Source organism: Lynx rufus, unplaced genomic scaffold, assembly GCF_022079265.1.
Source record: "Lynx rufus isolate CCGP_SWC_20201006 ecotype Redwood Valley unplaced genomic scaffold, mLynRuf1.p SCAF_21, whole genome shotgun sequence".
NCBI lineage: Eukaryota > Metazoa > Chordata > Mammalia > Carnivora > Felidae > Lynx > Lynx rufus.
This window is the reverse complement of record NW_025814836.1, coordinates 8675785-8819963: the sequence shown is the minus strand read 5'-3', so window position 1 is coordinate 8819963 and position 144179 is coordinate 8675785. Positions and strand designations below refer to the sequence as shown.

The 144179-nt window shown below is 41.6% G+C and overlaps 3 protein-coding genes across 4 annotated transcripts; all 3 read right to left on the bottom strand.

Annotated features, from left to right (window-relative positions):
- Positions 1–43849: 43849 nt before the first annotated feature.
- TM2D3 (TM2 domain containing 3) lies at positions 43850–56285 on the bottom strand. Of its 2 annotated transcripts, XM_047086731.1 has the most exons (6): positions 56168–56285; positions 55636–55728; positions 53900–54057; positions 48363–48537; positions 46349–46424; positions 43850–44173 (listed from the first exon to the last, which is right to left on the bottom strand). In XM_047086731.1, exons 1-6 carry the CDS (start codon positions 56256–56258, stop codon positions 44008–44010), a joined length of 759 nt encoding a protein of 252 aa, XP_046942687.1. In that variant the 5' UTR covers positions 56259–56285; the 3' UTR covers positions 43850–44007. The 2 variants fall into 2 exon arrangements, with proteins under 2 accessions (XP_046942687.1, XP_046942688.1); XM_047086732.1 differs by lacking the exon at positions 55636–55728.
- Positions 56286–58474: 2189 nt separating this feature from the next.
- On the bottom strand, positions 58475–122279 carry TARS3 (threonyl-tRNA synthetase 3). Its single transcript, XM_047086767.1, has 19 exons — positions 121927–122279; positions 120860–120928; positions 120023–120219; positions 112751–112874; positions 107441–107562; positions 105434–105551; positions 98815–98879; positions 95883–95961; positions 94873–95019; positions 93938–94036; positions 79882–80048; positions 78864–79026; positions 72897–73034; positions 68981–69058; positions 68796–68896; positions 66166–66270; positions 62026–62098; positions 60933–61047; positions 58475–59425 (listed from the first exon to the last, which is right to left on the bottom strand). Exons 1-19 carry the CDS (start codon positions 122242–122244, stop codon positions 59277–59279), a joined length of 2427 nt encoding a protein of 808 aa, XP_046942723.1. The 5' UTR covers positions 122245–122279; the 3' UTR covers positions 58475–59276.
- On the bottom strand, positions 102115–102799 carry LOC124517357 (microtubule-associated proteins 1A/1B light chain 3B-like). Its single transcript, XM_047086768.1, has one exon. The coding sequence runs from the start codon at positions 102759–102761 to the stop codon at positions 102387–102389; it is 375 nt and encodes a 124-aa protein (XP_046942724.1). The 5' UTR covers positions 102762–102799; the 3' UTR covers positions 102115–102386.
- Positions 122280–144179: the final 21900 nt, after the last annotated feature.

Sequence of the window (144179 nt, the reverse complement as noted above, 5' to 3'; positions counted from 1 at the left end):
TTTTTTTTTAGCAATTGTAAATGATACTATATTTTAAATTTCAGCATCCATATGTTTATTAATAGTAGAAAGGAATACAATTGATTTCTGTGTGTTGATCTGTGTCCTTGCTTAGTTCAGCATTTTGGGGGGTAAATTCCTTGGGATTTTCTCCATAAACAATCATATAATCTGCAAATAGGGATACTTTTAGTTCTTCCTTTGTGATTTGTATAATTTTTACTTCCTTTTATTACCTTATTTCACTAGTTAGAACTTCTCTACTATGTTGAGTGAGTGATGAGAATGGGCATCTTTGTCTTATTCTCAAACTTAGAGGGAAAACATTCAGTTTTTCAGTTAAGTATTGAGTATAATGTTAGTTGTAAGTGTTTTGTAGATGTCCTTTGTCCAGTAGAGAAAGTTCTCCTCTACTCTTAGGTTTCCGAGAAATTTTAAATCATTAATGTGCATTAAATTATGTTGAATGCTTTTCCGTATCAAGTGATATAATTATATGATTTCTTCTTTCTTAGTCTAAACAGGGTTAGGATTGGATTATATTGATTGATTTTTGAATATTGAATCAGGCTTGCATTCTTGGAAATAATCCTACCTGGCACAATTCATTGTTGGCTTTTTAAAGATATATTACTGAATTGGGTTTTCTAATACTGTGTTAAGAACTTTTGTATCTATATTAAAGTGGGATATTGTCTGTAGTTTAACTTTTTTGTACTATCTTTGTCTGGGTTTGCATTAGGGTAATATTGGCTTCATAAAATGAATTGGAATGTGTTCCCCCCTCTTCTATATTTGGAAAGATTGTGTAGAATGGGTTTTAAATATGCTTTAAATGCTTGGGGAAGCCATCTGTTCCTGGTTATTCTTTTTTGGGAATTTTTAAACAAACAAAAATCTCTGAAACTAATAACTGATAAGAGGAAGGTTGTGATATACAGGGTAATATAAAAATTATCAATTGATTTTCTATAAACTAGAAATGAACAATAATAATTTGAATTGAAAACATAGCACCACTTACATTAGCACCAAAAAATGAAATACTTAAGCATAAATATAACATAACATGTACAAAACATTTATAGAAAGCCATAAAGCTTTGATGAAAGAATTTAAAGAAAACTAACCAAATGGAGATGTATTCTGTGTTCATACATAGGAAGACTTAATGTTGTTAAGATTTTACTTCTTCCCAACTATTGTTGATGTATAGATTCAACACAATTTTAATAAAAATCCAAGGTATTTTTTGGACACAAATTAACTGATTCTAAAGTTAATATGGAAGGCAAAGGACCCAGAATAGTCAATACAATCTTGAAGAAAAAGAATGAAGTCAGAGGACTGAGACTATCCAGTTTCAATATTTACTGTGAAGATACAGTAATCAAGGAAGTATGGTTTTTGTGAAAGAATAGACAAATGGAACAGAACAGATAACTCAGAAATTGACACCCACAAGTATAGTCAACTGCTCTTTGACAAAGGGCAGCAAAAGCAATTCAATGGAGAAAGTCTTTTCAGGGCATGATGCTAGAGAAACTAAACAAACATATACCAAGTAATTCAAACACAGACCTTATGTCTTTCACAAAAATTAACTCAAAATGGATCATAGATCTAAATGTACAACAAAAAACTGTAACACTTATAGGCTATAACATAAGAGAAAAATCTAGATGACTTTGGGTTTTGCAATGACTTTTTAAATTTTTTTAACGTTTTTTTTTTATTGATTTTTGAGATGGAGAGAGACAGAGCATGAACGGGGGAGGGTCAGAGAGAGGGAGACACAGAATCTGAAACAAGCTCCATGCTCTGAGCTGTCAGCACAGAGCCCGACACGGGGCTCGAACTCACGGACCATGAGATCATGACCTGAGCTGAAGTCGGCCGCTTAACCGACTGAGCCACCCAGGCGCCCCTGCAATGACTTTTTAGATACACCAAAAGCACAATGAAAATATTGATAAGATGTATTTTATTAAAATAAAATAAACTTCTGTTCTATGAATGACACTTTTAAGAGAATGAAAAGATAAGTCATAGCCTACAACGAAATATTTGCAAAACACATAACCAATAAGGGAATTGTATACAAAATGTGCAATGAACTCTTCAAAGTCAATAATAAGAAAACAAACAACCCAATTAAAAAGTTGGCAAAAATCTAAATAGGCATCTCACCAAAGAAGATACGCTTATGACAAATAAGCATATGGGAAGTTGCAAAACATGACATATTATTAATTAATTTCAAATTAAAACAACAATAAGGTACCATTATATACCTATTAGAATGACCAAAATCCAAAATACTGACAATACCAAATGCTGGTATGTGAAGCAAAGGAAACTCTCATTTATTAGTGGTAGATATACAAAATGGTATAGCCACTTTGGGAGACAGTTTTGCAATTTCTTACAAAGTTGAACATAGTTTTACTACTCAATCCAATTGCAATTCTTGGTATTTACCCAAATGAATTGAAAGATTATGTCCACACAAAAACCCACACACACGTGTCTATAGCAGTTTCATTTATAATTTCCAAAACTTGGAAGGAACCAAGATATGTCAATGGATATATTATTGTGTTGATGGATATATAAATTGTGGTATATACATATAATGGAATATTATTCAGCAAGAAAAAGGAAGTGAACTATGAAGCCATGAAAAGATATGGAGGAATCTTAAATGCAAATTATTGAGTGAAAGAAGCTAATCTGAAAATCCTCACACTATACAATTCCAACTATATGACATTTTGGAAAAGGCAAAACTATGGTGATGTTAAAAAGATCAGTGGGGGGGGGGGTTGGCTGGGGAAAAATAGGGATAAATAGGCAGAACACAGAGGATTTTTAGGGCAATGAAACTATTCTGCATGATACTATAATGGTGGATACATGTCTTTATGCATTTTTCCAAACCCATAGAATGTACAACAGCAAGAGTGAATCCTAATGTAAGCTATGGACTTTGGATGATAAGGATATGTCAGTGTAGATTAGTCAATTACAACAAATATGCTCTAGTGTGGGATGTTGATAGTGGAGGAAACTGTGAGTGCATTGGAGCAGACAGTATATGGAAACTTTCTGTACTTCCTGCTCAATTCTTCTGTTAACCTAAAATTGCTCTAAAACTGAAAGTCTGTTTTAAAAAATCTGTAGAACTGTACAGATGAGTGACCCTAATATAAATTATGAAATTTAGTCAATAACAATATATCAATATTGGTTCACCAATTGTAACATACGTACTACATTAATGCAATAATATCAGTAATGGGGGAACCTGGAAGCAGACTGTAGGGAAAATCTCTGTACTTTCTGCTCAGATTTTCATAAACCTAAAACTGCTCAAGGGGCGCCTGGGTGGCTCAGTTCATTGAGTGTCCCCCTCTTGATTTCAGCTCAGGTCATGCTCTCACTGTTCATGGGATTGAGCCCCATGTGCTGTCTGAGTTGACAGCACAGAGTCCGTTTGAGATTCTCCCTCTCTCCCTTTGCCCCTCCCTCACTCTTTTTTTCTCTCTTTCAAAATAAATAAACTTAGAAACGTAAAACTGATCTTAAAATGCAAGTCTATTAATTTTTAAAAATTTAATCTCCCTAATTGCTATAAGGCTATTCAAGTTATCTAATTAATATTGGCAAATTGTGGTAGTTGGTATATTTCAAGAAATTGATCTGTTTCTTTTTATCTGTCAAAGTTATGTGTTTGTAGTATTTAAAAAAATTGTTTTGATATCTAACAAAGCCTGTGGTAATATCCACTGTTTGATTCCTGATATTGGTAATGTGTGTCTTTTTTTTTTTTCAGTCTTGCTGAAGTTTTGTCAATTTTATTGGTCTTTTATTGAATTTTGGATTAATTTTATTGTATTATTGATTCTTTGAAAAAATGCATTTTTATCTTTTAAAAAACAAGATTTTTGTTTATTTTTTATTCTTTTTCTATTTTCAATTTTATTTATTTCTTCTTTGTCTTTATTATTTCCTTTCTTTTACATGCTTTAGCTTCATTTTGCTCTTCTTTTTCTAGATTCTGAAGTGAGAGCTTGGGTGACAAATTTGACACTTTCCTCTTTTCTAATGTAAGTATTAAGTGCTATATATTGGCCTTAAAGTACTGATTTAGTTACATATCATAAATTTTGATGTATTTTCATTTTCCTTTAGTTCAAAGTATTTTTTAAATTTCCCTAGTAACTTCCTCTATGACTTAGATTATTTAAACATATGCTGTTCAGTTTCAAGTGTCTAGAGATTTTCTCATTTTCTTTCTTTTGTCAATTTCTAGCTTAATTACATTACAGATGAAGAAAACACTGTATGGTTTCAATTTTAAAAAATGTTTTAACATTTATTTATTTCTGAGAGACAGAGCACAAGTGGGGGAGGGGCAGAGAGAGAGGGAGACACAGAATCCGAAGCGGGCTCCAAGCTCTGAGCTGTCAGCACAGAGCCTAGCATGGGGCTTGAACTCACGAATTGTGAGTTCATTACCTGAGCCAAAGTCGGATGCTTAACCGACTGAGCCACCCAGGAGCCCCTGTATGGTTTCAATTTTTTAAATTTGTTTTTTATTTAATGGGCCAGGATATGATCTGTGGTGGTGTATGTCCTTTGGGCATTAGCAAGAGTGTGTACCATATGTTGTTGGGTGGAGTGTTCTCTACATGTCAGTTCTGCTGGTTAATGGTGTTGAGTTCTATATTCTTCTTCATTTGCTCTCTAGTTGTCCTATCAATTGTTGAGAGAGGGGTGGTGAAGTCTCCAACTATAATGTGAATTTTTCTATTTCTGCTTTAAGTTCTATTAGTTTTGCTTCACATATTTTTCGAGCTCTGTTGTTTGGCACATGCACATTTAATTTGCTATGTCTTATTGATGGATTGACCTATTTATCACTATATAATTTATCTCTACTTAGTAATTTTCTTTTCTCTGAAGCCTATTTTATCTGATATTAATATAGTTACTTGTTCTTTCTATTTACTAGTGTTGCATGTAATATTTTTTCCCATCCTTTAACTTTTACCCTACCTATATAGTTATATTTGAAATGAATGTCTGTTAGCATATAGTTGGGTCATGTTTTCTAACATGCTCCAAATTTCTGTGTTTTAAGCAATGTGTGTATATCATTCACATTTAATATGATTGTTGCTATGTTAGGGGTTAGGTTGGTGATTTTACTTTGTTTTCTGTCATCTTTATTTTCTTTTTCCTGCTTTCCTGTGGGTTACTTGAACATTTTTTTTAAAATTCTGTTTTATATAGAGTGTTTTTCAGTAAATCTCCTTGTATAGCATTTTTAGTGGTTATAAATTATATATATGTAATATATCAGTCTACTCATGTGAACGTTGTACCAGTTTGCATGAAGCACAGGAATCTTACCTTCCCTTACATCCCTTTTCTTTCTAATGTTTATAGTACAATTTTCTTAAATATTTTTCTACATTTAGAACTTCATCACAGTATTATAATTTTTATTACAACTTTCAAATATAAGAAATGCAATAGGTGAAGTAAAACGTATTATATTTATATTATGTTCAACCTTATCTTTACTCATTCATTATTCTTTCCAATGTTTCAAGAGTCCTTTTAGGGGCGCCTGGGTGGCGCAGTCGGTTAAGCGTCCGACTTCAGCCAGGTCACGATCTTGCGGTCCGTGAGTTCGAGCCCTGCGTCAGGCTCTGGGCTGATGGCTCAGAGCCTGGAGCCTGTTTCCGATTCTGTGTCTCCCTCTCTCTCTGCCCCTCCCCTGTTCATGCTCTGTCTCTCTCTGTCCCAAAAATAAATAAAAACGTTAAAAAAAATAAAAAAAAGAGTCCTTTTATTATTTTCTTCCTCTTATAGAACATCCATTAGCTGTTCTTTTAGGATAAACCTGCTGACAACAAATTCCCTTAGTTTTACTTCATCTAAGAACAGTTTGGTTTCCTCCTTTATTTCTGAAGAATATTTTCTCTGGATAAAGAATTCTAGGTTGAACGTTATTTACTGTCAGCACTTGTGCCACTTCCTTCCATAGTTTCCTCCCTAGTTTCTAAAGAGTAAATTTGCTGTCATTTGAATTGATTTCTTCCCTGTAAGTGATGTGTTGTTTTTCTTTTGCTGTCAAGAATTTTACTTTGTCTTTAGTTTCAAGACATTCAATTATGAAGTGTTGGAATGAACTTCATTAGATTCATCCTATTTGGAAATAAACATCTTGAATTTGTACATTTCTACATTGGTCTTTTGCCAAATTTCGAGTGTTTTCAGCTATTGTTTCTTCAAGTCCTGCCCTTTGCCCCTCTCTTTCTGGGACTCCAATGACCCAAATGTTAGATCTCTTATACCTCCGAAGATATCTGAGATTGCTGGTTGTTTTCAGTCTATTTTGCCTCTGTAGTTTAGATTGGGTAATTGTTATTCTTCTGTATTCAAGTTCACTGATTCTTTCTTCTTTCCCTTCCATTCTGCTGTTGAGCCTACCCACTGAGCTTTTTATTTCCATTGCCATATTTTTCAGTTCTAAAAGTCCCATTTTCTTCTTTACATCTGGTATTTCTCTTCTGAGACTTTACACTTTTCATTTGTTTAAAATGTATTTCTAATTTCTCATTGAAACATTTTTGTCATGCTTGCTTCAAAGTTATTGTCATAAGCAGCTTTTTCTGCCCATGGATCCTGTCTCTGTGCTTTAATAAAACCACTTTTTGCACCAAAGACGTCTCAAGAATTCTTTCTTGGCCTAGGTTCTGGACCTTTACCACTCCACAACCCCACCACTTAATATATAAAATATATAATACAAAAGACTGTCAAATAAAGTTATTGTCATATAATTCTATTATCTCTGTCATCTCAGTGTTATCATGTATTGATTGTTTTTTTCATTCAGGTTAAGATTTTCCCAAGTTCTTGGTATAATGAATGATTTCAGTAGAAACCAGGACACTTGGGTATTATGTTATGAGGCTTCTGTGACACCACTCTCTAGCAGTCAAACAGAAGTTACTGCCTTGATATTGCCAGGTGGGGATGGAAGTCCAGGCTCATCACTCAGCTTCCATTGGCACCAGGGAGAGGAAGAATTCCTTGTTGCTGCTGACAGGGGTGGAAATTCTGGCTCCCTAGTAGGCCTTTCTGGGAGAAGCAGCAGTGCTTCACTACTGTTTTACTCATGGTTTCTTCTGACACCATATGTCAGGAAGTGTTGTGCCTCATAACTGTCTGGTGTGGATTAAAATCCCAGTTCTCTACACAGGCTTCTATGAAACCATTTCATCAAGGAAGTTGGAGTGCTTTGCTTTACAACCTGAGAAGGGTAGAAGTCTAGGCTCCCCTACCTGGCATGGGTAGGGATGGTGCCATATTTTTCCTGGGGTGTTTGGCTGGACTACAGCAGTTACTGACTAAACGTTTTCTTACTAAGCTCTTCCCTTTCGGGTCCTTTGTCTAGAGGTAACAGGCTTTAGTTGGGACTTTTTTTGTTTGCACTTGGTGTTTTTAGGTCACCTGCTTCTTTATCTCCATGCCTCAGTATGTGGAGCAAAAAGAACTCAGAGAACTCATTGCCATGTTGTTTCTTGGGTCCTGCAGACTCTAGTTAGTCTTCCTTCTTCTCTCAAACTTTCAGAGGCTTCTTATATTGCTTTAATATATAATGCCCAGTGTTTAAATTATATTAAGTGAGAGAAATAGCAGAAGTATGTGGATGCCACCTTCCTGGGCAATGTGCATTTTTAAATGTCAATTTTCCTTCATTTACTCAAGATCAGGAACCTGAGTTGATTTATCACAGTACAGAATGAATATCCTTTAAATATTTTGTAAATCTCTGAGACCACATTATAATGCTTTGCTTCTGAGGCAAATTTGCAGAACAAAAACTGTCCTAATTCTACTGTAGTGTTAGGATGTAGCACAATGGTGTAAAGCTCATGGAAATGTTCAGATAATTTACCAAGGATTTCAGGATACTAATTCACTTTTTTGTAGGTTGGCTTTTATATAAATGTGAGACCAAATTTATTCATTTGTTTATTTATTTATCTATTTGTTTATTTCATTTCTGTTACTATTGGACACTGAGACAGAATTAGTGAAGTCAGTCATGCCATCTAGCCAGACAACCTCCTACCCCCAAGTTGCATAGGTCCTTCTGAGTCTTTATGAGGGACCCTGGTAGTGCTCTCCATGGTTGCATATTTTTATGAAACTTACAACAATAGGGATGTAAATTGTATTTTCTTGTGATCACTTTGTTTCCACTCTGATTTCCTCTCCATTACATGTTCCCTGTTGTTGGGTTATTTTGGGGTGGCTGCAGATCTGTTAAGAGGAAGTGAGCTGGGGAATACACTTAATTTGAGTTCAGTGGGATATATTTATATGATTCATAGTTACTTCAGTGTCTAGTTAAATTATTGGAAGCTATAGAATGGCTTCCAAAAGTTTGCTTACTGCCCATTGTGTTGACACTCTTAGCAGGTTACAAGAAAAGACTGCAGACTAACTGAATAAAAGATTTAATCAGTTGAAGGAATATTTCAGATTGGCCACTGCACAAGAAACTTGATAAGATTTTCCCCAAAGTGGAAATAATCAAGTAATGACATTATTTGGTAATGACATTACTGAATTCAGACATTTCAGACCATGAAGTTGTGAAGCTGAAAATAACTTTTCTAACCTATCAATAAGGAAATCAAATGTAATCATCATCGCTAAAAGAAAGCTTCATTTATTTTTCAATTCTCTACATGGAAAATACCATTGCAAAATTATCATCCAAAAATATAAGAAAGAGATACCTAGAGATAAGTTAGGTTAGAAGAGTCATTTTTAAAAGTACATTATTTTTCAGAATGTTGTGATATTTGTTATTTAAAAGTTGTAATTTCTTATGATTTCTTTTCTCATTAAATAGATATTCACTTTTTATGTAGTACCTAGTTTTATTTGCATCATTTTATGTTCTTTTTTAAAAAGCCTCACAATTATATAAACTTTGAGCCCCATGAACCTCAATCTGCCTGGAGGAGGCCATTCTTCCAGCTTGTGAACACCCACAGAACCACATAGTTTGGTTTAGTCAGGAGGGGATTTATTGATGTGTATGAGAAGTCTCACAGCACCATCAGGAAGATTGAAGGTCTTGGCTCTGGCTGAGTTTCCAGAACCACAGAACCACAGAACCACAGAGCTTGGCTTGCTGATCTCAATGCCAACCCACTTCCACCACGCTGGGGCTGATGCCTCCAATGCCACTGACTCTGGAACGACCACTTCAGCTGCCCTCGGCATGCTCTACATGGATGTCTGCCTGCCTGATGCTTCACAAGCTCCTTCTAAGTCACACTCACATTATGTCTCATGGGCAGTCACCAAACCAGGCTGGGAAAGGAAGTCAGTTTGGAAGTCAGGAGTCACAATGCAGGAGGCTGTGAAAATATCTGGAGGGTGTTGAAGAGATTACAAGCAACTCCAGGGACCGATGTCCGTTACACCTACTGCAAGACAAAAATCCACGAGGGTTCAGGTGTAGATAGGTAAATAAGACACGGTCCTGACTTCCAGGACTCCCAGGAGCATGGGGGAGAGAGACTCATGCCCAGACACTCCAAAGAATAGCACAATGGCTCTGGCCACAGGCGCCTTTCACAATTCTCAGACTGTTTTCTAACAAGGGAGGGCTACTGACTTAGACAAATCTTCTAACTGGTTGATCCAGAGGGAGCAGAGCCAAGAGATGACCTCCAGGGCACCGTGACAGGCAATCAGCAGCTTAGAATGTCTTACTATTGTTGCTGCTGCCTCATGAATTCTCAGTTGCTGATAAATGTTACATCCCCTCACACATGTGAAAAAAGAAGGGGGGTTCTAAAATCTAAAAATATAATGTATACCAAACAGCCTGTTCTTCCCTCACCCACATAGTCACAGAATATAAATTAAGGTGTTCATTCAGAGTTTCTAAATTTGTATGTATCTACAGGATCAACAAATGCAAGGATAACTAATATTTCAAAATACAATCCTCCAGCAGATGAAAGATAGAACATTTGTTAAGAACACTGCTTCTGTAATCCAGGATGGGGAAAGAAGGAACCTTGGAGATAGGCAACAGTGATTATCTCAAATACAGACTGCAAGGAGAGACTCCACAGACAGAAGCAGGTAGAAAGGTAGAGCTGACTCGGACAAACTCAGGGTCCAGGAAGTCAGGCAAAAAGCTGAGGGCTGTGCTGGGTGGAACCTGAGGGAAGGTGGTAACTTGGTATAGGAGTCAGCCACAGATCATCGATGGTTGCATTCAAAATAAATACAGACACCTTGGGATGCCTGGGTGGCTCCGTTGGTTAAGCATCTGACTCTTGATTTCAGCTCAAATCATGATCTCCCTGTTTGTGAGATAGAGCCCTGCGTGGGGTTCCATGCTGAGCCTGCTTGAGATTCTCTCTCTAGCTCCCTCTCTGGCCATTTCTTTCTCTCTCTCTCTCTCTCTCTCTCAAAAATAAATAAACTTAAAAAAATAAATGCAGAAAACTCAAAGCCTCCTCTACTGAAACACAGTCACACTTGGGGATAGTTGTCTCAGATCCTTTTAATGCTCTGTGAACAAGAGAAGGTGACCATCATCAAACTCAATATAAAATGGGTGGAGGTGCTACAAATTTCACCCCAGGGTGCAAAGGACATGTCCCTCCCATTGCAGGGGCCTCAGGCTCCCCCTGTTCCCCTTCCTCTTGGAAATGGGCACTAAGTAGTTGTGGGCTACACTGACTTTCAGGAATATATAAATATAAACAAATATATATATATTTGTGTATGAATCAAATATATATTTAAATGTATATGTAGATAGATATAAAGAGATACACACACGTTTATTATCAATTTTACTGATATAAGAATGTGTAGCACATAAATTATAAATAATAATAAAACATACTATGTCCTATCATAAATTCTAGATAGTACATTGATTCTCATAGAATTTCTATATTCAGTTTCCCCAAACTCTTGTATGGGTGGCCGATGTTTGATGATTAAATGTGCTTCAGATATGACAGTTGGTTGATATTTCATTTAGGCTAATGAGTAAGACAAAAATGAGGCAACAAAGATAAATGCCGGAACTTCGCTTAAGCACTAATGTCGCAAGTAATCTCGTTGCTGAATCAGGTAATTGTGTTCAAACCCTGGAAGAGCATTTTCTTGTATTTTTGCACTAGGCGCAATGTAATGGCATGTCAGTGTGGTAAGCTAAGTGATGGCCTCTAAAGATATCCAGGTGCTAATTCATAAAACCTGCAGAAGTTGCCTTATATGGCAAAAAGGACTTTGCAGATGTGACCAAGTTAAAGGTCTTGAGATGAGGACCTTATCTTGGAATGTGTCCTCATAAGAGAGGTGCAGAGGGACATTTGACAAAAAGACAAGGCATTGTGAATACAAAGCAGAGAAAGACTTGAAAATGCTAAGCTACTGGCTTTGGAGGTGGAGGAAGGGACCATGAGCCAAGGGAAGCCGGCTTCTAGAAGCTAGAAGACACAAGGAAATGGATTCTCCCCTAGAGCCTGCAGGGGGAGGGTGGCCTTGCTGACACCTTGATTTCAGCCCAGTGAAACTGATTTCACACTTCTGGCCTCCAAAATTAAGAGAATAAATGTGTTGTCTTATGCCTCCAAGTTCATGGTATTTAGTTACAGCAGCCATAGGAAACTGATAGTTATCAATGTATTGTGTCTTGGCTCTGAATGAGCCTTTTAATTTTTTTAAGTTTATTTATTTTGAGAGAGAGACAGAGCGAGCAGGGGATGGGCAGAGAAAGAGGATCCCAAGCAGGCTCTGCGCTATCTGTTCTGAGCTCAACGCGGGACCCTAAACCCACGAACCATGAGATCATGACCTGAACCCAAACCAAGAGTTGGACACTCAACAGACTGAGCCGCCCAGGTGCCCCTGAATGCACTCTTTAATAAAGGCTTTATGACAAAGAAAGAGGCCCAGTAAGTATTTCTTCTGTATTTTTTAAAAAAATTATTTATTTAAATTAGAGGTAGTTAACATATAGCGTAGTAATGGTTTCAGGAGTAGAACCCAGTGACTCATCACTTCCATGTAATGCCCAGTGCTCATGCCAACAAGTGTCCTCCTTAATGCCTATCACCCATTTAGCCCATCTCTCCATCCACCTCTTCTCCAGCAACCCTCTCTGTTTTTATGGTTTGCCTCTCTCTCTGTTTTTATCTTATTTTTCCTTCCGTTCTCCTATGGTTCATTTGTTGTGTTTCTTAAATTCCACACATGAGTGAAATCATAGGATATCTGTCTTTCTCCGACTTATTTCGCTTAGCATAATACACCCTAGTTCCATCCACGTTGTTGCAAATAGCAATATTTTGTTCTTTTTGATTGCTGAGTAGTATTCCATTGTGTATGTGTGTGTGTATGTATGTATATATATGTATATATGTATGTATATATATGTATATATGTATGTATATATATGTATATACATACATACACACACACATACATATACCATATCTTCTTTATCCATTCATCAGTAGATGGACATTTGGGCTCTTTCTGTAATTTAGCTATTGTTGATAGCACTGCTATAAACATTGGGGTTCATGTTCAGCAATTTTGTATCCTTTGGATAAATTCCTGGTAGTGCAATTGCTAGGTCATAGGGTAGTTCTATTTTTATTCTTTGAGGAAACTCCATACTGTTTTCCAGAGTGGCTGCACCAGTTTGCAATCCCACCAGCAGAGCAATAGGGTTCCCCTTTCTTTGCATCCTTGCCAACATCTGTTGTTTCCTGAGTTGTTAATTTTAGGAGACATGAACACTTTTTCAAAGAAGACATCCAGATAGCTAACAGACACATGAAAAGATGCTCAACATCACTCATCATCACAGAAATACAAAGCAAAACCACAATGAGATACCACCTCACATCTTGTCAGTGTTTCTTCTTTAAAGTGAGCATAAGCTTACCCTATTTCAGAAGAGGGCACTGGAGGTTCACTGCCAGAGAACCTGGCTTTCCGCAGTTTCCAAGCTGGCTGGAGGAAGGGTCCCCTGTGGGTGTGAGGACATCTGGTGGTCTTGGAGCACCAGCTCCAGAAGGCTTCCCTCTGTGACCTTTCTTGGTGATGACTGTCTACAATCCTCTCAACACAGAAACCAGCCCCACCCCCATCAAGACCCCGCTTAAGGGGGAAGGGGGACCATGCCGGATGGGAAGGGGAGGGACCCATCCAGAGTAACAGCTCACTCTGCAACCTCCCCACCCCACCCCCTGTGACCCAAGCACTCTGAGGGCTTTCTGCCCCCCTGGGTGCTCAGATTCCCACTGCACACACACACCATTTCTTGCTTACCACCTACAACCTGCCTGCGCTCTGGAGGGTGGCCTGCTGTCTGTCCAACAACTTGAGATCAGCTCTGTCCTGGCTAAACTAGAGAATGTCTCTGGTATCTGTGGTGGAACCACACCTCCAATAAAGTCAGAACCCCTAACAACTTTATTCGCACCCTAGCTAATTTCAGGCTGCCAACATGACATCACAGACTGTACCACTGGGAAGAGACAGCCAGTAGCCACTATTAATGTAGTGTTTCTGCTGTATAGATGTAAATAACCCGCAAGCACAGAAAATAGCAAAATGTAGTAAAATCATTGGGAGGAGTTTTTGTTTGTTTTAATATAACATTTCCTTACCAGTTCATTAATTGTTATTGACACTTGTCTTTCATGATTGGCTCACAAAGTTCCAGCACATTCTCTAGCTGGCTCTCATGGAGTGGAACACACCAGCTCCAGCACAGCCCTGTGATTAAGGGCCCCATCAACAAGCCATGGGCGCTGAGGATTCTTGGGGCTGGGACTGGTACCTGCGGCGATCAGGACAGGCTCTGGGCGTGGCCTCTAGCAGTGGACCCTGCACGGGCGGAGGTGCGGGCAGGAATTTCTCTGCTGTAGGGTCTCACTCACTGCCTCCCCATTGCTCCTGACATGACCACTCCTTATTTCCATGCCCTGAATGTGACCACTTCTCATTACCATGCCCTGAATGTGAAGGCTGAGGCCCTACCCCTTGGTCAGACCCACCATTCTCCATGTATCAGAGAGTCGTCCTCACCATGGCTGCTGCTACTTTACTCTCGATTACTGAAGGGGCCCCTGCAGAAGTGATGTAGGGCACGTGGGTCCAGGAGCCAAGGGTCTGGTTCTGATGTCACCACTGGCTGGTCGAGGGACTTGGGCCAACTGCTCACACCACCAGGCCTGATGTGTGCCTCAGTGAGGGTGGACATGAGCTCTCCCCCAGCTCCAGGACAAAGGTTGCTTCAGGTCCACCTTGATGGCAGGATGATGTGTGGACCTCTGCAGTTTCTGGGAGCTGCAGCAGCATCCACAGGTGCCGCGGTCCTGCTGGGAAACTTTATCCCTGGGAACTGGATGAGGGCCCTGGTCACAGGACCTGCTGTCAGATAGCTCAGCCTTCATCCAGAGAAATCAAAACATGGGCAAGATATGTGATCTTCCTTTTCCATTTTTCCAGGGACCAAAGTCTCTGTAACAACACCCAGCGGAGACAGACCCTCCCCAGAGATAAAACTGTCTCTGCAGCTGGGGTAATGCCAGGCTTGAAAGGGAGACCTGAGAACTTCTCACCAAGGGGCTCAGCTGGGCTGGCTGGGTCAAGGTCTGGACGAGTTGCCTGGAGCCCATGCAGTAAGGCATCAAAGTGGGGGACAAGCTGGGGAGGTGGTCACCATAAGGAATATCAGAGAAGACCAACAATCCCCACAATTAAGGGGCTAAAGGGAAATCCTGAAATGGTGATGCCAGGTGCCTCAAGGGTCAAAGGGCAGACACAGAAAGATCCCCGCCCAGGATCCAGCCTATAGATCTCCTGGCCAACAGCTGCACGCCTTCCCTTCCTGCATTTCCCATCTGCACACTCCTTCCTGCTCTGGCCAGGGCCCCAGGTCCAGCCATCAGGGCCTTGGCAAATCTCCCTGTTGCATTCTTGAAGAGATTTTACTCTGGCAACTCAAAACCAGTGCCCGAAGGGCTCTCTTAGAAAAGGCTCTCTTTGATCTGACGGCTCCCACAGCCCTCATTAGCCACCCCCACCAGATCATCCCCATCCCCCTCTTTTATTTACTTGTCTCAGGCCACCTGCCCCTCTACTCCCTCACCTGTGCTTCAACCAAAGAAGCAGCTTCCAAGGTCTGACCTAGTCCAAGAAAATCTGCCAACTGGGGTGCAAGACGGGCCCAGGCTGCGCGGATCCCTTCCAAGGGGAACCCTCCGCCCACCTGGAGTCGGGCCTCCCTTTGTGTATACAGAGCGTCACTGTCACGGAGCTCACAGGTGCGTCTAGCAGGCTGGCATCCATGTGCTCCTTTTCCTGGCCTCACTAGTGAGAGGTCAATGAAACAGGAAAGAGTTTAATGGACTAGAAGGTTATTCTGGAGAGAGGCAGACAGACGGAAAGAGATAGATGGAATTATAAATAAATATATACATCAATACATATAAACACTGTATATATTATATGTCTAACATGTATATATGCATATATATATGTTTACCTGTGTGCGCACACACACACATATATAGGAACCTCTGTGTGTGTGTGTGTGTGTGTGTGTGTAGCAGCTATTATAAATGCACAAGGCTCAACCTGACCAGTCATCTGTTCCAGGGCCTGGCAGTGCCCTCCCAAAGAGAACATTCTACCCTCAGGACAGGTAGCCCAGTGAGGTGAGTGCCCATCACATGAGGCAGGCAGAAGGAAGCGGGTTCCAGGCCAGGAGGCTGAACATCCTGGTTTTCACACCCCTTGTGGCAGAATAGGTGACTCTTGTCATCTTACTGTTCTCTTGCTGAGCAATGCTGGCTGCCCCCATGGCTTCAGTCACCACGAGATACTAAGGACCCTTGGCTTGGCTTGTACGGCTGGCCCGACTGCTCCTGGGCTCCAGATCCAGAGACCCAGCCACCGCTTGACACCTGCCTGGGATCTAGCTAGCTTCATATGATTGTCTTTTCATTGTCAGCCAGAAGCTGGACATGGCCTCTCTCACCGCATGCCCATCCATCACCCGGCTTTTCTCAGTTGTCTCTCCCAACTAGACCTTGGATCCCCCGCTTTTCAGCATTGGCACCAGAATGCTTTATGGGACCCACATGCTCTCTCCAATCAGAGCAGCCAGAGCGGTCTCTACAGAACTCAGCTCTTCCCCACAGTGGGGTCCCTGTCCTCACTGCTCCCTCACTGTGGCCCTGGGCAGCTTTCTCAGAGTCCACATCTTTAAAGTGGTTGATGTTGGATGAGCTTCAGAGAACCAGTCGCTAATGAGGGTGACACATCCCAGGCCCCATTTCCAAAGTCAGACTGGTCGCAGGGGCCGGCAGAGGTACTGAGGCCTCAGCATGGCCACCCCACCCCATTCCCTCTTCTAGGGACGCACACCCATGGGTCTGTGGGTGCCCCTCTGTGCAGAGGGCAGCTGTTCCTGCCCACTGGAGTGGCCATCTCACAGTCCGGGACCCTCAGGGCCACGGGATCTCCTTCTTGGCTCCTTCCAGTGCATTTCCTAGGCACGGTGGCATCTCCTTGTGGGTGTTTCTGGTGTGCACAACATTCCAACCATTCCTGGCTCTCTCCAGGCTTCCTCAGCAGCCAATAGGCCCAGAAACCACCCACATGTGTCTGGAGCAGGGAACCAGCTTTAAAGAGATGCTGGCCCACTTCCTCCCCACCTTGTGTCCAAAAGAATCGGGAGCTTCAGCAGGAGGGGCCCGTGCCACCCAATCTCTCGGCACATCCCAGCCAAGGAGCAGACATGCCTGCTTGTGGCCATCAGACACCAGGGCTCCCAGTGGAGGGAACCAAGGTACAGATGCCCAGCCCTGGAGCTCTGCCCCGCCTGACAGAAGGCACACCTTTGGCATTGTTATCTACCCAATAGGGACACCTGTTCCTAATTCACATGGAGGTACCATATGTGCTAATGGTGTCTCTGCCTATCTGCATAAAGACGGAGGCATCTGCTAGGACAGAGATGTCAGGCTTGGCCAGCTAGATCTAGCCAGACAGTCAGGTCACTGGGGGAGGGAAACTGAAAGGTCTCTTGCATTGGAGATTCCAGAGGGACATGGAAGCATGACCAGTACAGCTGGAGAGCCACCCAACAGAGCCATGAGTGAGGGGACAGCCATCCACACCATCATGCATCCCCTAAGCCACAGAGTGCCACAGCAGTGCTCAGGGAGAGACATTCCTGCAGAGCACAGGGGTGAGGGATGGGGGGCAGTGGGAGGGGGGCAGACTAGCTCCTAGGTGTTGTGAGAATGCCAGGGGATGCCCAGAAATATCGGTGCGGGGTGGGGGAAAGTACTGCTGGAAGACTTAGACGTCCCCACAAATGCTCTGCTCCAGGCAAGGTGCCCTGGTCCACACATGCCTCGGCCCCATTCCTCCTCCATCTTAGGGGAGCCACCCACCAGGGTTCTGACTCTCCTGTGCTCTTGGCAATTATTTAGAATTGGGAGTCTGAGTCCATTGCTGCACAAACATGTTTGCAAGAGAAGGCAGAGCAGCAGCCATGCTCCCTGAGGGCAGCACCATATGTTAATCCCCCTACCCCTTCCTGGGAGCGTCTGTGACTTTGGCTCAGCCAGGTCAACCCAAGCGACCACATCATCCTTTATCAGCCTTTGCATTTCTTCCTGATAGCCTTCTTTTGACTCCTCAGACTGGCCTTGTCCAATGTGATTACGACCAGGTGAGTGACCATCACCCTCTTTCCCAGGACTTCACTGGAGCCCAGGGAGCAGGGTAGAGAGCTGGAGCATCGGGCCACCAAGGGTCACTAATTCACAAGCACAGACCAGTGACGTGGATGTGGACTGCAGGTGATTTGTGGGGCACAAGTGAAATAGGGACCCACTTTCACGACTGTCTCCTTCAGGTCTCTTCACACCTGGGCACAAAGGTGGAGGCTTCTCATTCCAGTGAATTTGGTGGCAAAGGCACATGCCATCAGGGGATGGACTGGTTTGGGAACTCGTGAACAATGCCGTGGAGCCCTGCACAGCCATGAAAACACAAAGCACATGGTGAGACACTGGTGGATGGTCTCTGAGACTGATCACGCTTCAGAAATGAGACTCATGAAAGTGCTTATGGTGTGTCCAGCAGGACACAGTGCCACCCCCTGAGGCTGCCACCCTGACAATGAGAAGAGCTGAGGGCCCCACTCCCCAAGGATGCCGGGTCTTACACCCCAGCACATGGCCTATGGGTGTCAGACCCTACGGGGGGGCTACCCTTTCCAGGCAGACTTGCCAAGAGGTCCTCAAACCACTCAGCCCTTCTAGAAGGCTGTTTGATCATGGAGGCTGAGAAGGGAGGGTGTCTGGTCAGAGAGCTTTGGGGACAGTTTGGCCAGAGCTCTGTGATGTGTCCCTGCTCCCACCATGGGAAGTTGGGGAGAAAGCTGACACTCTTGTCCCACCTCAAGCCCAAAGTAAAGGCTCTGAGGGCCCTGGCACCCAGGACAGGAGCAGAGCATGGAGAGGGACTCAGGAAGTGCAGGGGGACCCTGGAATCTGAGCACATGGGCTACAACTTGGCCCTTTGCCAGAGTTAGCTGGCTGACAATGTGGACAACTTACTTGTCTACCTTAGCAGGACAAGGGAGATGATGCAGAAGGGGTCTGAGTTCAGGCCATCTTGACCAGACTCTGCTCAAGAAATGACCTGTAGGGGTGGGGGTCATCCACAGGAGGTTATATGTGCCACAGGATGCAGGAAAGGGTCCCCAAAGAGCCCCTACAATACCTGTGTCCTCCATGGAGGAGCTGAGGAAGGCCTAATGAGTGGAGAAGCCCGCAGAGGAAGAGGAGGAGAAAGAGGAAGAGGTGGAAGGTGGGGATGTGAGATGGGAGGGAGGGATGCAGGAATGGAGGGACCCAGGGATGAAGGACTCGAGGGTGCACGAGGGAGGGGATGTAGGAGCTGCAGGAAGCAGGGATTGGGGACGAGGGCGTGAACAAAGCTGGGAGGCAGAATTTGATCTGTCGGGTTGCACATCTAAGGGATACAGAATGCAGGTCTGAGAGATGGAGGGAGGAGGGATGCCATGTTGAGGAAAGCAGGTGTAAGGATGCAGGGACATAAACAGCGGGAGCCCAGGGATTAGGGATGTAGGGGTGTGGGGGGATTAATGCAAAACAACCATGTAGGGCTAGAGGGTGCAGTGATGGGGGAGGGAGTAAGGGATAGGAGAGTGACAGGTACAACAATGACGGAGGTGGCACTGAAAATCTAGGTTTGATCTTTTTTTTAAGTTACTTTATTTTGAGAGAGAGAGAGAGAGAGCAAGCAGGGGAGGGGCAGAGAGAGAGAAAAAGAGAGTCCCAAGCAGGCTCCAGGCTCTCAGCACAGAGCACGTTGAGGGGCTTGAACTCACGAACTGTGAGATCATGACCTGAGCAGAAATCAAGAGTCAGACGCTTAACCGACTGAGCTACCCAGGTGCCCCCCAGATTTGATTTTAAATGCTGCCAGTTGTTAAATGTGGGCAACCAATTCCAATTTGGGTAAAATACTGAGCCGGCTGACCAAAACATAAGCCTCAAGCTCAGGGCCACCACCCATGCCTTTGGAGGCCAAGGTGAAGGCCATCCCGGGGAGCACAGTGTTGGTCAGGGAGCCCTCGCTGAGGCTCGGCTGTGCCTGCAGGGGCTTGGGTTTCTGGGTGCAGAGGCCGCCATGCCCCCAGCTGAGCTGCTCCTGCATATTGCAGGCCAAGACTTGAAGGCAGTGTCCCCACCAGCCACACAGGCAGAGCCTGGGTGACATCATCATTGTAACAACTTAGCTGGAATGGTGTGATTTTCCACACGTTCCTAGTGTTGGTGCCCTTGTTTTATGGGAAGGATGTGGCTGGAAGGTTAAGTGTGGGGCAAGAATTGGCTGGCAGGTGAAGGCTGTCCCATTCCCCCTGGGGGAGCCTGGAGCCTGGGGGACAGAGGCCCAGCAAGGATGATGTACCAGTCCAGGCCCCTTGAAGCCCTGGCTGGGCTGGTGCCTGGGCTCACAACAAGATGTCCCCAAGGGCACCAGCTGGAGTGTGGAGAGCATGGTGCTGGCTCACAGGGCAGTGTGAGCACTACGTTGGCCCAAGGAGCCCTGATGAAGGACCTGGCCCCAAGGGGGGGGGGGGCGGTCAAAGCAAGCACTAGCCCTAGGAAACACAGAGCCCAAAACAGGCAGGTGGGGACAGGGCCAACCTGAGAGCATCCTGCTTCCAGGCATCAGCCAGTATCTCTGCCCTCTCTGTCCCCACCATCCCCACCATCCCCACGTAGCTGGAGATATGTCCTTCTGCCAATAGCCTCTATCCTCACTGGTCCGTCTGCCCTCCGTAGTGCCAAGCTCCATCTTGTCCTGCAGCCTGGCAAAGAGCATCTCATCAGTGTGAGTGAGAGATGAGGCACCAAGGTACATTTGAGAGAGGAGGACACTGGGTGCACAGAAGAGCATTCTTTTGCCCAACATCCCCAGGTAGTAATGAGGTCACTTGGAATTCATAGGCTTCCTCCATTAGGCTAAGGTCCTGGGGGTGGGGAGAGTTGGAGCTGGCCACAGGACAGCAGCCAGATCAGAATCAGTGTTTGAGCCACCAACTACTTGAGCCACCAACGAGAGCGGCGCCATCATAGGTAACGTCAAGTTGATGCCCGTGAGAGCTGGAGACAGGTGCGGGGACAGGTGTGTGTGCCAGGTATGGGGTGGGGTTCAGAGGAGGAGAGAAGGTCGAGGTGGGGTGGGGGTTCCTTGGAGTCAGCTCGGAGCCAACTCTCCCCTGACGACAGTGGCCTGGGCCCCCTGAGGCCCCAGGCATGCCCGGGGCCCTGCTGTAGTTCAGGGTGAGGTGTCTGTCGCTGATGATGGCTGACAAGCGGCTACTTCCTCAACACCCCTCATTCGTCTGGGAGGGAATTTTCAACTCTCAGGATTCACAGCTGCTTCTGATACATGGGGTCTCTGAAAATCAGACAACATGGGAAGTTTTCATTTGAATGTATCGACAGAATGGCAGTGAATTAACAAAGACTAAAGCAGCATAGTGCTGGGCCCGCCCCACCTGGCTCAGGAGAGGAAACACCTAGAACATCCACCAAGGGCTGCAGCTTCCGTAGAGCCGGTTCCTTGCCCCAGCAGAGACTCAGGGGTGAGAACCCATGTGTGGTCCAGGATACCACCTGGAGGGGGGTGAGGGGGGCAGACCTGGAATGGAATGGGCGATGGAAACATCCTCTCTGATCCCATGGTACTCGGCTTCCGGACTGCCTGCAGGCTGAAGTGAGCTCCCCAGAAAGAAGTCATCTCACTGTGCTGTAGCGGGACCCCAGGCACCCCGGCTTGGGAGATGCTGCCTTGGCCACAGGGAGATGCTGCTGGGTTCCAGGGCCACGGTTTCTGCCCTTTCTTCAGTTTCACCCTTCTCATTGCCCCAAGATACACCCACACCATCTTGATATGTCCGTGGCGAGGGCTTCGTCCACTCTAGAAAGGAGGTGATGCTGCTGTGGTCACATTGTGCACACTCGCTGTGTGTCCACCACTGTGACAATTAAGAAGGACCATGGTCACCTGGAAGCGTCCTCCCTGGGCTCCAACAGACATCCAACAATTGAGCACCTACTGTGAACAGAGCATGGTGGCAGCCGCTGAGAATCAGCTAGTGAACGGGGCAGATATGGTCCCTGCCTGAGTGGGCTCACAGACAGGTGGGAGGCAGCACACCCAGGCCACCACACCAGTAACACACAACCTCATGAAGGAAGGTCCTGGGGAGTGGGCACGTCTGGGTGCTCGGGCAGGAGTCCCAGGTCCCACTACTTGTGGTTAGAGCAGAGCTGACCACGGAGGGAGGCCCAGAGTGGCAGAGACTCCTGAGTGGATGGGTAGGACCAGAGGGCAGAGCATGCTGACTCCATCGGGAATTTTGAACTTTATCCTGAGAGCCATGGAGGTGACCTGCAAATTTCAGAGACTCCTCGCAAGCAGGCGGGTCCAGGATGGTCATGATTGGGTGGTGGAGGAGGCAGAGGAAATGGCTGATGTCGAGGGAGGGATACATAGGAGGTGATAGGCAGCCCCGTGGTGTCTGGGTCCTTTGGGCCCTCAGGTCGTGGCTCTCATGGGCTCACAACCCTCAGGCTGGCCTTTATTCCCCACCCCATCCCACATAGCAAACACTTCCTAAGAGGTCTTAATTGTACCAGATGACCACGGCATGGATCCTGGTCATGCAAGATCCTAAGTACCATCTCACCAAAGTCTGGGAAAGGAAGGAGCTATTTGGTCTTTGGTTAGAACCCTCACAAGCAGACAGGTGCCCTCTGTTACCCCCTGAAGGTGGTATTTCCTGTTCCTGTGTCCTTCCTAAGCTTCCAACTTCCTGGAAAACTTCTCTACCCACCTAGCACTCTCACCTAGCCAAGATCCTGCCTGGGGTAACTCAGCCCTCCCCAAGCCCCGAGTCTGGCTTCCCCCCACCCTAGCTCAGATCTTCCCGGGGCTCATGTAGTTTCAATAGAATACATCAGGGGCATCCAAATCATTCGGTCCCTGATGCCACCTTTGGGGCAGGGTTCTGGTAAACAGAGCAGTCTTGAGGAGGCCACCAAGCAGACAGGTTCCCACTCTGCCACCAAGGCAGCACAGTGAGGGCAGTGGACATGACTTCCTGGGGGCTTGGGAAGAGGCATGGTCACAGCCTTCAGGAGCAAGAAACTGAAAGAGGGTTTGGGCCACATGCTGGCACTACAGAGCTGAATGGGTGGAGTGTGGGGGTCTCAGGGAGGTGACCCCCCCCTTGATGTGGAGAGGACTTGACAAATGCCACCCATAGAGGCAGGAGAACACAAGATGAGGACTTAGGGTTCTGCCACTCACAGAGCAAGTGACTTCACTTCTTCCAGCCTTGAGTCTTCGCTGGGACCACCCAATGAAGATTTATAAAGGGGACTCAGGGGCAAAATCAGCATTATTGCTAGAGATCAATAGTTATGTAAATTACCGCATATAGAACAGACAACTCACCAGAAGTGCCCTTTTCTCACCCACTTGGGGGTGCCCACCACGATTATGTTCTGACCTCAAAGCAGGCAGCACAAGGCAGGCGTTGCATCGGGAAGCCAGATGTGAAACAGATGTGTGCCAAACTTCACCATTAGCGTTTGAAACTGATGTAAGCAGCCATGCAAGAGGCCCCAGGTAGTATCACAGAACTGAATCAAACATCCCATGTGGGACACACGAGCTACAACCCGAAGTCATGGTTAAGTCACTCAGGGAGGAGAACGGCCCCTCCTTCCCATCAGGAATCTGGTAATCTGGTCTCATTTAAAGGCGTTCTACCCCCCACCCGCACCCCTCATGTCCCTTCTCTTTCCCTGCCCTTTATTTACTTCCCCGCTGCTTTACAAACTTGTGCCAGTGTCATTGTCTAAACAGCAGGCAGCGGCTTGCAAAACAAACATGTACATGTGCATAAAATGTGTATCTGATCAGTCACCAGTAGGTGAGCAAAATAAAATTGAATTTACAACCCAGGGGAGGTGTGATGTGTGAGTCAGTGTGTGCTGGGGTGTGTGTGAGTGTGTATTTGGTGATGGCACGATGGCCTCTTATCTGTATCAGAAGATGCATGATTTGTAGAAACACAGACAAATGTGTTAATTGTAGGATGAATGGCTGTGGACATTGTAGGTCCGTCAGCCTCAGATTATACATCATAAAGGAGATCTTGATAAAAGAGTGAGTTCACGGTGGTGACATCTCATTAATTCAGCCCTGGCAGGAAACAATGAAATCTAATTTTTCCAGATAACTTGGGTTACCCCTGTAATCACTCAAACTTACAAATTAGCATCTTATCAGAAACATTGCTATCCTTAACCGAAGTATTCCAACCACAATTTAATCTTCGTCTGGTAACTCAGGGCCGCCTGTGGAAGATGGGTCATTCTGCAGGCTGTGCTCAGGATAGCTTTAGCAGTAAGGGTGACCGTTTGGCCCTGCAGACTAGGGCTCCAGGTCACTGCACCTTTTGGCTTTGCATCTATAGTGTGGCTGAAGCAATTGACAAAGGCCCATAGGGATCAATTACAGCAAAATGGCTGGGGTTAACAACATCATAATCAATTGAAATGCTCTGGCTGAGCTAAAACATAATGGATTGCATCATAATCCATCTAGACTTTGCCGAGGGGCAGAGAGGCTGGAGCTGGGGTTCAGGGAAGCAGCCACACGTACCCATCTCATAACCCCAGGGGGTTGGGAGTGAGCGCCCAGCGTACCCTGGCCAGGTGCAGGTCTGTGCCCGGGGCTGATCCTCAAACTCTGACAGTTTTTACACGACAGCCCTTGAAACCATCAGGCCCTGTTGTTACTGGTTGGCTTTTACCCCGCCATGCTCCGTGGAGGACTTGAGGTGGCAACCACTTGTCACCCTGAGCTTGGACCCTCTGCCCACCATCTGCTGCTTTCAGGGAAGGGGTGCCTGGCTGCAGGTGGGTCGTTCTCTGTGGGAACACCAGCATGGTGCGTTGTTTGCTTCTGCAAGTCTCCAGGAGTTTGCTGGCTGACTCAGTCCTCCTTCCAGCCCCCAGTACCCTTCTAAGGGCCTTGACTAAACTGAGGGCCAGGAGCTACATAGCAGAGGACCAAACCCTAGCTCATGGTGACTGTCACCCTAGACGGTGAGCTGTGAGAACAGTCATAGGCCATTGCAACTGATAACAGTAAAAGTAAACAAAAGTTTGCAATCTTTTGGTTTGGAAGTTAGAGTGGATTATATAAATTTTATTTATTTATTTATTTGTTTATTTATTTATTTAGAGAGTGAGCGGGGGAGAGGGGCAGAGGGAGACAGAGAGAAAAAGAGAGAGGGAGAGAGAGAGAGAGAGAGAGGCAGAATCTCAAGCAGGTCCACACTCAGTGAGGACCCGACACAGGACTCAATCCCACAACCCTAGAATTATAACCTGAGCTGAAATCAAGTCAAGAGCTCAGCCAGATCAACACTGAACCATCCTGCACACCTAGAAAACTGATCTGAGGATTAACACAACAATTTGCACAGCCTGAACCACAGAACTCAGCAGGTATGTGGGGCAGAGAGGTGAACTGGGGTAGAGAGAAGCCATGGAGGGCAGGGAGCTGTTTTTGTGTGTGGGGAGAGGACAGAGATGGGGTGGGGGGGTGGGGCGGGAGAATATGGGAAAAGCATCCCCTCCAAAGCAGCTGGAGAGAAAGTGGAAAGAGCCACAGGGGTTGAACTAAAAAGGGAGAAAGGAGAGGGCTTAAATTCCATTAAGACTATAAACAGGGGGGTCACAGAGTCTGAAACTCCACAGCTCGATACCTGGCGGTGCTCTGGTGGGAAGGGCGAAGCCCCAGGAGCTGAGTGGAGTCTGAGGCTCTTCAGGCCACACGGGGACAGGCGGTTCCCCTGCTGGGAGGACACCTGGTAGAGGCTCTGTGGGTCCCCCAGGGAAAAGGCCCCAGTGGACCTGGGAGAACAACCACATTTGCTGGTGCTGGGACAAGGTCGTTAAGGGTAAAGCCTGGTGCCAGATACATGTTGTGATTTGCCATAATCCCTGAAATGCTACTGCTACACAATCGCGTGAACTTTTTCTGGGGCGGGTGGGCACCCGGCCACAGTCTCCGGGCATTGGCAGCAGCACGGTCCTGCAAACATTCCTGGGTGCAGCCCGCACCCGGCCATCGCTCCGTGAGAGCCTCCCGCAGAGGGGCAGAATGGGTCACAGCCGCAGTCCCTCAGAAGTAAGGGGTCAGGGCGTCTGGGTGGCGCAGTCGGTTAGGCGTCCGACTTCAGCCAGGTCACGATCTCGCGGTCCGTGAGTTCGAGCCCCGCGTCGGGCTCTGGGCTGATGGCTCGGAGCCTGGAGCCTGTTTCCGATTCTGTGTCTCCCTCTCTCTCTGCCCCTCCCCCATTCATGCTCTGTCTCTCTCTGTCCCAAAAATAAATAAAAAACCCTGAAAAAAAAAAAAAAAGAAGTAAGGAGTCAGGAAACACAGCTGCATCTGAGATAAAACTCAGGAGGGAGGTTCTGCCTGGGGCTTGGTCAAGAGTCAAGCACTCAACCAACTGAGCCAACCAGGTGCCCCTAGAGTCTATTGTAAATGTCAAATGTTGAGATCACGCATAATGCTGTTTTATATAGATTTATATGACTGTTTTATATAGATTGTCTCATCTGGTGTTCACATCAACACAATGAGGTAGCAACTAATAATACTCCCATTTTATAGATGAAGAAACTGAGGACTTGAGCAGTCAAAGACCACACCGAGGTATTCGAGAGCTCCGCAGCCTAAGCTTTCCACAACTTTGCTGCTTGCCTCATGAGGTCTAACTGCCTCACCATTTCTGTCACATCACTTGTACTCTGGTTCAGGAGAGAGAGGGACAGAGTGATGGCCGGCCCCCTGGACCTTGCCTGCCTCCCTCCTGAGTGTTGCAGACCAGCAAAGGTTTTTTTGATGTCTGGTTTCATCATCTACTTCCAAATGTCCTCATGATATCACATAAAAAAATTAGCTGACTTATTTGTTTCTTCAGATATTTTCCTTCCTTATGCAGCCCAGACATCAACTGTTCCCCTTTCCATTGGATGCCATATCAGATCCTATAGGGGCAGGTCACTTAGGATTAGCCCTTGTAGCGAGGAGTTGACAGGTGTAAACAAAGGAACATTTTGTTTCTTGCTCCTGGAAATGAAGGCAGAGTTAGGGTGGAAGCTCCCCTGTGTCCTCAGGGACCTGCCATCTTTTGGCTCTGCCTTCCTCGGTGTGGGGCTCTGTCACAAAAGTCATTGCATCCTGGTCCCAGCCAGTAGAAAGAGCTAAAAAAGCAGGCGGACAGGACACAGGCTCATTCTTAGGGAGTTGTGTTTGTCAGGGTTCAACGCAAAAAACAAAACATCCAGAAACTACACTTGGGATATCAATCTGAAGGAGGCTGACACAGGGAGCTGGCAGGTGGAAAGAGGGAAAAGAGCAAACACAGACGCCCAGGTAGCCGTGACACCTTAGCTGCCCCAAGCAGCATTGCCCCTGGGGCTGGGGGACAGAGGAGACACGTGGTAGGGCCACAAGCAGCAGCTCAGAAGAGGGTTGTGCCATAACCTCCAAGGGAGCAGCAGGGCTGACCCTGGGAGGGCCTGAGGAAGCAGAGGCGGACTTGTATTCCGCTGCACAGCAACGGAGCATACACGCAAGCAGAAATTCTGTGCAGTTTGTGGAAAATTACAGCAACCTAGTAAAGTCACAACCACTGAGGATTCAGATGCAGAAGGAGTGGTTTCTCCCTTGCAGCAGCAAGCTAAATAAGCTTTAACTTTTCTGGCCGCTGATGTGATCCTGGTGGTCTTAGGTTAGTGCACAGTGACAAGCGGAGGGCCCACCGTGATTCAGCCAAGACCCTCAGTCCCGCACACCAGGTCCTTGATGCAGTGATGGCATGCACATCCGAGACCCCTTGAGTTACCATCTGTCAGAGGCCACATCCTGCCTGCGACACCAAGGTAAGTGTCAGCTCCAAATGTTTCACTAAGCCCTGAGTGTTGTTTGTCTATAAGGGGCTATCTACAGGGAGAGGGCAGATGTAGGTCTAGAAGTTCCCTCCTCAAGCCAGCTCCAAGGACTGTGTCTGCCCTTGTTCTATACATGTCTTCTTACAGACGAACAACACTAAGGGCGCAGTCAAGCCAACAGGTAAGAGGAGGGTCCTTGGCTCCACAGTTGAGGACAGCTGGCTCTGGGCCAGGTTCTGGAGACACTAGATTGCATCCACATCATTCCTTCACCATAATTCTGGAGGGATCATCTCGGTCCAAGTCTGGGTCCCTACCAGGCCAAATACCTGTTCTTCCATATTTCCACATTACAAGTCTTACTCATGTAAATGTCATTATTTCCCTGAGGACAACGTGAAGTCACAGTGGCCACTGTGGGTAACTTTTTAAAAAATTTGTTTAAATATTTATTTATTTTGAGGCAGAGAGCAAGCAAATGGGGGAGGGGCAGAGAAAGGGGGAGACAGAGAATCCTAAGCAGACTCCATGCTGTTAGCACAGAGCCTGACGTGGGGCTCGATCTCAGGCCACGAGATCATGATTTGAGCCAAAATCAAGAGTTGGCTGCTTAACCGACTGAGCCACCCAGGTGCTTTTGATGTGGACAAGATTGCTATTTTGACTGACATCTGAAAACACAGAAAAATAACAATCCTGAATATCCAATGGCTTACACTTTTTACTTGACATGAGGGGATCTCTAAACTCAATTGTAATTCTAAAATTGTCTACCTAGAAGATCTCCTAAATCCCAGGTGAGAAAGGAAAAAGTTCAGTGATGAATTCAGGCTCATGCTTGGCACAAACATCCCAGGCTTTTCTGACCACCCCCCACCCTGCCAGCCAGTCCATCTGTGGTTGGGCCAGGAGATGCAAAGCCTTGGATGTGAGAACCTACTAGCCTGCATGACCCTAAAAGGGACACAAGGCTGACAAATCCTTAAAAACACAAAGTAGAAACTCTGCTAGCAGGGCCACTTATCAATTTTGCAAACAAAAGAGTAGCTGGCAATTAATGCTCTCACCCTAGCCATAAAGAAATAGGAACTTGAAAGTTCTGATTGGTATTTTGAAGTGGCTCCAAGGGAGAGTATAGCCAGTTCCTTCTTCTCTTCTTTCCCCACTCTCTTCCCTCTTTTGTTCCACCACATGAAAGACTTTGGAAATTAATTGCAATAGATTGTATTTTTCTAAAAATGTCCACTGCAATATCTCTCATTTCCTATGTTTTTCCTGAGTCTACCTACTCCCCCAGTAGGAGATAGAACTTATGTCCATTCTCCTTGAGCTTGAACGGGCCTTTGTAACTGATTTATGGATAGGCTGGGGTAGAAGCAATGCTACGATAATTTCCAGAGCTTGGCTAGAATAGGAAGTCCAGCTTCCACATGTAGCCAACAACCGTGCTGTGAGGACACCCAACCAGACCCATGCAGAGACCCATGGAGGGGTCCACATGGGAAGGAAGCACCAGGCATGCGAAGAATGAGCCATCAGGTGATTCTGGCCCCATTCTTGGAGCTTCCCAGCTGCGTCCCAGTTATCACAGGACACAACATCCCATTCTGCCTTGCCATGTCCAAATCTCTGATCCACAGTATCTGTGAGGTAAGTGGTTGCCTTATACCACTAAGGTCTGAGGTAATTTGTTTTACGTCTGTGGAAATTCAAACATATAAGTGACCACAAAAATGTTCTGTCATCATGTGCACACTCCAGAACTAACCACCCAGGTTCACAAACCTAACACAAAAGAAAAATAAGCTATATTGTAAGGTCTCTTAAAATCCACAGGAGATACTGTCCAAACTGGTTGTAGAGAGCTTATGTAAGTTTGAAAGAAGGTAATTCAAGAACTTCCAAAGGAAAAAGAAAAAAATTAACCGACTGATTTTGTTGTTGATTCAGATTTTTTCAAAGGGAAAAAGTTTAACTGTGATATTCATTAATGACCTTGGTTACAAAATAAGAATAAAAGCAGGTCATTCACAGCTCTTAGCTTTAAATATGGCTAGGAAATTCTTTTAAAGCCATTTTATAAATATAGAAGGATATAACTGAAAAAAAAACATTCACAAAGTGTTCTTGATAGAACACTCTATAGGCAAATTAAAGTGAGTTAGAAATTTTAATTGAAAACATCCAATTTCTGCTTCCATATAGGATATAGAAAGCTGTGAAGAACAATGAGAAAAATCTGGATAGTCTACAAATTAGGAGTGTCCAATTTTTCTCGAATCTATCAGAAATATAAGGTTACAAAGGAACCAAATAAGCTGAATTCCAAAGAAGCAGACCCTCCTACAAAGGAAAGTGGAGCACACAGCCGGTTTCCCCTTCAGCCAAGCCCAGGAGAAGCATGGAGACATCACCTCCAGGAGGTATGAAGACATCAGCTTACATTTCAGCAAATCATTGAAAGCCAAGTGTGGGCCCAGATGTAAGGTTGGAATAGCTGAGGAATGCAGACTCAGGGGAGTTGGCACTCACTTGCAGATCTCTGAGTGTTCTTGGGAGAAGCTGAGCAGGAGACTGGGGAGAGACAGGCATGTGAGGATGCAGGAGGAGGCAAGCTGCTGTTGGAGGGCAGGCACAAGGCCTTGCCCCTTCCTCAGATCCATCCCCACTAGGAAGCAAGATTCTGAGACACTGAGGGAGGGGCACAGGTAAAAACCCACTGGTTTTGAAGAAAGAGTAGAAGCAAAACCCATTTGCCTCTGGGAGAGAGGTAGGAAACCTGTTGCCCCAAGGACACAGGGAAAAGCCCATTTCTATGATGGGAGGGAGAGGCAAGAAATCATTTGGGGCCCAAGAAATGATACCAAAAAGGCAGAGGTCTGCTACCCATGAGTGGGGAGGTACAGGAAACTCGCATGTAAAATCAGAATTTAGTGACAAGGCAGAACTGAGTTGCCATGGGAAGGAGGGGAGGAATGTTGAGAAAGCCCACGCTGAAGTTCAAGATCTGCCTAACAGTGAGGCTGGATCAGGATAACAGAGGAGCCCCTCTCACAACAGGTCTAGTGTCAAGAAACAAGTCATAGCATAACTCTTGATGGAGAGGCAAGAGTATAGGAAGAGCCCCGCAGTAGCAGAGGCATTCAGAAAAGGCTGAAAGTTGAAGGGATTATCAGAAACACCAAGAGAAACTGTCTGGTACCCCGGTCCCCCCTGTCAGCATGGGTAAAAGCATCCCACATTTCAAGAAATTGGAAGCCTCACCTGTGCAGCAGGTACCAATAGCAACAACAAAACCCAAACCTGGTCCAATGCCTAACTGGATGGACTGAACCTCTAGTACAAAAATCCAGACATAAGAGGCATGCTAATCTGCAGGTGTCAATATCATTTACTTCAGTCTGCATTGTTCTTCTACACATAATGTCTAGCATACAATAAAAAATTACATTTTTTTTAAAAAAGAGAAAACAATCTAAAGATAAAGCAATCAGCAGAAAAGATTTGATGACCCAGATAGTTGGAACTATTAGGAATTTAAAAATAAGTAATATGTTAATGCATCAGTGGAAAGGGGCGGGCAACAAGCATGAACAGATGGAGAATTTCACCAGAAAGATACCAACTATAACAAGGAGTAAAATAGAAATGCTAGAAATAAAATACATGATATCATAGATGAAGAATTCTTGTGACTGGCATGTAAGGAAAATGAATATAGCTTTGGAAAAATCTACAAACTTGAAGATAGGTCAATAGAAATGATGTGAACTGAAACACAAGGAGAAAAAAGTGGTGAAACCAAATCAGAGCTCCAAAAACTGTAGGTAGGACATCATCAGATGGCCTAACACACAGGTAATTAAAGTCAGAGATGGGTAAGAGAATTTTAAGGTAATTTGAAGAGAAGAAATATTTGAGGATAATAGTCAAGAGTTTTCCAAAAATAATAATGGACATCCAACCACAGAGCCAGAATTCAGAGCACTCCAAGCAAAATAGCAAAAAGAAAGAGAAAAAAAAAAAGAAAAAAAACACCACCACCAACAACAACAAAAAAATACACACACACCCCTATACACATCATTGTCAAACTGCTCAAAGTGGAAGATGAAAGTTTCAAGGCAGCCAGAAAAGAGAGGGAAGTTACACACAGAAGAGTGACGAAAGAGTTACAGAGCACTTCTAATCAGAAACTATGTGAGCTCAAATACAATAGAATGGCATCTTTAGAAGTGCTGAAAGAAAAAAAAAATCTGTCAACTCAGAATTCTGTACTCCGTGAAAATACCTTTCAAAGTTAAGGTAAAACAGAGACATTTTCAAACAAACAAAAGCTGAGAGAATTCACTGACTGCAGACCTGCATAATAAGAACTGTTAAAAGACTTCTTGAAGCAGAAGGAGTGATAGTCACCCCAAGCAGGGCAGGATGAACCTCCCCCACCACCGTCCTGGAATAGTTGAGATGTTGAGACTGATAATGAGTGCCACATACACCAAGAAGATATGGAAAGATTTATTATTCATGGAATTTCCTGAGGAGAGGAGAGAAGGCACAAGCCAGTCCAAATGACAAGAGCAAAGTGGGGTCAGTGATTCTGGCTTACACTGTGGCTGAGTGTGGGGCCAAGGAAAGGATTCAGGCACTCAGGCTGGAGTTTGTGTGGTTTGAACTTCCTGTTGGCACCATCAGAAGGAATGTACAGGATTTCTTTCAGGACCAGCTTCCTATTGGCTTTTGCCCCAGATGTGGGGCAAAAACAGAAGAAGGAGTGGGGCTTACAAGCTGTAAGTGGTCCAACATCAAAAGTGGAATCTTATTTTTTATTACATGTAGTATGATGGCAGGTGGAAACTTGGATCTATAGAGAAATAAAGAGCATTATTTTTAATCACAGTAACAGATAATTCACAGCTTCTGGTTCCAGACAAATTGGAGTAATCGCATTTCACCTTATTGCCCCCACTGTTTGCAACCAAAACTCTGAACAAAATACATAAAGGGGCACCTGGGTGGCTCAGTTAAACATCTTGACTCTTGATTTTGGCTCAAGTCACGATCTTACAAGATTGAGTCCCACGTCAGGCTCTGTGCTATCAGTGTGGAGCCTGCTTGGGTTTCTCTTTCTCTCCCCCTCCCCCACACCCTCTCAAAATAAATTTAAAAAAATACATAAAGCAACCATTAGAAGGCTCTGAGAGATGGAAATGAAAAGTTGGGCTGCCCAAGGACCTTGGGATTTGAGGAAAAAACAGGCAGTGATTTCCTTGAGGGTTTTTGTGTTTTGTTTGTGTGTGTGTGTGTGTGTGTGTGGTTTGTATGTGTGTGTATGTGCGGGGGCATTTTAGCCCCCTACATATCCTTGTCTGAACACTAGAGACACCTAAAACCCAGAAATGTCAAGAAACAGACCAAAAAAATAAAAGCTCCAAAGAAAGCTTCTTCTCTCTGGCCAAAAGCTTTGACAAAGGGAAGCCCTGCAGGATGGAACCCACTCTATTCCAGATGGAACTCTGCACAAAATTCTACCCCACCCCCACCCAACCTGCAGCTGCAGGGACTGGAGGCAGAGCCATCAACCACCCTGCCCTATACTGACGAGGAGGCAGCCTCCTTCCTCCCATTGGGAGGGTGGCAATGAGGATTGTAGGCAGAGACCTACTGACCATGCTTGCCCAGCACTAATGAGGAAATCCACCTCGTCCACACTGGGATTTGGGGCAGACTTTGGGGTGAAATCCCAATAACCTTTCTTTTTTTTCATTTTTTTTAATGTTTATTTATTTTTGAGAGAGACAGAGACAGAATGTGAGTGGGTTAGGGGCAGAGAGAGAGGGAGACACAGAATCCGAAGCAGGCTCCAGGCTCTGTGCTGTCAGCACAGAGCCTGACATGGGGCTCGAACTCACGAGCTGTGAGATCATGACCTGAACCGAAGTCAAACGCTCAACCGACTGAGCCACCCAGGTGCCCCCCAATAACCTTTCTGATCCTACACTAACATGAGCATAGGTGGCACCCCTCCGCCTCCCTTTCTAGCACTGCAGAGACTGTGGAGGATCCCTGTCTACCATCTCTGCCCTACTAAGCAAATATCAGCAAAAGGTGGTGCTCTTCCACCACCCACTGGTATATCAGCTTCAGAGATAATGACCATTCCCCCGTGCACTAAGCAAGCAGCAATAAGAAGGCACCACCCCTTTCCTCCAAATCAGAAAGTGAGTGAGGGGTGGGGGGCAGTTTATAGGAAAAAGAAAAACTAAGACAAGGATACTTTACATCTGTGTAGGAAGTCCTGGACAGACCCCAAAGCAGTCCAGCCCATGCATGAGCAACCAGAATGAATACATCAAGAGAATGGAAAACTTGACTATAATGTCAAATACTCCTCTCATTGCAGATTGGCCTCTGAGCGGCACACAAGCTGGACACACCAAAACGGCACTGCAAAGTTGGCATTTGAACCACAGCCCACAAAAGTGTGTCAGAACATGCACTCTGGACCTAAACAGGTTGACTGCCTGCTGAGAAAGATTTAAATAGAAACCAGAATCTCGTAACAACACTCAAAATGTCCTGGTTACCCACAATTACTCATCATACTAAGACCAGGAGAGTCTCAACTTGAAGGGGAAAAGACAATCAACAGACATGAATACCAAGATGATACAGATGCTATGACTATGCGACAAGGATTTTAAAGGATCACCCACAAAAATGTTCTGAAAAACAAGTACTAACACTCTGAGGGAAAAAAAAGAACAAATACAAACCTTAGTAAGCAAAGAAGATGAAGACTTAAGAAGAACCCAATAAAAAACTGAGAACTGAAAAATGAGGTAAGTGAAATTTTAAAACTCACTGAATGGGCTGAATAGCAGATGGAGATGACATTAGAAGGAATTGATGAACCTGAAGATAGAATAATAGAAATTATTGGGGCACCTGGCTGGCTCAGTAGGTTAAGTGACCAACTTCGGCTCAGGTCATGATCTCACAGTTTGTGGGTTTGAGCCCTGCGTCAGACTCTGTGTTAACAGCTCAGAGCCTGGAGCCTGCTTCGGACTCTGTGTCTCCCTCTCTCTCCACCCGTCCCCAACTTGTGCTCTGTCTCTCTCCCTCTCTCTCTCTCTCTCAAAAATAAGCATTAAACAAATTAAAGAATGATAGAAATTATCTACTTTGAACAGACTGAGAATAGATTTTTTTTTTCAACGTTTATTTATTTTTGGGACAGAGAGAGACAGAGCATGAACGGGGGAGGGGCAGAGAGAGAGGGAGACACAGAATCAGAAACAGGCTCCAGGCTCCGAGCCATCAGCCCAGAGCCCGACGCGGGGCTCGAACTCACGGACCGCGAGATCGTGACCTGGCTGAAGTCGGACGCTTAACCGACTGCGCCACCCAGGCGCCCCGAGAATAGATTTTTTAAATGACAAGAATCTCAGAAACGTGGGACAATAACAAAAAAATCTGACATTCATATCATCAGAAATTCAGTAAGAATATGGTGCTAAACATAAATAATGAGTGAAGACTTCCCAAATTTGGCAAAAGACAAACTTACAGATTCAAGAAGTTGAGCAAACCCTAAAGAGGATAAACTCAAAGAAATCCATGCCTAGGTATATCATAATCAAATTTCTCAAAACTAAAGACAAAGAAAAAATCTTGAAAGAAGCCAGAAAAAAATGTATTACCTGCAGCAGTAAACTACTCAAATGACAGCACATTTCTCATCAGAAATTATAAAGGCCAGAAGAAAGTGTCATGACATATTCAAGTGCTGAAAGAAAAAACCTGTCACCCAGAATTTTGTATCCAGCAAAACTATCTTTCAGAGATGAAGACAAAATAAAAGTATCCTCATATGAAAAAAAAGTAAGAAAATTTTTCATCAGAAGACCTGCACTTAAAAAAATTATTAATTTTTTTTTTATGTTTATTTATTCTAGAGGGGAGGAGAGGCAGAGAGAGATAATAGAGAGAGACAGAATCTGAAGAAGACTCCAGGCTCTAAGCTGTCAGCACATAGCCTGACACGGGGCTTGAACTCACAAACTGTGAGATCATGACCTGAGTCAAAGTTGGACACTTAACCAACTGAGCCACCCAGGTGCCCTCCAAAAAAAAAATTCTAAGGAAAGTTCTTCAGACAGAAAGGAAACCTGGAATGATGTTAGGAATGAAAGAGCTATGTAAAGGTTGTATTAGTTTTCTATTGCTATACAACTAATCATCAGAAACTGGGAAGCTTAGAACAACACATGTGGGATCAGGAGTCTGGGATGATTTAGTTGGCTTCTCTGCTTCAGGGTCTCAACAGGCTGCAATCCAAGTACCAGTGAGGCTGTTCCTTCTGGATCTTGGGGTCTTCTTCCAAGCTCCCATGGCTGTTGGAAGAATTCACTTCCTTGCAGTTATAGGATTGAAGCCCTCAGCTCCTAAGAGTCCAGTTCCTGGCCATATGGCCCTCCAAATATGTTCATCTCATAGCAACTCGCTTCTTCAAGGACTCCTGTGATTAGGTTACAGCCACCTGCAACAAGGCAATGTCAATCACTGCCAAAAGTGGTCCACTTTTGTCAGGGTGAAGTCAATAAAGCCTAGCAGGGAGCTGAACGTGCTCCCCAACTTGTACCTACACACTACACCTAAACAGAAGGGTTTGAAAAAAAAAAGAAAGAAGACCAAACAGGTCTCACAACACAATACTCAAAATGCCCAAGATACAATTTAAAAAATCACCTGTCATATAATAATGAGGGTGATCACAACTTGAGTGAGAAAAGATAATCCTAAGGTGCCAACACTGAGATGACTCAGATGTTGGAATTATCTGACAGGGATTTTAAAGCAGCAATAAGAAAAATGCTTCAATTATGAATACTCTGAAAACAAATTAAAAAAATGCAAAATCTCAGCAAATAAACTGAAGATAAAAAAAGAACCAAAGGGAAATTATAGAACTAAAACTTCAATAATTTAAACTAAAACCTCACTAGACAGGCTCAATAGCAGATTTGAGATGAGTGAGGAAAGAATCAGTAAACTCAAAAACAGATCAATAGAAATTTCCAATATGAACAACCTGAGGAAACAGACTAAAGAAATGTTTAAAAAGAACAGTGCCTCAGGAACCTATGGGACAATAAAATAAAATCTAACATTTGCATCATTAGAGTCTTAGAAGAGGAGAAAGTGTATGGGGCTGAAAAAATGAAGAAAAATGGTTAAAAATCATTTTTAAAAATTCAACAAATCTAAAAGCAAGCAGGAAAAGAGGGGAAAGAATGGAACAAATAGAAAACAAGTAACATGATGGCAGAGTTAAATCCAACCATATTACTGGTGATGTTAAATGTAAATGGTCTAAAACCCCCCAATTAAACAGCAGAGATTGTCTAAGGTGTTTAATTGGGGGATTTATACAGCCAAATATATGCTGTCTAAAAGAAAATATACAAACATAGGTTACAAAAGTAAAAGGATGAAAAAAGATATACCCAACAAATACTAATAAAATAAAAGGAGAGGTGTTTATACTAATATCAGACAAACTAGACTTCAGAACAAGGAATATTAGCAGAGACACATCATGATAATAAAGGGGTCAATCCATTGAGAAGATATCACAGGTTCTCAAAAACTGAAACATAGAATTACCACATGATTCAGCAACCCACTCTGGTTATATACCCAAAGTAATTGAAAGCAGGGATTCAAACGAATATTTGTATAACCATGTTCATAACAGCATTATTCACAATAGCCAAATGTAGAAGCAGCCCAAATTTCTATCAACAGATGAATGAATAAACAAAATGTGGTATATACAAATAATGGTATGTTATTCAGATTTACAAAGGAATATAATTCTGACACATGCTACAATATGGGTAAGCCTCAAAGATATTATGCTAAGTGACACACAAAAAAACAAATATTGTACAGTTCCACTTATAAGAGGTACATAGAGTCATCAAATTCATAGACAGAAAGCAGAATGATGGTTGCCAGGGACTGGGGGAGGGGAAATAAGGAATTGTTTAATGGGTACAGAGTTTCAGTTTGGGAAGATGAAAAACTTCTGGAGATGGATGGTAATGATGGTTCTACAACAATATGAATGTACTTAATCCCACTGAATTAAGCACATAAGAAGGTCAAAATGGTATGGGGTGCCCGGTTTGCTCAGTTGGTTGAGCGTCCAACTCTTGATTTCAGCTCAGGTCATGATCTCACGGTTCCTGGGTTTGGGCCCTGTATCAGGCTGTGGGCTGGCAGTGAGGATCCTGCTTGGTATTCTCTGTCACCCTCTCTCTGCCACCCGCCACTCATGTGCACAGTCTCCCTCTCTCTCAAAATAAATAAATATTTTTTAAAATGGTAAATTTTGTTATATAAATTTTACAACTGAAAAAAAAAAGAAGTCATCACAATCTTAAATGTGTATGCTTAACAAGAGAGTAACAGTTGACAGAACTAAAAAGAAAAATACATAAATCCGCCATTATAGTTGGAGATGACAATACTCCTCTGTCAATAATTGATAAAGTAAGTAGGTAGAATATTGGCAAGAATGTAGAAATCCTAAAAAAGTACTATCAACCAACTTGACCTAATTGACATTAATAAAACAATTAATTGGAGAAGAATAATACATTCTTTTTAAGTATGTATTTAACATTATCATGACAGATGATATTTTGAGCCATAAAGCAAACCAATGAATTTAAAACAATTAATACAAATTTTATTCCCTGACCCCAATGAAATTCAACTAGAAATTTAAAAATGGTGTCTTGAAAATTCTCATATATTTGGAAATTAAATAGTACATTTTAAAATAACCCTTGGGTCAAAGAGGGAAACCAAATGACGACTTACAAAATACTTTTAATTGGACACAACAGAATTAGTGAGATATACCCAAAGTTTGGGGGGGGGGTAGAATTTACAACATTAAATACTTATATTAGGAAATGAGAAATGGGGCACCTGGGTGGCTCAGTTGGTTAAGAATCCGACTCTTGATTTCATCTGAGGTCATGCTCTCATGGTTCATGAGTTCAAGCCCCACATGGGGCTCCACGCTGGCAGTGTGGAGCCTGCTTGGGATTCTCTCTCTCCCATTTTCTCTGCCCCTACCCTGCTTGCTCTCTCAAAATAAATAAACTTAAAAAAAGAAAAGAAAAGAAAAGAAAAGAGAAAAGAAAAGAGAAAAGAAAAGAAAAGAAAAGAAAAGAAAAGAAAAGAAAAGAAAAGAAAAGAAAAGAAAAGAAAAATGTCTTGAATCAATGGCCCAAACTTCCACCTTAGGAAACTAGAAAAAAGTCGGGGAGTATTGCTTGTATTCTATGTATTTTTTTATATTTAGAGGCTAAAATTACAGTCTAGCTACTAAATGTAGTACTGGTTACTACCTTTTTCCCCTTCTCGACCTGAACTCACATTTGCTGCCACATTTTTTTGCTGTGAAATGAGTTCCTTGGTCAGAAGCAATTTTGTGTGAAGCAGTAAACAAGATTACGGGAGGCAAACTCATATCCACAACGTGTCTATATATACACTACAGGAAATTGCCATTTGTTTTTTAAAAATAGCTTTTTATATTTTATTTATATAAAATAGCTTTTATATTGAGATATAATTCATATATCATAAAGTCTACCAGCTTAAATATAACTGGCTCTTTTTCACTTTAGCACAGTGTTTTTGAGGTACGTCCATGTTAAAACATGTATCAGTACCCCACTCTTTTCTAAGACTGAGTAATATTCCATTGTATGGATATACCACATTTACTTCTGCCATTATTCTCAGGTGATGGATACTTGGGTTGTTTCCATTTTTTGACTATTATGAATAATGCTGCTAGGAACAAGTTTTTGTATGTGCACATATTTTCATTTTTCTTGTGTATATACCTAGGAGAATTGCTGAATCACGTGGTAACTCTGTTTTAAAAATTTAAGGGGTACTTCCAGGGGTACCTGGGTGGCTCAGTTGGTTAAGCATCTGACTTCGGCTCAGGTCATGATCTCACGGTTCATGGGTTTGAGCCCCATGTCAGTCTATGTACCTCCCTGTCTCTCTCTCTGCCCCTCGCCTGCTCACGTTCTCTCAAAAGTAAATAAACATTAAAAAAAAAAAATTTAAGAACTTCCAGACTGTTTTCAAAAGTGGCTGCAATCATTTTATATTTCCATCAGCAATGTAAGAGGGTTCCAATTTCTCCACCTACCCACTGATGCCCGTTATTGTCCTTTTTATTATAGTCCTTCTAGTGGGTGTGAAGCGGTGTGTCATTTCTTGTGTTCCTGTGTAATGTGGGCAACTTCATGAGATCATGTGAATAAGTTCCTATTTATTTTTTCTCTCTGAGCGGTTTGAAAGTCGTATTGTGCGTTCTATTCAATGTTTTGTGGTGTGACAGCGAGAGGTAAGGCAGGGAAAACTCAGCTGAAACTATCTTTGCTAAACTGGTCTCTTCATTGAGATTTGCTAAATGTTTTTTCTTCCCCTAGTTACTTAGTGCATTTCATGACCCATGGAGGTCATCGTGGGCTTTGGAGCCTTTCTCTGGTTCAGTGCAGAACCCTCAGATCCAGCAGAAAATCAGTCCTGGTTGTTCACAAGTTCCCCCCTCCATCTCTTTCCAGAAATCCTTTCCACTGCCCTCTCGCAGTAACCGGGGAAAGATAAGGATATTCCCCTTGCACCCAATCAGTCTGTTCCTCTTGTGAGTGGGTTCCTGAATTTTGCTGACTCACCAAGACCATTTGCATGAGTAGCCTGGCACTTGAGCAATGTACTTTTTCTTCTCTTACCAGTTTTTGACATTTTTGACATTTGGTTAGGTCTTTTTCCTTGTTTGCTGATGGGTTGTTTGTTTTTTGCAGGAAGGAAGTGCCGGTTTTTACTGTATTGTGTTTGTGTCATCAGGCATTTGAAAGGGATGTGTTGTAACCCAGCTGCACTCCACCACTTTATGCAGTCGTAGCAATACTTTTAGGTATTTAAGCTTACTGCTGGAGATTCCCCATTATCCACTTTTTGAACAAACAGTCCCTGTGCACCTACTGTGTGCCAAGCAGGGATCTCGAAGTGGAGCTATTGCACAGAACCAGAGCCCTGCCATTGTGGAGCCTCTTAGTAAATTATGCCCAAGTGTCTCCACCAAAACATCCTTATTTTGCATAAAATTGTGTTTGTAGAAAACAATTTCAATTTTTGAAATCTAAGGATTTATACCAAATTCACCCAGGTTATAAAATTAACTCACATACCCCCTAACGTTCTGTGACACTTCCAGCAAATATGGCATGGTCAGAAAGGAAGCTTCAGAGCAGAAGTGAAGGAATCTGCCCTTCATTTTTAAGCACCTGATTGTTATATTTGAAAAGCTGCATCAGATACAGCTCGTGTTCCACTCGTTGCTTGTGGGATGGATTGAAATCATTTGAAAATTCCTTAGTTGATGATATGCCAAAAATAAAAGCGATTCTGGCAGAAAGTATTAAAGACTTGGGGCAAAGAGAAGACATTTTAAAATCTTGCAAGTATTAAGATCTTAAAAAAATCTTTTTATAAGCACCATGAACCAGAGCTGTTCATCAGCAATTTGCAGAAACCAGATGAACACGGTGCTATAGCCAATATTTACTAAAAGCCAATTTCTGTGCATTATTACCTCCCTGCAGCCACCTCAACTGCAGTCCCTGTAACACCTCAAGTGTTTCAATACCTCTAACACACCCATGGCATTAACTCAGCAAATATATGAACCACCATGCAAGACATTGTGCTCAGGACAATGGGGGAGATAGAAATAAATAACACAGCACCTGCCCAGGAGGAATTACTAAGGCGAGTGGGAGAGCCCGGACAAAGCAAGGGAGAGATTCTTAAGACGAGGTAGCGACATATGGCATGCTGCAGTGATAAATTCTAGATTTCCAGAGAACCCTCAATAGAGGATGAGGACTGACAGGGTCTCCACCCATGTAAAGCTTCCTTAATAGTTCCTTGACAGAGCTCATAGCACACAGGACTACAGCCTGAAGGTCAGATCCAAATGACCTTTTTGCTGCTAGCAGAGGCCCATGGAATTTTCTAGAGATCACACCCACCCTCTGTGGTATCCTTTGAAAGTAATTTTATTAGTTTTTTTTTTGTTTTTTATGGGCCACATGAGTTCATCATTCATAAATTTGTTTAAACTGTATTTAGAAATCTCATTTTCCTGCTAGTTGTATATCTCAGAGGCCCTCGGCTCCACCAAATCCTGGGTAGGAGGCATCCCAGATTTACTTATATTTTTTAGGTCCCAAAGTATCCTCTTGTCAAGGTTTCTTAGGACTTTAGAACAATTTCATTTGTATGTCTCCTTTCGTGGATTCTGCAGCTTTCAGTTTTCATCTTTCAGACACTGGAACTTCATAATTTAACTCAGGCCCCAAAGCCATAAAGATGGTCAACTGTCAAAGCAGCTGCTGCCTACTTTCTCCATGAGCACGGTGCACAGCCAGCCACTCCTGGTAGTTCCCTGGCTCCTCGTGTGGTCGCTCAACAGGGAAATGCCAGAGAGTCTCTTCTGCATAGAGCTACTCTGGAGGAGACTCGGGGAATTTTTTGTAATAGGACTAATATATTAGTCCCTCTTTTCTTTTTTAAGTTTATCTATTTTTTGAGAGGGAGGGAGGAAGAGAGGGAGGGAGGGAGGGGAGGGAGGGAGAGACAGAGAGTGAGTGGGGAAGGGGCAGAGAGAGAGGGAGAGAGAGGATCCCAAGTAGGCTTTGTAGTGTCAGCGCACAGCCCAACTTGGGGCTTGAACTCATGAACTGTGAGATCATAACTTGAGCCGAAATCAAGAGTCCACACTTAACTGGGCCACCCGGGTGCCCCAGGGGAAATTTTTAATAGTTAGCAAAGGGGCTGTTTCCTTATAGGGACAGAACCTCTACTAAAGAAATACTGGCTCAACCAAGAGTCTCATATATCCATGACAGATAAGAAAGTGGGTTTCCCCAGAAAAGAAAGGTCCATGCAAACTGCGCTAATTCCATCTGGAAGCACTGCACCAAGCTCTGTGGTCCTAGGAAAGAAGTTAACATCTGCTGTTTTTGGAAACATAATGGAAATGCGCCACCTAGTGACCACAGATGGAACCGCTACTTTTCAAAAACAAAAACAAAAACAAAAAACCCACCTTGGCTGAAGATTCTGAGCTTCCAAAGAAGCCCATTCTTAACTGGCAGGTTATCACACCAAAGTGATTCAATACCCCTGTATTTTATAGGTAAACTATAATTAATAATCTTGTGAAGAAAATGTTTTTTTTTTTTCCTCATGAGATTTATGGAGACATTCTGAAAAATATTTTATAGCTTCTAGATCAGATAGGCTGGTTATCTTCTAGCTATTAACATAAATGTTTAAAAAGTAATACTCAGATACTCAAGTTTGAAAGGAAAAAATGCTAAGAATTTTTTAATGTTTCAAAGGAAACCTTGAATAAAATGCATTTGCAATAACTTTTTCTTTCCACTAAAGGGTCTACAAACAGATTTATAAAGACTCGAAAACACTTTTTAACACTTCCACTGTGTCAATAAACCAGCCAATTATGAATATATCTGTTGAAATGGAGTAAGGCTCTGGAAAATAAGTATTTTACCTCAACAACAGTTGTTATGATTACTTAAGATTGTATCTTAATACAGAAAACAGTTCTACATGCTTCTTAAAGTAACTTGTAATTATTTTAATTTTTTGGTGCTCTTGCAAATACGTGACTAACAAAATTCAAACCACAGCAACTACACGTAAGAGTTCTGTGGTTTACTTCAAGCATCTGTATATAAAGAACCAAACTACATAGATAGACACTGCAAAACTTATAGGTGAAGTTTAGGTTAGACAACTTTATTAGCTAAAGAACAAAAACACGTTCCACTTTGTGCAATCACAGCTGAAAAAGCTTTTCAAGGAGATCCAAGGATGTATGGACTTAAACAATCTGAAACTAAAGTCATAGAAATTCAGTAGATTCTCAATCACTGCATTTGTTCTAGTTTAAGTCAGTTTAAATTTTTTCATAGAAAAAAACAGATTTCAGGCAAGTAAAAACAAATTCCAGATAAACATGGTACGGTGTTTTTTTTTTTTTTATTATTTTACCTTTATCAAGGCAGGCAAAGTACAGATGCTGTACATTAAAAACATACAAATACATTACTCACAGCACATCAACTCCTACAGGCAAAGAGACTGGGAAGCACTGCTCCTCTGAAGCTCGGAGCCGCAGCTAAATGTACAAGGAGCCATCTGCTGGTCCCACGTAGCCAACGCCAATCAGCAAGACGTCTATCAGCGTCCATATCCCCAGGCCGCCGAAGCTGAAGAGCTTGCCAAGGCCTTCCCGCCACTGACCCAGGTAGAAACGGTCAGCGCCAAACCCCCCGAGGGTGATGCTGCAACAGCAAACAGGAAGGGGGTCCATCAGCCATACCCCCCAGGGTAGCTCAAAAATGGCACAGAGTCGCACTTGTAAAAGGGCCTCAAATGATCACAACCCCTGATGAGAACACAAACATACAACGTCAAATAATCGTGGGCCAGAAGACTGTTTTAATGTCAAAAGTAGGGGCGCCTGGGTGGCTCAATCGGTTAAACATCTGACAGCAGCTCACTAAGGTCATGATCTCGTGGTCCAGGAGTTCGAGCCCCACGTTGGGCTCTATGCTGACAGCTCAGAGCCTGAAGCCTGCTTTGGATTCTGTATCTCCCTCTCTCTCTGCCCCTCCCTGCTCGCGGGTGCATGTGCACTCTCTCTCAAAATAATAAACATTAAAAGAATTTTTAAAAAAGCCAAAAAGTAAAAAAATTTTTAGCTATACTGAATCTGAAGTTCATCTTCTGAAGAAAAGTAATCTGTCTCATTGCTTTTTCATCTAGAAAATGGCATATCCAGAACAAAGCAGGGAGCCAGTCCAACAGGAAGTACACGGACAGAGTCAGGAGGTGGTGTCGTCATGAAGCAGCCCAACGCCTCCTGACTGTCCCAGATCAAGTCGCCTGAGCTCTGTCACTCATCTCCAAGCAATGAGTGTCGAGAATAAGTGACTTTAAGATTCCTCCAAATTCTAAGATCTAATGCTATTCAGACAACTTCTCGTTGTACTTCTTTTAAATGTTTCATCATGGAAAATTTCAAGCCATGTAAGAGTAAGAAGAGAAGAGAGCAGTACCCAGGACCCAGCTCCAACAATTCTCAGCATGTGGTCAACCCCGTTTCACCCATACTCCCACCCCCCCAACCCCCCCATCCCCCCAACCCCCCCCACCCCCCCGCATTGGAGTACTTTGAGGTAAACCCTGGACATTCTCCCATTCAGGGAATATTCTGAAAGAAATGATGCTGAGCTCTGAGCAGAAAACTATTCTTACATTTTAAAAGTCAAGCTGTTAAATGTACCATGGTAATTTAAGATGTTAACAATCTTGGGGCAACCAGTTGAGAGGGGGACAGGAACAATCACTGTAACTTTTCTGGAAGTCTGAAGTCATTCCAAAATAAAACATTTACTTAAATAAAAAGTCAGTTGTCAGTTTTCATTTGAACCACTGCTGACAAAGACCCTGGCCAGTTAACAAATCTCGTTTTTGTTGTACCTAATTTTCTATTTTGGACTTTTACTTTCCAGCTGTGACTTCCTGCCAGGCAGGATCTGGTCTCTCCTCAGCCCAAACTCTAAAGCAGTAGTTCTCACAAAGCAAGGGGCTTTGCTAAGGGGCAACTTAGCAGTATCTAGAGACACAGGAGTGCTACTGGCATCTAGTAGGTGGAGTTCAGAGATGCTAACCATCCTACTGTGCACAGGACGGTGCCACAACAAAGAATTATGTGGCCCGAAAGTCAACAGTGATGAGGGTCAGAAACCTAGCCCACATCACACAGGCCACAGGGTCTCAAGCTTTAATGCTAAACCTTCAACTGTAGGTGCCTCGACTTTTAATTAGTGAATTGTTTAACCAGCATCCCACCTGCCTTCCCACTGAGGGAAAGAATTGGTACAATTTTTTTCCCCCAAAGCTGTTGAAAAGTTTAACAAATTCAAGCACATTTTAATGTTAAAATTGTAAGTCCATGCTTATCTCTGGATGGTGGAATTATAGGTGATTTTTAGTGTTTTATTTGGTCATTTTCAATTTTTCCAGTTTTACTAAAAACCGAGTACTGGGTAGGTATCAGTTTTTATAATAAAGGAGGAAATTACTAAAAATTAACGCTATGAATCATAAACCTATCCATCCGAAATAGCATATAGCATTTTTGCTGAATCACAATACATTCAGGATGGGGAAACCATGACTGGTTCTAATAATCCATAATAATGATTCGGTAAGTCATCTCAAAAAGTATGCAGGCATCCTGGGAGAAAGGCTAACATCCTGCCATTAAATTCCATAAAGGGACTGGTCTGATCATCTCACTAACCCCATGCAGCTTCATTTCCTAGGCCTAGCCAACAAATGTGAAAGAATCTGAGTGAAGGAGGAACTCGGCTGAGTTCAATGTATGGAAGATTCCACTGATCCCAATGGAACCCAAATGGCACCCTCAACTTACCAGTAGCCACACTTACCTCAGAGCCAGAGCAGTAGACCACTTATAACCTCCAGTCCAGTTGCAGTATAGCATTTTTGGAAAAGTACGGTTACCTTAAAAAAAGGGAAAATACTCTACATTAGAAACATGGGTAAACAAATACTCTTACACAGAGACTAATGGCCTTGTAATGTGAAACCTAAAAATCAACTCTTTATGGTAATTAAAGTTTGCTACGGTCAATGGTAGAAAGAAAGTCCTTACCATCTCTAAGCATACATTTAATATTTAATCAGAGAAGGAAGGATTACAGTTTGAAGTATGTGAAACGCCCTACCAGCTATCAAGGCTTCAGCGAAGTTTAGGGTCAGACAGTGTGGTACTGAAACAGACAAATCAAGCAATGGGAAAAGGAGAGAGCCCAGTGTCCCCGCCCCCTCCCCGACACACACACACACACACACACACACACACACACACACACACTCTTCCTGTGGGAGACAGGGCACACGCAGACTGGCCTAGACACTCGGGAGACAACTGGCTATCCACATGGGGAGAAAAGTAAACCAGCATCTACTTCACACCACATTCCCAACACCAGTTCCAGGTGGATTACAGACCTATATGTGAAAGGCCAAACTTCCAACTTTCAGAAGAAAATATAGGAAAAAAAAGGACTAACTATGAAAGGCTAATAACTTCAACTAACTAAAATTTTCAAGTTCTAAAAAAAAAAGTCAAGTCAAGTTCTATTCAAAAGACACACACACACACACACACAAAGTGGAAAAACTAAAAATCTGGGAAAGGATTTTAGGAACACCAAAAGGTTATTATCCAAAATATAAAAGAATTTCCAGAAATTTTTAAGAAAAAGACAAAACTTATGAACAGTAAGTACTGGAGAACATGTCGATTAAGAATAGTTATGTACCAGGGCATCTGGCTGGCTCAGTGGGTTAAGCATTTGAGTCTTGATTTCGGCTCAGGTCATGATCTCAAGGTTCATGGGTTCAAGCTGAGCCCCTGTCAGGCTCTGCGCTGACAGCACAGACTCTGCTTGGGATTCTCTCTCCCTCTCTCTCTGCCCCTCCTTTGCCCTCTCTCTCAAAATAAATACATAAACTTAAAAAAAAAAAAAAGGAACAGTTATGTACCAATAGTGGGAATGTAAATTGTTAAAACCATTTTGGAAAACAGTACATGCTAGAGAGTATATGCTACACAAACTCATGCACACCTGCAACCAGGAGAGGATACGTACAAACACTTTAAAAGCACCACAATCTGTGAGAGCAAAAAACTGTAAATAATCCAAATACACAGGAGAATGGATAAACTATGATACAATTTCACAGTGGATATTATACAGAAGAAAATAAATAGATAAGACACATGGATGAATCTTAGAGACATGATGCTGAGAGGAAAAAAGAAAGTACAAGAAGATCATAAACAGACTATTATTTTACAAAAGTCTAAAACATGCATCATTGAATAATATATCATACTATATTTTGTTATATACAAGTGACAGAACTATACAAAATGTAAAGCAAAGGAAGTGGGATGATGATGAAAAGAAAATTCACCAGGGCAGTCACCTCTTGAAAGAAGGTAGGGCACTGGGTACAGGAAAAGCACTCAGGTAGTTTCAGTGGCATCAGACTGTTTTAGTTGTTAATTTGGGTGAAATGCTATTACTATACATCAGGCTTTATACCTTACACATTTTTTTCTTGTTTGCTGAAATATTACATTTTAAAAGATAAGAGAATTACAAGTTTTCTAGGTTTTTTTTTAGTTCATTGACATACGATTTCTCAGTTGACATACGATGCTGTATCAGTAATTCAACAACGATCTGTTAAGCTGTTCTCACCACAAGCGTAGCTACCGTCTGTCGCCACTGAGTTTATTAGTGAGGCTTGGCGTAACTAATAAATGTTTCTGATTAGACAACTGAATTGTCTAATTGCTAATTAAAGTTCCACATGCAAGCTTAAAGGAAAGTTTTCTGCTCACGAACTTCGCTGAACCCCACTTACCCAAGCAGTGAATGTGGTCCCGCACCGTGCAGTTGGCAGTGTAGCGTTGCCGAGGACAGGACACGGTCATGCAGCTGGTGGAGTTGGAACACTCATAATCGGTTTCTGGAAGCTGCCAGCAAAACCTGCAAGTCATGTTGATGACGAAGTTCTTTTGGGATTTGAAGTCTTGATCCTAGATGCCCAAGGACGTAGAATGAATCAATCATCATATAGCAGTTAATATGCCAATAAAAATACAAGGCACAAAGCTTCTAAAAGACTTCTCCTCCTGGTAGAAAGTGCAGAAAAACAGGTACAAACCAATATGTGTGCAAAACAAATGTATATGGTATGATCCTATAGTCATGAAAATACACACCCCAAAATATATACCTAAGGGAAAAAAATCTACATAAAGTTACATCAAAATAACAACAGTCATTCCAGGATGGTAAGATTATTTTACCACTTTCACTTGTATAATTTTTCATAATGAGCATGTGTACTTTTGTAATACAACAAAAAGGGGGGGTGTATTTTATCAAGCCAGAGTCACAGAGAGCTGGAAGGATGGATGAGTACATCTGTGTAGATGTGTAGAACCCATGTTCCCCAACTCCAGTCCGATGCTCCCAGGAGTACAACACAGATTGGCTACCGAGTCTCAAATCAAGTCTCAAATCTCCACTATGGCCCAGTACCACAGGGCTGTTACCACTGCTCACATCTCTACTGGGTAAGCACTCAACTCAGAACCACACTCAACAAAGGTTCACTGTTGGTGCTAAGCTTTTAAGACCAGAGGGTTTTTCACTTTGATTTTAAAAAAATCATTATTTTGTTTTCTGCTTGTAAGAGTAGGACATGCACTATGTGTGTTGCACATTTGGAACTTACAAGAAAAAACCTGTAACCTCCCCAGAGTGAACCACTTTTAATCCTTCCTTATTTCTTCTGGTAATATAGATTTATGTAAGTGCAATTATACTGAAATCATTTTGTATCCTTTTCCCCCCACTTGACATTACACTGCAATATATAATTTCCAAAATCATTTTTAAATGGTCAATCACCTCTGGAGGTATCAATTTATTAATTTTTTTCATCAACGCAAAACTGCTTTTGTGAATAGCATCCAAAACTGGTAAGGCACCACTTGACTTAGACAATATTGTTTTATGTATCTAGTGATACAGTGATAACACATGCTTATCAACTGTTATTTATATTTATTTATTTTTAATACTATTTTTGACAGAGAGTGAGCAGGGGAGGGGCAGAGAGAGAGGGAGCCCACAGAATCCAAAGCAGGCTCTAGGCTCTGGACTGTCAGCACAGAGCCTGATGCGGGGCTCGAATTCTCGAACTCTGAGACCATGACCTGAACCAAAGTCAGACGCCTAACTAACTGAGCCACCCAGGTGCCCCTTTATCAATTGTTTTTTAAAAACTAGGCAACACATGGGGGCGTTTGGGTGGCTCAGTTGGTTAGGCGTCTGACTTCAGCTCAGGTCATGATCTCACAGTTCGTGAGTTTGAGCCCCGCGTTGGCCTTTGTGCTGATAGCTCAGAGCCTGGAGCCTGCTTCAGATTCTGTGTCTCTGTCTCTCTCTGTTCTTCCCCCGCTTGCACTCTTGTCTCTCTCTCTCTCTCTCAAAAATAAATAAAGATTAAAAAAAGAATTAAAAAAAACCCCAACAACTAGGCAATACATGTATGTGGCACAAACTCCCAGACAGGACAGGAGCGAGGAGGAAGCTGGTCCAGCCCAGCCATCAGCAGCCACTGCCCTCTCCAGCAGCAAGTGCTGCTTAGCCTCTGGCCTTCCAGGGAATCTATTCTACGCATGAGCATGTTTATGTCACATATATTTCTTTATTTTTTAAATTTAAGTTTCCACTGATATTTACTTTTCACTTAATTCTGTAGCTATCAGTAAATAGCTCAAGATCTGCTTCATTCTTTTTAGCAGCTGCTATTTATTTCATTTCATAGTGAGTCATAAACAGTTCTCTCTTGGACATTTAGCTTGTTTTAAATCTTCCGTCTAGGTGAACAATGCAGCTAAGAACATCCTCAGGCATATTTATTTGTAACCACATACAGTATCTGTAAGATAAATTTCTAGATAGGGAACTGCGGTCACAAGTTCTATATATCTGTACGTTTCATACATATGACAAGTGCCTACATAAGAGGCTGGCCATCTGCCTACCCACTAACAAGATAGGAGTGTCCCTGGCATCCTCACGAACTCACACTGTTGCTAAGATTTATTACTTTCTTGCCAACCTGGTAAGTTTAAAAACACATGCATTTTTATTGCTTTAATTACAAGGAAAATTAAATAGTTTTTTTCGTGTGTTGAAAGCCCATTTGCCTTTCCTTTCCTATGAACCATCTACTTATGTCCTAATACCATTTTTCTATAGGACTGTCATCTCTTTCTCATTTGCTTTTAGGAAATCTTTTTTTTTTTCTTTTATGTTTATTTTGAGAGAGAGAGCATGTAGGGGAGGAGCAGAGAGAGAGAGGAGAGAGGATTCCAAGCAGGCTCCACACTGTCAGCACTGAGCCCTGATGCAGGGCTTGAACTCAAGAAACTGAGATCACGACCTAAACTGAAATCAAGAGTCAGAAGCTTAACCAACTTGAGCCATCCAGGCATCCCTGGAAATGTTTAATGCATTATTTGTCACCCATGTTAGAAATGGTTTTTTTACTTAGTTTGTCATTGATCTTTTGCCTTTATGCTTTTTTAGGTCATTTTTAGTAGTCGAATGTATCAATTTGTTCTTTTACGGCTCCTAAATTTTACTTCATACTTAGGAAACTATTCCTTTTGAGATGATTAACAAAACAATCTCAAGCTTTCTCTGCTACCTCGTGGTTTCCTTTCATCACCTTAAATCCCTGATCTTTCTGAAGTTTATTTTTAACAAAATAGGGATTCCACTTTTTTCCACACAGTGACCCAGGCATCCCAGCACCGACTGCACCCGCCTGCTCCTCAGGAAAGAACGGACCCCTTCAAAGGCTGATCTATAGGAAAAGTTATCTGTTACCTTTCCCTCTGTGAAACAGCTGTCATTACTAAGAATCCAGAACCCATCAGAAGGAATTATACTGCTTCACATACACTGGCAGACTGATTGCTTCCCCAAGTGATACAAAACTACATTTCTGACAAGCACATTTCCAGCTGACCTCAACTGGCTTGACGGTTGCCATTACAACTGGAACAGGAGGGGTTGGCAGGAGTTGCTGGATTTTTACATTCATTTCTATAAAAGAATCCAGATGAGATTCCCTCAGCCTGGGAGTCCCTAGTCAGTATGCATGGAGAAGGACTAGAAGAGTTAATTTTTTTTCCATTAAGTTCAAAATAAGAGGGGGCAGGAGGCACCTGAGTGCACGCATATGCCAGTGAGAGAAAACAAGGATCTGCAGGTGAAGGTCGTGGATTATTTCTTTCTGAAACAGTAACTCAGTTACCAAGAAGGGACCCTACAGATCTTCATTAACAAACAAGTTAAAAACACATGACTTGTTGTGGACAGCCTGGTGACAGCAGTCCTAAGACTCATGTGTCCAGGTAGTCAATTCGTGTATTTTACCGCTCTCTAGTTTTCAGAACAGACCTAATAAACTCCTTTGGCAGCAGACTTCAAATTCTACACCTGACAACCAGGCAGCTGCAATTTTGTAGGACTCACTATTATTGGCTAATAGAGGAGGCAGGTGATGTGAATTCACCTGGAGAAGAAGAGAAAAAAAATCCCACCCAGCCCTGGTGAGGGCTGTACCAGGCACCATGACCAAGGAGTTCCGAAACTTCCCTAAGCTTTATAATTTCTCTACCTTTGTTATTTTTTGTTATCTGCTGCCATTTTCTACTAAATGAAACCGTTTGTTTTTGGAACATCTAAAGAAGAAAGAAATTGAGAAGTATGTCTTACTCTGTAACCAGTTTTCGGAGATGAAAGTCAAAGCAGCTGAGGCAAACAACAAAGGAGGCTAATTCTGGACAAGTTCCCCTTCTTCAGAGTCTTTCCATTTTTCAGTAAGTAGCTACTATCTGTCAGACCCATGAGACATAAATTTTTTTGTACTTTTTATATTTGATTAGAGTTGTCACACAATGTTACATTAGTGTCCGGTGGAGATAAAAATCTTTAAAGCCTTCAAATAAAGAAGTTTAGCCACACTGTATTTAAGACACAGTAACAAAGACTAATAATTCAAGGGCAGTCATCAAGACTATCTGACTCAATTTTCAAGTGTGCTGACACAGTATACAAAATGGTAACATGTTTATAAAAAAACAAATTCAGACAACGACAGCATAAAATCTCATTTCCCCTATGAAGTGAAGCCTTCCACACTCCCTTTCTGATACTAGACTTCATCAGGAAAATTACAGAAAGAGTCTAGGGGTGGAAGGAACTTTCCAATCTAGCCCTCCACAGATTAAGTTCCAAACAATGGAGTGGGAAGGAACCCTGCTCAAGCGACAAAAATGCTAGAACTGCCAGGTCAAAAGAGATCTGCAAAAGAGGACATAGTATGGAATCCGTTCCTTCCTTCTCAACAAGTTCCCAAAAACAGGGTTCCATGGACACATGTTAGAAAAAGCTGTTCTGGGCCCATCCGCTCATTCATCTTATTTAACAAGAAACAGATTAATAAATACTGCAGCGAGTTACGGCAGGGTCAAGAGTAAAACACTACTTCATTATTCGTTTTTACTCTTCATCTCACCCAGACGCGAGGACTGTCGCCCCAAACAAGGGAGTGTGCAATAATTTACCTGATCCAGTTGTTAAAACTGCAGACACCAGAGTCTCCCTAACCTACTCACATTCAGCGGGTCTGGGGCTGTCTCCAGGAATGATTGTAACAGCAGCCGAAGTCAGGTAGCTCAGAAGCAGGTACCCCTAGAGAACTCTATGGAACACCAACTAGTAGAGCCTTTCTAGGCTCCTTCCTCTCTCTGTCAAAATGTCAGGAGACAGGATATAGGTGTGATGACTGTAACAGGGTCATTTCTAATAGGCCTTTTCTATTTCTGGCTTTCTCTAAGAAGTCTGATAACTGCTCCAATTTAATCTGTCAAAAAATTCCCATCTGGGGGCGCCTGGGTGGCTCAGTCGGTTAAGCATCCGACTTCAGTTCAGGTCATGATCTCGCGGTTCGTGAGTTTGAGCCCCACATCGGGCTCTGTGCTGACAGCTTGGAGCCTGGCGCCTGCTTCGGATTCTGTGTCTCCCTCTCTCTCTCTGCCCCTCCCCCACTCATGTTTGGTTTCTGTCAAAAATAAATAAATAAATATTTAAAAAAATTTGTTTTTAATTGCCATCTGAACCCTGGCAACCAAACCTTCCGTGGCAATGAAAGATTCAGTCTTCTGATCAAGTTGTCTTTGTTCCTAAAATATTACTTGTAGAATGCAGAGCACCTTCTTTCAGGATTTCCCCTACAGTCACGTCTACACTGTACTTATAACTTGAGGTTTACAATGAGTTCATTTAAAAGAATTAAGTTGCAGTACTTACAACACAGGTAACGGAAGGTTTGACTGTGCAGTCAAAAGTGACAGGCTTCCCATAGACACAGGAGTAATTTGTCCTGCATTCTACACAGTCTGCAGGAAGTCTGCTACACAAACCATTACTTGGACACTTCATCACATAAGGTGGGATATCAGTACTTTCTGTGAAAAGTAAGAGAGAAGCTCATTTTCATATAATATTGATCAGAATCCCAGGAGAATACAGTTTCCTAAGGTTAAGGGACACAGGTGCTAGCAATGAACTACTGGGCTGGAATGGAAAATGCACGGAGTTGGGAGTCGGAGACACCTGCAATTCAAGCAAGGTTCTGCCACCAAGCTGTGTGAACTGATGCAACAACAGTTCAACAGCTAAGTAAAAAGGATTTAATTACTGCCCCCACAAATGGGCATGAAAAGCAAAGGTGCTTATGAACATATAATGTATACACAAAGTTAGGTGTAAGTTAGGGCCTTAGAAAAATCTACTCTAACAAGATGAACAATTAAAAGTTTAGCAATGGCAAAGTTTGTTCAAGATCACAGAGGGAGTGACAAAATTGGAACCACAACCCAAACCCGTTTCTAATCCAATATTCTTTTCACCTGAATTCACGAATTTGGTAATTACACCACTGACCCTTTAAGCGAATCAATCAGTACAATAACGGTACCAACTTTGGAAAATGTTCTCCGTCGTTATTCCACACTGGTACTTCAATAAGCCATAATTTGCAGGTAATACGGAAATTTAAGTTTCAGATTACAAAGTTGAACATAGCCCTCTATATTAGTAACTGGTTCACTGGGTTGCAATTTTTCCCCCAGCCAACCTTGCTGGGAGTAAAATATATTTATCAATTAAGAGAGGATCAAATTGCAAGTATTCTTGGGGAGGAAGAGAGGCTTTCAAAAACATCCAAAAGAATAAAAAAAATTTTGTGCTCTATAATTTTAGATTCAAGAATGCTGCTGTCTTGTCGTGATCTTTACATCCAAATAAGAATCAGTAAAACACCTCTGCCAGTTTCAATTCATTGAAATAATGGAACTGTAAAGGGATGACCTATAGAGACAAAGGTTCTGTTAAGCAAAACACACTAATACTCATTTAAAACTGGTCCTACTTAAAGTCACTGAATTATGTGGGCAATTCTACAAATATCATTTTTCTTTTCTTTTATTCGATTATTTTTGGGGCTGGGAATTGGAAACTTAGAAATCACAAAGCCAAAAAGACTTTAGAGGGCCAGGCTAACCTCACCACCCTAAAGATGAGGAAAGTGAATCCTGAAGGGTAAATAATTTGCTCAAACTCCAGTAGTTCAACCAAGCAGACTGAGACTCCAAGTCTTAGTCCCTCTGATCCTTCCATTTCACACATCCTTGGGAGGAACCTTTAATGTCCAACATCAGGAACCGGGTATAAGAAGAAAAAGAAATTTTCTGAAGGGAGAGAAGCATTGGTTGAAGGTGATCTTGATGAACGAGGTGGCAAAATAATAGAGATAGAAATGAGGAATGTGGAACTGGAAAAAGAGATGTGGCTGGAATGTCAAAAGGAATTGCAATATCAAGACAGTCAACAGAATACATTTGGGTAGCTGTCTTTAGTTCACATAACCTAAAATACAATAAAAAGTTCAAAAAAATGGAAAGTGATTTTTATCTTAAAAAGAGGAAGAAATAAACCACTAGATATAAATACACACATTTACTAGAATAGAAAATATCTAGTACCTGCTGCCCTGGGAACTACTGTGAAAGTACGTGTTGGGCCCGGATCCTTTATTGACTGAGCCAGCGGCTGCGACTGCTCTAAATTTAAGGATCCTACAATTAGAGAAACATGTTATCCTGGGATATGAAAACCTTGGTTTGTGTGCTTAAGACGCAAGGTCCACACCAGGCCCGTAACTGCTCAGAAAAACTCACAGCTTGACGACCCAGAAAACTAAACAAAGAAACGCCAAATAGGGTCGACACCTATTTAGATCAATAGGCAACTAGGGAACAAAGCGTTGGTGTCGGGCTCCAGGTCCGCTTCCCCGGCCAACACCCGAGCCCTCTGTCTCCTGCTCGAGGGCTCCCTGGCCCAGCTCGGCGCCTCCGGGGTCCCGGAGCGGAGTGGGCGGCCAGGACCCGCCAGACGGAGCTACAGCGATCAGCCTCCGCCCTTCGCCCTCCGCCCACGGGCCTAGCGCGGACACCTCCCGCCGCTCCCGGGGTACCATTCAGCCGGACCCCGCGTGGACCCCGCCCTTTAACTCACCCCCGCCCGACAAGATGTAGAACTGGGAGAGGAACAACAGCACGCGGCAGAGGCGGAGCAGGACCCCCAGCGGGACGCCCGCCGCCACCATCTCGCCGGTGCGCGCGCACTTCCGGGCCGCGAGGCGGGACTGGGCAGAGGGGCGGGGCGCCGGCGCGTGCGCCGTAGGGGCGTGTGCGAGCGCGGCCTCGGAGAGCCCAAGGCGCAGGCGCGCGGCGGGCGTTGCGTGGGTTCGGCTGGGTCCGGCAGCTGGCGTCTGGCCGGTGCGCGCGGATTTCCGTGTCCCGAGGCGGACTGGGCAGAGGGTTCCCGGGGCTGGGGTGGAGGTGGGGTAAGGTCGCGACGCCTAGAGGTTGTTTGCTTCCCTAGTGTCCCCCATGCCCGCTGGACGAGGCGCTCGCTTCGCCTTCCTTGGCTAGCGACTGGCGAACGTCACCCGGGACCGAAATTCACACCTGAAGTGGCTGCAATCAGAGGCGGGCAAATTTGGGAAGTTGGCCACCATTTATATGGGCTGGCTGTGAGGTTGAAAACTGCTTTGTGCTCGGTACTCTGCGAAGGTTTTGATGACGTGTTTGATTTCATACTGAAAAGGTACTTATTGACAGATGAAGAAACTGTGGCACAAACCCAGTTGGGGAAGTGACCCCCAGGGTGTGACAGGCAGCCCCAAAAGGACCTCCATTCCCTGTGTTGCCGACCTGATCAGTGACCAGCTAGCATCTCTCTCTGGTCAGCTGTTGGTTTCATCACTAGCCAACTCCTTAAAGACATACATTACTTCCAGAAAGTTCCTCAGAGCCTGGGAGAGGACAGTAAGTATACCTGTCAAGTATTCAGGTCCAGAAGCACTGGGACAAGAACCCTGGGATGTGAAAGGAGGGTCCAAAGCATGAGCCCCTCCCTGGTGAAGGCCAACCTTGGGGAGGGGAGCTGCACCCCAGGACTCTGGCTCCCTGCGTGCTCATAAGGCAGACTGTACCTATTTTTGTCACAGCATTCTTTGTCCTGTGTTGCTGACCTGCGTTCCCCTTTTCCACCCACCTGGCAGGAGATTCTTTTGGGGGCCTTCTGACTCCCCATTCCCTCACTAGCCAGTTTGGATGAATGAAAAGAGTATATTGAATGGTGGCTGGCACACAATAAGACCTTAATAAATATTACCCTAAAAATTATATCACACAATATGCACACCTTTTAGCACTATACAGGTTTGATATAAAATGCAGTTTTGTGGGGCGCCTGGGTGGCGCAGTCGGTTACGCGTCCGACTTCAGCCAGGTCACGATCTCGCGGTCCGTGAGTTCGAGCCCCGCGTCGGGCTCTGGGCTGATGGCTCGGAGCCTGGAGCCTGTTTCCGATTCTGTGTCTCCCTCTCTCTCTGCCCCTCCCCCGTTCATGCTCTGTCTCTCTCTGTCCCAAAAATAAATAAACGTTGAAAAAAAAATTTAAAATGCAGTTTTGTTTATTAACTGTTCAGGATGCTAAATAATAAATGTGTTGAGAAGAGAGAGCATGTCTTCAATTTATTTTGAGTTGCACAGCACCTAGCCAAATAAGCACCCAATAAATACTTCTTGATTGGTAGCTAAATTCTCTATTGGCATAAAGCTATTTCAATCCTGTTCTGAGCAGTAAGGTATTCCTCTCAGTTGAAAGCAAAACCCCATTTACATTGTGAAACTGACTAAAGGGAACTGTATTTAAGATGGAGTCAGGAGGCCAGAAGGGCCAGCTCTTATGCCCTACCACTCCTAATGGACTACACACCCAACTGCAAGAGAGGCACCTTGCATTCCCAACAGGAAGAACCTATACTTTGCTACCCCAGCAAGAGGAAGATTTTCTCTTTGCTGCAACAGCCCCGCCAATGAGAAGCTGTCACAACTCACTAAAGAAAAGCTACTACAGTTGAAGCTCCCAGTTTACTCCAATGGACTTTTTGATTATAGCCATCCTTCCCAATTCCGCCTCCCACCTTTGCTCTATAAAAAAACAGCCCTCTCTCCTGTGTATGGTTTTGCCATAGCTAACCTGTCCCAAATTATAATTATCTGGTATTCCCGAAAGAATCCATTTCTGCTGATAAAATAGCTGACAGTTTTGGGGCACCTGGATGACTCAGTCAGTTAAGCGTCCAACTTGGGCTCAGGTCATGATCTTGCACTCCGTTGAGTTCGAGCCCCGCCTCAGGCTCTGTGCTGACAGCTCAGAGCCTGGAGCCCACTTCGGATTCTGTGTCCCTCCCCCCACTACTTGCACTCTGTCTCTCTCTCTCTCAAAAATAAATAAACGTTAAAAAAAAACTTATAAAAAATAACCGACAGTTTTATTTTTAAGGTTAACCGAATGTGTTAATCAGTAATACGTCATCTCATCAAAAAAGCAATTTAACTCTAGGGGAGCTGCTTACTTATAAGCCAATGGCTGAAATACTGGAAACACTGTGTGCTGCATTTTATATATGAATTTATTTTTTCTACAGATGAATAAGGCTCGATTGTCAATTAGAAGCATTCAAACAGCAACTCTTAACCTATACTGCAAACAACAGTAGATTCCACAACACTGAATTTGAGGTTCAGAGTCCTTGGTCAGTAATCCAGTATTTAGTACTAGCTTCTTGTTTTGAGGTTGTTGGTTAGTAAAGTGATGATTCCAATTTTGGAGATAAAGTTTCAGTGTGAACTTTAGTAAGACAACCATAAAAATACCTGAGGTGTAATGTTACTAGAAAATAAGATTTTCCCTTATATTTAAAAAAGCTTTGCAGATTTTTATTTGAAGACTATTGTTTGAAAACCCAGTCTCAGCAATAATATCTCATAATCTTCATATCCCAGTATTTCCCCTCTTTCAATGAATAATATTTTCCCATTTAAGTCTTTCAAGGCATTTAGGAAATTAAGAATTTCCCAAGCTTGTCCTCTTACTAGCTTCAGAGACATTAAAGAATTAAACTTTTAATATCAGCTACTCATTCATTGTCTCCTTTCTCACTGAGCCCATCAGTGGGTCAAAAGTTCTCAGAAGTACTAAAGATAATTAAGAAAAATGCATTTTTAGGGTTCAAAACAAGGTTACATGGAAGCAAGAACAAGGAAGAATTTCAAAACTCTTCCTCAGCATTTAGTGTACGTGATTTCTTGAGAGTCTTCAATTTATCAATGGCAGAAGTTACAGAAATCTCTCCATGAATTTTGTTGTCTCTCGTTCGAACATTTACAGCATTATTCGTCTTTTCCTTTTCTCCAACCACTGTGGAAAAGAAAGGGAAATAAACCTATTTTAAATAAATGATATAATAAATATTAAGTCAACAGTCACATGACACATCTTATTGAGTTCTTCAGTATTAATCACTAATTACCAGTCTAATGACCATGAGGTCATCCTCTGATAGTAAACCCTTCAAAGAGGAATGACTTCTAATCCCTTCTCCTTATTGTCCACTTGCAAGAACATATATTGTGGTCTTAGGGTACAAATCAGAACAGGGAGATCTTACAGACCCCTGACTCCATATGGCATCTGGGGAGGCACCAGACCCATGCCCAACCAGACAACCAGAATTTTCAGAAATGTAGGTAAAAAGAGTTTCTCTCTAGTGCCCCTTAGTGGGATGATGCCAGAATCTGCTGGCATGTTTCTTATCATGTAGAAGGAAGAAATAGGTCACCAGTTAAGGGGAATAAAGTAGATATTCAAGAAAAACATAAAGAACCAGAGCAAAGTAGGGGCCAGAAATGAAGAAATTTAGTTGACCAGCTTGCTCCAATTACTCTTCTAATGGTTTGGCTATTTAATTCTACCTTCCATGTCATGAGATACTTCATTACAATTCCAAATAAATTCTGTCTTTGTCTAAGTCATTGTGAGAGTTCTGTCACCAGAAGGAGCCTGACTGAAACATCACAATACCTACTACACAAATACTTTCAATGACAAATGGCTGATAGGACAACACTATGTGTATTTACTTTACCTTCTACAGAATCTTTCAACTTAACTGGAGATAACAGTATCATGCCTGGAGGAATATGGTATCAGTTTCTCTTGATTTCTGACTCATTTTAAAGTCAAAATTTTATTTTATTTTATTTTATTTTTCAACGTTTATTCATTTTTGGGACAGAGAGAGACAGAGCATGAACGGGGGAGGGGCAGAGAGAGAGGGAGACACAGAATCGGAAGCAGGCTCCAGGCTCTGAGCCATCAGCCCAGAGCCTGACGCGGGGCTCGAACTCACGGACCGCGAGATCATGACCTGGCTGAGGTCGGACGCTTAACCGACTGCGCCACCCAGGCGCCCCTAAAGTCAAAATTTTAGATGCTCATCCAAGTACTCATATGCCTTCAAGACACTTTTGCACTTAAATTCTTTTCTTTTGATCATCTTAAATTTGGACTCTCTCCCACTCATTAGTTTAATCCCAAATATTTGTAATAAATCAGAAAAGCAAAGGAGAATATTTGAGGCCTGTCACATGGCTGACACACAAAGAGCATAATTCTACTGATGCAATCATTTTCACATTTTTTTGTTGTTGTTGTTGGTTTGCGATATTAACTACTGCTAGTAATACTAACAACTAACTAAGAACACCATGGACTGTTCTTGGTGCATACGTAACAATCAAATTGTCTTAATCACATAGTTATACCATACTCATGTAGTTATACTATATTCACATAGTTATACCATTTTGTTTTTTAGAATTAGAGTGAAAAAACAAGCATTTGATAAAATTTAAACTTAAGTTACCCAAAATGAAATTATACTGAGCCAGCTGCGCATTTCGTATTTTCTTATTTAGTGTACAACTATGATCTAAGTCAACGTCGGCCATGAATCCTTCTTCAAAAAATGCATTGGATACCTACAAGAAAATGAAACACTTTCATTATTACAATATTTGTGGTAGCCAGCCTCCGAGAGGACCCACGGGATCCTCGCCTTTTGCATTCACACCTTGCGTCACCTCCTCCACCTTGTACCAGGTTGCTCGATGTGACCACAGAGAAGGGCAGAAGTGAGGGTGTGTCACTTTGGAGATTAAAAGACTTCAGCTCCCACATCTTTAACATCACTCCCTCTGGGGAAACCAACTGCCATGTTGGGAGGACATTCAGGAAACCTTTGGAAAAGCCCATGTGGTGAGGAACTGAAGCCTCCAACAATGATGTGATTGAGCCACAAGGCTGCAGCCCTGGCTGGCTGACAGCACCACAGGCATCCTTGTGAGGGGCACTGAGCCAGAATCGCCCAGTGAAGCTGCTCCCAGGTTCTGACTCTCAGAAACTATGAGATAATAAATGTTGTCTCAGGCTGCTAAGGTTTGGAGTTAACTGTTATGTGGCAATAGATAACATAAGTATCTTCTTTAACAGAGCCATGTGGAAAAGAATAATTTAAGTATGAGAGATGTATTAAAATCTCAATTTCTTGGGGTGCCTGGGTGGCTTGGTTGAGCATCTGACTCTTGATTTCAGCTCAGATCATGATCTCATGGTCATGAGATTGAGCCCCAAGTCAGGATCTGCGCTGGGCATGTAGCCCGCTTAAGATTCTCTCTTTCTCTGCCCCTCCCCCCACCCCACGTGCTCACCCTCTGTCTCTCTCAAAAACACAAAAATAAAAATAAAATCCCAATCTCAAAAACATTAAGAAATAAAATAGTTTTAATCCAGCTACACAGACATGATTCAGATGTTACTTTCAATTACTGAAAATGTGGGTGGTTAAAGTAATGTATTAGTTATGCAGTATTTTAAGGTATGAATAATATTCCAAGTCAATAACCTTCACAGACTACATGCCGAGATTATTATGTACTTTATATTGTCTCCAATTTTACCTGAAGTGCATAGTTTTCACAAGTTGGCCCCACAGGGATGACCATTACCTGACGAGGAGATAGCCAGAAAGGCCTGAAAAATATATAAAATATATATTTTCAAAATCTAATGATGATCATCTATTATGTGATTTAAAAAATAACCAAAGATTTTCTTTATAAGTAAGACTTCACGAGAGAGCAGATTCAGTAGAGTGGTATGGAAGTAAACTAAACCATACAGAGAGCTAAAAAGGAACAGCGTAGACAAGAGGAGAAGCTAGGGATTATGGTAGGACAGGGAGGGAAGAACAGGGCAGCAGCTGGGAGGAAGGACTAACCATCACTTATTGTACCACTGGGCAACTGCACTCCCAGGCCCTCACCCAAGAGAAATGGAAACATGTTCACCCAGAAACCTTCCCACTAATGTTCATGGCAATTTTGCTTAGAATAGCCCCAAACTGGAAACACTCCAAATTCCTTTCAGTGGATGAATGGTCACATGGGTGCCTCCACACCATGGAACACTACCAGCAATAAAAGGGGACCAACCACTGATACTTGAAACAAGTTGGATGGATCTCAAGGGAACTCCAGTGCATGAACAAAGCCAACCCCACATGTTTGCACACTGTATGATTCCATTTATGTAACATTCTTGGAATGACAAAATCATGGAGATTTTGGAGAACAGATGAGTGGCTGTCACAGGATGATGAAGAGGGTGGGGGAGAAGGTATGGAACAATAAATTGGTAGCACAAAGAATCCTCATAAATAACAGAATTGTCTTATATCTTGACTGATGCTGGGTACCTGATAAAATTTTATAGAACTAAACACACACATACACACAAATGCACATCAACTGGGAAGACCTAAATAACTAAATAAGGCTGGTGGACTGCATCAAAGTCAATTTCCTGGTCATGATACTGTACAGTTTTGTAAGATGTTACCATTGGGGAAACTGGGGAAAGGGTATGCTGGACCTTTCTTATTACTTCTTACCACTACCTATAAATCTATAATGATCTCAGAGTGAAATAAAAAATATATATTATACATATATGTGTATGTGTACATATATATATATACACACACACATATATATACATATATATACACGTATATACGTGTGTGTGTGTGTGTGTGTGTGTGTGTGTGTGTGTGTGTATATATGTTTATAGGAAGTTGGGTATAAGTATTGTTTTTTTTTTTAATTTTTTTTTAACATTTATTTATTTTTGAGACAGGGAGAGACAGCATGAACGGGGGAGGGTCAGAAAGAGAGGGAGACACAGAATCTGAAACAGGCTCCAGGCTCTGAGCTGTCAGCACAGAGCCTGACGCGGGGCTCGAACTCACGGACCGCGAGATCATGACCTGAGCCGAAGTCAGATGCTTAACCGACTGAGCCACCCAGGCGCCCCTAAGTATTGTTTATTGTGGGAAGTATTTCTTCATCAGTATTTTGTTTGAAGGTGAAAGTAAATGCAGTGGGGACTATTAGCTGGTGGCACTTTATGAACATACACATTTATATATTTATTCTTAAATTACAAAAGCAAAGTAACATCTATGATAAAGCAATAATACATATGATAAAACACAGAAAGACAGCTCTGTCCCCACCCCGTCCCCAGGGGAGCCACATTTTAACCATTTCTATTGTGAGATCTTGGGGAGGTTTTCACTGCAACTCTGGCACGTGTCTTGAACTCTTGACTGATGAGCTGAAGAGCCTGTGCCCTGAGTCTGGGCAATGCAGGACAGCACACTGAGTGCATGGCACCATCTCCTGATTCCACTAGTTCTTTTCACCACCACTACTTGAGAGCAAGACACCACCATCTCCCACCTACATTAAAACTATTTAAAACAATCAACTGGAAAGAAATATCGACATGTTAACTCATACTTAGGTAGCGTGCATACTCATATCTATGTTTTTGGCTTATCTGTAACTTCAACAGCTTGGACACCCCATGATACCTGAGTACATTTCTCTAAGGTCACAAATAAAACCTCAGGGATATACACAGACTCTGGCTTCCCAGGACCTTTGGATGAGCCCTCTGCTTGGAGAATTTCCCACCTTGTATTGCCTGCTCAGAAATTTGCTTTCCCAGCTTCCCTAGACATGTTAGAGTCCAGGCCTGTGACCTGGCATGTGCAGGCATGGCATGTTGATTTGGGACAGAGTGGCACATGGAGGGAGGTACTATAGGGAATCAGTTCTGGCAAGGGTGATGCAGAGACATGGAGCTTTGGGAGGGACCTGAGGCAGTGACACCAGCAGTAGCATCCAGGGCCCAGTGTCAATGGTGGGAGCTGCCCAGCGACAGCAGAACAGGACTAAAATAGAACTAAGCTCTAAGAGCAGATCTCAATTTCTTTTTTTTTTTAAGTTTATTTATTTTTGAGAGAGAGAGAGAGAGAGAGAGAGAGAGAGAGAGAGAGAGAGAAGGTGCAGATAGAAGGGGACTAAGGATCCAAAGTGGGCTCTGCACTGAGAGTAGAGAGCAGATGTGGGGCTTGAACTCATGAATTGTGAGACCATGACCTGAGCTGAAGTCAGATGCTTAACTGACTGAGCCACCCAGGTGCCCCTAATTTCTTAAACATAAGATGGGAGGCAAAGATGTCCATGTGGTTCCTGGGCTGTAGCATTTCCACATGCCATAGGACATGCCATCACAAGACATGTCGTCTGCCAGCTGGTGCCTTGACTGCTGATATGGCAGTTCCCTAGTAGCGAATCCCACAGTTCAGCTCAGTGACTTGCTTCTTTTGCTAAAAAATTACTTCCATGGTCAGAAGGATTATTGTGTTTCTGACAGTCAAGGCTCAGTAAGTATTTATATGGTGCTGTTGTCAGAGGTATGGCAGGAAAGAAGAGCTAAGCAAAATCCAGAGTTGGTATCTTTGCCAGCAAGGAGAAGTCACTGGTCCTTGCATGATGAAAAGGATCCAGAAAGCTGACTTTTCCCCTGGGTTATGGTTCCATACCGGCGATCAGGATTGATCACTACTGATGGCAGATTGAGTCCTCGGAAGAGGCATAGCCAGACAGAACTTGGTGAGGTTCGTGTTGTTGAACCCATATCCCCTAGTGGCCGCTTCATTCATGAACCACTGAGTGGTCACTAGGGGAAGATGGAAGCTGATGGTAACCACAGAATGGGTCCTCCTATATTTGAATATTAAACTCCTCAGGTTTGGACTGGGCACCACCACCTTCATGGCCTATTCTGAGCAAATATCCACATTCCTCTCCCCTAAATCTACTTGTCATCTATTTTCCAATCCAATTACTTCTAAGTCTCTGACCTTGTGGCCAGAGCAGTAACCAGAGCCCATGCATCAGTGGAAACCCATACCTCTGGCCATTTTTCCTTCCAGAGGAAGAGGACTAAGAGATGTACCACTCAAATTCCTGCACTTGAGGGCATTTCCCTTCCATATGTCATCCCTAAGTGGCACCGTGCTACAGTAGCTGTCTGGCCTCACTAGGTTTGTGCCAAAGTATTGTTCAGAGCCATTTGTGAACCAGGTTTAAATGTTTTTCTTCTAATGTTGACTGGGCGCCCCCATTAGGTAAACAAAATGGACTGAAGGAGGGATGGTCGTACAGCAAGAGGTGGTACTCTCAGTGTACAGATGCAACTAGATCTTTGAAGGGCTTGGAATTGATAAAGATAACTCTTTAATTCTACCGAGTTCCCAAAAAGGCAAATGATGCAGTTTTAAGTCATTGTGGCTTTGTTTTCTTTGTTTTGGTTTCCTGATCTGGAAGATTCAATAAGAATTGATTACTTCCTATTTGGATACTTGCTAATTATAAGGCAGGAGCCACCATTTTTTTCATAGTAATTTTATCTTGTTAGACATGATATTTAAGAATAACAGGTGCCTGAGTAGCTCAGTCGGTTAAGTGTCTGACTCTTGGTTTCAGTTCAGGTCATGATCTCACGGTTTTGTGACTTTGAGCCCTGTGTCAGGCTCTGTGCTGGCAGTGTGGAGCCTGCTTGGGATTCTCTCTTCCTCTCTCTCTGCTCCTACCCCCTCACAATCTCTGCCTCTTGCAAAATAAATAAATAAACTTTTTAAAAAAAGAATAATAGACATATAGCTTTTTTTTCTCCATATTACTTACCATTTCCCCCCATAGTTTTCTGAGAGAATGGCTATCATTCTTTCCACTGATCCCAAAATGGCTCGATGAATGATCACAGGGTTCTTCTTATCATCTCCATCCTTACTAAAAATGAAAATTATACATTTATGTATTTTCTTAAGATTTAGTAATAACTTTATCTTCTTATCTTATATTTAAAAGTTATTTTCCTGAACTAGGTAAAACAACGATTTCCTCATAAATCATCTTTAAGCCTATAATGTGCCACTTATTAGAAATAATAATACAAACCAAAGGGAAATGAAGTACATTATGTAGGAAAAAGCAAAATTATAATAGATCACTATTTCCATTATAAGTCAACTTATTATTTTTATTCTAAACTACTGGCTGATATCAGTTTACAGGCAATCTTGCAAATCATAACTTTTAAAAATAACTTGATTTTGAACCATGGCTTACTCCACCAGTACTATATTGAACAGTTGTCAAAGACAATGAAGAAATAAGGAAAATGGATTTCTACAGTTGACATGATATTATATATAGACCTGAAAGGCACCACCAAAAACCTGCTAGAACTGATAATATAATAGTAAAAACTGATAATATATTTAGTAAAGTCACAGGATACAAAATCAATGTACAGATATCTGTTGCATTTCTGTACATCAATAATGAAGCAGCAGAAAGAGAAATTAAGGTATCAGCCCCATTTACAATTGCATCAAAAACAATAAGATACCTAAGAATAAACTTAACCAAAGAGGTGAAAGACCTGTACTCTTAAAACTATAAAATACTGATGAAAGAACCTGAAGAAGACACAAAGAAATGCAAAGACATTCCACGATCATGGATTGGAAGAACAAATACTGTTAAAATGGCTTTACTACCCAAAGCAGTCTGCACATTTAATGCACTCTCTATCAAAATACCAACAGCATTTTTCACAGAGCTAGAAAAACAATCCTAAAATTGTATGGAACCACAAAAGACCCTGAATAGCCAATGCAATCTTGAAAAAGAAAAGCAAAGCTGGTGGCATCACAGTTCCAGACTTTAAGTTTTATCACAAAACTGTAAAAATCAAAACAGTATGGTACTGGCACAAAAATAGACACACAGATTAACAGAACATAACAGAAAACCCAGAAATGAACCCACAATTATATGGTCAATTAATTTTCAACAAAGCTAGAAATAACATCCCATGGGAAAAAGACAGTCTTTTCAGCAAATGGTATTGGGAAAACTGGACAGCTACATGCAAAAGAGTGAAACTGGACTGCTTTCTTACACTATACACAAAAATAAATTCAAAATAGATTAAAAACCTAAATGTGAGACCTGAAACCATAAAAATCCTAGAAGGGAACACAGGCAGTAACTTCTGTGACATTGGTATTAGACTTTTTACCAGATAGGTCTCCTGTGGCAAGGGAAATGAAAGCAAAAATAAAGTATTGGGACAGCATCAAAATAAAAAGCTTCTGCACAGTGAAAGAAACAATCAACAAAACTACAAGACAACCTACAGAATGAGAGAAGATATTTGTAAATGACATATCCAATAGAGGGTTAGTACCCAAAATATATAAAGAACTTCTAAAACTCAACACAAAAAACTCCCCAAATAATCCAATTTAAAAATGGGCAGAAGACATGAATGGGCATTTTTCCAAAAGAAGACATCCAGATGGCAAACAGATACATAAAAAGATGTTCAACATCACTTACCATCAGGGAAATGCAAATCAAAACTACAATGAGATATCACCTCACACCTGTCAGAATGGGTAAAATCAATAACACAGGAAACAATTGGTGTTGGTGATGTGGAGAAAGGGGAACCCTCTTGTACTGTTGGTGGGAATGAAAACTAGTACAGCCACTCTGGCAAACAGTATGGAGTTTCCTCAAAAAGGTAAAAATAGAACTACTCTACAATCCAGCAATCAGACTACTAGGTATTTACCCCAAAAAGACAAAAATACTAATTCAAAGGGATACATGCAACCTGACATTTACAGCAGCATTACCTACAATAGCCAAATTATGGAAACAGCCCAAGTGTCCATCAATCAATGAATGGATAAAGAAAAAAAAAATCACACAATAGAATATTATTCATCCATAAAAAAGAATGAAATCTTGCCATTTGCAATGACATGGATGGAGCTGGAGAGTATTATGCTAAGCAAAATAAGTCAGTCAGAGAAAGACAAATGCCATATGATTTCACTCATATGCAGAATTTAAAAAACAAAACAAATGAACAAAGGTGGGGGAAAGAGAGAGGCAAATCAAGAAACATACTCTCAACTATAGAGAACAAACTGATGGTTACCAGAAGGAAGTGTGTGGATGGGTTAAATAGGTGAGGGGGATTGAGGGCACTTGTGATGAGCACCAGGTGTATGGAAGTGTTGAATCACCATATTGTACACCTGAAATTAATATTACATTTATGTTAATTAACTGGACTTTAAAACTTAAAAAATAATTTTAAAAAATGAGTATATTGCAGATATACTACTAGACATTTACTAGCCTGTATATCAATGTTTATTTTTATATTGCTAACATTCAAATGACAAATAATTAGCATATTAGTACTACATTATTTATCATATTCAATTACTCACCTAACATATGTAAGGTTAAATCTCATTGGTAGTTGGAAGTCCAGCTGAATTGTAGCACATTGATGGTATCTGCCAATAGCATCCTTGATTTTTATATCAATCTGTAAATTAAATGGTGTTTACTTAAAGACAGCTTTTACTTTTCCTTTAAATTTTACTCTTTTTGAGGCATAGAGTCTACTTACTTTAGGGCCATAAAATGCTCCATCTCCAGGGTTCATCTTCCATGGTTTTCCAAATTCCACCAAGCTGTTTTGTAGTTGCTATTTTTTTTTTTTTTTAAAGAAGAGAACATTTAAAACTTCCATTTCATTGTACATTTTTTTTTGGCCACATAGCTCAAAAAAGTAAGTTATTGCAAATTTTAATTATATTCTATTTTAGCTCCACTATATTTATTGGGCATGTTTTATATCCAATACATAAAGACGATTAAGTTGGTACTTGCTCTTATACACACTGTAACTGGGAAAATTAAAAGATAATGTACTAAGTTGTTTCAGTGAATTCCAGGCAAGTGTTTAGGGAGGGATTACTTCACCCTCCTGCCAGTGCAGCCCACCCCGCCCACACACTTCCCAGCTCTTTGCAGGTGAGGCCTCCACACATTAAAAGGCATGAAAGCTTTAATCTTTCTCCTTCATCCACTCTGTGTTTAGGTGGGTAAAAAGGCCAAAGGAAAGGGCCTTGCCACTGGTCTCTTGCTTTTCTTCCACCTCCATATGTGTGGCTGGGGACAGGTATCCTTTTTGATTTATGCAGGGGTGGGAGCAGGAGGCCCACTTGGATCTTCAGCCTGACACACATGTTCTTTCACTGTAGCTTGTAGTGAAGACCCTCAGTACTTATGGGTGATTGGGTATACACGTAAGTATTAATAAAAGTGTCTTTGGGTCTTCTGGCTATTCCCTATGCCAGCCTCCTTGAGAAGCACCTGTGCATTCCTAAGTCCCTGCCCAGCATACCACCAAACCACTATCCAAAGTCCTGTCAACACCTTGAGATATTGGTGCCCATGAAGGGGGCAACATCTGGGAGTAAAATGCTGCCGAGAGAAGTCAAAGCAGTGGTGATGCTGGGGGGCTAAAGCCAGAGTAATCAACAAAGCTGACTCCTGGGGTCCCAGCAGGCTTCCCCAGGATCTCAGAGTGCATCAGGAGCTGGTCTTGGCTGAGATCCCAGGAGGCTCCCTCAAGGGCCTGATCCTACTATAGCAGCTTGCATTCTACTTTGGACTGGAGAGGGATACCACCACAGATGCACTTCACAGGCTGGCAAGCCAGCCTCAGCCTTACTCTGTTTCTGAAAGGAGAACAGACACTGGAATATCCTCCCAGAAAAAATGAGGCCCTGCTACAGCAGGCAACTAAGTGATGGGGAGAAGTTAGGGAGCTCCCAGAGAGGAGAAAGAAAGGCCAGGTTTTGGGGAAGAGCATAAAACAGGTGGCACTGATCCTCAGTGAGACTCTAAGGACACAGTAATCATAAGGCCTGACAGGAATAGCCAAGGCTAAGAAAGCTTTCTGTTTATGCAAGGTATGGGAGGAAGTGTCTGTCTGAGAGGAGACTGAACCATTGTAATTCACATATGTGGACACTGACTGCACCCTGGCAGAGGAAAAATCAAGATCTGCTTCTCTCTCTTGATGGCTCTCTATTCTCGTTTTCCAGGTAAATCAAGTCTCTGGCTCCCGATACACTGTGGTATGGTGCTGGGCTCTGCACATACTGATTTGTTTGGAACTGTGATGTGGGCTTGTAATGTTCTTAAGGATCTTAATGACTCTGGAAACTCTGGAAAAGTGGGATGCAGGAGAGATCTGGAGTGGTTCTAGCTCCCCGGAGCTTGTAGATTTACATAAGTTCCAGTAGCAGAGGCCAGACCAGGTCTGCTGAAGCATCAGCCCAGACTCCCTTCAGACTTATCTGAGTGGGAACTCTACAGCTGAATTTAGGTTAAATTAAAAATTTGGAGATAGAACATTCAATTCCCATTTCTTTTGGATTTTAATTTCTACAAGAAAAAGTTGATTTCCTTTAGGTCACAGATTTCCTGATGAAACTTAATAGGAAGCAGGACTCACATCATTGCAATCTAGGATATTTTTTGCTCCTGACATTTTGGTTATTTGGGCAAGCTTTCATCTGATGGTCATGCTGTATAGCTCCCTAGTGATCTTTGCTGGGTTCCATAACTACACACAATCTGAGACAGAAAATAAGGTAATGGTGAATTGCTGACCCAGGAACAATTTGGCCTTGGGGCTCACTTAACTAATGTCTCTTTCAAAGCATTTTATATAGGGGCGCCTGGGTGGCGCAGTCGGTTAAGCGTCCGACTTCAGCCAGGTCACGATCTCGCGGTCCGGGAGTTCGAGCCCCGCATCAGGCTCTGGGCTGATGGCTCAGAGCCTGGAGCCTGTTTCCGATTCTGTGTCTCCCTCTCTCTCTGCCCCTCCCCCGTTCATGCTCTGTCTCTCTCTGTCCCCAAAATAAAATAAACATTGAAAAAAAAAATTTTTTTTAAAAAAAAGCATTTTATATATATGAATTTCATATATATGAAATATTATATATATAATATATATGTTATATATATTATATATATAATATTTCATATATATGTTATATATATTATATATATGAATATATATCATATATATATATTTCATATATATATGAATATATATATAAATACATATTCATCTCACTGATTCCCAGATCAGGGGTAGACCTCATGAGAGAAATTCCCCCAGAGTGGAAGGATTCTCATCTCCTAAGGGAACAATCAGTCAGCTAAAAGAGCAAAACAATGGTGGAACTGCCCACCCATTCTCCCTGTGCCAGGCCCACACCTGGTCCATCCACCTTTTAGTCCCCTGCACTCCATGAATGGAGTGATGATGATGATGATACTACTACTACTATTAATAAAACGAACATCTAACATTTACTGAACACCTACATGTGACTGGCACTATGACAAACTTCTCATATAAATTATTTCACTTAAGCCCATCATAACCTTATGAAGTAGGTGTTATCACCATTATCATCATCATCATCATAATCATCATCACCATTTCACAGACCTTAATGCTTCAAGATTTCTATAATTCACTCATGGAGCTAACCTCTGAAACTAGGCAAAAAAGGGTCCAGAGCCAAGCTTTGTGGCCTCATTTCCTCTTCCTACTTCCATGTGGCTAGGCAGGTAAACTGAGTCAGCATCCTGGGGCAGGGTGTCTAATTTGACTTTCTTCCTCCATGCAAAAGACATGGAAAAAGGTCTATTTAGGATGGGCATGGGGCAGTGGGGAGGAGAAGGGTCTAATCAGATCTCAAGCCTAAACTGCTTCTACCCAGTCTCTGCCTGCCTCAGTGCCTAATAGAAAACTAATTGTTACACTATCATACAGTGCTCCTCTGATTCTTATTCCTTAAAGATTTGTGTGATAAGCATTTATGAGTATTCCATGAAGAGGTGGACCAAAAGGCTGGTCAGGGATTAGGCATTCCTGGGGTGTCTGGCCATAATACCATATTCATTTCTAGTAAAATCTGACACAGGAGATACACTATAGCCTTTTCAAGTTTGGTGAGAAAAAATAAGCAGCATGGTGAGCTCCTTAATCTTTGTTTTCCAAAGCTGAGATGTGATATGTGAGTCTCTGGGTGCCTCTCGACAGAGGACGGCACTAGAGGCTGTGACTTTGCAGGGGATTCAAGCATTGGGTGTGTGCATCTACATCTATGAGTCACACTAAGATGGATCAACGAGCAATAGCTTAAAATAAGCTGCACACACACCAAGAGTGTCTGCAAAGCAGAGGATTCCTTTAAAAACACGGGAAACTGGTATTAGTGACTGACATTGAAAGAGCACAAATAAAAAGTGTTTGAAACAAACGTGAGGTATTGTTATTATCACTGTTACAAAGAAAACTGGACAACCACCTTCTACAATCTTCATATCCTGTAACTTCCAATTTAAACATTTCTGTTGCAAAGCACTGTCACCTCCTCATGCAGGGTACCTACAGAAACTCAGGTGGTTTCCATGCTCACAGAAATGAAGGGGCGCACTTTGTCTCTCCCTACCTTTTCAGCTTCATCCCATATCTCTACTTCTCCTAGGAAGTTTTCAGGCCTTGTTGACAAATTTAATTGAAAGGAGAAGCCAAATGTTGAGTAAACAGATTGCAAAAACTTCAAACACCCCTTTATTTCTTCTTCAATCTGAAATGAGAGCAAATGACATGTTCTAAATAGTTAACACCAAATCAAATCAATTTCTGGCATTTAAAAGAGTTCTCCGTGTCAGGTAGAAATAAGGCATGTTTTTACTATATAGCTGATGACACTGTTTTGGTTGTTCATCCATTCCTTACTCAGATACTCAAGAAATGTCCACCACACTCCAGGTGTGACCAGGCAACCAGCAGCTCCCAGTCCAGACAAGGCTACCTCACCATGAGCAATGCCACACAAAAGGGGGAAGAGTGGCTGTCCAGAGGGAGTGATAGCCAAGCTGCTGCGACAACAGGATAAGTAAGAGTTCTCCATGGAAAGCTAGGGGAGGAGCTTTTGGAGCAGAGGAAATGCTAAGAGTGAGGGCCTAGAGGAGAGAGGGGCAGGCTAGGGCAGGGCAGCTCCAGGAAGCTGCTGTAGGACCACGTTGTGTATGAGACGGAAGAGCGGCACAGAAGGGAAGTTGGTAGGTGATCAGTCTAGGGGCAGACAGGGACCAGAGAAAATTAAGGATCTTCAAAGTCAGGGTAGTGTCTGCACTTTTTACCCTGAGAGCAATGGGAAACCAATGAAGGGTTCTTCAGCAAGAGACAAACACAATCCCATCAGTTCCTTTCATGCGAAGTGGACTGGCAAGGCTAGAAGCCAGGCACATTGGGAAGCTGGTAGAGTTATTTAGGAGGGAGATCATGGTAGTTTGAACCAAAGAGAAGCAGCTGGAATGCAAGGAATTTGTGCCAAGTGCTGGAAATTCAGGAATGGATGAACAAAATTATTCAGGAATTAACAATACATTTAGGGAGAGCTATCAATAGGGCTTATGGTTAATTGGACATGAGGAGTAAAAAGTAAAGGGCACCTGGATTCCTGGCCTGGGCAGTGGACAGGACGTTGGTGCATCTGCTGAATGAGTGACCAGGGAAGGGTGAGGCAGTGGTGTGAAGGCAAAAGCGGGGACTGATTTTACACATGGCAAATGTGAGGATGCTTGTGATGGCCAGGGAGACATGTCTACCAGGCCCTGTCAGATTGAGATCTGGAGCTCCAGAGGGACAGCTGAGATGCAGGTGAAACTGGCAGCTAGCTGAGCCTACAAAGTAACTGAGGCCCCAGAGAGTGTGGTGAGATCAGAGCTAGGGGCTGTGAGGGTGTGGGGAAAGGAGGGCACATTTAAATGCAAACGGGATAGCTGTCCCCAAAACCAGACACATTTAGGAGAGAGGAGACAGGCAAGGATCTGCGTTCTGTCACTATGGATCAGTTTGAATTTTTCAGATGTTTTATCCATGGAATCATGCAGTAGATGCTCTATTTTTGTCTGGCTTTTTTTCACTCAGGATAATTATTTGGAGATAGATACACTTGTGTTATAAGTATCAATAAATCATTCCTTTTTTTTTAAGCTTATTTATTTATTTTGAGAGAGACAGAGAGAGAGAGAGAGAGGGAGGGAATATCCCAAGCAGGCTCTGTTGTCAGCACAGAGCCCAATGCAGGGCTGAATCTTAGGAACAATGAGACAATGACCTGAGCCAAAATCAAGAGCCAGACACTTAACTGACTGAGTCATCCAGGTGCCCCTACATCATTCCTTCTTGTTTAGTAGTTTTCCATTGTACCACAGTTTCTTTTTATTTCCACCTATTATTGGGCATTAGGGTTATTCCTATATTGTGGCTATTTCAGATAAAGCTGCAATAGATGTTTGTGCTCAAGTCTTTGTAGGGATGTGTGCTTTCTTTTTCTCTTGGGGAAAAAAAAAAGGAGTGAGATGGCTGGGTCACACAGGAGGTGTGCATTTAACTTTTTAAGAAACTAGTGAACTGTTTTTGAAAGTGATTGTACCATTTTACATTCCCATGAATGGGCCTCTCATATGGTGGATTACATTGACAGGTGTTCTGACACTGAATCAGCCTCACATCCCTGGAGGCTAAACCTCAATTGCTCATGATGTGGAATTATTTTTATATATTGTTGAATTCTATTTGCTAATATTATGTTAAGGACTTTTACATCTGTATCCATGTGGGATACTGGTCTGTAGTTTTGTCTGGTTTTGGTATTGGTTAAAAGTAGCTTCATAAAATTAACTAGGAAGTATTTTCTCTTCTGTTTCAGAACAGAGTATACAGAATTGGTACTAATTCTTTAAATGTTCAATAGCATTCAGTGAAAAAATCTGAGCCTAGAGATTTCTTTTGGGGAAGTTTTAAAATTATAAATTCAATTTCTTTAATAGTGACAAAGCTTTTCAAATGATCTATTTCTATCAGGTGATTTTATGGTAGTTTGTACTTTTTAAGGAGTAAGCTCATTTCAACTAAGTTGTCGAGCTGATTTATGTAGAGTGGTTTATTACATTCATTTATTATGCTTTTGATGTCTTCAAGGTCTTTAGTGATATCCCCTATTGATTCCTGATATTGGTAATTTCTGTCTTCCCAGTTTTTTTCTTTCTTTGTCTTGAAGGAAGTTTGCCAATTTTGTTAATCTTTTTAAAAAAAGTTTTTTAACTCATTAATTTTTCCATTGTTTTTCTGTTTTCAATTTCATTGATTTCTGCTCTTATCTTTATTGATTTATTCCTTCTTATTTTGGGTTTATTTTGCCCTTCCTTTTTTCTAGGTCTTGCAGTGGGAGTCTAGATATTGATTTGAGACTTTTCTTCTTTTATAATACATGTATTTAATGCTATTAACTTTTTAGCACTGTTTTTGCTGTGCCCCACAAATTTTGAAATTATATTTCCATTTTAATAGATTATTTTAACCATCTACATTTAATATGTTAGGACTTAAGTTTGTCTTTTTTGTTGTTTATATTGTTTCCTTCTTGTACTGTCTTATTATTCATTTTTCTTTTCTTTTTCCTACCTTTCTATCGCCTAATTTAGTATTTTTTAGAATTCCATTTTTATTTATCTATTTTTAGCATATATCTATCTGTGTATATTTTTCCCCCAGTGGTTTCTCTAGATATTACATAACAGTTTACTGATGTCATCATTTTATCACTTCAAGTACAGAAACCTTACATCCCTTTACTCCATTCATAGTATAATTTTCTTAGATGTTTCTTCATACATATGCTGAGAACCATATCAGACAGTGTTATAATCTTTGCTTCAACCATCAAGCATAACTTAGAAAACTCAAAAGGGAAAGGGAAATATATTTATCTTTCTTAGAGTACTTCCTAGAGCCATTATTTTAAGGTAGGTTTTGATTTCCCCTTCATTCCTGAAGGATATTTTTTATGGATATAGAATTCTGGGTTGACAGTTCTTTCAGCATTTAAAAAGTGTTGTTCACTTCCTTCTAACATCCATGGTTTTTGATGAAAAATTTCCTTTTGTGCAAAAAAAATTTTTCTTAAAGATAATGTTGATCTCTCTCCCATTGCTTTCAAACATTTTCTTTATCATTAGTTTTCAGAAATTTGGCTATGATGTGCCTTGGTGTGGATTTCTTTGGGTTTATCCTTTTGGGAGTTTTCTCAGCTTCTTGAATCTGTAGGCTTATGTCTTTTGCCAAAGTTGGAAGTTTCAGCCATTATGTCTTTGAGTACGTTTCACCTACATCCTTATTCCCCTCTTCTTCCAGAACTCTGGTAACATAAATATTAGGCATTTTGTTTTAGTTCCACTAGTCTCTGAAATTTTGTTCATTTTTATTTCAGTCTCTTCTCTTTGTTGTTCAAACTAGGTAATGTCCATGGTTGTCTTCAAGTTCATGGATTTTTTTTTCTCTGTCCCCTCCATTCTGCTCATGAATCCATCTACTATTTTATTTCAGTTATTATATTTTTCACTTCTAAGATTTCCATTTGGTTCTTCTTTAGATCTCTTATTTCTTTCCTGAGATTTTCTATGTCTTTGTTGAAACTTTTTTATCATTTGTTTCAAGTGTGTCTGTAATTGCTTGCTAAGGCATTCTTATGATGGCTCCTTTAAACGAGATATTTTAGTGAGATAATGCTAATATCCTTGCCATCTCCACATTAGTGTTCATAGATTGTCCATTTTCATTAAGTTGAGATTTTCCTAGTTCTTGGCATGATGTTTGACTTTTGATTTATAAAATTTAAAGTTTGGGCAGTGTAAGACCTTTAATTTTATTTAAACATTCTGTTTTAGCTGGCTTCCACAGACTTCACTCCAACTAGAGGATGAAGTACTTCCTGGTTACTGCAAAGTGGGAATAGATGGTCTAGGTTTCCCACTGGGGGGCCATGACTGCTGGTGACAGTGGGATTTCTGGTACTCCACTAGGTTTCCTCTGATAACACCTTGTCAGGGAGGAGTATCTTGTTACTGTGGCCATTACTGACCACATTGAGTTCGTGGCCTCATTACTGTGGGGTGGTAGTAAAAGTCCTATCTTTCCACTAGACCTTCCCTGACACCACTCAAGCAGGGAGGCACCTTGTTACTGCCAGATGAGGGTGGAAGTCTATGCCCACATGACACTCCACTGATACTATAAGGTGTGTGGGAGGTCTTTGTTAACGTCCAGCAAGAATGTGAAAAATAGGTATTATTTTTTCTTCCAGTGCTTGGTAGAATTCACCAGTGATTCCATAATGGCTTGAAGTTTTCTTTGTGCAAAGCCTGTTCAGTTCCAATTCAATTTCTTTAATAGACACAGGGCTAGTCAGATTATCTACTTCTTGAATGAAGTTTGGTAGTTTGTCTTTCAAGGAAATTTGTCCATTTTATCTAAGTTGTCAAATTTACTGGTATAAAATTGTTCATAATATTGCCTTGGTATTCTTTTACTATCTATAGAACCTGAAATAATGCCATGTCTCTCATTTCTAGTATTTTTAATTTGTACCTTCTCTTTTTCTTCTGATCAGTCTAAAAGTTTATAAATTTTATTGATCTTCTCCGAGAAATAGACTTTGGTTTTTACTGATATTTTCATTGTTTTTCTTTTTTTATATTTCACTGATTTCTGCGTTATTTTCTAATATTTACTTCTGATGTAATTTGGGTTTTTTGTTGTTTTTTTTAGTTTATTAAGTGGAAGCTGATGTCATTGATATACATATTTCTGATATAGGCATTTAGTGCTACAAATGTCCCTCCAAGTATCATTTTAATGGCATCCCATAAATTTTGATGTATTGTATTTCATTTCATTTGATATATAATACTTTCTAATTTCCTCTTTGATCTCTTCTTTGATCCATGTATTATTTAGAAGTGTGTTATTTACTTTCTAAATATTTGAGGATTTTCCAGATAGCTCTCTGTTACTGATGTCTACTTTAATTCTCCCATGACCAGAAAACATATTTTGTGTGAATTGAATCCCTTTAAATTTGTTGAGAATTTATTTAGTCCCAGAATATGGTCTATCTTGGTAATTTGTGTGCACTTTCAAAGAATGTATACTCTGCTGTTATTGGTTGAAGTAGTCTATGAATGTCAATTAGGTCAAATCATTTGATAGTGGCCTTTTTCATGACAATTTTTATTTGAAAACCTGAAAAAGTAAACTCTCACTTCTACACAATGTTGAAAAACAAACAAAAAACCACAAAATTCTACCAAATCCCTTAAAATATTCCACTTAGTGTATTTAAGTTAATAAAACTGGAGGAAACTTTAAAGAAAAAAATAATACATTTCATGACTAGAGATTACTGATCTGTTACCCAAATTAGAGGATCACAAAATGTTAGATCTGAAGGAGACTTCAGAGACAAGACCAAAGATCTTATTTTACAGCGACTCTGAAACTAAGAGATGTGTCCAAGGCAACACACTGAATTTATGCCAACCATGCTTCATCCTGTATTACTGTTTACCTGCTCTACTGTGCAGAAGATGTGGGCATCATCTTGCTGGAAGCGTCTAACTCGAGTCAAGCCACTTAAAGTTCCCGACAATTCATTCCTATGAAGAACTCCAAAATCAGCAAATCTTATAGGCATTTCCCTCCATGATCGTGGACGATGGGCAAACATTAAACTAGAAAAGATGCAACGACACATAGCTTGTACTTAGCACAGCAAAGATTAAGTAATTATCTAAATAATAAGTTACAATGAAGCCTCAAGACTTGTAAACACCTTATTCTGGTTCTTAGATCACCAGTTTAAAAACAAATTCTAGGAATTATTGAACCTTGAATTTATATCACTGCAGTACTCTGAGAAAGGACCCTGTCTGTCCTCTCTTCCAGAAATTCTGTTCCATATTCTTATTCACCCAATGAATTTCCACTTTACTGTGTACAATTTACTTCAAAGTCTACTTTTTTGTGTGTAAGTTTATTCATGTGGAGAAAGACAAAGAAAGTGAGTGGGGAAGGGGCAGAGAGAGAGAGGGAGAGAGAGAATCCCAAGCAAGCTCCGCACTATCAGTGTGGAGCCCAATGCGGGGCTCAAACTCACAAAACATGAGAGCATGACCTGAGCCAAAGTGGGATGCTCAACCGACTGAGCCACCCAGGCGCCCCCTCAAAGGCTACTTCTTAAGTGAAGCCCTCTTGGACACTTCCGTATGCAGGGCTGGGCAGTCTGCCCTCAGGCTCCAAGAACACCTGGAATGTGCCATTATTTTGGCACTGAACCTAATTGTTTTTTCAACATTTTTATTTATTTTTGAGAGACAGAGAGAGACAGAGTGTGAGCAGGGGAGGGGCAGAGAGAGAGAGAGGGAGACACAGAATCCAAAGCAGGCTCCAGGCTCTGAGCTGTGAGCACAGAGCCTGATGCGGAACTTGAACCCATGAACCGTGAGATCATGACCTGAGCCGAAGTCAGATGCTTAACCGACTAAGCCACCCAGGCACCCCAGATTTGCTTCACTTTTAATACTCACCAATGCCCTGGACAGTTCATGGGCTTAAGGGCAAAAGTGTCCTTTTCAATATCAAAGGTAAACATGTTCTCACTGTAATGCTGCCAGTGGCCTGAGGTTTCCCAGAGCCTGCTGTTGTACATGTTGGGAGAGAGCACCTCTGTGAAGTTACGTTGGTGATATTCCTCCTTTAAGATAAATGCGTTGAATGTTAAAATGTGGCATGACAGATCACAGTTCCACACGAAGTAACACCAGGTGCAAATATTTTTAACTTAGGATTACATCTCTTTTTTTTTAATGTTTATTATTTATTTTTGAGAGAGGGAGAGGCAGAGTGCAAGCTGGGGAGGAGCAAAGAGAGAGAGGGAGACACAGAATCCAAAGCAGGCTCCAGGCTCCCAGCTGTCAGCACAGAGCCCAATGTGGGGCTCGAACTCACGAACCATGAGATCACAACCTGAGCCAAAGCCAGACGCTCAACTGACTGAGCCACCCAGGCGCCCCTGGGATTGCATCTTATATTAATTCCTGGTTAAGGTGCCCTCAGTTTTAGGTGTCGTACTCTCTGGGTCATGAAGGTTAGATTAATGTACTCTCAGTATAATTTTCATATTAAGTATCTTTATTTTATATTATACAACTGCATATAGTCCATGTTTTAATTCTTTGAAAATTAGTAATTGAAATTATATATAATTACATATAACATCTATTATATGTATTATATACTATTATATATTATATTATTATGTATATATATGCTTTCTATAACTACAAACTCCCAAATCCTGCTACATTCTAGATAAACAGCAGGATTTTTTCTATACTGAAGAGGTAAAATAATTTCATAACTCAATAAGCCTGAATGCTACATTGCATGCAAATTTACTTTTGATCTATTTAGTTTTATCATTATTTTTTAAAGTTTATTTACTTATTTTGAGAGAGAGAGAGAGAAAGAATGAGCAGGGGAGGAGCAGAGAGAGAGAGAATCCCAAGCAGGTTCCAGGCTGTCAGTGCAGGGCCCAACATGGGGCTTGATCCCACAAACTGAGATCATAACCTGAGCTGAAATACAGATTGGATGCTTAACTGACTGAGTCACACAGGTGCCTCTGATCTATTTAGTTTTAAATAGAAATGAAGCTGAGAATTTTAATTTTTATCATATAAAGTGGTTGAAATCTATAAAGTCATGAACTGGCTTTTCTCCCTCCCTCCCTGTAAATGGCTTCCCTACTTCAATCACTGAGGACAGGAAAAGAGAGTCAACCGAAGTACTTATTTTAATTTTTGTTTCTTCAGATAGCAATCAGATGACCTTTGTTGCTGGTTTCCTAGGTTCTTACCCTCTGTTAATCACTTAAGAAATACCTGGTACAAATCTAGACTACCATATTTTAATGAAGTAAAAAAAAATTTTTTTTCACAATTAAAAAAGTCTAAAACATGACATTTTAAAATTACTAACACTTAAAAGGATGCTATTTGTTACTCTTTGGCAGAGCATCTTTTCAGCCACTCGTGGATAGCTGGGTGTTAGCCATCCACCAGTAGTAAACTAAGTCAGCTACTTAGTTTAGCAAAAACCAACTATTACTACCATCTACATGCCTCATCTCTATATATTATAACATACACATGTAATATATGTATTGTTTTGTCTTTCTTATACACACATGCATATATGTAAGAGAAAGATAAAGCAAACTGGCAAAATGTTAAAAATTGATGAATCTAGATGAAAGATACATGGATGTTCAGTGTACTGCACTTTAACTTTCTGTAGATTTGAATTTTTCAAAAGAAAAAGTTGGGGAAAAATATATCTCATACCATTTCATCAATTTATTTCTCTAGAGAGTAAAGAATGTCAAGTGCTGGCAAAGAATACAGCCATGCTGGTTGAGAAGTCTACAGCTCAGTCTGGTCTCCTGAAGAAACCCTGATCGCTTATTCTGAAGATTAAAAATCATATTTCATCCATGGGAATGCAAGCTGATGTAACCACTCTGGAAAAAAGTATGGAGGTTCCTCAAAAAACTAAAAATAGAACTACCCTACAACCCAGCAATTACACTACTAGGCATTTATCCACAGCATACAGGTGTTTCAAAAGGACACATGCACCCCCATGTTTATAGCAGCACTATCAACAATAGCCAAAGTATGGAAAGAGCCCAAATGTCCATCAATGGATGAATGGATAAAGAAGATGTGGTATATATATACAATGGAGTATTACTCGGCAATCAAAAAATGAAATCTTGCCATTTGCAACTGCGTGAATGGAACTGGACGGTATTATGCTAAATGAAATTAGTCAAAGAAAGACAAAAATCATATGACCTCACTCATATGAAGACTTTAAGAAACAAAACAGATGAACATAAGGGAAGGGAAACAAAAATAATATAAAAGCAGGGAGGGGGACAAAACAGAAGAGACTCATAAGTATGGAGAACAAACTGAGGGTTACTGGAGGGGTTGTGGGAGGGGGGAAGGGCTAAATGGGTAAGGAGCACTAAGGAATGTACTCCTGAAATAATTGTTGCACTATATGCTAACTAATTTGGATGTAAATTTTGAAAAATAAAAAATAAAATTAAAAATAAATAAATAAATAAATAAATAATTTTAAAAAAAGAAGGAAGCCCTATACTCAGCTGCTGCTTTATGTAGCCAATGTAGATCATGATTTCTTCCAGCTTAAAAATGTTCCATGTCTTTGACTTACTTCAGGCTTCTAAGGGAAACTTCCATTATCTCTGAGAAAGCAGTAACTGAATGTGGCCTCCTCACTATAGGGACAGTAACTCATGGCCAGTGATGGCACCCTGCCTCCCCCAGGTCCTGACCAGGCAATCAGAATGCTGGCCAAAAAGACACACTTGCGCTGTTCAGAATGCCTGTATAAAAATCTCACAAAGAGCAAAATGGGTGAAGGGGAATGGGAGATACAGGCTTCAAGTCGTGGAATGAATAAGTCATAGGAATAAGATGCACCGTATAAGGAATATAGTCAATGATATTGTAATAACAATGTATTGGCTAGATGGTAGCCACCCTTGTGGTGAGCTTAGCATGAAGTCTAAACTTGTGCAATCACTATGTAGTACACCTGAAACTAATGTCACATTGTGTGTCAACTATACTCAAAGACAAAGTCTCAAATAGCAGCTTATTCACTGATTGAGTTCCCACTGTGGTCTGGCATTGTTGCCAGGGTAGTAAGAGTGAGCAAAACAATCCTATCTGTGCCATCCGTAGGGACAGTTCACCATTGTCCTCTGGTGGGGGACAGATGAAAAAAGATACAATTCCATTATTAGAGTTTAATGAGGGCCTGCATAGGAGAGGTAGAAGTTGCTATCTAAAGCGTCTCTATGTCCACTTTGTTGGTTCCACATTGAGTTTTTCAGTCAAAACTGTAATACATGTCACGACAGAGCACATAAAATGGCACACTGTAAATTATCTCCCTAACATAAAAGAGACACGGATGGTGGGGGAGGGTGGGGTGGGAAAGGGAGCAAGAAATGATGTGATGATGAAAATACTATAATCATTTGACCCTTTTTGACCTTTCAGAGAAGCTTAAATATGTTATATCAAGGGAGGCCACTTAATAAGTGAAACATTGGTACATTTGTCTGACATAAAGTGGGAAAAGGAAGTGAAGAAAACTTTTAGTTTGGAACTAAGGAATCAAATTTTAGTATATTTCCATGTTAACAAAACAGTCTTATTTTTAAAATTAATTACTTATGTAAAGAATATTTTTAAGGCAATGGAAATAACTCTCTATGATATCATAATGCTGAACACATGTCATTATACATTTGCCCATCCCATAGAATATATATCACCAAGAGAGAACCCTAATGTAAATGAGGGACTTTGGGTGACTGTGATGTGTCAATATTGGCTGATCGATGTAACAAATACATCACTCTGGGGGGGGGCTGTTGTGATGGGGCACACTATGCATGTGTAGGGGCCAGAAGTATATGCGAAATCTGTACCTCCCTCTCAATTTTGCTGCAAACCTAAAGCTGTTTTAAAAATAAAGTTTTGATTAAAAAAAATCAAATTTTCCTGAAATACTAGATTCAGGCCATTGAAGGTACTGAATCTCTACCTGTACCTGGTGATCTGGCTACCTGAAAGCACCTAAATATCAGGGCCACAGAGCAATGCTTCCCAGCAATTTTCATTATAAAAACTACAGAAATTCCACTTAAATGGCTCCTTCCCCAAGCCACACTAAAATAACAGAATTTTTATAAAAGCAAAAATCTACAAGGTCAAGGGGAAAGGAGGAGAGATGAAAGCTATATAGTTAAGAATCTGTAAAGTAGATGAACAATTGCCTTGGCAGACCTGGGGAAGCTGAAAACTGAATGGGAGAATCCCAGAAGCAAGTCTGCTTTAGCTGGGTATAGATTTCTAGGTTTCACTTTTTTTTTTAAGTTTATTTATTTTGAGAAAGAGAGCAGGGGAGAGACAGGAAGAGAGTGAGAACCCCAAGAACCTCTGCATTGCCAGCATGGAGTCTGATGAGGGGCTTGATCCCACAAACCATGAGGTCATGACCTGAGCTGAAATTAAGAATCAGACACTTAATTGACTGAGCCACCCAGGAGCCCCATTTAGGCTTAATATTTTTAAGGCATTGTTTTGTCTTCTGTTTTTTAGTGTTCCATTGAAAATGTCATTCCATTCTGATACCTAGTCCTATGTCTATGGCTTTCTCTCTCAGGAGACTTAGGATCTTTTCTTTATCCGTAAAGTTTTGGAATCTCTCAGTAAGATACCTTAGTTCCCAAGGAAAGAATGCTTTCACCAAAAATCCCAGACACACTTCTGTTGGGATTTGCAACTGTCCCTGGCCCATTTGGGGTCCCCTATGCTAGTTAACCAAAAGGCAAAGAATGACTTGCTCTTCTGGCCAGGATGACTGACCCAAATTATTGAGGAGGATTGTGCTGCTGTTAAACAATGGAATAAGAAGGGCTGTGTCTGGAATCAGTGAGGAGCCTTAAGCATTCCACATCTAACAGTGATAGTCAGTGGGGAAACCCTGGTAACCTAAAAGAGAGAGGATCATGAAGAGCTTGGATCCTGTGGGATGACAATTTGGGTCATCCACTGTTATGGGTTGAATGGTGTCTCTCAAGAAAGGCACATTGAAGTCCTAACCCCAGGACACCAGAATGCGGACTTTTGGGGAAACGGGGCCTTTACAGAGGTGATCATCTTAAGATTTAGTCATTAGAGTGGGCTCTAATCCAATATGACTGGTGTCCTTATAAAAGGGGTGAATTTGGACAGAAACAGACACATATAGAGGGAAGATGATGCAAAGCCACACAGGGAGAAGGCCATGTGAGGGCTGGGGTGGAGGCATCAACAAGCTGAGCATCACCAGCAATGGTTGACAAACCACTGCTAGCTGGGAAGAGTGGAAGAAGGACTCACCACAGGTTCCAGAGGGAGCATAGCTCACCAATGCCTTAATTTACACGTCTGGCCTCCAGAACTGCAAGACAATACATGTCTGTTGTTTTAAGCCACTCTGTTACAGTGCTTTGTTAGGCACTCTATGAAACTAATGCATTCACCAAATGAAATGCTCTCTCCATCTGAGATATTGGAGGGACAAGGAGAATATGGAATGGGTGGTGGAGGAAGGAAGCTCTGATTTATTAACTTAGGCTTTGTGTCCATCTACAGAGCCTGGGGCTGGAACTGTTAACACTGAATTATTTCTCTTCTCTGAATACATGAAGAACACTGATGGTGGCTAATGTCACATTTTAATTTTTGCTGAGACTGAACTGATGTAAATGATACATTGGCTGATGGGACCTTGTGTGAGGAAATAAATAACTTCATGCAAGCAAAGGACAAAAGTGGACACCAAGTAGCAAAGGGATTGGGCTGTGTTGGTTTTTCTCCATTTACCAACCTGAGCCACCCCATCCTGGGATATCTGCCTCCCTTCTCTGCTCTGCTCTGTGTTCCCCAAAGTCGACTTCTATGGACTCCATCACCAGGCTTACTTGCCTTGAGTTCTAGTTGGGTTTGACTAAGGAGAGGTTCCAAAAGGATCCCAAGGGTAGGAGAAGAGAGTGGTCAGGGTATTTACTCCCTCCTTTCCTACTTCTTCCTTGCCTTGGGTTTATTCTGTCTCTGGCTGTAATCTCCAGTTACAGCCTCTCTTCCACACTTCAAGCTCTCTCTAAGTTCTGGAACACTTTCTCCTCACCTGTTTGGGCCTAGGGGTGGAAGGTAAGGGAGCCTGATGTTGGTAATCCCTGGATACTCTACATTCCCTTCTTAGTTACCTCAACTGGACCCACACCTCTGCAAATATTTTCTTCTCTAGATTCCCTAGAGTTAAACCCTTTGAGTGCACTGTCAGGACTCTCCCTGCACAGGGCTAAATGTTTTGATACCTTATATGTCTGCAAAGACAAGTTTGGTTTGGAAATCCACTGAATCCAAGGTTGTGGCAACAGGAAACACAAGTTCTCCAAGTGGGTTATTAGAATAAAAAACAAGAGAAGCCACTCCCTTCTATTCCAAGATTTTTCTTCTAAAGATAAACATAAATTTACCATATGATCCTAAAATCACACTCCTACATATTTACCCAAGTAAAATGAAAACCTATATTCATACAAAAACCTGTACATAACCATTTATAACAGCTTTATTCATAATTGTCCAAATTTGGAAGCAATCCAAATGTCCCTCAGCTAAGGAATCTGTGTTATGTCCATACAATGGAATACTGCTCAATAATAAAAGGAGACTACCATTAATATACCTATTAGCCTGAGGGAAAGAAACGAGTCTCAAAAGATTATATACAGTGATGATTCTGTTTATATGGCAAAATTTTCAGGATGGAGAACAAATCAATGGTTTGATCAAGGGAGAAAGGGTTTGACTCTAAAGAGGTAGCATAACAGAAATTTTTTGGGTAATGAAGTTGCTCTGTATCTTGAATGTTGTGATGATAATACAGTTCTGCACATTTGTTGAAAAAGTATGAGTTTTATTGTATGAAATTCTAGAATGAAAAAATTTAAGGAAAGTAAGAAAGATAGAGAACCAGTTGATAGACATGTTCCCGAATACAGGGGGGAAGAGTTTCAAGTAGTGTAACAACAAGATGTCTCTATTTATTTACTATCAGTTTTCCATACAGTCAGTAACCAATATACATCCAAACGTTCACCCATCTTGGCTTGAACATAAGTGGAGGTCATCTCACCCCAGAATCAAAGACTCAGAAACTTTGGAATTTCCTTCTTACTGGGAATAATATGCCCTCCTGCATGACCTTCCACAGAAAGGCAACAGTTCTATATCTGAGAAAAATGGCCCCACACGATGGACTGTTTCTGCACTATGCTCAGTATCACCTACCCCACTACTCTGGCTACAGTTGACAGGACCTGGCACCAAGCCACAGTCTGTTGATACTGGACGGGCCAATGGCCCCTGAAGTGGCCTGATGTGAATGAGAATCTGCCCCGCATGTACACCCTCTATTGCCTGGTGATTAACCAGAACTGGATCTCTGTTGAAGGACTGTGAGACACACAGAAGGGGTACAGAAAAAAAAAAAAAAAGGACACAAATGATCAGACTGAACAAAAAAATAAGACCCAACAATATTCTAGTTTTCAAGAAATGTACATTCAATATAGAAACAGAAATAGGCAGAAAATAAAAGGACAGAAAAAGATATATCACACAAGCCCTAACATAAGAAAGCAGTTTTGCCAATATTAATATCAAAGTAGACTTTTAAAATAATTAGCTTGATGAAGGTCAAATACTGTATGGTTCCACTTACATGAGTTACCTAGAATACCCAAATTCATAGAGACAGAAAGTAAAATGGTGGTTATCAGAAGCTGGGGGAAGTGGGAACGGGGAGTCATTGTTTAAGGGGTTCAGAGATTCATTATGCAATGATGAAAAGGTTCTAGAGAGTTTCAGTTCTGCAAGATGAGAAGAGTTCTGGAAATGGATGGTGGTGATAACTGCAAAACAATATAAATGTATTTAACACAACTGAACCATATGGTTAAAAAGGGTTAAAATAGTAAATTTTATGTTATATATGTTTTACTACAAAATGGCTTTATTTAGGTATAATTTATATGCAATAAAATTCACCAGTTTTGAGTACATGATTTTTTAATGATTTTTGACAGATGTATACAGTCATGTAATCTCCACCATAATCAAGACATAGGATATTTCCATCACATCAAAAAGTTCCCTCCAGATCCTCTGTAGTCACCCCCTATCCCTGTCCCCAGGACCCCTAATTGTCTTTCCTATCACTATAGTTTTACCATGTCTAAAATTTCATATAATGGAATCATACCACATGTGGCCTCTGACTGACTTCTTTGGTTTAGCATAAAACCTTTGAGATTATTCCTTCTTGTTGCATGTATCAGTACTCCATTCCTTTTTATTGCTGAGGAGTAGTCCATTACATATCAAGGTTATGCTTATCTGTTCACTAGCTGATGAGACTCTCTGTTGTTTCCATTTTTTTGCCACAATAAATAAAGCTTCTATGGACATTCAAAGTCTCTGTATAGACATGCGTTTTTATTTTTCTTGGGTAAATAACTAGGAGTGAAATTGATGGGTCACACAGTTAAGCATATGTTTAACTGTAAGAAACTGCCAAACTGTTTTTACAAAGTAGCTGTACCATTTTGCACACAGGCAATGGGAGTTAGAATTTCTCCACATTCTTGCCAAGTTCTAGTGTTTTCAGGGTTTTGTTTTTGTTTTGTTTTGTTTTGTTGGCCATGGGGAGTGTGTGTGTGGAGGGGGACATTCTAGTGGACATGTAATTATACCTCACTGCAGCCCTAATTTTCATTTCTTTGATGACTAATAACGATGAGCACCTTTTTTATCTGTTTCTCTGTCATTTCTATTAAAAAAAATCAAATATCTAGGCATAAACCTGATGAAAAATGTGCAAGACTTCTAAAATAGAAATTACAAAATATTGCTGAAGGAAAATAAAGAACTAAATGAACTGACAAAATTTCCATGTTCATAACTCAATGTGGTTAAGATGTAAATTATCTACAAATTAATCTATAGAGTGAAGGACATTCCAATAAAAATTCCAGCAGTTATTTTTTAGAAACTTGATAAGCATCATATAAAATTTATATGGAAACACAAAGAATGTAGAATAGCCAAAATAATCCTGAAAAACTTAAAATTAAACTGATATTAAGACTTAAAATATAGTTAAAATAAGTACAGTAATCAAAGCAGTGTGGTGTTAGTGCAAGGACAGACAACAAAGGGACAAAAGAATAGAATAAATATCCAGAAATACATAATGACTATTATATGCATATGATTATACAGTTTAGGACAAAGACTCTACTGTATTAATAAATGGTATTGAAGTTCCTGGCTAACCCTATGGAAAAAATGAACCTTGATCCCTCTACTGCACAGAACCTAAAAATGAATTCAGGGTAGATCATGTCCTTAAGTCTGAAAACAAATTCAACCAAGCTTCTAGAATGGAACAAAGAAGAATATTTTCATGACTCCAAAATAGGCAAAGATTTCTTAAACACAGCATGAAAGCACTAACCAGAAAGGAAAAAAAAAAAAAGCAAAACAGGACTTTGTTAAACACGAGAACTGTTGGTTGCAACACATCATTAAGAAAGAGAAACAATAAGCTGCAGCCTGAAAAAATATACTCATAATATGTACATTTAGCAAATGATTCATATCAGAATACAGAAGAACTCCTAAAAATAATTAAGAGACTAACAATCCAATTTTTTTAATTGACAAAATACTTCACAAAAGAAGATTCCAAATGACCGACAAGCATATGAGAAGATTGTCACATCATTATTCATCAGGGAAATGCAGAATAATACCACGGTACCAACCAGAATGACAAACTGAATACCAAGTGTTGAAGAGAATGTAGAGTAAGTGACAGCTCATATATTTTAGAAGGAACATTAAATGGTTCAACCACATGAAAACTTTTCAGCATTTTGTTAAATTAGTCAATAACACTCTACAACCTAGCAATTCCACTTCCACGTATATACCCAAGAGAAGTGAGTACTCGTGCCCACCAAAAGACATGTACAAAATTTTCATAGCAGTTTCATGTCAAATAGCTCAAAGTGGAAACAACTTAAATGTATACCTACAGGAGAACGAATAAATACGCTGTACTATATTCACAAAATGAAGTACCTCAAACAATAGAAAAATAATTATATGCAAAACCTGGATAACTCTCAGACATTAAGTTGAACAAAAGAAGCCAGAAACACAATAAATAGCTAATACTGTAGGAGTCCATTTACATGAAGTTTTGAAGACCAGGAACAATTGATCTATGGTGGACAGAAATCAGCAAGATTATCCCAGGTGAGAAGAGGGGAGGTGGGTATTGACTGGGAAGACCCAAGAGGACCTTATAGGATGGAGCTGTTCTATGTCTTGATCTGGGTGGTGACTGTGTAGATGTACACACATGGGAACATTTATTGACCTGTATGCTTCAGATTTATGCATTTTAACAAATGTAACTGAACCTCCAATCAGCAACTCTGGCATCAGCTTCCACCTGAATGTGGCCATATAAGGAATTCAACGTAAGAACCATGCTAATTAAGTCTAACGCTTGGAACCATTAGAGATAACAATGAAAAAAAAAAAATGGCCATTTTAAGCCACTAAGCTTTGGGATATTTTGTTATGCTGCGACAGACAGCCAGAACAGAATTTGTTCTGGTTGTGGGTGCTGCTATAATAGCAACCTAAAATAGGCAGCCTTGGCTTTGGGGCCAGGTGGTGGGCAGAAGCTGGGTGGCTAGAGACTGTGGGAACTTGAAGGACAGTGAGGAAAATATATTGGAGGATGAAGAAAAGGGGACTCTTGTGGTGCCAGAAAACTGGTAACACCATCACCTGAGGTAAATGAAAAACAGAAAGAGTACCCAAAGAATTCACGGACTATAGCTAGGGATGTGTCTAGGCAGAAAGTACAAAGGAACAACTGACTACTTAGAGCTGCCTACGATAAAATACAGGAGAGACAAAAACTAAACAGGGTACTATTTTTGGAGAGGAGATATCAAAATGCCAGGACCTGTTGGGTTCAAAAATAAAACTATTGTGTCCTCAGACTCATCCAGCAAAAGACTCATAAGGTAAGAATGGCTTTAGCACAAAAATAAAATACAGGGTACACCCAATAAAGCATGGCCTTACAGTAAAGCTCTTGAGGGCATAAAAGTGTGCCATTTATGAAGACCTCACAGTGATCTGAATGAGTATCTACAGTGATCTGAATGAGTCTTAAGATGGTGCTTTGTAGACTTTGTCAGCTAAGCATTAAGGCTTTTAAGAATCTTAAGTGTATAGTCTTGCAGCAGCCTCACAGGCAGGCTTAAGTAGAGAAGAATTTGGTTCATAAAGAGGCACAGCTGTGGTTTTTATAGAAGTGTTGATTACAAATGTATATAAAAGACCCCACAAAGTTTTTAAAGGAATTGTCCTGGCTTAGACTAAAATGGACAGAGACAGCACAAAATGAAATGAGGCCTTGGGATGCCCAAAGTCCTACTGAAAGAAACAGGTTGAGAACACTGAGAAAGCTACTCAGAGGTCCGCATGGGCTATTTCTCATGGTAAAGGAAGGATGGTTCAAAGGGCAGAACCATAACCCAGGAAGAGACAAAACTAAGTCCTACCCAAAATGCACTTTTTGACCAGGGAGAAAGAACAAGTAGGTTGCCAGGGTATCCGCAGATCAGTGACAACTACTCTCCCCCGCCCCTTTTAGAATGGCAGTATGTACTGCTTCCTATTTCTCTATCATCATTTTATAATGTTAGGATGGGGTTGACCCAGACACAATTTTCCCTTTAATTCACAGATCTTAAGATGAGCAGAACTGCATTTGGTAATCTGTATTTTGCACCCGAAGACCCTCATCTATACCTAGACCTGATTCAGATGACATATTATTAGATTTTGAGCCAATGCAGTGATTGGATGAGATGTGCAATCATTTGCTTAGCCAACAGTAGAACACATTTGAAGAGCAGAATTGGACCTCCACCAATTTTTTGGAGCTGAAGAGACCACAGACTGTCAACTGGAAACCCCACAGGGCCATGCCCTAGAAACAGGGATGAATAAGAGGCAGACTCTGTCTTATCAAAATGGAAGCCCAGCCATAACTCAGCTCCATCTTTGAATGGATTAATTAGGCTTCAATCTCGACAGAGGGTAAATGTTCTAGTAGGAGATGACATCATCTAAAGCCTCTGAAGTTATTTTTATATACAATATTTAGCATATAATAAAAAATCACCAAATATGGGAAAAGGCAAGACCATATAACTGAAAACCAAGAGAAAAAACAGGCAAAGTTTCTGAATTTTTTTTGTTTTGTTTTGTTTTGTTTGCATGGAAAGGCCAGTTTCTTCAGACAAAGGTATCTGGGAGTTCAAAGTCCTCTGCCTCATCCGTGTCTGCCAAATATTCTTATTCCAAAATTCAAGGACCCACTCTTTCCCAAAAGTGCCCTTACCTTTGCATAAGAGACCACTGGGGTTGTGAATTTAAATGGCTTTACAATTCTGCAGCCCATACAATCAGGCCTTGGGCCTAATCATCAGCCATGTGCGTCTTACATCTATAAAGATAAGAGATTCCTATCAGGCTACCACAGAGGCTTTCTGTTTATTCTCCATACACTCAATGACCAACCTTGAGAGTTCAGGGTGCCAGGGGCTATATTGATTTTCTGGAAGACAGCCTATCCAAAACAGCGGCTGTGATGGTCATCACCACCTGCTATAGTCTCGGATAATCTTCAGTGATTCTTCAGGCCCTCTGGCCGCCCATGGCTTCACACTGGCAGATCCCTACTGGAAGGTATGTAGTTCAGGTGACAAAGTCCACAGAGCTTAGCCTCCAGGGACACAGAACAAGAAAAGAAGGAATGGAGATGAGACAGGTGAGGCAGACAGAGAATAACCAGCTCATGCCAGTAACCTTTTCTCAGGAAGTTGCTGAAGAAAGTGCTTCCCCAAAGGAGAGGGATAAGGAAAGAAGAGGAAGGCATGGGATCAGGGAAGAAGAGAACCAACATAGCAGAGACATGAGGGGAGTAGCCAGAATGATAAGGAAAACAAGTACTGAGACATCAGTTGGCAAGAATCCTTGCAGCAAGTTAGTTCTGGAACAAGGGGACCAAATTTTCAAAAATTACTGAGAGATTACCTGAATACTCAGAATACGCTGTAAGGAGTTTTGCAGTTTTGAGAAAAAGTTTGAGGATGAATTAGTGATAGGAACTAAGTAAGTTAGTGATATAAAACTGAGTAAATGAAAATTTTAGGTAATTACTAGTTACAGGAAAGAAAAAAACACAAGAAAGGAAACATAATCCTAGTAGTTACATGGATCACCTCTGAACAGTATCTGGAGTTCAAATGAGAGAAACACTTAAGACTTTCTCATCTACAGACTTTATTACAAGAAGGCATCTTACATAATTTCTCTGGATGGAGGTGCCAAGCTACCTGGGAGTCACACCAGTGAGGGACACCATGGACCCCTGGGTCAGGGACGGTGGAGGGAGACCATGGACCACATTTTGAGAATCAACAGTTCATCATTTAGCATTCTGTGCCAGATAGGACACTTCCTCCTTTCTTCTCCTTTCCCAGGGAGTTCCACATTTAGTCTAATTCTTATCTTTGTATTGTTCATGCTCTAGAAACTTTTATGGACAACAGGTGCACTTACTGAAATCCAAAAATGCATTTTATTTAGGAAATATAGAAATTATTTCAATTTTTTTGAGGCACAACCCAGTATTTCTCTTTAGTTCAAAATTCTTATTAATATTACTAAAAGTTAATGAAAATACTTGGCTATTTTATTACAAAAGTAGTAAAATAATAAAATGTACAATGGAGCTGAATAAAAAAAGTTTTAAAAATTAACTTACTCGTATGAAATCCATAAGTGTGTTATAAATGAAGGCTCCTCTGGGAAGAAAAAAGCAGCTCCCAGGACTCAGATCGTGGAAGAAGAATAGTTCTTGTTCCTAGATTAAAACAATAACTGCATCTCAAATCTCACTGCCATTGATCAATATTTACTGTATGCACATGACATTGAAGGAATGAGACTTATACTCAGTTATGACTTCCATCTTCTAACAACTAAAATCCCTCAATACTTACCTCTAACTAGAATTACTACCACATGTAAAATTACAATTCATATTTATGGTTACTTATCTCTTCATTCACCTTTTATTCACTGCTAATTTCTGACGTGGCATCTTGGAATGTGGATCTCATGGGGAGAGAACATGGCCAAAGATCAGAAAAGTTCACTCCAGGGGGAAGGCTCCACATGGCGGTGGCCATCCTCATGGCTGTCACTACTGAATGCCTGCCCCATGCTGCTGCCACCATACAGCGTCTGCCCTCCCCATCAGCCCTACAAGGCCACCGAGCAAGAGATGAGCACGTGCAGTTCCATAAGTGAGCACATGGCCCGCCATATAACATAGCCCGTAAGTGGCCAAACTGACACTCAAACCCAGGTCCACACACTCTTAAATCTCATTCTGTCTCTCTGCTCTGTTCCCCCAAAACAAAGTATGTTGTTAAGTACATACAATTTTTTACAACATTATTTTTACATCATGGTATGAGTGACAGAAAGCTGTAATTTTAAAATCTAATAAAAGACACAGGAAGGAAGCGATGAGGAGACATTTGGAGTGTTAACATGAGGTTGCAATAGCAAACTCTGAGTGCCAGCAAAACAGAAAATAGGACAAGGGAAGAAGAGATCCCATTTTCCAAACAATTAAATCATAGGCCAACAAAGAATGTCCTCATCCTGCTAGTGATTAGGACGCAGGCGTACCTTTCCGATTTTCCTGTGATCACGGTTCCTGGCTTCCTCTTGGAACTTTTCCCAGGTTTTCATCATCTTGTTATCAGGAAAGGATATCCCATAGATCCTCTGCAGTGTTTCCATTTCGGGGTTGCCCTCCCAGTATGTTGAGGAATTCTAAGCATCAAACAAAAGTTGGGTAAACATACCAAACATTTGGTTATAAATAAAACCGCTCTTAAATCTGTGCACAATTTTCCACTACGCCATCCACATAGCTTACGATGACTTTTTGTAGCACCAGGAAGACTCTTAAATTGATTCTAATTAAACCTCCCCAGCCCAAATTCATCAGAAAATTATGTAGAGTCTGCCATGGATTCTAGGAATGAAGAGTGAGAAGGAAAGGGAAGGTGGGTGGGGCCAATAGTAATTGAACCACAGAGGAGAGGAACAGCATACAGTACAGAGACATGAAGATCCCAGCCAAATGTTCTTGCTCACACTAGGGTGATTCAAGGAAGTCATCAAGTGCAGAACAGTATCTTAAAATATATGATAAAGAAAGGCACTGTACCATGTATAGTAATGTTAAATAATAAACAATTAAAAGCTACATGTAAGGTCCTAATTTTCAAAAACTACAGTATTTTTAGAAGCTTCTGTAAAAATTGGGGTGCCTGGGTTACTCAGTTGATTTAGCATCCGACTTCGGCTCAGGTCATCTCACGGTTTGTAGGTTTGAGCTCCTCGTTGGGCTCTGTGCTGACAGCTCGGAGCCTGGAGCCTGCTTGGGATTCTGTGTTTCCCTCTCTCTCTTTCTCCTCCCCAATTTGTGTGTTTACTCTCTCTCTCTCTCTCTCTCTTTCCCTCTCTCTCAAAAATAAATAAATAAACATTAAAAAAAGAAGCTTCTGTAAAAATCAAATAATGAGGTATTTTAAAATACTGTGATACTCAGATTATAAAAGATATGATTGAAAATTCCTCATTATCTGGTTTACCTTAAGTTTGCTGTATTAAAAAAAATAAATGCTTACCTTGAAAATTTTTATGGCTTTAATTTTTCCAGTGTGTCTTACATGGGGCCCTTTGCAAAGGTCAATTAGTGGACCACACCTATAATGAAATATTTCAGACATGCCCAGACACAGTTATAGCTTTTTGGACCGTTCATTACAAATCATGTTTTCATATGTTTTAAGTGAAGGATCTTACTTATTCGTACATCTTGAGGCAATTTTTAACTTGGGGGGCAATTTAAAATAATTTAATTCTTAATTTAGGATGAAGAAAGAGGCAATTTATCTGGCCTCAGATCCCAGTCTTGCCTCCTTTGCTCAAATTCAAAAAGTTACAGAATCTTCTGACAGAAACCACGCAGTCACCCACCACTTTTCAATGTCATGTCCCAAGGCTATTGAAAACCTTCCACCGTCATAAAATCAAAAAGCCATTTCCCTGTTCTACACTGATTTGCAAAGCCAAAATTATCTGCAACTTATACAAAATGTGCAAACTTGATACTTTAAAAATAAACTTCACCAAACCTATAGAATGTACACCAATAAGAGCGAACCATAATGTAAACTCTGGACTCTATGTGATTATGATGGTCAGTGCAGGTCCATCAACTGTCACTAACGAGCCACTCCACAGGGGGCATTGATAGTGGCAGAAGCTGTGCATGAGTGGGGGAGAGGGTATGTCTGAAATCTCTGTACCTTCTCAATTTTGCTGTGGACTGAAATCTGCCCTGAGAAATAAGGTCTGTTCAATCAATCAATCAATCAATAAATAAATAAATAAATAAATTTCAAGGGTCTTTTGTGTATTTGTTTTTAGGTCCTCTGGTGTTATGACAAAAGCCTTAACTGTCTTTTGGTTTACTAAAACGGAACACTGACTTCAGTGCAACTCTCAGGCACAAGTTTAGGCCAGAGATGACACCATTATTAAAACACATAGTGTGGGGTGCCTGGGCGGCTCAGTCGGTGAAGCTTCTGACATCCAACTCTTGGTTTTGGCTCAGGTCATGATCTCACAGTACCTGAGTCCTGGGTCAGGTTCTGTGCTAGCAGTGCAGAGCCTGCTGGGATTCTCTCTCTCTCTCTGTCTCTCTGTCTCTCTCTGCCTGCCCCTCCCCTCTCAAAATAAATAAAATTAAATAAAAAAACCACATGGTGCGGTTGCTGGGGATTCACTTGCACCTCTAACCAAGAAGGACCCCCAAACCTTAATAAGCACAGACTTTTTTTCAAGCACAGAGACACTTAAAAAATTAAAATACTAATGACACTGGTCAGAGGGAAGGTACTTAACATCAACTAATTTAAGGAAAATTTAGTAAAGAAAGTTCTTCCTTAACTATTCCAACCAATTTTAAATATTTTAAAGTTCACTGGTTAAAGAGTTAAAAATTACGATGAATACAGAAAGAGGCTGGTTTATTCACCAAAGTGGATAAATATGCTTTAAATATGAAAATGTCATTTATTTGAATGGCCAGGCTTTATAGTTCTCTGTCCAAGATGGGAGTGGTAAATCAAAGCTCACAGGTGTGGAAGGAATGCCTAATTAGCATGGAAGACTTCAATACGCTCATCTTAAAATAACCCTGTAGAAGAAAATACAATTCATTTTCTAAAAATTAAATTGACAGAATAAGAAGTGTCAATATTGACCTAAGGAAGGTTCAAAAAATAGCCACAAGAGCTCAAGTATTAGGAGCCTGAATTTTAAAACTTCGCATGTCTTTTCTATCTCTTCATGTATTAAACTTCAAAATGCATATAGTAACATTTATTTGAATTATAAGTAATAACCAATAAAACCTTATCAGGTCACTGGAGAATAGCAAAGATGAGGCAAGCATGGTATCCCACTTCAATGTCAAATGGCAACGAGCTCATATTATAATGTAAGAAATGCACTGAGCACATCTTTGCTTAAAGGGGAGATGACTTCCCTTACAGTACAATGAAACTACAGACCTGTAACTATGTGACCATGGAAAGCAAATGCTTTGTGGAGGGTTTTTCTGATACCAGATCTCCTAAGATTGGACCATGAAGGTCATAGCATCAGCCAGACATCCAGAACACACAGAAATGGGGAACAGCAATTACCTACAAGGCAGCTTTAAAACCACACGAATAAAATAGGGGCTCCAGATGTTAAACAAACAGAACTGAGTTGTGGTGATATTGATTTCACTTGCCTCTTCCTATCACTTGATTTGCCTTCGGTTCCTAACACTGTCTTTGTGTTTTATCATGAACATCCTGCTAACGCATGAAAGCTAACACCTTTGGACTCCAGGAAACGGGGAGTATATATAGTAGGAGGCAGGAAATCACTGCATGATGGGATGGTCCCTAACAGCTCCCATTGCCACATTAATAAGAATGTGAGGATGAAACAAAATTCCATTCCTAAACACTCCCCTTGAAATGTAAAGCACTGGGCAAACACAATCTCACCCACATGGGGAAAGATGCTGTTACAGCTAACATCTGGAAAATGAAATTCAGGTTTCAGCAGCAGACTGATAAACACAAATGAAGACATAATAATTTCCTTTTGCTGATAACATTTTGGAGTCTCTAGCTAACACAGTATACCAACTATGCAAATTGACAAATAGACCACCCACCCAAGGACCAACTGCTTCTACTGCTAATGCCTTAAAGTTTACCACTGAGCACCACTTAAAATTTACACACACTTTGGGGCGCCTGGGTGGCTCAGTCAGTTAACCTCAGGTCATGATCTCATGGTTCCTGAGTTTGAGCCCCGCATCAGTCTCTGAGCTGACAGCTCAGAGCCTGGACCCTGCTTCAGATTCTGTGTCCCCCTCTCTTTCTGCCCCTCCTATGCTTGCACTTTGTCTCTCTCTCTCTCAAAAATAAACATTTTTAAAAATTCAAAATAAATAAATAAATAAATAAATACAATCTACACACACTTTACCTGTAAACTGTCGTAGTTGGAGTGTTAACCTTCTCATTCAGGATGCGGCATTTAAATTTATTGTACTATAAAGAAAAACATATTTACATATTATTATGTTATTACGTAAAATGCTTAAGTAGGAAAAAAATTTTTTTTTTTAGGAAAAAAACTTATTTTTTTTCAACAAACACTGAATGGGTGTCTACTATGTTCTAGTGCTGAGACCCCAGGAATACCAAGAGCTCATAGCTTAGAGCTGTACTGTCCAAAACAGGAGCCACAAGCCCGTGTGGCTATTGAACACTTGCAATGGAACCAGTCTGAAATGAGATGTGTGTAAGTGCAAAACACATTGGATTTCAGAGACGTGCCGTGAAAGAATGTACAATAGTTTAGTAACTATTTTTATGTTGGTTACATGATACAGTGATATTTTTGATATAATGGGTTAAATACGGTATTATAAAAATTAATTTTGCCATTCTTTTACTTGTAAAATGTGGCCACCAGTAAAAGATTATATCCATGGCTCAGATTTGTGAATCACATTATATTTTTATTGAACAGCACTGTTCTAGAAGATTCCAATTTTTTTCATCTCATTTTTAGAGTGTACTTTTTAAAGTTTTTATTTAAATTCCAGTTAGTTAATATACAGTGTAATACTAATTTCAGGTGTACAATATAGTGTAATTCATGACTTCCATATATCAGGTACTCATCACAGTGCCCTTCTTAATCCCCATCACCTATTTAACCCATCCCCACCCCCACCTACCTCTGGTAATCATCAGCTTGTTCTCTACAGTTAAGAGTTTGTTTCTTGGGGCACCTGGGTGGCTCAGTTGGTTGAGCGTCCAACTTTGGCTCAGGTCATGATCTCGCGGTCCATGAGTTCAAGCCCTGTGTTGGGCCCTGTGCTGACAGCTCAGAGCCTGGAGCCGGCTTCAGATTCTGTGTCCCCCCTCTCTCTCTGCCCCTCCCCCACTCATGCTCTGTCTCTCTCACTCTCAAAAATGAATGTTAAAGATACCATATGGTTTCACTCTTATGTGGACCCTGAGAAACTTAACAGGAACCCATGGGGGAGGGGAAGGAAAAAAAAAAAAAAAGGACGTTAGAGTGGGAGAGAGCCAAAGCATAAGAGACTGTTAAAAACTGAGAACAAACCGAGGGTTGATGGGGGGTGGGAGGGAGGGGCGGGTGGGTGATGGGTATTGAGGAGGGCACCTTTTGGGATGAGCACTGGGTGTTGTATGGAAACCAATTTGTCAATAAATTTTATATATAAAAAAAATAAATAAATAAAAAAGAAAAAAAAATGAATGTTAAAAAAATTTTTTTAAAGAGTTTGTCTTGCTCCTTCTTCCCCCCTCCCTTTTGCTCCTTTGTTTTGTTTCTTAAATTCTACATATGAGTGAAATCATATGGTATTTGTCTTTCTCTGACTTATTTCTCTTAGCTTAGTACTCTCTAGCTCCATCCACGTCTTCAATGGCAAGATTTCATTATTTTTTATGGCTGGATAATATTCCATTGTGTGTGTGTGTGTGTGTGTGCGTGTGTGTGTGTATATATATATATATATATATATATATATATATATATATATATACATATACCACCTTTTCTTTATTCATTCATCAGTCAATGGACACTTGGGCTGTTTCCATAATTTGGCTATGGTAGATAATGTTGCTACAAACATCGGAGTGTAGGTATCCCTTTGAATTAGTATTTTTGTATTCTTTGGGTAAATACCTAGTAATGCGATTGCTGGATCATACAGTAATTCTATTTTTAATTTTTTGAGGAACCTCCATATTGTCCTTCAGAGAGGCTGCACCAGTTTGCATTCCTACCAACAGTGCAAGAGGGTTCCCCTTTCTCCACCAACACCTATTGTTTCTTGTGCTGTTGATTTTATCCATTCTGACAGGTGAGAGGTGATATCTCATGGTGGTTTTGACTTGCATTTCCCTGATGATAAATGATGTTGTGCCTCTTTTCATCTGTCTGTTGGCCATCAGTATGTCTTCTTTGGGAAAAATGTCATGTCTTCTGCCCATTTTTTAATTGGATTATTCATTTTTGGGGTGTTGAATTTTATAAGTTCTTCATATATTTTAGATACTAACCCTTTATTGGATATGTCATTTGCAAATATCTTCTCCCATTCCATAGGATGCTTTTTAGTTTTACTGATTGCTTCCTTTGCTGTGCAAAAGCTTTTTATTTTGATAGAATCCCTATAGTTTATTTTTGCCCTTATTTCTCTTGCCTCAGGAGACATCTCTAGAAAGAAGTTGCTACCGCCAATGTCAAAGAAGATATTGCCTGTGTTTTCTAGATTTTATTGGTTTCGGGTCTCACATTTAGGTTAGAAGATTGCAATTTGAACTACATGAAATAAATAAAATTCTGAGGACACAGCTGCATTTTTCATTTACATAAACAAAAACTAAGTTTACAATAAATGATCATATTGTTACATTAAAAACTCAGAAGACACTTTTCTTTCCTGCTTTCATCACTATTGCCTTGGAGACAGGTACTTTATATTAAATAACTACTTGAGGAAGGTAGTTGTTGGGAGAAAAAAAATAGATATGTATGATTGAACTGTCTCATACTTTTATGTTCAAACAAAATTATTTTTCTTCACAAACTTTGAGGTGTTTTTTTTTTATTGAGTTTAATTCTTTTTTTTTTTTTTTTTATGAGGGAGTGTATCTGAATTTTAATGGTTTACTTTCCGTGTTCTGTAGTTTCTACCACTGACCTAAGGAACAAAACTGCTTGAACAGCTTGTTTCTCTACCAAAGCAGATGGCAGTTTGACCTCTCAGAGAATATGCAAACCAGAAGAAACATCACGTTTTTCTTCCCTGGGCCTTTTGAGAAACTAGACCAAAATGTTAAGTTATTCAAGGTTCTTATTGAGCAGTGGTGCTTTACTGTCTAGAGAAGCTAATGAAACTCCCCCCCGCAATGGCACTGCACAGGTGTGGACTCGGGGCACACTAAACTAGGAATCGAGAACCTTGAGCAGCAGTTCAGAGTTTTATCCACCTCAATTTTTCCTGCTTTTTGCCCACTATTATGGCCAATGTGGGCGGGTGGGAAGGGGGCTATTCCTGACAACTTATGCTTTCCAAGATCCTCTTAAAGAGAGTTCTCTAGTTGAGTGGAAACTCTTCTACAAAAAGTTGGCCGGTTCTGTGAACCTGGAAAAGAATTTCTCTCTGAATGCTTATGTTGCAAGTTCCTCATTGGGAAAGAGCCTTAGAATAACATGAAGTTCTATTTTATCGGCAACTTAGAATGCAAAGTATTTTATTTTTAAACTTCTAAATTTGAAAACAAAACAGCCTAGGTTAAATAATGGTTTTTCCAAAGCTGAATGTGCTCACGTGTAGATCCATTTTTCTGCCTGCAGCACAAAACAACTTCCTACAACTCCTAGGCAGGAACACTACTGATTTTGATGGTCTGTGATTGGATGAATGGATCAATCTCAGTTGGTTAGGTCCGTTTTTTTTCCTTGGTAAGGGCTTAAAAAAATTCTAGAACAGATGCATTTTTCTAGTCTTACACAGACACTTTGATTCCAAATGTCTCCTGAGAGGCATATACCATATGCAGGAATCCATCTTCATCCTTCTCACGTTCATACACTTCAGAAATCGGAGTGGACACACTCACCATGCTGTGTCCATTGACTAACAGGAAGAACTCCTGATTAGCGTTGAGCTGTAAGCGCCTCCTAATGATCTTGATGAGCTCACTCATGTTGACGTGATCAGGTACAAGGAACTTGGTTTTGTCCAGTACAGGAAGTTGCTTCTCACCCTTGTATCGTTCTGTGATCACTGGGATTTTCGTAGGATGCTGCTCTCGGATAAGTCGGACATCTACTCTTTGTTCAAAGGTGCGGCGCTGCTTGAAGGTCTTCTCCGACAGCATGGCGCGGGAGGCGAGGCGGAGGGTCCGGCTGTTCCAGACGGCAGTGGCAGAGACTCTGACCGTGGCGACAGCAACTTCCCTTGTCTGATTGAGTTTAATTCTTTTTTTTTTTTCAACGTTTATTTATTTTTGGGACAGAGAGAGACAGAGCATGAACGGGGGAGGGGCAGAGAGAGAGGGAGACACAGAATCGGAAACAGGCTCCAGGCTCTGAGCCATCACCCCAGAGCCCGATGCGGGGCTCGAACTCACGGACCGCGAGATCGTGACCTGGCTGAAGTCGGACGCTTAACCGACTGCGCCACCCAGGCGCCCCAGATTGAGTTTAATTCTTTTTTTTAAATTTTTTTTTCAACGTTTATTTATTTTTGGGACAGAGAGAGACAGAGCATGAACGGGGGAGGGTCATAGAGAGAAGGAGACACAGAATCAGAAACAGGCTCCAGGCTCTGAGCCATCAGCCCAGAGCCTGACGCGGGGCTCGAACTCACGGACCGCGAGATCGTGACCTGGCTGAAGTCAGACGCTTAATCGACTGCGCCACCCAGGCGCCCCAAGATTGAGTTTAATTCTTAAGAGGAGATGCAAAAAGGCAACCCACGAAGAGGAGAAAATAACTGCAAATCACATATCCAATAAAGGATTAATATCCAGAGTATGTAAAGAATTCCTACAACTCAACACCAAAAAACAAACAACCCAATTAAAAATTGGGCAAAGGAATGGGATAGACTTTTCTTCCAATTGGATATACAAATGGCCAATAAGTATATGGAAAGATGCTTAATATCACTAGTCACTAGAGAAATGCAAACCAAAAGCACAATGAGATGCCATCTCACACCCATTAGGATGACTATTACCAAGAAAACAGAAAACTACAAGTGTTGGCAAGGATATGGAGCAGCTGGAATGCTCGTGCACTGCTGATGGGAATGTAAAATGCTAACAGCTGCTGTGGCAAACAGTATGGCAGTTGACAAAACTGACAATTTCCATATAATCCAGCAATGCAACTTCTGGAGATACACCCAAAAGAATTAGAAGCAGGGACTCGATCAGATATTTGTACACCCACATTCACAGCAACACTTTTCACAATTGTCAAAAGGTGGAAACAACTCAAGTGTCCGTCCACAGATGAATGAATAAACAAAATGCAGTCTATACACACCATGAAGTATTATTCAGCCTTAAGAAGGAAGGAAATTCTGAGACCTGCTACAAGATGGACAAACCTTGAGCACATTACACTGGTAAAATAAAGGAGGTCACAAAGGACAAGTATTGTATTATTCCACTTATATGGTTCTTAGAGTCATCAAATTCATAGAGACAGAAAAAGGGGAAGTGGGAACAGGGAATCAGTGTTTACTAGGTGTGGGGTTCCAGTTGGAGAAGATAAAAAAGCTCTGGAGACGGATGGTGGTGATGCTTGCCCAATATGAATGCGCCAAATGCTACAGAACTATACACTTAAAAATGATTGACGTAATAGGAACTTGGTCAGTTAAGCGTCCGACTCTTGGTTTTGGCTCAGGTCATGATCTCATGGTTTGGGAATTCGAGCCCTGTGTCGGGCTCTGAGCTGACAGCATGGAGTCTGCTTAGGATTCCATCTCTTTCTCTCTCAAAATAAATATATAAACTTAAAAAAAAATGGTCAGCATAAAATTTTTTTTTTCCCTTTTGGGTATTTTACCACACACACACACAAAAAGAGTAGCTGCGACTTTACCAAGCCCAAATCTATCTTTTTATTTCAAGCTCACAAAATTAACAATATCGTGTGTTCAAATTATGTGCTTTCTCTGATATGATTTAAAACATAAATTTAAGTATTCTTTTTTAATGTTTTTATTTATTTTTGAGACAGAGAGAGACAGATCATGAGCGGGGGAGGGGCAGAGAGAGAGGGAGACACAGAATCCAAAGCAGGCTCTAGGCTCTGAGCTGTCAGCACAGAGCCTAACGCAGGGCTCGAACTCATGGACTGTGAGATCATGATCTGAGCTGACGTCGGACCCTTAACCAACTGAGCCACCCAGGCGCCCCTAAATTTAAGCATTCTTAAATTTATTTACGTTTACGTACATTGGTCAAAACAGCATAAAGAAAAAACAGAAGTATTGTTGAATTTAGTAGTCAGGATATTAACAATACTCAGAATGAATCAGATTTATAAACACATATATGAAAACTATTCCCCTGGTCATTTACCTACATATATTGGCATTAAAATGTTGAGGAAATGGGGAACCTGGGTGGCTCAGTTGGTTAAGCATCTGACTTCTGCTCAGGTCATGATCCTGCTTTTCACGAGTTCGAGCCCCATGTTGGGCTATGTGTTGACAGCTCAGAGCCTGGAGCCTGCTTCAGATTCTCTGTGTCCCTTTCTCTCTGCCCCTCCCCGCTCACACTCTGCCTCTGCTCTCTATCTCAAAGGTAAATAAATATTTAAAAAAATTTTTTTTAATGTTCTGGAAAAAGTAGGGAAATATCACATTGAGCGACTAGTGACAACCTCACAACAGGTTGCCAACCTGGAACAATGTGGCAAGCAACATCCAATTATTTGTTTAAAAAAAAAAAAAAAGCTGTCTATGTTGATTAATTGTTTTTACTATTCCTGGCAAAAGGTTTACTTATTCCAAAGAGTTTCCTGAAATTACCTCAAACATTTCGAGGAGCACTTCCTTGCTGACTTCCAGTCTTTCAAAGGGTTGCTTTTCTTTTATGATAGTCTTACATATGTTCTCCAGGGCCGACAGTTCTGTGCTGGACACGGCTCTAAAAAGAAGAGTAAGTGATAGTCAACACAGATTTCTCAGACATCACGCATGTATGTTCCTTTTTGTGGACGCTCATCATTAACTGAGGAATTTGTGCCTTATTGCACCCGGACTTCAGAAAGTCATACATTCATATGCAGGGCCGATAATCTTACTTCTCAAGCAGGAAAACGGAGGCACCGACAGATGAAGTGATTTGCCTACAAATCTTCTCTGCGATGAAGTGTGCAATTTGAAAACCCTGTTAAAATACTCTCTGGTTAGAGTGTAAGCTCCTTTAAGGCCTGTTCTTCTATGTGGTCTACCTTACACATCACACATCTACATTTTTTGTTCGAAAGAGCTATAGTAGGGGTGCCTGGGTGGTTCAGTCGGTTAAGCATCTGATTCCTGGTTTCGGCTCAGGTCATGATCTCATGGTTTGTGGGTTCAAGCCCTATGTTGGGTCTGCACTGATAGTGTGGAGCCTGCTTGGGGTTCTCTCTCTCTCTTCCTCTCTGTCTGCCCCTCCCTGCTTGCTTGCTCTCTCAAAATAAATAAATAAACTTAAAAAAAAAAAAAGGCTGTTTTAAGTGCTCACACATCCCGGCCCTCGCTTACTGTTGAATCTAGGTTGGGAGAAAGATCTGTGAGCGTGAACTGCTGAGTCCAGTCTGGCACTCACAGGGAATGGCCCACTGTGAGCCATCAACTGACCTCTTTTAGCCACTCCCTGGTTTGCCCTCATTCCCCTCCATGCACACGGCCTTCCTTACCTTTCCTCAAACAAGCCAGGCGTAGGCCCACACCAGGGAGGTCCCAGAGGCCTAGAACATTTCCCCCAAATGTCCCAAAATACACCCCCACACACAACTGCCTCAGAACTTGCTCCCTCCATCCTGGTCCCCACTTCAACATCACTTCCCCCGTTCATGACCACTGTCATGGCACACACCTCCCCACAGCTGGTTTATTTTCCTTCACACCACTCATCACCACCTGACAGCAGAGGGCTGTTTGCTTTTGTCTAAGCTAGCTAGACTGTTAGCTCCACAGGGACAGACTGATCTGCTCACTTATGAATCACCAGCACCAAGCACAGAGCACATAAGAAGCAGTCAAAAACTCTTGTTGAATGACTCTCTGGGTGGTGGTGGTAACAGGAGATAAAGCTGGACAAGCCTGTACGTAGGAGCTACAGAGTCGGATGCTCAGTTAGGGAGACCATTTAAGCAGTCGGGGTGGGGGGAAGGGACAGGTAAGGACAGAATGTACCATAGTCATCCAGCAAGAGATGCTGTGGGTCTAAACTGAGGCAGAAGTAACAGAGGAGGAAGGGAGGAAGGGAGGACCAGAGAACTATTGAGGAGATAGAACAGGAAGACCCGGATGGAATGACTGGATAGTGTGGGGTGACAGTGAGGAACAGGAATTGGAAGGACCCTCAGGTTTCAGTTTTAGCAGCTTGTCCTTAAGGACTATGGGGAGTACAGGGAAGGAGGTGGGCTGGGGTTGGGCACAGAACCCTCGAATGTGAGGCCTCTGTGCACCACTCTGCCTGGTATTTATCTGTGTGAGATGTCTGGCTGAGGCAGATAGCGCCCTCGGTTATCATGGAGCAGAACTGCACCCACTGCTCTCTAAGGATTAAATCTGTGATTCTGGTCTTAATTTACTACTATGATGTAGCAAGTCCCGGATTAGATAGATACTCTGTCACTTCCTTCTGAGGAAAAGAAAGTTGGAGACGTTGCTCTGGAATCTTAACTCATAAAAAATTAATTTTCAAACATAGCCAATCTACAGCCATGTTATATAACACACACATTCAGTAAAATAATACATAACCATCATAAAACAACGGACTGTAAACACATGCCTCCGGAAGTGAATATTCAGTGGTATTACCTGTCTTCAATGAACATGTCATAATAAAATCCATTTTCAATGGGTGGACCATAGCACAAGTGGCCCCCATAGTAAAGCTCCATGGCTTCCCCAAGAATATGAGCACTGGAGTGCCAGTACACCTGCAGGGCATGAAACACAGAGGGCAGAGGCAATCAAAATCATGTCATGGAAAATTATTAGTCCAGTAACATAAGTAAGCAAGTGCATACACTTTAAGGGGATAAACATCAAGACATAGAGTAACTCTGGGGTGCCTGGGTGGCTCAGTTTGTTACGTGTCCAACCTCAGCTCAAGTCATGATCTTGTAGTTCGTGAGTTTGAGTCCCGCATCGGGCTCTGTGCTGATAGCTTGGAGCCTGGAGCCTGCTTCAGATTCTGTGTCTCCCTCTCTCTCTGCCCCTCTCCTGCTCGTTCTCTCTCTCTCTCTCTCTCTCTCTCTCTCTCTCTCTCTCAAAAATAAATAAACATTACAAAGAAAAAGACATCAATTTGAAAAGAAAATCTTCAATGCCCACTGAGAAGAGAACATTTTCTGAGTGCTTTGCAATTATACCAGAGCCATATGCTTGGTTCTAGCGTGAAACTGCTGCTCTGAGCTGCTCCTACACCATTTCCTTCTGCACATCTTAACTTGCAGAGAAGATGTGACAGCCTCAACCATGGCTTGGACCACTGAGGGGGAAGCAGCAGCATGCAAGCCCAATTCAGCCCAGAGTGGAGGGAAGCCAGGCGTGACAGACACTGATTTCCTTTCTTTTTCTCCAGAGGAAGCAGCTAAGCTGAACGCAGAGGGCCGAAGTAGTTTTCTGTCTCCACAGCAGTCTCCACATGCTTTTGACAGAATGACTTTTTGGGGGGAGAAAAGTATAGCCTGGGAATGCCTGCTGGTTGCCTGAGACCCCTGGGCAGGAGGACACACATGAGTAAATTCATAGTCCAAGGGCTGGTCATCACATCTACAAGTTCAGAAAGTTTGGTTTTGAATTCCTAAGGAATCAAAGGTTTATGGATAAACTAAAACTAACTGAAGTCACTAGATACATAGAGGTACCAGAAAAGCAAGACAATGGAGTCCCCTGGCAGCCCTTTCTTTCCCTTATTAAATAAAAAAAACCTTATAATTAGAAAGCTGTTTGACAAATAAGTCAAAGCACAGGGAGTCTTCTGAGCAGGCTATGTGCAATCCCAACCCATAGCATTAAGCAGGGATATGATCCACAAACCGCCCCAGAGCCTCCGTCCTGGGCACAGACCTTTGCTTTGGATGGCGCCAGGGGGGTAGGCTAACTGCCAACAGGAACCCAAGTGTCTTCTTTGGCGCGCTGTCTGCACCTAGATGTTTGTTGAGCCAAACACTGTGTTGGGTGCGGAGGATACAACAGTGTAAGAAACGAGTCACTGGCCTCATGCAGTTTACCGCACATTGTGAGGGAGACAGGCAGAAACAAACCAGTAAGTGCATAATCACGAGAGAAGAAGAGGATGTAAAAGGAGATGAACAGAGCACTGTAATGATAAATAACAGAGAAGGCTCTGCATTCACAGGGAGTCAGGAAGGCCTGTGTGGCTAACACATAAGGGATAAAGTAACTTGAGAAAAGTTGCAGAGGTAAGAAAGGGCCAGTAACCCTGCAGGCCTTCTGGGGGAATCTGGGTTTTATTCCAAATGCAATGAGATGCACTGAAGGGTTTTAGGCAGAAAAGAAATTATTCAATTTACATTTTAAAACATCGTTTGGTAGCAGGAATGGATTTCAGGGGAATGGAACAGCAGGTGGACATTTTCTTGGGCAGTACTATAATAACACCATTGTTGAATCTCGGTAATGGCAGCAGAAGTGGACAGAGTCCAGATATGTTAGGACAGTAATGGCTTACCAATTAGAGACTTGGAGTTGAGGGAACAGGTAGCAATCACATACAACCTCCAAGATTCTAGGTTGAGTAACTGGGTATGTGGTGGAGTTGTGCCCTGAGATGGGCAGACAGGGAAGGAGTAAGTTCTGGGGCTAGAATCAAGAGTTGTCACCGTGGACATACTACAGATTCCTGTATGATATCTGGATGGGGATATTACATGGGTGGTAATGTACACAAGACTGAGGCCTGTCTAGCTACAGACAGAAGAACTGACAGCGGACAGTTAGCAGACAGGACAGCTTAGAACAGGAGCATAAAGACAGAGGGTACTATGACTGAGCACTGAGGAATTCTTCGCTCTGGAGAAAGATGAAGAAAACGCCAGCAAAGAAGACTGAGAAAGATCCAATGGTGGGAATAAAGCCAGAAAAACACTGGTGCCGTAAAGAATCTTAAAAGAAGAGTGTGGTTAACTGTCATCACTGCTGAGATAATACACAGGATGCAGGGGGCAGCAGCCACTGAAATTGGGGGTGAAGCCTGACTCACGCCATGATGTACTGGAAGAGACCACTGAATGGACTACAAGCACAGAGCTAGCAGCTTCAGTTCCTACATAAATCTGCTTGTTTTGTTCACCTCTAAATAAAGTGCCCTACATTTGCTTAAGCCTGAGATCACCGCAGCACATCACTGATTTCCCCCGGGGTTTCACCAAAGATTTAAAGTAGAATATATATCTATGTATATTCTTTTACCAGATGTTAGGCTTACAAAAGGAAATATCATGAGATATATTTTAAACCTGCAAGCTGTGTCACTTTATAAAATTCCCCTTGTTTCTGTTGTGCATGTTTGTCAGCTTTATGTGGATATTCTTCCTGTCATTTTCTACATGAATTTATCTAGAAGGTGGAGAGTATTTCTTCTGTATGTTACATTTATGCACTAAAATAGTCTTATAAATAAAATCACCTTTTAAAATAGAAAGGTGTCTTGAATGTTTCCATAGAGCAAAAAAAACCTTTAAAAAATCATTATCACTTTTTAAGTTTATTTATTTAAAGAGAGATTGTGTGTTGGGGGCGGTAGGGGGTGGGGGGTGTGCATATGAGCAGGAGAAGGGCAGAAAGAGAGGGAGTGAGAATCCCAAGCAGACTCTGTGCTTTTGATGTGGAGCCCACCGTGGGGCTCGATCTCACGAACACTGTGATCATGACCTGAGCCGAAATCAAGAGTTGGACCCTTAACTGACTAAGTCACCCACCCAGGCACTCCAATTTATCATTGTTTTAGATCTGAGTTTTCAAAATTTGTTTTCCTATAGGGTTTCTTTTTCATGGATATGTATTAAATATTATAAATTAGTTTATGTTCAATATCTTAGTATATTCACAGTAACAGGAAAGTAAATTCCAGGAACAACAACAACAAAAAATATTTGTTACTAAGTTACATGAAAAGAAGCATCAAGAGCTTAGAAATGTTACTTAACTATTTTGATACTGGTTGCTTCATCTGTAAAACGGGGATTAAAACAGTACCTGTGTGCTAGGGTAACTTGGGACTCAAGGAGATAATACATGTGTGCATAATGGGCCAGGCCAGTGCTTGGCTCTGGTAAATGTTTATTACTATTATCATTTTCATCAACAACCACAGATATTTATGAAAGCCCTATAATCTGATGTCAGATACCATGTTACGAGCATGGCAAGCAAACACTGGTTAGGCACTCTAGAAAGATTTCCCATGATAAAGAATGTTTCTTTTTTTATGATGTTACTGAATGCCAGGAGGAAAGGACTCCAAAGATACCAACACCTCCATGGAACATTAAATTTGGTAGTTCTCCCATTCCCCAAACACCCCAATGCCTGACACATTGAAAAAGTTCAATAGCCAGCTATTAAAAAAGAGTCATAGGAGCAACACCTGCAGACAAACCAAGAGCCAGCCAGTGTAGGCAAGCACAAGGCTTTCGGGTAAGATTTGGGCCTTCAGTTGAGGATCAAAACTAACTGCCCCATCAACTATCATGGCTGCCCTTGGTTCCAGCCCCTATTTGACTTTCTCCAGAAACTGACACTATCTGAAAACCTCTCATTGGTTGTTTTCTTGTTTAATACCTCCTCCTACTAGAGGTAAACTCTTTGAAACAGGAGTCTGCATGTTCTGTCCACTGCAGCCCTACAGGGTCTGGCACATGCGTCCAGCACTGTAGATGCTGGTCAGGTGACTAAGGGAATATATACAATTGTAAAGTCTAGGGATGATATCTGGGATGATGCTAGGCGACAGTTGTTAACAACTAGTAAGAAAAACTAAATAATACATATATGTTTTGTGTTTCTCCTAAAAATTGCTCTTTCTGAATCACTTTCTTTTTTTTTTTTTTTTAATTTTTTTCAACGTTTATTTATTTTTTTGGGGACAGAGAGAGACAGAGCATGAACGGGGGAGGGTCAGAGAGAGAGGGAGACACAGAATCGGAAACAGGCTCCAGGCTCTGAGCCATCAGCCCAGAGCCTGACGCGGGGCTCGAACTCACGGACCGCGAGATCGTGACCTGGCTGAAGTCGGACGCTTAACCGACTACGCCACCCAGGCGCCCCTTTCTGAATCACTTTCAACATGATTTCATTAATACTGTATTATTTAGCTACTTAATTGTTATGCTTTGCATATTTTAAACAGGAAAGTAATTATAGTATGGTTCTTATAAGTTTGGATTAACAAATCAAGAAATCAAGTGTCACGATTAATAGAACCTAAGCTAAGCTTAGGTTAGGTTTTAGGCAGATAATGGACACTGCCTGAAGAGAAATTGCAAAGCTAAGGTAACAATGTATATCAGAGACCTACATGAAATGTGGTATCTATTTTATAGAATATTACATTAATAAGTATTTAAAGGATATCTAAGGGGTGCCTGGGTGGCTCTTTGGCTCAGGTCATGATCTCATGGTTCATGAGTTTGAGCCCCACATAGGGCTTTCTGCTGTCAGCACAGAGCCCGCTTTGTCCTCCTCTCTCTCTCTCTCTTTCTCTCTCAAAATAAATAAACTTAAAAAAATAAATAAAAAGATATCTAAGCTTTGATAACTTTTCCCAATTCTCCTGCACATATTATATTACAAAGTAGACCCATTTCTAAGAATCTATTAAAAATTCATGTCAAATGTACATTGATTTTATAATTAAAGCATTATAGCATAAGGACACAACTATCTTCAGAAATGATAAATAAGGGCTACTTTAAAAGCTGATATATATTTGTATGTATTCATTCCACAAAAATTCACTAAATACTTACTAAACACCAATACAGAAATTTTAAGTTCTAGAAGGTTATAAAACTCATCATTCTTGACTTCAATGTGTGTCTTTGTACATAATATAGTTCACAATATCCAAAGTTTAGTTGATTCTTTTTAAATACTTACAGCTTGGGCTTCCTCATTATCAAACATAAGCAGCTCTAGAGTGGAATCCCCTTCCAATGGACGGTCCAAGTCCCATAATTCACCATTGACTTTGGCTACCACTGCGCTTTCAGCCAGTTCCTGACTGGTAAAAGAAGAGTCATGTGAGAGTTAACCTTATCACATGCTGCAATGATTTGTTAAAACAAAAATTAAAATAATTTTTAGGGCTTTTTTTTGAGTGAATAGAAAGTACAAATGTAAACTAAAAGAACAGGTTTTTCAAATTTTGTAACATTTATTTTAAATAAAAAAATAGTACACATTCACTGTAGAAAAAAAAAAGAACTTGGAAAACAGAGAAAAGACAAAGAATAAAACAAAAATCACATTTAAATCACACCACCCTGAAATAAATGATCCTAACATTTTGGTACATGTCTTTCTAGTCTTTTTATACATCTACCCCTCCTCCTTCTCCTCTTCCTCCTCCTCCTCCTCTTCCTCCTTCTTCTCTCTCTCTCTCTCTCTCTCTCTCTCTCTCTCTGTTACACACACACACACACACACACTTACAGTTTTTTGAAAATTATTGACAAAAATAACACATTAAGAAACCTGGAAAGCACAGAAAAGCAAAGAAAAACATATCACCTTCAATCCCACCACCCAGAAATTACTGTTAACATTTTTCTGTACATCCTTCCACGTTTTTTTAAAATTTTTTTTAATGTTTATTTATTTCTGAGACAGAGAGAGACAGAGCATGAGTAGGGGAGGGGCAGAGAGAGAGGGAGACACAGAATCTGAAGCAGGCTCCAGGCTCTGAGTTGTCAGCACAGAGCCCGACATGGGGCTTGAACTCACAAACCATGAGATCATGACCTGAGCCGAACTCGGTTGTCAACTGACTGAGCCACCCAGGTGCCCCCGTCCTTCCACGTTTTTAGGTAAATACATACACCAATATAAAAATCATAATAGTACCATTCTGTATATGTTACTTGGTAATGTACTTTTTAAACTTAGTAAGTCACACATTTTCCTGGATGGTAGACAGACTTGAAAATCATGCTGATTGATAGCGGCAGCAGAATCAAGAATTGATTAATGGACCCTCCATGGCTGGGCACTTTGGTCATTTCTTGGCAGGAATGTTTTGTTTTGTTTTGCTTTGCCAATGACAAATAACACTGCAGCGGACATTCTTGAACACACATCTTAGTTCCCAATTATTTTTTCCCAGGAAAAATTGGTCAAGTAAAACTGCTGGGTCAAGAGCAATGCACTTTAATGACCTTGCTGGAATATACTGCCAAATTTTCCTCCCAGGAAAGGCACAAGAATACCTTTTCTCTGTGCCCTCACAATGTCAGGTACTACTAAACTGTGTCATCTTTACAATATAATGTTTTAACTTGCCTTTCTGTGAGCAACTTGAGCAGCAGTACAGTGCTGTGGTTAAGAGCACCTGCTCTCATGTTAGACCAACCTGGACTTGAACACTGGGCACTTTATTCTAAGCTTCAGTTTCTCATCTGTAAAATGGGAATTTATACAACCTTCCTCATACATTTATTCTAAGGATTAAATAAGGTGCACTCTCATAATACAAACTTAATAAATGTTAGATATTGTTATTAAGGAAGTAGAATTTTATTTCATTTTTACTGGCTGTGATGGGCTGCTAAGGATTCTTCAAATCCATTCCCTCCTTCTGGTACAGTTTTCCAGGTTCCCCTGGAAGTTTGGAAGCAATGGGTACCAGCAGAAGTGGCCCGTAGCACTTCCGTATCTCAGCCTTAAGTCAGCGGAGAGCCCTCTTCCACCCTCTCCCCGTCTTCTGCGGACTACAGCACGCTGGTGGGGTTCCCTGGACCATGCACACTAGTGCAACGTTGTACATAAAGATGGTCCAGCAACCAAACATAAGGAATTCTGGTCCCCAAATGACTTATGGAGAATTGCTGCCCTGTCAAGCTGGACCCCGCACCTCCAGGTTGCTACCTACCTACCTGAGACAGACTTTGATCATATTTAAGCCACTGAAGCTGTTGCAGCAGCCTAGCTTCTATCTTAACTAATACAAAAAAAGTAAAGGGGCACCTGGGTGGCTCAGTCTGTTAAGCATCTGACTTTGGCTCAGGTCATGATCTCACAGTTCGTGAGTTTGAGCCCCTCATCGGGTTCTCTGCTATCAGCATGGAGCCCGCTCCAGAAACTGTACCCCTCTCTCTCTGTGCCCCTACCCCACTTGTGCTCACTAGAGAGCATAAGACAGAGGTCTCTCTCAAAACAAATAAGCTCAAAAATTTTTAAGTTTAATTAAAAAAAAAAGTAAGAACTTGGAAGTAACAAGAACAAAACACACGGCACTGGCTCAGCAGATAATCTGATATTTGAAAAATATAAATATTGGTAGATATTTGATAAAATATTTGATACAACCTGCAGGCAAACTCATGTGCTTACAATGCCTGGAGCATATAAAGCAGCAGTTACAAAAAGGCAGAAGGTTGGTAAACACTGGGTAGCTATTGCAGTTTTTGTAAACACCACCAGACCGAGATAGGCTCCAGTGAGGACTGTCCCGTTCACAGGCAGAGATGGAAGGGACAGGCCTCCGCCAAGAGGCTGTGCCTGTGGCCTGTAATTCAAACTGATTAAGAGTCCAGAAATGCGGGGCTGTGCAAGATTAGAAAAACAGTCTTTTGTCCCAAACAGCAGGAGGGACTGGCACTTAAAACCCCTCTCAAAAGCCACACATCAAGACAGACAAGAGGGGCCAGGCCAACCACATGGATTAAGGGGTGCTGCCCTCCCACAGCCTGTTGTTTCCTAGGACCTCAGTCCATTAAATTGAGGGAGAGAGAGGAAAGAGTCAAGCACAAAAACCAAGGAACAAAAGCATGAGAAGTCTCCGTCTAGAAGAATTCCTTCTTGTGGATTACTTCTCGTGGATTACTCTCGGAGATTACTTCTCTTGGAACTGATTAGAAGCAAACTGACTGGAAGTCTACCACGCTGTAGACAACTGTGCTGCCCAGTGACAAGCCCAGCTTACAAACACCTGTGACTGTTGGCTCCTCAGAGGAGCTCTGAGCCCCCCAGTGTGACTAATGAGGATGAGGGACAACTAAGACCTTCCCACAGAGCAAAATCAGGGCCCTTGGAGGGCAGTGGACAAGCGGGCTGCTCGCAGAAAACAAGGGGTGGCCGGGTGGGCTGATCTGGCACTACCCGTAGCCAGGCTGTGGGCCTCACAGTCCCTGCCAGCAGGACCTGATGCCTTCCGTACATTGCTGTCTGTGTTATTCCTTCTTTTCCTCCAAACACGCTTCCCTGTGATGGCCTTGTGAGTACCCCACCACTGTGTATACGTGCGGGATGGGCAGCCTTGTCAAGTAGTGTATTTGCTGCCAGAGTGTAAGGAACCAGCCAGACGGGCGTGTTCTGCAACTCACTTGGACGTCCTGCGCTTTCAGCTGATGGGACCCAGAGTTGTCTCACCTGGGGAGGGACTGAGCATGTGGGATGATGAAAAGAGGGTCTCACAGATCTCTGGATGTCAGAGGGGCACACTGTGGCACATGTGGTCCCCTAAACCATGCTTCCTCTCTTCCATGGCGAGAAGGCTTTATAGCTGGACATGCGGCTGGCAGGCAGGAGCTACATTTCCATTCTCTCTTACAGCCAGGGGTGGCCATGTGACTAAATGTGAGCCAATAGGATGTTAAGTGGAAATGAAAGTGCGCCATTGAGGGGTCTGGGTCTCAAAGCATCATTGTTCTTCAGCTGCTCCTCCCCGCCCACCACCCCCTGCAGGAGAGTCCGTGGGTCCATGAACTCAGCTTCCACCCCTCCCCGTGGACAAACCCTGCCTAGGGAATGGCAGGCAACAAGACAGAAGGAACCCAGGTCCACCAAGGACTGCATGGCCCAGAGACGTCCTCCACCAGCCTGGGCTGGTCATCTCTGGACTGTCAAGTGAGAGAATGTGATGTCTACCTCATTTAAGCCATGGTCGTTGGGAGTCTCTTGCCACAGCAGTTTAGCCTAACTCAGGGGTGCGCAAACTTGGACTTCATCAGAGACTCCTGGAGGGGCTCATAAACATACAGATTGCTAGTTAATTCAAGAGGCGTGGAGCAGGGCCCCAAGAATTTGCTCTTCTAAGTTCCCAGATGGTGCTAGTGCTGGTGATTTGGGGACCATATTCTGAAAAGAATTCTTTCATCAACTACTATGAACTGTCTTTTGCCCATTTCTTTCTACTGGGTATTTTCTTAGGATAAATGACTATGAATAGAATTACTGGGTCCAAGGGTTAGGGTTTACACGTTTTTAAAGGCTTTAAAAGTCTGAGAGACTGGACCTATTTATCTGCCCTACACCAGAGTCACTTCCCCAAGACTGTATCACTATTAACGGCTATTCATAAATCTTGGACAAATCAGTAACACATAATAATTTCGTTTACATTTCTCAGATAATCTATTCCTCTGTTGAAGTTTTCTTCTTTTTCCTATTAATTTGAAAAATACTTCGAGAGCAATCATTTGTTCGATATGGTACATTTTTTTCACATCTGTCATTTCCTGTTTTATGTGTCATTTTTACACATAGCCATTTTTCTTGTTTTATTTTTTGTGCAGTTTGAATCTTTCCATCTTTTCCTTAATGATTTCACTTTACATGTTATGCTTAGAAAGGCATACACTTGCTCAGAGCAGGAACAATCATCTATGCAATCAACTCTCAGTTAACCAAGACAACAGGCAGTATAATTTAATAAAGCTATTAATTTCTCATTTATTTTATATCCAGACACCTCACTGAACCCTTACGTATTCAGATAGTTTTTCAGTTAATACTAATCTCTAATTCACTTTTTTAGAGTTCCCTCCTTGTTAAACTGTTCTTTTTCTAACTGCCTGAGTTGGACTCATAGTCTGTTTCTTTCTATTCTTATCAGAAAAAACTTCAACATTATAAATCACTACTTTAGATATATTCCACAGATTTCTGTGGAATGATCACTACTTTAGATATATTCCACAGATTTCTGATATATATTTTTTCCTCATTAGAAGTACTTTCTAAAATTCTGTGCTTGTTTTTAGTTTGTTTCACGGGAGTTATTTTGAAGAGGTTTTTATTTTCTTTCTAATTTTCAACTTTTATTCTGTTTTGCCTTGTCATTTAATGTTTACTGAGTTCATAACTGATTTCATTTTACTCATTGAATGTGAACGGTATGTTTCTGCATTTTTTTTTTAAATTTTTTTTTTCAACGTTTATTTATTTTTGGGACAGAGAGAGACAGAGCATGAACGGGGGAGGGGCAGAGAGAGAGGGAGACACAGAATCGGAAACAGGCTCCAGGCTCCGAGCCATCAGCCCAGAGCCTGACGCGGGGCTCGAACTCACGGACCGCGAGATCGTGACCTGGCTGAAGTCGGACGCTTAACCGACTGCGCCACCCAGGCGCCCCTCTGCATTTTTTTATTAAGGTTCTGAGGAACCAAAAACATGACCACAGGTCTGAGAGATCTCTGTCTATAGACCACAGCGACTGGTGAGCAACCACTAAGTCTACCTTACAGTGTTACTATTCAGACACATGATCTTTTCAGAACTGAGAAAGGCAGGTTAAAAGTATACCATTCCTGAGTGTCTATAATTTTCTATTTCTGATTTGATGCTACATTATGTAACTCAAAAAGGTTCATGACGAATAGTTATTACAGATTATACTGTTTGTCTACTTTGGAAATAAGTCCCAGTATCCCATGTGATGATTTTGGCCCTGAAATTCTGAGGTCTGATAGTAATATTATGATCACTGCTTTCTTCTTACCAGGTTTGCCTGATACAAGCTTTGCTTAATCTTTTAGTTTGGGATAACTTTACTTTTGGGCACTCTTGCAACCCCTCTATCATGAAACTTGATTGTAGGGGTTGTAAACTGGTACCCTGCAGAATTGCATATTATTAAGGTTACAACAAAGAACATCTTCTATAATCAAGTAACTTTGTTTCCCAAGTTTGAGCTGGTTTCTTCAGTGTAGGACTTCTCAGTCTCCAATATGCTAACATGAAAACTGACTCTCCATGAAGAAACATAAACTTATTTTGCCTCAAAGCCCATTTTCCCAGCACATCTATTCATGGAGAGCCTGAAAAACATGGGAACAGGTTGGGAGGGGGCTGCAGAGTACAGGATATGATAGGATGGGAAACACACACACACACACACACACACACACACACACACACACAATCTTAACCACAGTTTTCAAAGGAAACCTGAGTACTTCAATTGTTGAAAAAACTTGCTTTTTATATAGCAAGTTGATTTACATGGCAGTTTTGAGTTTTAGCTTCCATGGAATTATGTTTAATGCTAGGAATTAACATTGGTCAAAATAACATAACTTCACTAATGTATCTAATTTCTAGGAAAGTCAAAGTACTTATTCCAGGGTTTGTGCATACACCCTCACATACATCTTCAATCTGTATATAAGTCATTTTGTACATTTCTGGAGGCACTTTAATTTTCAGAGTATTTTACATATGCAGTATTTCAGTTAATTTTAACAACCTCATTAGGTAAATGGGAAAAGTATCATTTCCACAGAAGATGTAAGGAAACAGGCTTGGAAAGATCTGCCCCACTTAGTTTGAAGAACCACCCATGGTTATTTACTGGTGAGACAATAACTTGACTTGAAATCAAGTCCAGCAAAAGATCTGTAAAATCTCATGGAAAAATCTTGATGACCAATGTCAATGTAATGGGACCTGTCAAGGATTAAACGTTTTTCTCTACTGTATATTTTTATCAGAACTTTAAAATGTGGACATTTTAAAGAGGAAGAGGTTTTATTCTGATATTCAATTACTTATTTAAATGCCCTCTTTAGAAGCCAGAGGGAAATAACTAATGACATTTAATTTATTCAACTGAATGGGGTGCCTGGGTGGCTCATTCGGTTCAGCGTCCGACTTCAGCTCAGGTCATGAACTTGTGGTTCATGACAGCTCAGAGCCTGGAGCCTACTTAGGATTCTGTGTCTCCCCTGCCGCTCCCCTGCTCGCTCGCTCTCTCTCTCTCTCTCTCTCTCTCTCTCAAAAAACAAAACAAAAACAAAAACAAAAACAAAAAAAACCATTAATTTATTCAACTGAGTAAGAAAAAAAACACTTTTCACAGCCCCTGAGAACACAGTGTTACCAAGCGCTGGCACAATACTGAATAAAGAATATCTTCTCCAAATTATGGTTTACCTAATTTCAGCAGCTACTTGATAAGGTGTTGTTTTCCAAACTTCCCCTTCCACTGTTTTCCCATCAGCCACTCTCACTGTAATCACATTGCTTGTATTCCCCTTTCTGTCATTAATGGCAAATAAGAGCTGATGGTCTCTCTTCAATATTTCAAAAAGCTTCAACCTTTCCTTTATGAAATTTGGTTGATTTTTCACCTGAAAGTCATCAGAATACAAGAAAGTGAACATACACAGCCCACTTTGTTCTAACTGTTCAACCTCCAGTAAGTCTCACCCATACTCTGCACACCACAGGTCATTTCCAAGTCTCCTTCCAGTCACTTCTTTCCTCCTTCTTAGCTCTCAGGGTCCAGCTCAGAGCCCACCTTGTCTAACTAGCATGTCTCCCTACACTACATGTTTAACACCTGTGTGTGCACAGTCCCCTGATTCAGCACCTATTTATACACCACACTCCTTTGTTCTCTACTGTCCTTCCTGTTTGTCTGATTTCAACCAGACTGACCCCTCTGAGGCCAGGTATTCCTCCTTAGCTCCTGCCAAGTATTTATGCTGGAAACATGCTATTTTGATGATTTATACAGTAGCTAATTTCTTTAACACAAAAGAACAGCTGGGCTATCTCAACTTAGACAAAATAGCACTTAAATACAGCTGACTGTCTAGCTCATCTCAAAGTTAAGACAACTTGCATCTAAAGCTAGCAAGGTTTTAAATATACTACTGTGGCCCAAAATAGCAATTATGTTTTAATTAAAGATCTTGGGCAATTAACCGTACAAGCATATTTAAATTACAAGTCGTATTTTACATTATTTCCATAGCAACAGCTTACCTCACTCTCAGGCCCACCTTCCTCCTCCTTCATTTTAGTGCTCTTTTCTTGGCTTTGACTAGAAGGAGGCTGAGAAATAAAGGTGAATTATAAATAACTCACAGCAATGACAGGAAAGAGCGACGCATTTGGAATGTGCAGAAGAGAGGCACATGCCAGCAGTCAGCAAGTGTCCCATGTTGCAGGCTGGGCTTCCCTGACCTCCACCTACAATTCTCAGCGGGCAAATCATTTTCTGGGTTCCATCCTTCCTGTCTGTGCATTTTCACACACTCTTGCTAAGTACACTTAATATGTTTGGCTCTGGAAAGTTTCATCCCTAAACTTTCAACAGATAATGTCGCTGTAAAACGGTTGTGTAGCTGCCGCCGGACTTTAAATGCACTATTTTAGGAAGATGTTGCCAGTGCACCACAGTTACCCTTGGTGAATAACTCAAGAACACCCCTGAGAACAGTCTGAGAAAGCTTTCAACACAACACTTCAACTTAGGTTGCACGAAGATAATTTGTCCTTCACCGAAACAAAATATTAAAATATTGTTAAATAATAACGTTAAATATACAGACCGTACCAAAAGAACAACAAAACCACCTGTCGTCAATAGCTCAGAACCAGCCATTCATTAGAGGGAATGGAAGAGTTTATATATGTAACTGTTGGTCTTCCTGCTCAAGGAAAGAACAGAGAGTTTTAAACGCTCCAGCATTTTTTTTTCAAACAAAGGAAAATGTTATTTCTGCTACTGAAGAAAATGTGTGACAGACAATTTACTGGAAGAACTGCGAAATCACACCATTAAGTCAGTCTGGCGACTGCTGGAAATACGGGGCTCCAAAGGGTATCCAGGCTACTCACTGGTTCCCAGGCCTTAGCAGGTGCACAGAGCAGCGCTCCGCGAGGGGCGGGCCCTGCAGCGCGCAGGGACCGCACCCATCCTTCCTGCGGGACCACCGCTACCCGCACACCGTCGCTACCCGCACACCGTCGCAGCCCGCGGCACCGCCCTCCCGGGGCTCTAGGCGGCACCCGCCCGCCTTCCCCAGCGAGCCCTGCCGCCCCGTTACCTGCGCGCCGGCAACCGCGCGCCCGGCCTCCTCCTGCGCCGCCGCCGCCCGCGCCGCGCTCTCCAGCTTTGCCTGCTGGCTCAGCTCCTCGGCGAGGCACAGCCGCAGGCGGGACAGGCGGTGGCGCAGGTCGCGGTTCTCGGCCCGGAGCTGCGCCACCTCCTGCGTCAGGCACGGCCCCTCGACCGGGCAGCGGTCGGGAGCGTTCAGCTGCTCGTCCCTCAGGCGCTGGACCTCCGCCCACAGCCAGCGGATGTCCTCCTCCTGCCGCTCCAGGCGCGAAGCCACGGCCTCGGCAGCCAGGGCCTCGGCCGCCATGGCAGCCGGCTCTGCACCGCACCGACGCCGCTCCGTGTGCAGCCTCTATGGCCAAGAGGGTAGCAATACCCCAGACCGGCAGAGCGAGACAGCGGCCGTTCTATATATAAGCTGAGGGAGCGCGGCGACGGGGAGAGGCGGGCTGACAAGGAGAGGCGGGGCGGGGCTCTCTGCGGGTCGTGGGGTGGGACTATAGGAGCTACGACGAGGCGGGGCGACAGGGAGGGGAAGGACTATCTGGGGGCGGGGTTACGGTGAGGGGCGGGGCGACGTAGAGGGGCGGGACTATCTGCAAGCAGGGACACCAGGAGGTGCGAGGAGGCGGGGCGGCAGGTAGGGAGGGCCGACGAGCGGAGGAGTGGCGGCAGAAGGGGCGGGGCGGGGCGGCAGGTAGGGAGGGCCGACGAGCGGAGGAGTGGCGGCAGAAGGGGCGGGGCGGGGCTCTCTTCAGGGCTGGGGCTGTAGGAGCTGTGGGTAGGCGGGGCGACTGCAGGCGTGGAGTTGAGGCCGGGCACACTGCTGGGGTGGGGACACACACGGTGGTTTAGGGCCTGGAGAGCGGCGTGGGGACTGAATAGGGTCACAGTGCTTTCATAGCTAGCCGCATATCACCATGCATTGGTTGAAACGCAAGTTATCCAAAATCTTGGGAAGGCTAATATCTCACTTCTCAGCATGGCTCTGTCTTTACTCTGGAATTCTGCCGGTCACTATTCTTCCAACTTGCATCTAGGTTCTGAATAGTGGCCATTGGCTTTCAAGCCAAGGCTGACCAAGTGCAGAGGCTGCTGGGCACAAGAGATCTAAGAAAAGGCGACTAGCAATTGTTAGCTTCTCGCTGGAGACCAGGGCAAATGCCACAGACACTCTGTATACCCCGTGACTGTGAGCATGAACCTTAGTATAATTGGAACACAAATTGATTTTTTTTTTTTTTAAGTACGCTTCACCCCCAGCACGGAGCCCTACTCAGGGCTTGAACTCACGACCCTGAGATCAAGACCTGAGCTGAGATCAAGAGTTGGAGCTTAACTAGCTGAGCCACTCAGCTGCCCCATGACACAAATTGATTTTTATTAACATTCTTAGGACTTAGAATGTGTCATACACTATTCTATGCTCTTTACAAATATTAACTCCTCTAGTACTCATAACAAAAAACACTACTGTTATGTCTGGTAAATTGATGGATAAACTGAAGCCACAGAAAGGCTAAGTGACTTGACCAAGGTCACACAGCCACTGCATTACAGAGCTGAGATTCAAACTCAGACAATTTGATGCCAGTGTCTATGGGCCTAACACTGTGGTGCCTTTCAGTGTTGGTAAACATATGACCATTTCATATGAGATACAGATAATAAATGCCATTAGAATTCCAAAATAGGAGAGTTTAGTTGGGCTGATGAAGTTAAGACAGAGAGTAATTGCTCTGGAAAATAAAGGTTGGCAGTTATTAGAAAGGTCGAGAGGTGAATGAATGCCACTCTGGGAGCAGATTCAGCATTCCAGAGGCTGGGATGGGGCAACTAATGGGAATAAGCTAACTGGAATCACAACAGCTCCCAGGAGGAAGTTTCATAAAGTATGGCACTAAAACCACTGTATCTTTTTATTCTCTTCCCTGGTAGGCTTCTGGACACAATTACACAGACTTTTTGGCCACTTCTGAACCAGCTGCCATCTGGTTTCTGATCCTTCCATCCTGCCATGACTTATGTATTGTCAAGTGCATAGAAGCCTGGCATGGGGAGCCTGGCTTAGAACCCCTCTACCCCCAAAAAAGTTTTCTCAGGCTCCTTTGTAATTTTTCTCTCTTGGGCCTCCATCCCCAATCTTTGGCAAACACTGATCTTCTTTCTGTCACTACAAATCAGTTTGCATTTTCTAGAGTTTTCTATAATGGAATCATATGCTATGTACTCTTTTTTTTTTTTTGGCTTCTTTCATTCAGCATAATTTTAAGATTTACCCATGTTCTGGGGGTGTATATATTGTCCATTCCCTCCCCCCCATTCCCAGTAGTATTTCATTGTATACCTATACCACAATTTGTTTTTCCATTTATCTGTTTTCGGACATTTGGGTTGTTTCCAGGGTTGGGCTAGGATCTACCTGATGGTGAGCTTATTTGGTTACTGTGTTTGTTTCCAGTTTCAGAAAGCAGAGTTTAAACAGACATACTCAGCAACCGGCAGAATTTCCGCAGTGGTTTCCTGACCCATGGGCTTAAAGCTATTCTAGTAGGAAAGACCAAGTGGAAGCCACTAGAACTTTCTCAATCTTAGAAAATAGTAAACCAAAAGCAATACCACAGTCCGGGGGGAATTGCAGAGAGTACTGCCACGCTTAATGTCTTGAAAGATGCAGCATTGTGATTCTCACCAGACGTCCATTTACCTTACCTTATTTGGCCTGTGTAGTGAACAAATGGATGTTGAAGAATTACAGTAGATTTGTCATAAATCTAATTAGACAGTGGCTCTAGTTGCAGCTGCTCTTCCAGAGATGCTGTCATTGGTGGAGTAAATCAGCATAATCTTTGGCACCTCATATGTAGCTATTGATCTAGCTAATGCTTTTACTTTATACCTATTAGTTAAAGACCATCAAAAGCAGTTTTCATTCAGTTGGCAAGACTAGCAATACATTCCATAGTTCCACCCCAGGACTCTCTAGCTTCACATCATAATCTAGTCCACAAGGATTTTTGATTGCTCCTGCATTTCAAAGGCATCATGCTGATATCCTATCTTTCATAATATCCTGCTGATTCTACCTGGTGAGTGGGAAATACCAAACACAGTTGACTTCTGAGCAATGTGGGGGTTAGGGGCATCTATGCCCTGTATAGTGAAAAACCTGCATATAATTTTTGACTTCCCAAAAGCTTAACTATGAATAACAGAAGACTTGAAGTTGACCAGAAGCCTTACCAACAACATAAAGTCAATTAACTGTATGTTATATGTATTATATGCTACTCTTACAATAAAGTAAGCTAGAAAAAAAGAAAGTGCTATTAAGATAATCATAAGGAAGAGAAAATACACTTAAAGTACTATATTGTAGTTATAAAAAAAATCTGCATATAAGAGGACCCATGCATTTCAAACCTGTGTTGTTCAAGGATCACCTATACTAGAGTCACCTTGGGAAGACACTTGAAAGCTATAGGGAGGCAAATAAATCCCAAAATTAAAATTTGCAGGAGATTGCCATTCAGTAAAATTTTTAGGGGTCCAGTAGGTCAGGGCACCTAGAGATGTCAACTCTAGGGTAAAGAAAAGTTGTTGAATCTTAGCATTTTCTTGTTAAGAGACATAATGCCTACCGGGCCTTTTTGGATTTTGGAGACAACGTACATCTCATTTGAGCATGTATGTTACTCTCACCCAATTACTTTATAACTCAAAAGACTGCAGTTTTGAGTAGGAGTGAGGAGATTCTAAATCAGGTCAAGCTGCTATGCAAGCTACTTTTACCCATGGACCACAATGATTCAACATTTGATGGTGCTTGAAACGTCCATTGGAGGTAAGGGAAGTATAGGTAACCTTTGACAGAACTGAAAAGGGAATCACAGCATAGTCCTTTAGAGAAAAAACAAAAACATGTCATTCTTTGTTTTTGAGAAGCAGCTTAAGTTTTGCTTCTGGACCACAATAGAGACTGATCTCTTAATCCTGGGTGATCAAGCTACCAAGCTACCTAAGTTGTCCATCATGAACTGGGTGTTGTCTGACCCAGCAAGCCCTAAGTTTAGGCATGTATAGAAGCACTGTGTCATCAAATAAAGAGGTATGTCTAAGATCTTAGACTCTTCTGTATTTAGGGTTGCAATAAAATACATGATAACAGTTAAATTTGAATGTCAGATAAACAATAAATAATTGGGGGTATATGGATTCCCCATGGAATATTTTGAACATATTTATACTAAAAAATTATTCAAGCCAAAAAATTAAAGTTGAGACAAAGGACGCTTTATAATATAAGAAATGTCACATTCTGCAATGACAATATAGCAATTATAAATATCTATGAGCCAAACTACACAGCACTCGCCTATATAAAATACAAACTTCAGGAAATGCAAGGAGAAAGAGATCAAACACACTAATAATAGGAAAATTTATCACACTACTCTATTCAAGATAGGTCAAGTATACACACACAAGTGTAAGAATGTAAAAGACCCCCCAAAATATAATAAAGAGATGTGTGTGTGTATACACACACACATATATCTATACGTACTATTTAAGCACACACACATTCTTCACAAAAATTAAATTGTATACCAGGAGCTAAAGAAGCTATCTCAGTAGCTTCAATAAACTAGACATATGCATGCAACACTCTTGGATCCCAATTTAATAAAATCAGAAATTAGAAATGAAACAACTTTTTAAAAACGCCTTCCACATGGAAATAAAGAGATCTCTATTTTTTTTATTTTTACTTTTATTTCTTTTTTTTTAAGAGAGAGAGTGTCTGTGTGTGCACGCACACACAAGTGGGGGATGGGCAGAGACAAGGAGAGACAGAATCCCAAGCAGGCTCCATGCCATCAGGGCAGAGCCCGATGTGGGGCTCGAACTCACAAACTGCAAGATCATGACCTGAGCCAAGATCAAGAGTCAGATGCTAACCCAACTGTGCCACCCAGGTGCCCCTGAAAGGATCTCTATTTTTTTTAATTTTCTTTTTTATTTTTAAAAATTTGCATCCGGGGCGCCTGGGTGGCGCAGTCGGTTAAGCGTCCGACTTCAGCCAGGTCACGATCTCACGGTCTGTGAGTTCGAGCCCCGCGTCAGGCTCTGGGCTGCTGGCTCGGAGCCTGGAGCCTGTTTCCGATTCTGTGTCTCCCTCTCTCTCTGCCCCTCCCCCGTTCATGCTCTGTCTCTCTCTGTCCCAAAAAATAAATAAATAAAAACGTTGAAAAAAAAAATTAAAAAAAAAAATTTGCATCCAAATTAGTTAGCATATAGTGAAACAATGATTTCAGGAGTAGATTCCTTAATGCCCCTTACCCATTTAGCCCATCCCCCTCCCACAACCCCTCCAGCAACCCTCAGTTTTGTTCTCCATATTTATGAGTTTTTATATTATTTTTGTTTCCCTTCCCTTATGTTCATCTGTTTTGTTTCTTAAAGTCCTCATATGAGTGAAGTCATATGATTTTTGTCTTTCTCTGACTAATTTCACTTAGCATAATACCCTCCAGTTCCATCCACGTAGTTGCAAATGGCAAGATTTCATTCTTTTTGATTGCAGAGTAATACTCCATTGTATACATATATCACATTTTCTTTATCCATTCATCCATCGATGGACATTTGGGCTCTTTCCATATTTTGGCTATTGTTGATAGTGCTGCTATAAACATGGTGGTGAATGTGTCCCTTCGAATCAGCACACCTGGATCCCTAGTGGATAAATGCCTAGTAGTGCAATTGCTGGGTTGTAGGGCAGTTCTATTTTTAGTTTTTTGAGGCACCTCCATACTGTTTTCCAGAGTGGCTGCACCAGCTTGCATTGCCACCAACAATGCAAAAGAGATCCTCTTTTTCCGCATCCTCGCCAACATCTGTTGCTGCCTGAGTTGTTCATGTTAGCCATTCTGACAGGTGTCAGGTGGTATTTCATTGTGGTTTTGATTTGTATTTCCCTGATGATGAGTGATGTTGAGCATTTTTTCATGTGTCAGTGGCCATCTGGATGTCTTCTTTGGAGAAATGTCTATTCATGTCTTTTTCCCATTTCTTCACTGGATTATTTGCTTTTTGGGTGTTAAGTCTGATAAGTTCTTTATAGATTTTGGATACTAACCCTTTATCTGATATGTCATTTGCAAATATCTTTTCCCATTCCATCAGTTGCCTTTTAGTTTTGCTGATTGTTTCCTTTGCTGTGCAGAAGCTTTTTATTTTGATGAGGTCCCAGTAGTTCATTTTTGCTTTTGTTTCCCTTGTCTCCGGAGATGTGTTGAGTAAGAAATTACTGCGGGCAAGATCAAAGAGATTTTTACCTGCTTTCTCCTCGAGGATTTTGATGGCTTCCTGTCTTACATTGAGGTCTTTCATCCACTTTGAGTTTATTGTTGTGTATGGTGTAAGAAAGTGGTCCAGGTTCATTCTTCTGCATGTCGCTGTCCAGTCTTCCCAGCACCACTTGCTGAAGAGACTGTCTTTATTCCATTGGATATTCTTTCCTGCTTTGTCAAAGATTAGTTGCCCATATGTTTGTGGGTCCATTTCTGGGTTCTCTATTCTATTTCATTGATCTGAGTGTCTGTTCTTGTGCCAGTACCATACTGTCTTGATGATAACAGCTTTGTAGTATAGCTGGAAGTCTGGGATTGTGATGCCTCCTGCTTTGGCTTTCTTTTTCACGATTTCTTTGGCTATTCGGGGTCTTTTCTGGTTCCACACAAATTTTAGGATTATTTGTTCTAGCTCTGTGAAGAATGCTGGTGTTACTTTGATAGGGATTACATTGAATATGTAGATTGCTTTGGGTTGTTGACATTTTAACAATATTTGTTCTTCTTATCCAGAAGCATGGAATCTTTTTCCATTTTTTGCATCTTCTTCAATTTCTTTCATAAGCTTTCTATAGTTTTCAGTGTATAGGTTTTTCACCTCTTTGGTTAGATTTATTCCTAGGTATTTTATGGGTTTTGGTGCAACTATAAATGGAATTGATTCCTTGATTCCTCCTTCTGTCGCTTCATTGTTGGTGTATAGAAATGCAACCGATTTCTGTGCATTGATTTCATATCCTGCAACTTTGCTGAATTCATGACTCAGTTCTAGCAGTTTTTTGGTGGAATCTTTTGGGTTTTCCATATAGAGTATCATGTCATCTGTGAAGAGTGAAAGTTTGACCTCCTCTTGGCCAATTTGGATGCCTTTTATTTCTTTGTGTTGTCTGATTGCAGAGGCTAAGACTTCCAATACTATGTTGAATAACAGTGGCGAGAGTGGACATCCCTGTCTTTTTCCTGACCTTAGGGGGAAAGCTCTCAGTTTTTCCCCATTGAAGATGATATTAACGTTGGGTTGCTCGTATATGGCTTTTATTATCTAGAGGTATGATCCTTCTATCCCTACTTTCTTGAGGGTTTTTATCAGGAAAGGAGTCTGTATTTTGTCAAATGCTTTCTCTGCATCTATTGAGAGGATCATATGGTTCTTGTCCTTTCTTTTACTGATGTGATGAATCACGTTAATTGTTTTGCGGATATTTAACCAGCCCTGCATCCCAGGTATAAATCCCACTTGGTCGTGGTGAATAATTTTTTTAATGTATTGTTGGATCCACTTGGCTAATGTCTTGTTCAGGATCTGCATCCATGTTCATCAGGGAAATTTCTCTATAGTTCTCCTTTTTAGTAGGGTCTCTGTCTGGTTTTGGAATCAGAGTAATGCTGGCTTCATAGAAAGAGTTTGGAAGTTTTCCTTCCATTTCTATTTTTTGGAACAGTTTCAAGAGAATAGGTGTTAACTCTTCCTTAAATGTTTGGTAGAATTGCCCTGGAAAGCCATCTGGCCCTGGACTCTTGTTTTTTGGCAGATTTTTGATTACTAACTCGATTTCCTTACTGGTTATGGGTCTGTTCAAATTTTCTACTTCTTCCTGTTTCAGTTTTGGTAGTGTATATGTTTCTAGGAATTTGTCCATTTCTTCCAGATTGCCCATTTTGTTGGCATATAATTACTCATAATATTCTCTTATTATTGTTTTTATTTCTGTTGTATTGGTTGTGATTTCTCCTCTTTCATTCTTGATTTTACTTATTTGGGTCCTTTCCTTTTTCTTCTTGATCAAACTGGCTACTGGTTTATCAATTTTGTTAATTCTTCCAAATAACCAGCTTCTGGTTTCGTTGATCTGTTCTGTTTTTTTTGGTTTCAATAGCATTAATTTCTGCTCTAATCTTTATTATTTCCTGTCTTCTGCTGGTTTTGGGTTTTATTTGCTGTTCTTTTTCCAGCTCTTTAAGGCATAAGGTTAGGTTGTGTATCTGAGATCTTTCTTCCTTCTTTAGGAAGGCCTGGATTGCTATATACTTTCCTCTTATGACCGTCTTTGCTGCGTCCCAGAGGTTTTGGGTTGTGATGCTATTATTTTCATTGACTTCCATATACTTTTTAATTTCTTCTTTAACTGCTTGGTTAGCCCATTCATTCTTTAGTAGGTTGTTCTTCAGTCTCCATGTATTTGTTACCTTTCCAAATTTTTTCTTGTGGTTGATTTTGAGTTTCATAGCATTGTGATCTGAAAATATGCACAGTATGATCTCGATCTTTTTGTACTTACTCTAGTACTGATTTGTGTCCCAGTATATGGTCTATTCTGGAGAATGTTCCATGTGCACTAGAGAAGAATGTACATTCTGCTGCTTTAGGATGAAACGTTCTGAATATATCTGTTAAGTCCATCTGGTCCAGTGTGTCATTCAAAGCCATTGTTTCCTTGTTGATTTTTTGATTAGATGATATGTCCATTGCTGTGAGTGGGGTGTTGAAATTTCCTACTATTATGGTATTTCTATCAATGAGTTTCTTTATGTTTGTGATTAATTGATTTATATATTTGGGTTCCTCCACATTTGGTGCATAAATGTTTACAATTGTTAGGTCTTCTTGGTCTATAGACCCCTTGATTATGGTATAATGCCCTTCTGCATCTCTTGATACAGTCTTTATTTTAAAGTCTAGATTGTCTGATATAAGTATGGGTACTCCGGCTTTCTTTTGTTGACCATTAGCATGATAGATGGTTCTCCATCCCCTTATTTTCAATCTGTAGGTGTCTTTAGGTCTAAAGTGTGTCTCTTGTAAACAGCATATAGATGGATCTTGTTTTCTTATCCATTCTGTTACCCTATGTCTTTTGATTGGAGCATTGAGTCCATTGATGTTTAGAGTGAGTACTGAAAGATATGAATTTATTGCCATTATGATGCTTGTAGAGTTAGAGTTTCTGGTGGTGTTCTCTGGTCTTTTCTAATCTTTTGTTGCTTTTGGTATATATATATATATATACCTATATATATATTTTTTTTTTTCATCTTTTCTCCCCTCAGAAAGTCCCCCTTAAAATTTCTTGCAGGGCTGGTTTAGTGGTCACAAACTCCTTTAATTTTTGTGTCTGGGAAACTTTTTATGTCTCCTTTTATTTTGGATAACAGCCTTGCTGGATAAAGAATTCTTGGCTGCATATTTTTCTGATTCAGCACACTCCTTTCTGGCCTGCCAAGTTTCTGTGGATAGGTCTACTGTAAACATGATCTGTCTTCCCTTGTATGTTAGGGACTTTGAAAGAATCTCTATCAAACAAGTCTTTAGTAAAAGAAGAACAAAAGAAATCACAGAATTTCTTTAAAATAATGATAATGAAAGTACTCCCACATAAAAATCTAGGGGATACATTGAAAGCTGTGATCAGAGGAAAATTCATAACCCTAGTACCTGTATTGATAAAAACAAAACAATGAAAAGGAATAAATTAGATTCTCAATTCAAGGCCTAGAAAAATAACAACAAAACTAAAAGAAATAACATTAGAAGAATGGAGAAAAAAGAAGAAATTCATGAGATAGAGAACAGAAAACATTTTTTTCAGATTAGTACACCAAAATTCTGACTCTGAAAAATAGACAAAATGGACGAAACAATGACTTCTGCAATGACTTGTGCTCTGTGTTGCAGAGCACAGAAAATAAAGAAAAGTATTTAAACTGTTTTTTATGAAACAAGTATAACGTCAATACCTAAACCTGATAAAGCTAGCATTGAAAAAGAAAATTCATCAACATCACTTATGAATATCGATGCCAAAGTCTTAAATACAATGTCAGTGAAAATGAACAGGGTTTCATCCTATATGAAGAAAAGCGTATGTCATGATCAAGGAGGGTTTATACCAGGAATACAACAATGATCTGATATTGGAAAATATGTTAATATAATTCATCATATTAGCCTAAAAAGAAAGACCATAAAATCACTCCATAGATGTTGGAAAGGCTTTTGACAGAATGCAGCACCCATTCCTAATAAAACCTGTCAAAAAAGCAGAAATAAGTGTATAATTTTTAATGAATATATATACTTCAATCATAAAACCACAGTTTTACTTAAGCTCTTACTTAATGGGGATACTCAGAGGTGTTTGCCCCAAAGTCACACACTAGGTAAGGATGCCCACTCACTCCACTATCATTGAATATTGCTATGGAGGTACGAGTAAATGGGATCTGGCTGAGAAAACAATAGAAGAATAAGGGAGAAATAAAATAAATTATCTCTATTTCAAGATGACATAGGAGTATACCTTGAAAATTCAACATAATCCATGTAAAACCAACAAAAAATTTTTAAAAACTCATCAAGATAAAGAGATGTAAAACTAATGTGTAAAAATCAATAGTATTCACATGCATAGGTAATAACCAGTGAGAAGGTACAATGAATAGAAGAATTCTATTTACAGTAAGAGCAATAAAGATAAATATCAGAAATAAGGCACCAAGGAGTACAGGCACATCTCAGATGTTGCGGGTTTAGTTCCAGACCACTCCAGTGTACAGAATTTTCCAACAAAGCAAGTCAAATTAATTTTTTGGCTTCCCAGACCATATAATACTTATGTTTACACTATACTGTAGTCTATTAAGTGTGCAATAGCATTATGTCTAATAAAAAACAATGTACACATCTTAATTTAAAAATACTTTATTACTGGGGTGCCTGAGGGGCTCAGTCAGTTGAGTGTCTGACTCCTGATTTCTGCTCAGATCATGATCCCAGGGTCGTGGGATCATGTCCTGCATTGGGCTCCGTGCAGAGCCTGCTTGAGATTCTCTCTCTCTCTGCCCCTCCCCCCACTTGTTCTCTCTCTCTCTCTCTCTCTCTCTCTCTCTCCAGATAGATAGATAGATATAGATATAGATATAGATTATAGATATAGATATAGATGTAGATATAGATATAGATATGGATATGGATATGGATATAGATATAGATACTTCATTGGTAAAAAATGCTAACCATCATCTGAACTTTCAATGAGTCATAATCTTTTTGCTGGTGGTGGGTCTTGCCTTAATATTGATGGCTGATGGCTGATTAGGGTGGTGGTTGCTGAAGGTTGGGGTGGCCATGACAGTTTCTTAAAATAAGACAATAATGAAGTTTGTTGCTTCAATTAACACTTCTTGTCACTTGAACACTTTTAGAGACCACTATAAAATTACTATTTGGCATAATTTCAATATTGTTGTGTCTCAGGGAACAGGGAGGCCCAAGGAGAGGGAGAGCCAGCTGGTGGAATAGTCAGAATACACACAACATTTATCAATCAAGTTTGTCGTCTTATATGGCTGCAGTTCGTTGTGCCCTGAGACGATTACAATAGTAACATTGAAGATCACTGATCACAGATCAGCATAACAAATATTATAATAATGAAAAAATTCTGGAAATACTGCAAGGATTACCAAAATGAGGCACAGAGGCATGAAGTAAGAAATGCCATTGGTGGGGCACGTGTGTGGCTCAGGTCATGATCTCACGGTTCATGAGTTCTAGCCCCACGTCGGCTCTGTGCTGACAGCTCAGAGCCTGGAGCCTACTTCGGATTCTGTGTCTCCCTCTCTCTCTGTCCCTCCCCTGCTAGCACTCTCTCTCTCTCTCAAAAAAAAACATTAAAAAAAATTTAAAGAAATGCCATTGGAAAAATGGTGCTGATAGACTTGTTCGCCAGAGTTGCCATGAACCTTCAATTTGTAAAAAGTTTCATATTTGCAAAGCAAAATAAAGCAAATTGCAATAAACAAGGTATGCCTGTACTCAAAACTTATATGAAGAAAACCCTAAAACACTTCCGAAAGTCGTCAAAAGTAGATCTGAACTAATGGAAAAACATCTTTGTTCTTGGGTGGGCTATCTCAACATCCGTACAGGTCAGCCCATCCTATGTTTATTTATTAAATTTAATGTGATCCCAATAAAAAGTCCAGTGACCATTTTTAGGAAACTAGAAAAGCCGATCGAAACATTCACCTGAAAAAATAAACACAGAAGAATATCTAGGAAAACAATGAAGAGGCAGAGTTACAAGGAGAGACTAGCTGTACTAGATATTGAAAGTCTCTAATGCTCTATGCTCTATGCTCTAAAGTCTCTATGCTACAAAGTCTCTAAAATGAAGAATATAGAACTGGTGCAGGAATAGACAGATATATCTACAGAACAGAAAAGAAAGTCCAAAAGTAGACCAAACTTCATAGTAAAAAAACTAGTAGATGATCAAGGTGGTAACTCATGTAACTGGGAAAATGTGGGCTTTTAAAAAATGGTTTCAGGGCAAAAGGGGTATGAGCTTCCATTTATAAAAGAAATAAGTTGTGAGGATGTAATGTGCAATATGGTGACTACAGTTAATAATACTGTATTATATACGTGAAAGTTGCTAAGAGAGTAAATCTTGAAAGTTCGCATCACAAGAAAAAAATTCTGTAACTATGTGTGGTGATGGATGTTCACTAAAGTTATCGTAGCGATCATTCTGTAATACATACAAATATCGAAGCATTGTGTTGTACACCTGCAGCTAATAAAACGTAGATCAATTCTACCTCAATAAAAAATAATTTAAAAAATAAATTTAATTTTTAAATGTTTATTTATTTATTTTTGAGAGAGAGAGAGAGAGAGAGAGCACACAAGTGGGGGAAAGGGAGAGAGAGGTGGGGAGACACAGAATCTGAAGCAGGCTCCAGGCTCTGAGCTGTCAGCATAGAGCCTGACTCGGGGCTGGAATCCACCAACCATGAGATCATGACCTGAGCCGAAGTCAGATGCTTAACCGACAGAGCCACCTAGGTGCCCCTAAAAAAATAAATTTTAAAACCTCAAACTGGATCAGGGGCGGGGTTGGTTAAAAAAAGCCATCAAGGGCATTGTTAGATCAACTGGACAAAACTGTAAAAGGAATGGTATATTAGGTAAAATACGTAATATGATACTATGTTCATGTGAATTTATGTGGTTGATAATTATTTCAAAGCTATGTAAGAGAACATGTCCATTCTTAGTAAAAACAAGCTGGTCTTATTTAGAGGTAATATCACAATGTCACAATGTATGTAATGTCCAAATAGTTCATGAAAAAAAAATTGTAGAAGGAAAGAGAACAAGTGATAAAGCAAAGGGGTAAAATGTTAGCAGCTTCTGAAACCATCCATCAGATCATATCCCTCCCCCTGGGTATAGCCTTCAGGAGCTTTTTATTGCAAACAGAGGAAAATCCAAATTTCTTATCGGGACCTGCCAAGCTGGCAAGACTGAGCTCCTGACGGCCTCTGCAACATTATCCCATGACCTGCATTCTACAATCCCCATGTGCTGGTTCATGGAGCCCTCACATTCTCAAATACATTTTTTCCCTGCTGCTGGGATTTTACACATCCTTGGTAGTATTTACACACTGCTAGATAGTATCTCCTTTTTCCCCTCGTATCTGACTTCTTTTCATCCTGGAAGTTTTAGCTTATGTACCACCCCTGATCTCTATTTAAGGTAGCCCTACCCTCTTTTTTCTCTCAGCTTCTTCTGCGGCTATATTGTAATTATTTTATTTGTCAACTTGACCCCTTTTTTTTTAAATCTCCAGATGCACCTCCTCTCCAGGGTAGGGATATTGTCTGTCTTACACACCATTATTTCATATCATGCACCAGCACAAAGTGGGCGTCTAGATAAAGAAAATCATAGAGTAAAAATCGCCTGCAACAAAATTTGGAGACAGTTAAACATTTAGTGGGTACCAGATGTGGGAGGCGGGGACAGTGATGAATGGGTGGATCACAGGGGATTTTTAGGGCAGTGAAACTATTCTGTATGATGCTATAATAATGGATATGTAGCCTACATTTGTCCAAACCCTTGGAATGTACACCACCAAGAGTAACCCTAATGTAAACTATGGACTTTGGGTGATGATGATGTATTAGTGCAGGTTCGTAATTGCAACAAATGTACCACTCTTGTGAGAGACATTGATAGTGGGGGAGGCTGTGTATGTGGGGTCAAGGGGTGTATGAGAATTCTCTGAACTTTCTGTTCATCTTTGCTGTGCTCTAAAAAACTGCTCTAAAAAAAAAAAAAGCCTTAAAAAGAAAGAAAAAGCAACACCCTGAAAGACTATAGCACACCACAAGATGGCACTATTTCCCTTCCAAGTTTCAACTTAGGGCACATTTACCTGAACTGCTGGTGCTGAAGAAATTTACTGGGGTTCTGTGATTGCCTGCCCCAGTTCTATAGGAGGCCCAGAGTGTTTAACAATATTGTCCCATCCCAGTCCCAGGTTTGTACTTTTAATGGATGTTGTAAAATGTAGACTTTATTGTTATTCAGGTATATTGAGGCCAACAGATCAAAATACCACTACCATTGAAAGGATAACTTGATACTCAAAGTTCCCAAGGGAACAGACATGCCACACCCGGCAAAGCCCGGGGGGGGGGGGTGGAGGGACAAGTGGGGAAGGGGGTGTAGGTCAGGAGGTGGAGGGAGCGGGAGGAAAATGTGGGAGAGCCTTTTTTGTGGTTTCTGCAGGAAATCATGGGCAAATCAGGGGAAGCAGGCCTAGGAGTGGCTAGTTTGAATATTTTCAGGGGGCTCTGGGACATAAGGGCTGTCCCTAATTGTCTGGCACCTGGCCAGGGGTGATTAGGGCAGATGGATGGATGGTGGCCTGGAATGTGAGCCTCTGATAAAGGAGGTGTTTGGGGAGGGGCTCTGGACTGGTTGGCTTGCATATGAAACCCACACTTGCAGGCTCATTCTATTCTCTCTCCAGGAATTGGCTAGCCCTAGAGGGGGCTCAGCAACACCCCAAGATGTCAAAACCTCAGAAACACATGGTTGATATAGAGGAGTATGGTGTCAGGAAGCTATGTTCTCAAAGTCACAAAGAGGTCAGAAGCAAAGCCAGGAAAGGTCTTTTCTTGTGGTTATGATGACCAGATCACTCCAAGGGAGTTTTGATTCCTGAAAAATAAATCTCCCACTCAGATTCTGTAGAAAAACACCTAATTACTTCTATAAACCAAACTGGCAAGAACATTATAATAACCACTGATCGTTTCATCAGTTTTCCTAACTTTGACCTTTAAATCATTCCTTTTCACCTGCACCTGATCTTAGAGAGACTTCTATTTTATTTTATTTCCTGTATCTTTTTTAAAATTATTTTTATTTTTATTTTATTTTTTTTCAATATATGAAGTTTATTGTCAAATTGGTTTCCATACAACACCCAGTGCTCATCCCAAAAGGCGCCCTCCTCAATACCCATCACCCCCCCTCCCCTCCCTCCCATCCCCCCATCAACCCTCAGTTTGTTCTCAGTTTTTAAGAGTCTTAGAGAGACTTTTAAAGAGAAGAGTCATATGATACAAGTAGGAGAAGGGTCCCAAAGCCATAACTCACTCACATGTGCAGATGGAGAGAGAGAGCACAGGCAAGGGAAGAATGGGTCACCCACAGGCCCAGATCAGAACCCCAGGGGCACCCCAGGTTACTCCAGAGCCTGGGCAATTCCAGGCAGGTGGAAACATGAAGGCTGGCTGGGAACAATTCAATTCTATCTGTGCAATCTGCAGTGAGGCCTCCCCTGAGCCATCAATAATCCCCTCGTCTAATCTGGCTTCATTAAGTGGACACCAGGGTCAGATCAGAGGAGAGGGGTCATTTATGGGATTGAATCACTTAACCAGGTGATTACAATAGAAGCATTTGAATTTCTCCTAAGGAAGGGGACTATGCCACCAAGAAATAGCACTTAGGTAGTTGAATAAAACTGAAACACCCTTAAACAACTGGCTTCTGCTACTTTCCTCTTCCGTCTGCAGTTTTCTGCAAAGTCTAACCCCAAACTAGGCTGGCAGGGCGACATGAGTCGCACAGTTCCTGATACAGCTTCTGACATTATAATGAGACCATGTGATAGAGTCGTTAGGTTCATAACGTTGAAAGCAACCATTTGGGGGAATCCAAGGGGAAAATGGTCACCTGGGGCTGAGAGGAAGAATTTCAACAGAACAGGTATTAGCCAGACTGTGTTTCTTCTTCATCTTTTAAAGTTAACGGCTGCACAGGGCTAATCAGTGCAGTACAATCCTCTTAGGGCCACGCCAGTCAGCATGCGGGTTTAATCCCAGGCCTCCCCTCTCCCGCAGATCTGTAATAACTGAGGACAGCAGGATGAGTCTGCCTGCAGATGTCCATGTGGTGCGGTCCTTGCCCTCAGAGGCCACAGAGCAGTGAGGCCCAGGAGGGAGATCGTTCAGCAGCTCTGCAGGCATTGAGATGGGTGAGGCAGGGGCCAGGCCCTGGTTCTATTGCTGTGAGTCAACAACACAGGCAGAAAGGGAGCAGAGGACCAAGCAGCTCTTGGAAATGCCGCTGAGTTACAAGGAGAGGATACTGAAGGAATTCAACATCAGCCAGGTGCTCCCACGTCTGGTATATGATGGCGTGTTCTCCCTGAAGGAGTACAGAGAGATCCTCTCCTGGCATTGCCACCCACGGAGAGTGGAGTCCTTTTTTCTGAAGCTTTGCTCCAAAGGTCCAAAGGCTTTCTGTGCTTTCTGCTCTCATCTGGAGGAATTCTGTCCTTACCTGCTCACCTGCTTTTTCCTTTATTACCAAGGTAAGAACATGGCTTGCTCTGGAAAGTAGTGAGCTTAGTGTCTCAGCAAAATCTCTAGCACCCCATCCTCACTGTGTAATAGTGCGCCTCCACACAGCATTTGGTTAAAAAAAAGTCCAATGCTGGGGCACCTGGGTGGCTCAGTCAGTTGAGTTTTTTTTGTTTTTTTTTTTTTTTTTTTTTTTTTTTGTCGGTTGAGCTTTTGACGGGCCTCAGGTCATGATCTCGCAATTCATGGGTTCATGCCTGTGTTGGACTCTGTGCTGACAGCTCGGAGCCTGGAATCTGCTTTGGATTCTGTGTCTCCCTCCCTCTGCCCCTCCCCCAATCATGGTCTCTCTCTCTCTCTCTCTCTCTCTCTACCTATCTATCTCTCTCTCTCAAAAAATGAATAAATATTTAAACAATTTTTTTAAAATCCAATGTTTCTCTATAAAGTCTCATGATGCAGAAGCAAACGTCTGTGATACCAAATAAAACCTGATGATCTCAGTCAACTAATAGAAAGATTTGCACCATTCTTGTTTTAATGCAGACTTTGAAGTGCAAAGCATAAAATACTAATAAGTTAAGGCAGCTGGACTGAACTTTCATTTCACAGGTGAAGGCACAGGAATGATCATGGTTCCTCCAAATATTGTCTTATGACCCAGCAATTCTAATCCTAGGTATAAACTTGAGAGAAATGAAAACATATACCCAAACAAAAAGCTGTGTATGAATGCTCATAACAGCATTCTTTAAACCAGCTAAAAAGTGGAAACAACCCAAATATCTATCAACCAATGAATGCATAAACAGAATGTGCTATATCCCTAAATAGAATATTACTCTGCCCTAAAAAGGAAGATCTGACCCATGCTGCAACATGGATGTACCTTGAAAACTTTAAGATGAAGAAACCAGTCACCAAAGTCCACCTAACTGTATGATTCCTTCTGTTGAAATGCCCAGAATAGATAAATCCATAGAGGTAGAAAGCGGATGAGTGGTTGTGGGGGGCTGGGTGTAGGGAGAATGCCCAGTGACTGCTAGTGGGTACAGGGCTTTTTCTAGGGGGTGGTGAAAATTCTCCAAAATCAGTTAGTGGTGATGGTTGAGCATGTCTGTGAATACACTAAAAACCACTGAATTGTATTACTTTAGAAGGATGAATTTCATGATCTGTGCATGAGATCTCAATAAAGCTGCATTTAAAAAAACCAGCACAGGGATCTTCTTAGCTGTTTCTCTTCTCCTGTAATTGCCTATCTCAACGTCCCTACCTCCTAACTTTGAAAGAGAAAGGAGTCTTTCCTGCTAAGAGAGGGTTTGGGTCGGGCCGTATGAAAAGGAATGAAAAGGAGGGAAAGGTGAGCAGGACAGAGGAGGAGCGTTTGGGGGATGTGGGGGGGGGCAGCAGATGTTCTGGGGGCAGTGATAGGAACCGTGGAGGCAGAGGCAAAAGAAAGGGATCCCTGTTTGTGAAGCTGTGTCCTGTGTGCATGGGTGCTCACCCAAGTCTTTGAGAATTGCAGGGGAGGATTTGAGCTGTTTTGAGGCAGCGTTTTGTTATTGGCCTCTGTTTGCCCTGTAACACTTCCTTAAGACTGAACCTTCATGGTGCCAACGTGACAGGTGTTACATGGATTTTAAGATTTGTCTTAATAGAAAAATTTTCCTCGGTTATTAGGATAGTTGCTGTGAATTAGTCTTTTTTTCTTAATGTTTATTTACTTTTGACAGAGAGAGAGAGAGAGAGAGAGAGACAGAGCATGAGCAGGGGAGGAGCAGAGAGAGAGGGGGACACAGAATCTGAAACAGGCTCCAAGCTCTGAGCTGTCAGCACAGAGCCCCATGTGGGGCTCGATCTCATGAACCTCGAGATCATGACCTGAGCTCAAGTCAGATGTTTAACTGACTGAGCCACCCAGGCGCCCCGAATTAGTCTTTTTTAAAAAATGTTCATTTATTTTTGATATAGAGAGATAGAAAGCAAGTGGCGGAAGGGCAGAGAGAGAGTGAGACAGAGCACAAGTGGGGGAGGGGCAGAGAGAGAGGGAGACAGAGAATCCCAAGCAGGCTCTGTGCTGTCAGCATAGAGCCTGATGCGGGGCCCGAATCCACAAACCGTGAGATCATGACCTGAGCTGAAATCATGAGGCGGACACTTAACCAACTGAGCCACCCAGGTGCCCCAATTATAGTCTTATTGTAACCTCTCCCCTACTAGAGGCCCCATAATGTTCAGTAAAATGGCCCGTCCACTGCAAAAGTCAACTTGGCAAAAATGAGTATACATGGCTTCTTTTTTTTAATTTTTAATGTTTATTTATTTTTGAAACAGACAGAGACAGAGCATGAACAGGGGAGGGTCAGAGAGAGAGGGAGACACAGAATCTGGAACAGGCTCCAGGCTCTGAGCTGTCAGCACAGAGCCTGACATGGGGCTTGAACTCACAGACCGTGTGAGATCATGACCTGAGCCAAGGTCAGATGCTCAACCGACTGGGCCACCCAGGTGCCCCTTCTTTTTTTTGTTTTTAAATGCCTTATTTATTTATTTTTGAGAGAGAGGAAGAGCGAGAGGGAGCAAGCATGAGCTGGGGAGGGGCAGAGAGAGACGGAGAGGGCGAATCCCAAGCAGGCTCCATGCTGATAGCACAGAGCCTGACCCAGAGCTCCCATCTCATGAACTGTGAGATCATGACCTGAGTCGAAATCAAGAGTCAAATGGTTAACTGACTGAACCTCCCAGACACCCCATGGCTTCTCACTTATACACTATTTTAGGCTGCCATGTAAAACATTCTTATAGCTTGTAGTGTAATATGTTTATCAGAGAAGCATTTGTTGACTCCATGCATTTATTAATTCAATACAACTTTATGTAGAGTACCATGACAAAGAAGACCACTGAAGTACTTTTATCTTTGTATTGCCAAATTCTTTATTTCTATTACATATGCATAACACATTTTAAAAAAACACCTTGATAAATATTTTTTACCATGTAACTTAAAATTCTGGTAAGTCCAAAACAGACTGAATATCTGTGGTAGTAACCATTTCACTTTTTAGGTAAGGACAAATACAGAGTGAGGTTTGTTTGTTGGTTTGCTACTTAATTTTGCTTGTGAAGAGATAACCCTGGGGGGTGCCTGGGTGGCTCAGCCAGTTGAACGTCCAACTTCGGCTCAGGTCATGATCTCACCCCTCATGAGTTCAAGCCCTGCATCGGGCTCGCTGCTGTCAGTGCAGAACACATTTTGGATCCTCTGTCCTCCTCTGTCTCTGCCCCTCCCCTGCTCTCTCTCTCAAAAAAATCAAAGAAAAAAGAAATAACCTTGGCTGAGAAGGAAGAGGGAGAGGGAAGGAGATCAGGTAGCATTTACCTACCTCTTTAATATTTTAATTCTTTAACAAATTTGACAAAGTGTATGTGTCAAAATGTTAACACCTCTTAAATCCAGAGTTAGAAACATGAGTATCTATTACATTATTTTTATACTTCTCTGCATATTTGAAAATGTCCATAGTAAAAATAAAATAGAAATGTTTAATTTGAAAAAGAGACCATCTGATTGTTGTGGTGGTTGCACAAATCTATACCAATGATAAAATGTTATAGAACTATACGGCAACCACACACACACATACACAGACACACACACACATGCACACACAAAAAAATGAATGTATGTAAAAACTAGTACAGTCTGAATTACATCTGCAGTTTAGTATTGTAACAAAATCATTTTCCTGGTTTTGATTATTGTAGTAGAGTCATGTAATATGTTATGTTTGAGGGGAAACTGAGGGAAGGTGTGTGGGAACTTCCTGTACTACTTTTGCAACTTCTGTGTGAGCCTAAAACTACCTAAACATTAAGAATTGTAGGGGTGATGTTGATGATAAGATCCTGGGAAGATGGCAGCGTAGGAGGACGCTGGGCTCACCGTGTGTCCTGCTGATCACTTAGATTCCACCCACACCTGCCTAAATAACCCAGAAAACCGCCAGAAGACTAGCAGAATGGAGTCTCTGGAGCCAAGCGCAGACGAGAGGCCCAGGGAAGAGGGTAGGAAGGGCGGCGAGGCGGTGCACGCTCCACGGACTGGCGGGAGGGAGCCGGGGCGGAGGGGCGGCTCGCCGGCCAAGCAGAGCCCCGGAGTCTGGCTGGCAAAAGCGGAGGGGCCGGGCGGACTGTGTTCTGACAGCAAGCGCGACTTAGCGTCTGGGAGGTCATAAGTTAACAGCTCTGCTCTGAGAGCGGGAAGGCTGGAGGACAACGGGAGGGAGAGTTGTTGAGCCCCGGATGACAGAGCTCAGCTTGGCGGGGAACAAAGGTGCTCACCAGCGCCATCTCCCTCGCCCATCCCCCAGCCAAAATCCCAAAGGGAACAAGTTCCTGCCAGGGAACTTGCTTGCACCACGCAAACACCCAACGCTGTGCTTCTGCAGATCCATCCCTCAGGTGGGTCTGACTCCCTCCCGGTGCCACAGGGCCCCTCCCGAAGTGGATCTCCGAAGGAAAAGCGAGCTGAGCCTACCCATCCTGCCCCTATGCACCTTGCTGATCCACCCCAGCTAATACACCAGATCCCCGGCACCACAAGCCTGGCAGTATGCAAGTAGCCCAGACGGGCCACACCACCCCACAGTGAATCCCACCCCTAGGACAGGGGACGAGAAGGCACACACCAGTCTGACTGTGGCCCCAGTGGTGGGCTGGGGGCAGACATCAGGTCTGACTGCAGCCCCAACCACCAACGCAAGTTATTCAAGACAGCACAGGGGAAGTGCCCCGCGGTCCCGCACCACTCCAGGGACTATCCAAAATGAGGAAACGGAAGAATTCCCCTCAGAAAAACATCCAGGAAATAACAACAGCTAAAGAACTGATCAAAAATGATTTAAGCAATATAACAAAAAGTGAATTTAGAATAATAAAATTAATCGCTGGGCTTGAAAACAGTATAAAGGACAGCAGAGAATCTATTGCTACACAGATTAAGGGACTAAGGAACAGCCAGGAGGAGCTAAAAAATGCTATCAATGAGCTGCAAAATAAAATGGAGACAACCACGTCTTGGATTGAAGAGGCAGAGGAGAGAATAGGTGAACTAGAAGATAAAATTATGGAAAAAGAAGAAGCTGAGAAAAAGAGAGATAAAAAAATCCAGGAGTATGAGGGGAAAATTAGAGAACTAAGTGATGCA

Coding starts and splice junctions, on each gene's coding strand:
- TARS3 (XM_047086767.1), bottom strand. CDS start 122,244: ATGGCGGCCGAGGCCCTGGCTGCCGAGGCCGTGGCTTCGCGCCTGGAG. Junction 107,563..112,750: donor ATAATGAGGAAGCCCAAGCT/GTAAGTATTTAA, acceptor CATGCCCTGCAG/GTGTACTGGCACTCCAGTGC. Junction 95,962..98,814: donor CCAACTACGACAGTTTACAG/GTAAAGTGTGTG, acceptor ATTTCATTATAG/GTGTGGTCCACTAATTGACC.
- LOC124517357 (XM_047086768.1), bottom strand. CDS start 102,761: ATGCTGTCGGAGAAGACCTTCAAGCAGCGCCGCACCTTTGAACAAAGA.
- TM2D3 (XM_047086731.1), bottom strand. CDS start 56,258: ATGGTGGCGGCGGGCGTCCCGCTGGGGGTCCTGCTCCGCCTCTGCCGC. Junction 48,538..53,899: donor AACCTTCCGTTACCTGTGTT/GTAAGTACTGCA, acceptor TTGGGCATCTAG/GATCAAGACTTCAAATCCCA. Junction 44,174..46,348: donor TCTACTGCTCTGGCTCTGAG/GTAAGTGTGGCT, acceptor TTGCTGTTGCAG/CATCACCCTCGGGGGGTTTG.